This window comes from Coenobita brevimanus, chromosome 79 (assembly GCF_032717465.1).
Source record: "Coenobita brevimanus isolate Jiangsu-jjx chromosome 79, ASM3271746v2, whole genome shotgun sequence".
NCBI lineage: Eukaryota > Metazoa > Arthropoda > Malacostraca > Decapoda > Coenobitidae > Coenobita > Coenobita brevimanus.
The window spans coordinates 22,808,653-22,952,831 of NC_137032.1; positions in this window are offsets into that span (position 1 = coordinate 22,808,653).

Consider the following 144,179-nt stretch of genomic DNA (forward strand, 5'->3'; position numbering starts at 1 on the left):
ATATGCTCCTAGTCTAATTACTGTCCGGTGGTGTTTGTTCCTACGCACTCAGACATCCTAAAACATATTTGCACTTATAACTCTACACTTACGACTAATATCGGCAAGCTTAGAATCCCTATGCAAACTGGGGCAGGTCACATTTTAACACCCAAAGTGGGTGTGAACACTCATGTGGATAATGAGTATTCTCCGGAAATCCTCAGAGAAGCCCACAGCTTGAGATACACCACAAGGTAATTCAGACACAGCCTCGGAATGCCTCTGCGGGGTTCTCGAATGTCCCCCTTAACCTACGGTACATATGTATGTACAGGCTCTGGACATAATGTGACCTGTGGGGCCAACTGGCGAGACATCAGGTCTGCACCCAAATTACCACTGCACTCTTAATTGACTAGAGATGATGGGTATGGATTCAAATGGCACAGGAAGGACACGTCCTGATTGGTGGTATTTTGACAAACATTGAAGGAACGGACAAACCTATCTATTTCCTTTCCCTTTCCTGGCCAGAAAAAGTCAGCAAAGATATGGCCCTGGGTTTTCTTTTTGCCCATGTGACCTCCTGACACTTAACAATGACCCCATTCTAACACTGCTTAGCGATACTTCACTGGAACAACAAACTGCAGTCGAACCTTTCCCTTGGATGTTTGTGCCTCACGGTACAGCCGTCCTTGTTTATGAAGGATCCTGGCTTGACCTCCCCGTGAATACTTAATCACTTTACCCTTCTGCTTCTTCCGCACAGCAGCAAGTGTTGGGTCAGACTATTGTTCCAGGACAACATCTTGACTACAAATCAGATCTTGCGGCGATGCAATTGTCAGCGGGGTGACACAGTTTGGAGCCTTGGCCATGGCTCATGTTACTGTAGCCGAAGTCTAAGTAGTAACATCTACGGTGCAACTATACTTGGCACCTGGTATGTTACCTATAATAAGGTAAAACAAAGGTTCTGGTATGACAACTGCAACCATTGAACCAGTGTAAAAGGGAGATGCTACCTGGATACATACTTCGGGAAACAATCTCACTGATCCATCAGTAAGCTGAGCTTGGATCTGTCTACCTGTATACTCCTTAGGCTGAATTAGACTCCGCCTGACAGAGTAACCTGGGGAACCATTGTCTTTCAGGACCTTTACAGAAACGCCTCCCACAAACCCTGGCTGAACAAGGAAGACACTTTTACCTGTGGGAGGGCCTGTGGAGGAAGTGGCCACCCATTGATACAGCTGCAAAGCGCGCAACTCTGCGAATGTGACGCCCTGAGGACTAGATGTCTGAGGGGTTGTGCTCACCATGTGAGGAATTGGAGCATTGACCACCTGTCTGAGGGGGGCTAGTGAATTGTGGGTAAGTACCTGTACTGGTGGGGACGGCACCGCCATACTGCTGTTTGGGTATTAATGCAGCATTTGCCTCCTGCTTATGAAACACTAAAGCTGATTGTCCTGATTGAGGGTTACTTGGTTTGTCCATGTTCTGCTGCTGCTTGGGATACTGCTGCTGGTTGGGGAACTGCTTGTACAGTCAAGGAAAGTTTAGCATTACCCACCTCTCGAAGCACTGTTGTGAGACCGGTGAATATGATGCGGCAGCCAGACCTCATGTTTCTGGTAACTGTGAGAGTACAGGAAGGGGGGTGGGGGACTGGGGGCAAAAGAGGGTTTGGTGATACGTTGGGAATCACGTGTAAGTCTGCAGTGAAGGACTTGGACGGTGTGTTTGAGTTAATTCAGTAAGGATAGACGACAATATGATGCTAGGATTTTATGAAAAAAAAGTTACATAGATGTCTGTAGAGTCATTATCAGGAATGTTATGGAAGTTTACTGGGTTAGGACAGAGATTTGAATGCTTTCATTCCCTCTCGACTTAACATGAGACGTTTCCCCGGAGATATTCGAAACGATATACTATCTATCTATCTATTGCCAGACGCCTCAATCCCGTTCAGGGTGGCCACAAACAAATCGCCTTCACGTCCCCCTGTCCCCCGCCATTTCACTGCCCTGCTCCCAACTCACACCCCCCTCTCTCATATACCTCTCCACCCCATCCCTCCATCTCAACCTTGGCCTCCCCCTCCCTCTCCCCCCTTCCACCTCACTCACATATACTCTCTTCGTTAGTCTTTCACCCTCAATCCTCTCCACATGGCCAAACCACCTCGGTGTATTCCTCCTAATGCCTCCTGTCACATCCACATCCACACCACAATGCTCCTTTATATCCTCATTTGTCAGCCTGCATCCCCATGTGACTCCACAGGCTCCTCTTAAATAACTCATTTCCACTGCTCTCACTCTTGACTTGTGCCCTTCCAACAACGTCCAAGCTTCACTTCCATACATTAGAGTTGGTATCACAATATTGTCATGAAGTAACTTTTTCACTTCCATGCTGACTTCTCTGTTTCTTATCACTGCTTTCAAGGAACTAGCAAACTTTCTTCCCTGCTGTACCCTTTCAAGCACTTCAACCTCCAGACCTCCATCCTTACTCATCACACTACCCAAGTACTTAAACGTACTCACATTTTCCAATTCCTCACCATCCAACCTCACTCTACATTCACTGATTTCACCTCTCTCAAAGACCATCACTTTACTCTTCCCTACAGTCACATTTAGATTCCGTTTCTTACACACTCTCCCAAACTCATTCACCAAGCCTTGCAGCTCCCCTACGTCTTCACTCAACAACACAGTATCATCTGCAAACAACAGTACAGGGAGATTCCAAACATTACCCTCTCTCACAAGGGCCACTCAAACATGCACTACCCTACCTTGTACCTCTTTTATTACCCCCATCCATGTACAGATTGAAAAACCATGGAGACATGACACATCCCTGTTTCAACCCAACCTTCAAAGAGAAAAAATTCACTCAGTTCACCATCCAAACGCACTGCAGCCTTAGCACCATTATACACACTCTTCACAGCATTCAACAACTTCCCATCTACTCCATATATTCTTAATACTTTCCACAATCCCTGTGTATCCACCCTGTCATATGCTTTCTCCAAATCCATGAAAGCCGCATACAACTTCTTTCCCCTCTCTAGAAACTTTTCCACTAGAGATCTAAGCATGAATATCTGATCTACACAACCTCTTCCCTTCCTAAAGCCTCCATGTTCTTCTCCAACTAATTCCTCTGTTTTTTCCCCCTAACTCTGTCAATAAGTATCCTACCATACACTTTTCCTATTATACTAAGAAGACAAATGCCCCTATGATTACCACACACTTCTTTTTCCCCTTTTCCTTTGTACAAGGGAATAATTATACCTGACTTCTAATCCTCCGGAACTCTACCTTCCTCCCAGGCCAATCTGCACATCTTCCACATCCATTCTACTACTATCTCTCCCCCATGCTTCAACATTTCACCAAACACTCCATCAACTTCTGGGGCTTTCCCCAATTTAACTTTCTTCATTGCTTCCACAACTTCTATCCTACTGATTTCTTCCTGTCTTCTCACCTCCCTCCTTCTCCCAGCCATTCCCCAGCCACTTATACTCGCATCACTTCCATCCTCTATGTTCAACAATTCCTTAAAGTGTTCTCTCCATCTGCTCACTTTTTCTCCCTTCTCCACTAGTAATCTACCATTTTTATCTTTCACTCCCTTGCTAACTTCACTTCCACCCTGTCTTACTGTCTTCACCTCTTTCCAGAACATTTTCTTAGTCCCTCCACTTTGTACTCAAATTCCTTCCAAATTCCTCATCCACTCTCTTCTAACTCTTTCTTACTAATCTTTTTACCTCTCTCTTTCTTTCTACATAAAGCTCTCTCTTCCACCTCTCAACTTCCTCTACGACCCTATTTCTCATCCATTCATTGTATACTTACTTCTTTTGTGCCACAGCCTGTCTCACCTCTTCATTCCACCACACTGTTCCTTGCACCCCCCTCCGTCTTCTCTTCATCCCACACACCACATCACATGCTGCACATATTTCTTCTGTGAATATCCTACACACCTTCCACGTCCCCCATCTGCTCCAATTCATATTTGCCCAATCGTTCCTCCACTTCTCTCTTATATTCTGCCTTTTTCTCATCCTCTTGTAACCTTTCCACTCTCCTTGCAAATACTCCTTCCCGTTCTTTCTTTCTTCTATTACTCCATCTTATTTGTATCTTGATTCTGGTCACCACCAAGTAGTGGTCAGAAAGTTCACTCCCCCAACCTCTATATGCTCTTGCATCCATTACACATCTTCGCATCCTCTCATCCACACACACATAATCAATCTTTGCCTTCCTTTCATTCAGTTCACCACCCACCCTTCTCATCACTCGCCATGTATACCTGTGGATCATTTTGTGCTTGAAGAGGATATTGGCTATCACCAACCCCTTCCCAGCACAAATGTCCTCTAATGCACTGCCATTCTCATCAATCTCAGCAGGCACACCCCACTCACCAACTATTCCATCCATCTTCACATTCCCTACTTTACCATTCATATCACCGATCAAAAACACTCTCTCATTCCTTCCAAACTTTTCCATGCACACTTCCACATTTGTCCAGAACTCTTCTCTCACTTTGCTTGCACGATCTTGCGTTGGCACATACACGCACACAGTCGCCCTCATTTCTATTCCAACTTTCAATCTTACCCACACAATCCTTGACCCAACTGATCCATACTCTCTTATGTTCTTCTTCCATTTTTTACTCACGGCTATACACACTCCTTCTTTTGCCCTCTCATTCTCACCTACTCCTGCATATATACCCCATCCATACTCCCATTCTTTCACACTCCTACCTCTCCATTTAGTTTCAGTTATACCATATATTTATATTTTGTGTTGAAAACAAAGCCACCATATACATATATATATATATATATATATATATATATATATATATATATATATATATATATATAGATAGATAGATAATTCATTTATGTCAACACACACCTATGTCTTGGAGGTTACAAGTCTTGGAACATTTCCTGGTCTACTTCCTCACTCTGGGGATCGAAACTCCTACCTTACGGGCAATCGCTCGTATGGAGTGCCCAGCTTGTAGACCAACTATTTGTCCCCTGAGAGCTAATTGCCGTTGCTGATGATTCATTTTTGGATCACTGCCACCTAGTCATCTGCATCGTTTTTGCACTTTGAGAATACATCGGACACATTATCATTGGCTATTGGTACTGTGACGTGAGCAACTCTCCAAACCCTCTCATCCCCAGCCACCCTCCCTCCCACTCACAGTTACTAGACATGTGGGGTCTGGCTGCTGCTTCGTGGCTATTCATTGACTACCAGTGCTCCAAACAGTGGGTAATGCGGAACTTTTCCTGACTGTACCTCTTCCAATTGGGTTTCTGTGTATTCTGCCCTTGGTCCTTCTTCTGGGGTTTCTTTGGACCGTGGCCATTATTCTGAGAAAGGCCTTGATGGTCTGAGATGGCTTCCCAGACTTGGCAGTATCTTTCCTGTTCCAGGTTTGTCGCTTACGAGTTTGGTACCTGTATGCAGTGAAGAATGCATCAGCCTTTTCCACTATTTGGCCAGCATCCTTTACCTGAAAAATCTTAAGCTAAGCCATAATGTCAGCAGGCCAAGACTTTTCTAGCTGTGTGTGCAGCATAATGTCAGTTATCCCCTCATGCATAAGAGGGGTCTCATCTTTCTCTATCCACTTGTCTAAGTGGGCAGTGCGACGATCGAGAAACTGAACAGCAGTCTCCTTTTCTTGGAAACGTGCCCTCATGAAATGACTCCTGGCGTCATCAACTGTAAGACAATATGCTTTGATGAGTGCAGCCTTCATCATCTCATAGGTGAGATTGTCTTCGCGAATTCTGTGGAGAATATCGAGGTCAGCGCCCTCAAACAAGCTAAGAAACTGGAACCACTTAGGTGCCTCATCCAGCTGGTACAGCTGCATCATGTCCTCAAAGCGAGCTATGAATGGCTTGATTTGCTCACCATCCTTATATGAAGGAAGCATGAGGCACGAGGTTGCCAAAACATGTGCTAGGAGAGCACTTGTGGAGCTCGGGATGGCCGTACCAGATGTGCCCAAAGCCTAGGAGTCTCACTTGAGCTTCAGCACCTCAAGCTCATGCTTCTCAAGTGCCTTGTTCTCGGCATGCTCATATTTCCGCTGTTCTCGCTCGTGTTCACTTTCTGTCTCACATTCCTCGCGCTGAATTTTACGCTCTTCACGGGCATCATTCTCACGTTGCTGTTCATAATTGTACCATGAGAGCACATAGTCTTTAATTTCCTGGAGATTGATAAGCCCTATATTCTTGGCTTCCTGTATATATAAACTGGTTGCCATGATCTAACTGAGACTGAGTGAACTAAAGACCGACGTACTGACTGCTGAAACGTTTCACAGAGAAATGCTAATAATCGAAAGTGACCACTTTTATCTAGTTAAACTAGTAAAGAAAGAAAAAAAATGCAACTGACTGGGAAAACTTTTACCTAAAATTAATAAATCAGAATCAATAACCACCAATACGGCAGTGCCGGCTTATTTCGCCGATTCTCTAAAGACGAGAATTATATAAACTTTCTCAACAGTACACAGCAGAGACTAACCACTCACGAATGCTGTATTGCTAGTACTGCTGGCCCCTGAGAAAGTGTCCCCACCCTTGACGATCATAATTAATAATAATAATAATATTAATAGACAGGTTCTTGCCGGTGCTGACTCGTAGTTGGCACAACTAATTTAAGAATTAATACAAAAAAATTGGCCTAAATACCAGTTGTGATTATTATAGGAAATTTGTGCAAACTGGGAGAAGCAAATTAAGGAAAGCACAATGTGGAGAAATCAAACACGATTCTACATTTACGTTAATTTCAAAGAAAGGAACTGTAAATTTATTAATTACAATAAAAATTATGTTACAAGAATCTCAGTGAATTCAAAATATCAAAGGAAATACACTCACTCACGCACTCAAGAAAATAGCTAATAATCTTAAGCCTAGAAAAACAAAACGAAAATATGGGTCAGTGGAGAAAAATGGAGCTGTATCTACGAAAGACTGGGCATCTGTCTGTTGCTATTCCAGGCACTGCAATTCGCTGCTAATGTCCACTACTGTCAATCACCAACTTGGTGGGGAGATGCGGGAAACGTCAAACTGGAGAATACAGCTGCTACGATGGGGTCCTGGTCTCAGCACTGCGCATGACGACACCTACTCCCGTGGCTGTCCAACACCAACTGACTGATGTAACCAAGTTGGGTACAAGGGCGTGAGAAATGGGCATTTTCATTGGAAGTGGGCGTGGCCTTTTTTCAACGGTCAACAGAGGCAGGGCGAACGATATACACGCAATAAAATCACTCAGCAAAGCACTAATGTCGCGCATAAGAACAGTCACTTTTGAAGCAGTAACGAATGTTCTGAAAAACCATCCCAATCAAAGTACATACAAGGACGGTTAAACTAAGCGATGCACTGTGGGTCTTCCACTAGAGTGCGTGGCTTCCCACCAAAGTACAGTGTCAAGAATTTGTATAAATACACAATCTCGCGAATTCGTGATAGGGATCCAGATTACAAAGAAACTGTGAGAAATTTGTCGGTCAATTTTAAGGAGTTGGTTTGCAACACCAGTCTCAAAGTTCACTTTTTGCATTCACATTTGGAATTTCTCCCTGGAAATCTTGGAGCAGTGACTGAAGAACAGGGCGAAAGATTCCATCAGGATATCAAGGACATAGAAACAAGGTACCAGGGATGTTGGAATGTCGGTATGATGGCGGACTACTGCTATATGATTCATAGGGACACACCAGAAAAAGTGTACAAAAGTCTGGCCACCAAACAAAGTTTTACTGCAAAAAATTTGAGAATTTATAAACTCTAGAAAAGTTATAGGCTATGTGAGTCATGGGATAAATAGTATTGTTTCCTTTATGTATATGTTTAAATAATTACAGTTAATAAAAACGTTCATCTTAGATTGTTTTTGAATCATTTTGTATAGATCAAGTGAGATTTATATTTTGCTATATTATGATTTAATCTCTTATAAATTTTGTAATAACCCTAGAACCGGATTCTGTGGTGTTTTCACGCCTCGGAATATCAAGGTTATGCATGAATCAGCTCGTGTGAGCATCCGTCTAGGTGCAAGCGGGGTTCTGTGGTGGGTATAAATCAGTGTTATTAATGCTTTTAAAGAAATAATCCCTGCTGCACTCCTTGCCTCATTTTTTTTTTGTGGGGGGGGGGGTTCTTGAGAAGCCTTGGGGTTTCACATAGCCAACAATCCGATTTAAGATTAGCTTTTTTCAAATTCAGCTGTGTTTGTTTTGGTCCCAACTAGACTTTTCTAAAAATTGCCAAGTGAGTTTGAAATCATGGTAATGTAAATTCCATAGTGACTGAATACTAACTTAGCAATGTGTGTCATGTGTTTTATAATTACAACTTTTTCTTTTGATTACCAGGTAACTACAGGTAAAAAAACGATATTTCATACCCAGATATGTCTGATAATATATATATATATATATATATATATATATATATATATATATATATATATATATCTATATATATATATGATATAAACACAAAAAGTAACCTATTTAGGCACCAGTTAGTCACCTGTCATCAGTTTTATTTGAATATATGAAATGTCATGAAAAGTAGGGTCTAAAAGTATCTGTCATTTCACTTCTCCGGATCCTTATCTGACTTCAGTTGCTGCCAGGCTCTAATGTATTGATGCCCCATTATCATATCTTGTGTTCCCATCACTGAACCAAATTCTTTGGGTTTCAACTGATCGGTGCATAGTCAAGTGACCTTCATTCTTTTTAGTCAAAGTTTACATACTTTTCTATATAGCAAACAAAATATTGCAAGTTGCAGGTTGATACTTGTCATGTAGGATGGTGAAAGGATGTGCTTTTTTATTTACCATCATTTTTGTTATTTCTGTAACTGTTGTTATTGTCTGTTTCTCCATAGGGTCGAATTCTGTCCGGTATTCCCTTTAAGTTTTTTCTTTTTCTTTTTTTTTTTTTTCTTTTTTTTAGGATGTGATGTGATGGGAACATTCTATATGTATTATTTTATTGTGTTCACAAGTACAATAGAAAATAAATACATAAAATTAAAACAATTTCCATTGGCTAATTATGCAGACCTGTGTTATCTGTTTAACTCAGAGAAGACCGTTGGTCTCAGTATTGAGCAGATGCACCTAATATCAGTAACAGCCTGGGTCACCCCAGAGAACTGTGACAGGTGTTCATGATACACTTTTGAGCTGTGTTTCAGTTCGATAGAGTAGGTTATATTCTCACACCTCATCAAGAAGACCCATCATTTTAGTAAAGAGAAATTTTAGATTTTTATACTGATACCATGTACTTTAACTTTATGCCTGTATCATGTCCATGCAGTAGTGTGTTTTTGTAATACTGTATATGTCGAAAACTTCTGTCCTTATTACCATCATAATCCATCTCTCAGAAGAGATATAGTTCGTTCCTGTGTGTGTGTGTGTGTGTGTGTGTGTGTGTTCTTACCTTATCTAATTCTTACCTAATTGTATCTTTACAGCAGTGGTTCTTAACCTTTTTTGAGTCACGGACCCCTTCGAGAACCTGGTGAAAGCTATGAACCCCTTCCCTACAAAAATGCAGGTAAGCACATAAACACAGCAGTTTGCTTGCAATGAATATATTTTATGAAAACTACCTCACGCAGTGTATGACATACACAAAGTATAAAACAGTCTTTACAAAGAATTATGTTTCTCATTCTTTTTCATGCAAAAACCTACTGGCCAATCTAACTTGTGCAAATTAAACAAAACAAAACTTTAATTCTGCTCAAAGGTTCATTTCAACGAGAGGGCTGTTCTTGTTTGACCTGAATAAGATGAAATTGTGGAGTGGTCTTTGACAAGGAAACACGCATGTCATCGCTGACATCCAGTTGATTTCGCCTTTTTGTTTTGATAGAAACAAGCGCTGAAAACCCTGACTCACAAAGGCATGTAGATGACGGAATCAGAGCACCCATAGCTCTCTGTGCCAGATGAGGGTAGGCTTGTGTCAACGAACACCATAATTCTTCAAGACTTCAATTTATTTTTTATTTTTTTAAGCTAATGATGCCAAATGGCATCACGCAATATCGCTAAATTGTTCTAAATTTTTCTGATCTTCACGGACCCCCTGAAGTCCATGGACCCCAGGTTAAGAACCCTTGCTTTACAGCAATAAGTCAAGCTCGTACTGTCCCGTGTCAATAACCATTTTTATCGTACATATCCTTGAATTTTTTAATTGTTTTGGCACACACTATTTCATTCGGAAGTGCATTCCACTGATCAATTGCCCTACTTGGGAAACTAAATTTTCTTACGTCTTTATCTCCTCTCTTTTTATACAGTTTTTTGCAGTGTCCTCTTGCTGATCCATCCCCATAGGTTATGTAATCATTTATGTCTACTTTCTCCTTCCCTGATATGCATTTGTATAGCGTAATCATGTCTCCTATTTTCCTTCTCTCCTGTAGTGTAGGTAGATTCAGTTTTTCTAGTCTTTCTTCGTAGCTTAGATACCATTAGCTTGATACACATCTTGTAGTGGCCCTTTGAACTTTTTCAATCTTATCTATGTGTTTTTTGAGGCGAGGACTCCAGACTACTGACGCATACTCAAGGGTTGGTCTGATGAATGATGTTATTATCTTTCTTGGCATGTCTTCATGTATGTATGTGAATGCTATTCTCATATTTGCAAGTAGTGTATTCATGTTCTGTACCTTCTCACTGATGTGGTCAGCCGGAGATAGTCTGTTATTGATAAGCACACCTAGGTCCTTCTCCTTTTCTAATCTGTGTAGGGTTTTGCTTCCTAACTTATAATCCCAATTAGGTCTTTTTCCACTTTTACCAAACTTGATTACATGACACTTGTCCATATTGAATTCCATTTGCCATGTATTGCTCCATTCATAAAGTTTATTTAGTTCTTCTTGCAGCTCTTTACATGAGTCTGTGTTAGTAATTCTTCTTTGTATTTTTCCATCATCAGCAAACATTTTTAGATACTTTTCATTTAAAATGTTACTGTCTGTATCATTTATATACACTAAAAACATAATTGATGCCAGCACTGAGCCCGTGGAACTCCACTAGTCACTTCTCTCCATGATGAGTAATTTCCCCTTAGTACTGTTCTCATTTCCCTTTTTTAAAGAAAATCTTGCATCCAACAATACAGTTTGCCCTTGATTCCTCCTTGATGGTACAGTTTCCATAAAAGTCTTTGGTGCGGTACTCTGTCAAATCAATCAATCAATCAATCATTTCCTGTGGCACCCTCGGGGATGCATAGGGCCTTGATGAACTCACACCACCACATCCTATCTTGTGCTAACTCCTCAAGATCTCCCCAACACTCATCTCCAGCTTCCCGTCTGATTGTCCTCACCCACGTCTCTTTTGGCCTTCCTCTACCTCTCCTACCAAGTGCCACCCACCCTGGTGTACCTCGTACTATTCCCTGTCTCCTATACACATGTCCTAGCCACTTCCATCGTGAGAATCTAACATATTCATCGATCGGCTGCACTCCAGTTATTTCTCTAATTCTACTATTTGGTATCCTTTCCCACCACTTAACTCCTAATATTCTTCTAAGTGCTTTATTTTCAAACTCCAAGAATTTATTTTCCATAGTCACTGTGCTGTACCAAGACTCGTGTCCATAAATTAAGATACTCCTAACCATTACCTTATAAAGTTTGATTTTTGTATGCACAGAGAAATTGTTATTATTCCAAATATTTTTAAGCATTCCCATTGCCTGATTAGCCTTCTTTAACCTTTCCTCGAATTCAAAGTTCAAAGAACCATCCTTGGCTAAATAAGTACCTAAATATTTAAACCTATCAACTTGCTTTACAACCATACCTCCAATTACACATTCCTGCGCATTTTCCATATTCATATTGATTATTTCAGTTTTTCCACAATTAATAACCAAATCCACCTTGCGACCTTCACTCACCAAACAGTCCAACACTCTCTGCATCTCTTCTGGCCCATCACAAATCAAAACTATATCATCTGCATAATCTAAATCCAAAAGTTTCCTGTTCTCTCCCCAAAGTATACATGCACCGGTTTCTGTTCCAACGCGTTTCATAATGTAATCAATGACCAATATAAATAGTAAAGGCGATAGAACACCACCTTGAATTACTCCGGACTTGACTTCAAACGAATCACTTAGACAACCATCAACCATCACTTTACAAAATGTGTCCTCATGCATGTTCATAATGACCCTCACAAACTCCTCTGGTATTCCATAATGTCTCATAATCTTCCCCATAGTCTCTCTCGAAACACTATCAAAAGCCTTTTCAAAATCAACAAAACAAAGACTTAACGGTACTCTCATTTCATTAACTTGCTGCATCAAATGCATAACTATAAAGATCTGATCATTGCAACCACGTCCCCTTCTAAAACCAGCCTGTTCATCCCTCAGAATACCCTCAACCACCGGCTCCAACCTATTTAACAACACTCTACTGAAAACTTTCAAAGCTATCGGTGACAAAGAGATTCCCCTCCAATTACCACATTCACTCAGGTCTCCCTTCTTCGGAACTTTAACAATTACACCATTCTTCCAAACTGACGGTAGTAACCCCGTCACCCATATCTTATTGAATAGCTTGGTCAAGATCATTATTAATCTATCCCCCTCCACTTTAAACATTTCCGGAAATAAACCATCCTCCTCTGGTGCCTTATTATTCTTTAACTGTTTTACTGCTTTCTCCACTTCTGCAAGCCTCAACTCTCCTGTTTCTATATTTAAATCTTCCTGAGCAGACGGTATATCCTCTTCTGGTGGTATTGGTCTATTAAGAACTGTCTCAAAATGCTCTTTCCATCTGTTTTTAATATCTCCATCTTTGGTCAATAAATTTCCTTCCTGTCTCTAACTGGTATTTCCTTGCGTTTACCTGCATTACCACTCAGTTCTCTAATCGATTCATATGCTATTCTTTGACTCTGTCCATCATTTTTGTTTATTAAGATTTCAGTCTCTGCAACCTTTTCATCCACAAATGCTATCTGTCAAATGCTATCTTGAAATCTAAATAAATACTGTCCACCCATCCTTCTCTGTTCTGTAATGTTTCTGTTACTCTGTCATAGTAGCTCAACAAATTGGTTACACATGATTTTCCCTTTCTGAAACCAAACTGTCTTTCTGTTATCATATTGTGTTCTAGATGATTTACCTAAACTTTTCTTATCTGCTTTTCTAATACTCTGCTTACAACACTGGTTAGTGATAATGGTCGGTAGCTGAGTGGATTTTGTCTATTCCCTTTCTTGAATAAGGGAACAATGTTTGCCTTCTTCCAAATATCAGGTAGTTTACCTTGTCCCAAGGATTCCTTGAAAATTAAAAATAAAGGTATACTTAACTCCTTTGCAGATTCATGTAGCACCCAACATGAAATTTCATCAGGACCATTTGCTTTTCCTTTGTCTAATTTACTTAGCTCCTCCTGTATTTCTTTTTCTGATATTTGTATATCTGGTAGTATATGTGGGCATGCATGTTCTGTATAATCCCTCTAAGAATTATTTTCTTCTGTAAAAACTGCTTGGAAATTCTTATTTAGTGCTTCACAAAAATCCTTCTCTTGTGTGTAGGTGATCCCCTCATCTGTAATTGATTGTGTTTTATCGTTTACTTTGGTTTTGCTTCGGCTGTAGTTGTAAAATAGCTTCGGTTGATCACTACTTTTATTTACAATGTCCTCCTCAAACTCTTTTGGGGCTTCTCTCCTTATTCTTGTATAATCGTTTTTTGCCTGTTTATAGTTGTTATATGCCCTTTCACTCTTGTGTCTTCTGTATCTGTTCCACAACAAATCCCTTTTTCCTTTTGATTTTTTTACATTCTGTATTAAACCATTTCTTTACTTTCTTTTCTGCTTCTTTGTGCTGTGGGCTGTACTTCTGGACTCCTATTTCATACAGTTCACAGAATTTTCTATATATAACATTTAAATCTTGTCCTCTAAGCTCTTTTTCCCAATCTTTTTCTATGAAGTATTTGTTTAGGTCATGATAGTTGCCCTTTTTGTAGTTGAGTCTCTTGTTGTGGCTGAGTCTCTTTTTGTAACTTTCATTACTATTAACTATGTCATATGAAATCCTGTGTGTGTGTGTGTGTGTGTGTGTGTGTGTGTGTGTGTGTGTGTGTGTTGGGAGACAATATTGACTGAAAATACAAATAAATAACCACACCATATCTTTTGCAGCAAGAATTCAGTGTTTACCCGTGACTATAACTCAAGGGCATCATGAACAAGAACATCGTTTAGGTGATTATTTGTCAACACAGTTTTTCTAGCGTGACTGTTTGCAACAGATTATAAGTAATTTGGGGGTGCTGAATCCGAATTTGGTATCAGTTTTTGTCTATCACATCAGGTTTTTGAGATATGGTATGCCGTACGTTTGTTGAAAACTCGCAATTTTGTGCTAAATTTGAAAGAACTGGCAGAGTTAAATGATTCAAAATGCTGGAAATATGATATTCAAACAACAGTGCTCAAATGTGGATGGAATGGTATCTAAATTACTAGAGATGAATGATTATGTCAGAGAAAATGAACCACATATAATATGCCTAACTGAAACAAAATTAACACCAAGGATATCCGATGACATACTAAACTTGGAGGAATACAATATATGGAGAAGAGACAGAAACTTAAAAAAAGGAGGAGGAATAATAATATTAACTAAGAAAAATCTAAAAGCCAATAAAATAAAACTAGATATACCATCACAAGTAGAACTGATTGCAGTAGAGATAAACATATCTGAAGGGAAAGTAATTGTAGCCAATTTGTACATGCCACCCAGATCAAACACATGGGAATGAAACGAATATGAGGACCTGGCAGAGAGTACAATTCAGAGTTTAAGATCAGTACTACATAAAATGGAAGAGAAATCGGAAAGAATTATACTAACTAGAGATTTTAATACAAATATAAATTGGAATAATCTAGATATAAATAGCCAAGAAAGCTGTTGGGACCAAAAGCTCCTGGATCTCGTGCAAGAGTTTTTCCTAACGCAACATGTAAGGGAAACCACCAGAAAAAGAGGACTCGATGTACCTTCAATGCTAGATCTAATATTTACTAGGCAAGAAAATGATATTGACAGTTTAATATATCACCCTCCACTCGGCAGAAGCGATCATGCAGTACTAAATTACAACTTCAGGATAGCATATGACATAGTTAACAGCAATGAAAGTTACAAAAAGAGCCTAAACTATAAAAAGGGAAATTATCAAGACCTAAAGAAGTATTTCTTAGAAGTTGATTGGGAAAATGAGCTTAGAGGACAAGATTTACATGCTGTATATAAAAAATTCTGTTAATTTTATGAAATATGAGTCCAGACATACATCCCACAGCACAAAGAAGCAGATAAGAAAATACAGAAATGGTTCAATACAGAATGTAAAAAATCAAAAGAAAGAAGAGATTTGTCGTGGAATAGATACAGAAGACACAATAGTGAAAGGGCATATAATAATTACAAACAGGCAAGAAACGATTATACAAGAATAAGGAGGGAAGCCCAAAAACAGTTTCAGGAGGATATAATAAATAAAAGTAGTGATCAACCAAAGCTATTTTACAGCTACATCAGAAGCAAAACCAAAGTAAAAGATATAATACAATCCATTACGGACAAGGGAATCACCTATACACAAGAGAAAGAGATTTGTGAAGCGGTAAATAAGAATTTTCAATTAGTTTTTACAGAAGAAAAAAATTTTGAGAGGGACTATGTGGAACATGCATGTCCACACATACTACCAGATATACAAATAGCAGAAAAAGTAATACAGGAGGAGTTAAGTAAATTAGACAGAGGAAAAGCAAGTGGTCCTGATGAAATTTCATGTTGGGTACTACGAGAATGTGCAAAGGAGTTAAGGAAACCATTTTTTTTAATTTTCAAGAAATCCTTGAGTCAAAGTAAACTACCTGATATTTGGAAGAAATCAAATATTGTCCCCTTATTCAAAAAAGGGAATATACAAAATCCACTTAACTACTGACCAGTATCACTGACCAGTGTTGTAAGCAAGGTATTAGAAAAGCTTATAAGAAAAGCTTGGGTAAATCATCTAGAAGAACACAGTATGATAACAGAAAGACAGTTTGGTTTCAGGAAAGGAAAATCATGTGTTACTAATCTGTTGAGCTACTATGACAGAGTAACAGACACAATACAGGAAAGAGAAGGATGAATGGACAGTATCTATTTTGATTTCAAGAAAACACTTGACACAGTACGACACCAAAGACTTTTATGGAAACTGTACCATCAAGGAGGAAATCGAGGCAAACTGATTTGTTGGATGCAAGATTTTCTCATAAAAAGAGAAATGAGAACAGAACTAAGGGGAAACTACTCATCATGGAAAGAAGTGATTAGTGGAGTACCACAGGGTTCAGTGCTGGCACCAATAATGTTTTTAGTGTATATAAATGATACAAACAGTAACACTGGAAATGAAAGCTATCTGAATATGTTTGCAGATGATGCAAAAATACAAAGGAGAATTACTAACACAGACTCTTGTAAAGAGCTACAAGAAGAATTAAATAAACTTCATGAATGGAGTAATTCATGGCAAATGGAATTCAATGTGGACAAGTGTCATGTAATCAAGTTTGGTAAAAGTGGAAAAAGACCTGATTGGGATTATACGTTAGGAAATAAAACCCTACACACATCAGAAAGAGAGAAGGACCTAGATGTGATTATCAATAACAGACTATATCAGGCTGACCACATCAGCGAGAAGGTACGGAACATGTATACACTGCTTGCAACTATGAGAATAGCATTCACATACATAAATGAAGACATGCTAAGAAGGATAATAACATCATTCATTAGACCAACCCTGGAGTACGCATCAGTAGTCTGGAGTCCTCATCTAAAAAAACACCTAGACAAGATTGAAAAAGTTCAAACGGCTGCTACAAGATGGATACCAAGCTTAAGGGACCTAAGCTATGAAGAAAGACTAAAAAACTGAATCCACCAACACTACAGGAGAGAAGGAAAAGAGGTGACATGATAATGCTATATAAATGCACATCAGGGAAGGAGAAAATAGACATAAATGATTACTTAACATATAGGGGAAGCATCAGCAAGAGGACACTGCAAAAAACTACATAAGAAGAGAGGTGATAAAGACGTAAGGAAATTCAGTTTCCCAAACTGAGCAATGGAATGCAGTACCGAATGATATAGTGTGTGGCAAAACAATTCACAAATTTAAGGATATGTACGATAAATATGGTTTAAGACACGGGACACTTCGAGCCTGACTCATTCCTGTAAAGATACAATTAGGTAAGAACAATTAGGTAAGAACACACACACACACACACACACACACACACACACACACACACACATACAAATGCGGCGAACAAAACGTACCGTCCATGCTCGCATCGAGTGCGTGGGTGAACAAATACTCTTCCGTACAGAAAACATCGTTTTTAAGATCAGCTAATATAATCTAGCAAAACCTGGGGAGAGAGAAACGAAATTTAATGATCGAAGAAGAATCACCTAAACTAAAGAGAAGGGAGAATATTGGGAAGAAGTGCGAAACGAAAAAAACAATGGTATATTTAACAGCGGTAAAATCTTGGTAGAAATAAAAGCAAATTAGGAAGAGGAATGAAGTGAAGTGATTTTCTTCGAAAGATAAGGAAAATGGGTAAGAGAGGAGGTACAACAAAAACGAAATGGCGGATGAGATGGAGAAAAATAGCAGGGTTAACGATGATAACTCAACATAAATTCTTAAGAAGTGATGCCAGCACAACAACCTCGCAAGTCAGCAGTATTTTATTGCTGTTAAATATTGAATCGGTAATGATATCAAGCGTCTAGAAACAATTAAAGTCTAAGGTAATGGCGCAAATGGAATGAAGCTTGTTATCTGTCAGTACTAATTATTTGTAAAATGTGTGCCATAATGAGTTCCAGTGATCCTCCATCACTATCTGTGTTGCCCCATGAGGAGAGTAGGAGCCCGGGACAAGGAAAGTTGGCCTGACATTTAAGATGAGGGTAACCAGCCTCGCTCATCCCTGAAAGGCATTACATGAGCAATAAATCCCAACCCAACCGCCCCTTGAATGTGAATCTGCACAGGCTCTGTCCTTCTGGAGCGTCTTAATTGCTCACTAAACCAACAGGCACCATAGTTTGGTTATATGGTTACCACCCACCATAATAAATGGTTCCATGGTGTACAGGAAACCTTTGGATTGCCACGCATTGTAGTCACCCGTAGACAGAAAGAAGAGGAAAGAATGAAGGAAAGAAAGATAGAAGCAGAAAGCAGGATAGAAGGAAGGAACAGACGAAAGGGTAGACACCCGAGAGCAGCATTACATCGAGTGAGTGGATGGTGAGCGCCCCCACCTACCACCAAAGAGTTCCAATCTTGATTTGTATAGTAAATATCTATCTCCAATCAGTTTCGAGCTATAGCCCTTGAATATCAGTGACTTTGAGTTTAACCTTTCATGGTCGTTCGGGGTCAAAGGTTTTGGTGCCAAATGAAAGCCCATGTGGAAGTTCCTGTATGTTGATAATAGTAAATATCTCTATTTTCAACCGGTTTCAAGTTATAGCCCTCTGGGAATCCGTGACCTTGATTTTGACCTTTCAGCGTCACTCTTTTACCTCCTAACTTTAATCACTTCCTTTCAGGACAAGTGCCGACATATCCTGAAAGTTTCATGTAATTTCATTCAGCTGTTTTTTCGTACTGTTGCCAACAAACACGCAAACAAACAAACTCGACGAAAAACAATACCTCCCCGGACTCCGTCCCAGGCGAGGTAATGATTTTACAGGACATGATAAAGAAAACAATTATGCAATCCTTTGTCACCCTGGTCCTCTTATTCTTTTTCTCTATTATACATTCTTCTCTTCCAACCTACGTATCCATGCAGTTCCTATCCCCATATCTCTTCATCTTTCCTTTGGCCAATATCCTCCTCCTCATATCTTTCGAGAACAACCTGGTTATTAAAGTTGACTTTATTAAAGTACAGCGCAAATTTTAATAAAAATTAACTACACACATTCCCGCCTGTACTCTCCGGGCAGGCACAAACACACACACACACACACACACACACACACACACACACACACACACACACACACACACACACACATATGGTCAATCGTATGTGCTAGGATTAAAAATTGATATAATGGTAAAACTATACTAATTTACAGTACTTCTATTCAACATGCTGTAATGCGGGAAGCAAATTACCAATACTGAGGGGAAATATCAGCCTGGGGAAGAGAGGTGCATGTGGAACCACTTGGGAGCGCTAATGGTCAAGACGTTAGAGAAGTAGCCTGCTCTTTCAAAGGATGCAAGTTCGAGCCAAAGCTACGGCAGCGAGTGGTGTGATGATTTGAAATTTGTTACAAGAACCTTTGCTCATCTTTTGCAATATCCATAGATACGTCAAGAGAATATCTCTACTAAAATCATCGCACCATATATTAATGAGTCAGCCCTACCATGTATTCAAAATAAGCTGTGGGCAATAGCTCCGAACTGTGACATACTATGAAGAAGTGTGGCTTGCGTACTGGGATGACTGTTGGTCTCCAGAGAACAGACAATCAAGTCTTTGCTCAAAATCGGGTAAAAAATAAGTAAATGAAGCAGACAAAGGAAAGAGGAAGAAAAAAGAGGAACGATAACACGGACAAAGCGTTTGGGGCTTTATCTAGGTTTTGCATTTCATGGTCAATGGCCAGAGGAGCAGGACCCCCCCCCCACACACACAGGCACACATTAGACATTAGTTACTTCTGACACATGTTGTGAAATATGGCATCAGAGTTTTCTCATTTTATGTTTAACACCTACAGCCTGGAGACGTCCTCCTTAATCTGAATAATTTGCCTTACTATAGCTACCATACAACAGAAACAATATATAAAGGAATTAACAAAATAGGCAAAAAGAGCAACAAAAACAATCATAATGTGAATATAATGAATTTTAAAATGGTGTAAAATAGTAAGCAGAAAAATCCGGAACTGAAATGCAGTTGATATTGTGTCTAAGCAACAAACCAACAATCAGATACAAATTAGATGAAGAAAACAGACAGCAGGAGAAAGGAAACGAATTTAAAACAAACAAAGGTTAGAAACTTGCAAAATCTCTCCTTTAAAAAATGGAAAAGAAATAAAAGTCCAACCGTCAACCGTCAAACTGAAAGTCAATTCGTTTCGAGATGCCTGGCCACACTGTATTAGAAAGATTGGAGGTTGAAAGCAGGGATAATAAATGAAGAATGTTTATCCAGATTTTACCAGTTGCGCACATGTGACTCTTTTACTGTATCAGAGTGCAGTGTAGCCAGTTAGGAGTTATCTATTGGCCTAACATTAGAGAAGTATACAAGCAGGGAGTACAGACATATAAGTTCACATGGTACGTACCAGAGAGGAAGAGTAATTAGAGAGTGGTAAAATTTCACAGCAGAGTGAAACTTATGGTAGTCAGTAAAAGAAAAGTAAATGAGACAAGCAACCCAGGTTAAACATCCCGTCCCCCTTACGATGCCGAACTGTTATCTTTCTCATTCCCCCCCCCCCCTTTTTTTGCTCCTAGCATGCGATTCCATTCAGGTTAGCAGTGAAGCGGTAAATGAAAGCTATATCTAATTTCATCAAATCGAAAAGTACCTCACAAGCTTAGAAGAATTTACAGTAACATGAACGAAATGACGAATACATCACAGCAATGGAGATGAAAGGTATGCGTGTTTAGTAACCCACGGTACCACCCACCTGAACATAACCCCTCTTCACACAAACTTTATACACGTCTATCTCTGGGCATCGAATTGTTAATCGGTTCCTTAAGGTCTAGCAGATATTCTACGTGCAGCTCACCTTCATACCCACTTTCCGTAGTGAATATTATGCTAGGGCTTTCTTGCTGAAGACTGGTATAGGCCATTAGAAGAGAGTTTATGTGTCATTTTAGTGGGTGGCGTGGAAGATTACTAATTTCGAGTTAAACAAAATGTCGTCAAACAATTTTCTACATCAGTCTGACATCGCATTTGCATACTTTTTGGCACAACGAACTTTCGTAAACACTCGACCACAACATACAGATATAAGCAAACAAAACCTTAGACAGAGTCAGGCTATTATTCATGTCTGGGGAGAGTGTGGAGTAAGTTCAGCACATCCTCTTGAAAAACTTATTTTGTCCGAGGCGTAAATGGATCTCTTCATCAAAAAGTACGAAATTAAGTGCTTCAGTTCCATAACGCATTTCCCTCGCTTATTTTTGCTGTCTTCTGCTAATCTATTCAGCTCAGCAGAGTCTTTTTGCACAGGAGACACCAGGCAGAAATACTCAACCCCTTCAGTGTAAGAAACCTTTCTTAGGTTGACTGAAAACCTATAATAACAAAAATAAAGTGGAAATATGAAATTGGACTGAAGGGTTAAAAGAGCTGTCAAGAGTACTTAGAGATGATGAAGGATATAGTTACGTTGTTAACGTCAAGAGAAGGAAAGCAACTCTGTGTGTGTGTGTGTGTGTGTGTGTGTGTGTGTGTGTGTGTGTGTGTGTGTGTAAAGTATCAAGTCATCGTGCAGAACAGGGTTGGGTGGGCGGACTGATTGTTTAGGTTAGAAGGGTGGGTGGGAAAGCTGTGTGGATGGGTTATAGAGTGCGTGAGCAGGATGGATGAATGGAAAGCTGGCAGTATGGGTGGGGTAAGTTTGGAGTGGGTGACTGGTGATCAGGATTGGGTATTTTGGTTGGTGGATGGATGAATTGGTGAGTGGGGAGAACGGGTGGTTGGAGTGGGTTGGGCGGGTGGATGATCAGGGTTGTTAGGCAGGAAGGGTGGGTGCGTGGAGTCGGTTGGTGGCTTGGTGAGACAAGATGAGTTTACGTGCCTGGAAGGTTTGTGTGGGAGGGTGGGAAAAATAGAAGGGTATGCTGGGTAATCAGGGGGGGATGGCGGGCAGGGAGGGTTGCTGGAGTAAACAGGGTCCGTGGTCTGGATGAAATGGATGGGGTGCGTGGAGTGGCTTGTCGGGTGGGTGAGTGGTTGGGATACATGGGGTGCTGTGTGCAGTTGGATATGTTAGAAATGTGTTCGATGTTTAATTCCAGCCATCTTTTCCCTGTGCCAGTTTGTCATATCAGCAGTCATCCCACTGAACTCATTTCTTGATGTCACCACCTAATAATGGAATGTGTTTTATCGTAGTATTACAGGACAGAATTTGTCATTAACTCACAAAATAACTACCAATTCCATGTGTGATTGATACACCAACCCTATTTTGCTTCACAAACCTGTTCAATCCGGCATACATCCTCAACTGATATATCTTGTTTTCTACTCCTGCACCATGAATACCCCCGTCACCTTACCTTCCAACCAACTCTCTTAACTCCTCATACCCATATGTGACATACTGGCTCAGAAGAACCAGATAAGATGACAAAGGACACAGAGATGAAAAATTGTCTAAAGTGCGCATGTATGTGACGTTGCGTTTATTTTGGCTGATCTTATTTACGTAACAAACCTGATATTCTTTTCTTCCTTATCTTTCAATGTATTTCTGTATTATATAAATCACAGCATTTCATGGACATATATTAACATTCAAATCATAGTGTATTCAATACTGTGATGGACAGTTTAAATTTGTGCAAAAAGCAAGACTGGTGAATATGATTTCTAACATTATGAAGCACTGATATGGTCTACAAAAAAACTTTTTTTTTTTTCTGGCATGGACTTGGATAATGGATTTTGACTAATTTTGGGGTGCTGAATCCGATAATGAGCTCAGATTTGCTCTATCACATCTAGTTTTCATGCTACGGGTATGCAATATTTTTTTCAATGAACCTATTTAGGTCCTTAGGTGTTGCACTTTGGGAGAGCAAACTTGGTTTATTTGCCTAAACCTAAGCCTAATTTTGCCTTTACATATTTACGTCCATTCTATACTCTTTGTTTATGTGTCTTTAAGTAAATGAAGCAAAGGAAAGAGGAAGAAAAAAGAAGAACGATAACACAGACAAAGCGTTTGGGGCTTTATCTAGGTTTTGCATTTCATGGTCAATGGCCAGAGGAGCAGGACCCCCCCCCCCCACACACACACAGGCACCCATTAGACATTAGTTACTTCTGACACATGTTGTGAAATATGGCATCAGAGTTTTCTCATTTTATATTTAACACCTACAGTACAGCCTGGAGGCGTCCTGCTTAAGCTGAATAATTTGCCTTACTATTGCTACCATACAAGAGAAAAAATATATAAAGGAATAAACAAAATTAGCAAAAAGAGCAACAAAAACAATGATAATGTGAATATAATAAATTTTAAAATGGTGTAAAATAGTAAGCAGAAAAATCCGGACCTGAAATGCAGTTGATATTGTGTCTAAGCAACAAACCAACAATCAGATACAAATTAGATGAAGAAAACAGACAGCAGGAGAAAGGAAACGAATTTAAAACAAACAAAGGTTAGAAACTTGCAAAATCTCTCCTTTAAAAAATGGAAAAGAAATAAAAGTCCAACCGTCAACCGTCAAACTGAAAGTCAGTTCGTTTCGAGATGCCTGGCCACACTGTATTAGAAAGACTGGAGGTTGAAAGCAGGGATAATAAATGAAGAATGTTTATCCAGAGTTTACTAGTTGCGCACATGTGACTCTTTTACTGTATCAGAGTGCAGTGTAACCAGTTAGGAGTTATCTATTGGCCTAACATTAGAGAAGTATACAAGCAGGGAGTACAGACATATAAGTTCACATGGTACGTACCAGAGAGGAAGAGTAATTAGAGAGTGGTAAAATTTCAAAGCAAAGTGAGTGAAACTTATGGTAGTCAGTAAAAGAAAAGTAAATGAGACAAGCAACCCAAGTTAAACATCCCATCCCCCTTATGATACCGAACTGTTATCTTTCTCATCCCCCCCCCTTTTTATTTATTTATTTTTTTGCTCCTACCATGCGATTCCATTCAGATTAGCAGTGAAGCGGTAAATGAAAGCCTTATCTAATTTCATCAAATTGAAAAGTACCTCACAAGCTTAGAAGAATTTACAGTAACATGAACGAAAAGACGAATATATCACAGCAATGGAGATTAAAGGTATGCGTGTCCAGTAACCCACGGTACCACCCACCCGAACATTACCCCTCTTCACACAAACTTTATACACGTCTGTCTCTGGGCATCGAATTGTTAATCGGTTCCTTAAGGTCTAGCAGATATTCTACGTGTAGCTCACCTTCATACCCACTTTCCGTAGTGAATATTATGCTAGGGCTTTCTTGCTGAAGACTGGTGTAATCGTATAGGCCATTAGAGGAGAGTTTATGTGTCATTTTAGTGGGTGGCGTGGAAGATTACTAATTTCGAGTTAAACAAAATGTCGTCAAACAATTTTCTACATCAGTCTGAGATCGCAATTGCATACTTTTTGGCACAACGAACTTTCGTAAACACTCGACCACAACCTTGAGATATAAGCAAACAAAACCTATGAGAGAGTCAGGCTATTATTCATGTCTGGGGAGAGTGTTTAGTAAGTTCAGCACATCCTCTTGAAAAACTTATTTTGTCCGAGGCGTAAATGGATCTCTCCATCAAAAAGTACGAAATTAAGTGCTTCAGTTCCATAACGCATTTCCCCCGCTTATTTTTGCTGTCTTCTGATAATCTATTCAGCTCAGTAGAGTCTTTTTGCACAGGAGACACCAGGCAGAAATACTCAACCCCTTCAGTGTAAGAAACCTTTCTTAGGTTGACTGAAAACCTATAATAACAAGAATAAAGTGGAAATATGAAATTGGACTGAAGGGTTAAAAGATCTGTCAAGAGTACTTAGAGATGATGAAGGATATAGTTACGTTGTTAACGTCAAGAGAAGGAAAGCAACTCTGTGTGTGTGTGTGTGTGTGTGTGTGTGTGTGTAAAGCATCAAGTCATCGTGCAGAACAGGGTTGGGTGGACGGACTGATTGTATAGGTTAGAAGGGTGGGTGGGAAAGCTGTGTGGATGGGTTATGGAGTGCGTGAGCAGGATGGATGAATGGAAAGCTGGCAGTATGGGTGGGGTAAGTTTGGAGTGGGTGACTGGTGATCAGGATTGGGTATTTTGGTTGGTGGATGGATGAATTGGTGAGTGGGCAGAACGGGTGGTTGGAGTGGGTTGGGTGGGTGGATGATGAGGGTTCTTAGACAGGAAGGGTGGGTGCGTGGAGACGGTTGGTGGCTTGGTGAGAGAAGATGAGTTTACGTGCCTGGAAGGTTTGTGTGGGAGGGTGGGAAAAATAGAAGGGTATGCTGGGTAATCAGGGGGGGATGGCTAGGGAGGCTGGGCAGGGAGGGTTGCTGGAGTAAACAGGGTCCGTGGTCTGGATAAAATGGATGGGGTGCGTGGAGTGGCTTGTCGGGTGCTTGAGTGGTTGGGATACATGGGGTGCTGTGTGCGGTTGGATATGTTAGAAATGTGTTCGATGTTTAATTCCAGCCATCTTTTCCCTGTGCCAGTTTTTCATATCAGCAGTTATCCCACTGAACTCATTCCTTGATGTCACCACCTAATAATGGAATGTGTTTTATCGTAGTATTACATGACAGAATTTATCATTAACTCACAAAATAACTACCAATTCCATGTATGATTGATACACCAACCCTATTTTGCTTCACAAACCTGTTCAATCCGGCATACATCCTCAACTGGTATATCTTGTTTTCTACTCCTGCACCATGAATACCCCCGTCACCTTACCTTCCAACCAACTCTCTTAACTCCTCATGCCCATATGTGACATACTGGCTCAGAAGAACCAAATAAGATGACAAAGGACAGAGAGATGAAAAATTGTCTAAAGTGCGCATGTATGTGACGTTGCGTTTATTTTGGCTGATCTTATTTACGTAACAAACCTGATATTCTTTTCTTCCTTATCTTTCAATGTACTTCTGTATTATATAAATCACAGCATTTCATGGACATATATTAAAATTCAAATCATAGTGTATTCAATACTGTGATGGACAGTTTAAATTTGTGCGAAAAGAAAGACTAGTGAATATGATTTCTAACATTAGGAAGCACTGATATGGTCTACAAAAAAAACTTTTTTTTTTTTTCTGCTATGGACTTTGGTAATGGATTTTGACTAATTTTGGAGTGCTGAATCCGAAAATGAGCTCAGATTTGCTTTATCACATCTAGTTTTCATGCTACGGGTATGCAATATTTTTTTCAATGAACATATTTAGGTCCTTAGGTGTTGCACTTTGGGAGAGCAAACTTGGTTTATTTGCCTTAACCTAAGTCTAATTTTGCCTTTACATATTTACGTCCATTCCATACTCTTTGCTTATGTGTCTTTAAGTAAATGAAGACAACAAAGGAAAGAGGAAGAAAAAAGAAGAACGATAACATGGAGAAAGCGTTTGGGGCTTTATCTAGGTTTTGCATTTCATGGTCAATGGCCAGAGGAGCAGGACCCCCCCCCCTACACACACACACAGGCACACATTAGACATTAGTTACTTCTGACACATGTTGTGAAATATGGCATCAGAGTTTTCTCATTTTATATTTAACACCTACAGCCTGGAGACGTCCTGCTTAAGCTGAATAATTTGCCTTACTATAGCTACCATACAACAGAAACAATATATAAAGGAATTAACAAAATAGGCAAAAAGAGCAACAAAAACAATGATAATGTGAATATAATAAATTTTAAAATGGTGTAAAATAGTAAGCAGAAAAATCCGGAACTGAAATGCAGTTGATATTGTGTCTAAGCAACAAACCAACAATCAGATACAAATTAGATGAAGAAAACAGACAGCAGGAGAAAGGAAACGAATTTAAAACAAACCAAGGTTAGAAACTTGCAAAATCTCTCCTTTAAAAAATGGAAAAGAAATAAAAGTCCAACCGTCAACCGTCAAACTGAAAGTCAGTTCGTTTCGAGATGCCTGGCCACACTGTATTAGAAAGACTGGAGGTTGAAAGCAGGGATAATAAATGAAGAATGTTTATCCAGAGTTTACCAGTTGCGCACATGTGACTCTTTTACTGTATCAGAGTGCAGTGTAGCCAGTTAGGAGTTATCTATTGGCCTAACATTAGAGAAGTATACAAGCAGGGAGTACAGACATATAAGTTCACATGGTACGTACCAGAGAGGAAGAGTAATTAGAGAGTGGTAAAATTTCACAGCAAAGTGAGTGAAACTTATGGTGGTCAGTAAAACAAAAGTAAATGAGACAAAAAACCCAGGTTAAACATCCCATCCCCCTTACGATGCCGAACTGTTATCTTTCTCATCCCCCCCCCCTTTTTATTTATTTATTTTTTTGCTCCTACCGTGCGAATCCATTCAGGTTAGCAGTGAAGCGGTAAATGAAAGCAATATCTAATTTCATCAAATCAAAAAGTACCTCACAAGCTTAGAAGAATTTACAGTAACATGAACGAAATGACGAATACATCACAGCAATGGAGATTAAAGGTATGCGTGTTTAGTAACCCACTGTACCACCCACCCGAACATTACCCCTCTTCACACAAACTTTATACACATCTATCTCTGGGCATCGAATTGTTAATCGGTTCCTTAAGGTCTAGCAGATATTCTACATGCAACTCACCTTCATACCCACTTTCCGTAGTGAATATTATGCTAGGGCTTTCTTGCTGAAGACTGGTGTAATCGTATAGGCCATTAGAAGAGAGTTTATGTGTTATTTTAGTGGGTGGCGTGGATGATTACTAATTTCGAGTTAATCAAAATGTCGTCAAACAATTTTCTACATCAGTCTGAGATCGCAATTGCATACTTTTTGGCACAACGAACTTTCGTTAACACTCGACCACAACCTGGAGATATAAGCAAACAAAACCTTAGACAGAGTCAGGCTATTATTCATGTCTGGGGAGAGTGTGGAGTAAGTTCAGCACATCCTCTTGAAAAACTTATTTTGTCCGAGGCGTAAATGGATCTCTTCATCAAAAAGTACGAAATTAAGTGCTTCAGTTCCATAACGCATTTCCCCCGCTTATTTCTGCTGTCTTCTGATAATCTATTCAGCTCAGTAGAGTCTTTTTGCACAGGAGACACCAGGCAGAAATACTCAACCCCTTCAGTGTAAGAAACCTATCTTAGGTTGACTGAATACCTATAATAACAAAAATAAAGTGGAAATATGAAATTGGACTGAAGGGTTAAAAGAGCTGTCAAGAGTACTTAGAGATGATGAAGGATATAGTTACGTTGTTAACGTCAAGAGAAGGAAAGCAACTCTGTGTGTGTGTGTGTGTGTAAAGCATCAAGTCATCGTGCAGAACAGGGTTGGGTGGGAGGACTGATTGTATAGGTTAGAAGGGTGGGTGGGAAAACTGTGTGGATGGGTTATGGAGTGCGTGAGCTGGATGGATGAATGGAAAGCTGGCAGTATGGGTGGGGTAAGTTTGGAGTGGGTGACTGGTGATCAGGATTGGGTATTTTGGTTGGTGGATGGATGAATTGGTGAGTGGGCAGAACGGGTGGTTGGAGTGGGTTGGGCGGGTGGATGATGAGGGTTCTTAGACAGGAAGGGTGGGTGCGAGGAGTCGGTTGGTGGCTTGGTGAGACAAGATGAGTTTACGTGCCTGGAAGGTTTGTGTGGGAGGGTGGGAAAAATAGAAGGGTATGCTGGGTAATCAGGGATGGCTAGGGAGGCTGGGCAGGGAGGGTTGCTGGAGTAAACAGGGTCCGTGGTCTGGATAAAATGGATGGGGTGCGTGGAGTGGCTTGTCGGGTGCTTGAGTGGTTGGGATACATGGGGTGCTGTGTGCGGTTGGATATGTTAGAAATGTGTTCGATGTTTAATTCCAGCCATCTTTTCCCTGTGCCAGTTTGTCATATCAGCAGTCATCCCACTGAACTCATTCCTTGATGTCACCACCTAATAATGGAATGTGTTTTATCGTAGTATTACATGACAGAATTTATCATTAACTCACAAAATAACTACCAATTCCATGTATGATTGATACACCAACCCTATTTTGCTTCACAAACCTGTTCAATCCGCCATACATCCTCAACGGGTATATCTTGTTTTCTACTCCTGCACCATGAATACCCCCGTCACCTTACCTTCCAACCAACTCTCTTAACTCCTCATGCCCATATGTGACATACTGGCTCAGAAGAACCAAATAAGATGACAAAGGACAGAGAGATGAAAAATTGTCTAAAGTGCGCATGTATGTGACGTTGCGTTTATTTTGGCTGATCTTATTTACGTAACAAACCTGATATTCTTTTCTTCCTTATCTTTCAATGTACTTCTGTATTATATAAATCACAGCATTTCATGGACATATATTAAAATTCAAATCATAGTGTATTCAATACTGTGATGGACAGTTTAAATTTGTGCGAAAAGAAAGACTAGTGAATATGATTTCTAACATTAGGAAGCACTGATATGGTCTACAAAAAAAACTTTTTTTTTTTTTCTGCTATGGACTTTGGTAATGGATTTTGACTAATTTTGGAGTGCTGAATCCGAAAATGAGCTCAGATTTGCTTTATCACATCTAGTTTTCATGCTACGGGTATGCAATATTTTTTTCAATGAACATATTTAGGTCCTTAGGTGTTGCACTTTGGGAGAGCAAACTTGGTTTATTTGCCTTAACCTAAGTCTAATTTTGCCTTTACATATTTACGTCCATTCCATACTCTTTGTTTATGTGTCTTTAAGTAAATGAAGACAACAAAGGAAAGAGGAAGAAAAAAGAAGAACGATAACACGGAGAAAGCGTTTGGGGCTTTATCTAGGTTTTGCATTTCATGGTCAATGGCCAGAGGAGCAGGACCCCCCCCACACACACACACAGGCACACATTAGACATTAGTTACTTCTGACACATGTTGTGAAATATGGCATCAGAGTTTTCTCATTTTATATTTAACACCTACAGCCTGGAGACGTCCTGCTTAAGCTGAATAATTTGCCTTACTATAGCTACCATACAACAGAAACAATATATAAAGGAATTAACAAAATAGGCAAAAAGAGCAACAAAAACAATGATAATGTGAATATAATAAATTTTAAAATGGTGTAAAATAGTAAGCAGAAAAATCCGGACCTGAAATGCGGTTGATATTGTGTCTAAGCAACAAACCAACAATCAGATACAAATTAGATGAAGAAAACAGACAGCAGGAGAAAGGAAACGAATTTAAAACAAACAAAGGTTAGAAACTTGCAAAATCTCTCCTTTAAAAAATGGAAAAGAAATAAAAGTCCAACCGTCAACCGTCAAACTGAAAGTCAGTTCGTTTCGAGATGCCTGGCCACACTGTATTAGAAAGACTGGAGGTTGAAAGCAGGGATAATAAATGAAGAATGTTTATCCAGAGTTTACCAGTTGCGCACATGTGACTCTTTTACTGTATCAGAGTGCAGTGTAGCCAGTTAGGAGTTATCTATTGGCCTAACATTAGAGAAGTATACAAGCAGGGAGTACAGACATATAAGTTCACATGGTATGTACCAGAGAGGAAGAGTAATTAGAGAGTGGTAATATTTCACAGCAAAGTGAGTGAAACTTATGGTAGTCAGTAAAAGAAAAGTAAATGAGACAAAAAACCCAGGTTAAACATCCCATCCCCCTTACGATGCCGAACTGTTATCTTTCTCATCCCCCCCCCTTTTTATTTATTTATTTTTTTGCTCCTACCATGCGATTCCATTCAGGTTAGCAGTGAAGCGGTAAATGAAAGCTGTATCTAATTTCATCAAATCAAAAAGTACCTCACAAGCTTAGAAGAATTTACAGTAACATGAACGAAATGACGAATACATCACAGCAATGGAGATGAAAGGTATGCGTGTTTAGTAACCCACGGTACCACCCACCCGAACATTACCCCTCTTCACACAAACTTTATACACATCTATCTCTGGGCATCGAATTGTTAATCGGTTCCTTAAGGTCTAGCAGATATTCTACATGCAACTCACCTTCATACCCACTTTCTGTAGTGAATATTATGCTAGAGCTTCCTTGCTGAAGACTGGTGTAATCGTATAGGCCATTAGAAGAGAGTTTATGTGTCATTTTAGTGGGTGGCGTGGAAGATTACTAATTTCGAGTTAATCAAAATGTCGTCAAACAATTTTCTACATCAGTCTGAGATCGCAATTGCATACTTTTTGGCACAACGAACTTTCGTAAACACTCGACCACAACCTGGAGATATAAGCAAACAAAACCTTAGACAGAGTCAGGCTATTATTCATGTCTGGGAAGAGTGTGGAGTAAGTTCAGCACATCCTCTTGAAAAACTTATTTTGTCCGAGGCGTAAATGGATCTCTCCATCAAAAAGTACGAAATTTAGTGCTTCAGTTCCATAACGCATTTCCCCCGCTTATTTTTGCTGTCTTCTGATAATCTATTCAGCTCAGTAGAGTCTTTTTGCACAGGAGACACCAGGCAGAAATACTCAACCTCTTCAGTGTAAGAAACCTTTCTTAGGTTGACTGAAAACCTATAATAACAAAAATAAAGTGGAAATATGAAATTGGACTGAAGGGTTAAAAGATCTGTCAAGAGTACTTAGAGATGATGAAGGATATAGTTACGTTGTTAACGTCAAGAGAAGGAAAGCAACTCTGTGTGTGTGTGTGTGTGTGTGTGTGTGTGTGTGTGTGTAAAGCATCAAGTCATCGTGCAGAACAGGGTTGGGTGGGCGGACTGATTGTATAGGTTAGAAGGGTGGGTGGGAAAGCTGTGTGGATGGGTTATGGAGTGCGTGAACAGGATGGATGAATGGAAAACTGGCAGTATGGGTGGGGTAAGTTTGGAGTGGGTGACTGGTGATCAGGATTGGGTATTTTGGTTGGTGGATGGATGAATTGGTGAGTGGGCAGAACGGGTGGTTGGAGTGGGTTGGGCGGGTGGATGATGAGGGTTCTTAGACAGGAAGGGTGGGTGCGTGGAGTCGGTTGGTGGCTTGGTGAGACAAGATGAGTTTATATGCCTGGAAGGTTTGTGTGGGCGGGTGGGAAAAATAGAAGGGTATGCTGGGTAATCAGGGGGGGATGGCTAGGGAGGCTGGGCAGGGAGGGTTGCTGGAGTAAACAGGGTCTGTGGTCTGGATGAAATGGATGGGGTGCGTGGAGTGGCTTGTCGGGTGGGTGAGTGGTTGGGATACATGGGGTGCTGTGTGCGGTTGGATATGTTAGAAATGTGTTCGATGTTTAATTCCAGCCATCTTTTCCCTGTGCCAGTTTGTCATATCAGCAGTCATCCCACTGAACTCATTCCTTGATGTCACCACCTAATAATAGAATGTGTTTTATCGTAGTATTACATGACAGAATTTATCATTAACTCACAAAATAACTACCAATTCCATGTGTGATTGATACACCAACCCTATTTTGCTTCAAAAACCTGTTCAATCCGGCATACATCCTCAACTGATATATCTTGTTTTCTACTCCTACACCATGAATACCCCTGTCACCTTACCTTCCAACCAACTCTCTTAACTCCTCATGCCCATATGTGACATACTGGCTCAGAAGAACCAAATAAGATGACAAAGGACACAGAGATGAAAAATTGTCTAAAGTGCGCATGTATGTGACGTTGCGTTTATTTTGGCTGAGCTTATTTACGTAAAAAACCTGATATTCTTTTCTTCCTTATCTTTCAATGTATTTCTGTATTATATAAATCACAGCATTTCATGGACATATATTAACATTCAAATCATAGTGTATTCAATACTGTGATGGATAGTTTAAACTTGTGCGAAAAGCAAGACTGGTGAATATGATTTCTAACATTAGGAAGCACTGATATGGCCTACAAAAAAACTTTTTTTTTCTGGCATGGACTTTGGTAATGGATTTTGACTAATTTTGGGGTGCTGAATTCGAAAGTGAGCTCAGATTTGCTCTATCACATTAGCTTTCATGCTACGGGTATGCAATATTTTTTTCAATGAACCTATTTAGGTCCTTAGGTGTTGCACTTTGGGAGACCAAACTTGGTTTATTTGCCTAAACCTAAGCCTAATTTTGCCTTTACATATTTACGTCCATTCTATACTCTTTGTTTATGTGTCTTTAAGTAAATGAAGCAGACAAAGGAAAGAGGAAGAAAAAAGAAGAACGATAACACGGACAAAGCGTTTGGGGCTTTATCTAGGTTTTGCATTTCATGGTCAATGGCCAGAGGAGCAGGACCCCCCCCCCACACACACACAGGCACCCATTAGACATTAGTTACTTCTGACACATGTTGTGAAATATGGCATTAGAGTTTTCTCATTTTATATTTAACACCTACAGCCTGGAGGCGTCCTGCTTAAGCTGAATAATTTGCCTTACTATAGCTACCATACAACAGAAAAAATATATAAAGGAATAAACAAAATTAGCAAAAAGAGCAACAAAAACAATGATAATGTGAATATAATAAATTTTAAAATGGTGTAAAATAGTAAGCAGAAAAATCCGGACCTGAAATGCGGTTGATATTGTGTCTAAGCAACAAACCAACAATCAGATACAAATTAGATGAAGAAAACAGACAGCAGGAGAAAGGAAACGAATTTAAAACAAACAAAGGTTAGAAACTTGCAAAATCTCTCCTTTAAAAAATGGAAAAGAAATAAAAGTCCAACCGTCAACCGTCAAACTGAAAGTCAGTTAGTTTCGAGATGCCTGGCCACACTGTATTAGAAAGACTGGAGGTTGAAAGCAGGAATAATAAAGGAAGAATGTTTATCCAGAGTTTACCAGTTGCGCACATGTGACTCTTTTACTGTATCAGAGTGCAGTGTAACCAGTTAGGAGTTATCTATTGGCCTAACATTAGAGAAGTATACAAGCAGGGAGTACAGACATATAAGTTCACATGGTACGTACCAGAGAGGAAGAGTAATTAGAGAGTGGTAAAATTTCACAGCAAAGAGAGTGAAACTTATGGTAGTCAGTAAAAGAAAAGTAAATGAGACAAGCAACCCAGGTTAAACATCCCATCCCCCTTACGATGCCGAACTGTTATCTTTCTCATCCCCCCCCTTTTTATTTATTTATTTTTTTGCTCCTACCATGCGATTCCATTCAGGTTAGCAGTGAAGCGGTAAATGAAAGCTATATCTAATTTCATCAAATCGAAAAGTACGTCACAAGCTTAGAAGAATTTACAGTAACATGAACGAAATGACGAATACATCACAGCAATGGAGATTAAAGGTATGCGTGTCTAGTAACCCATGGTACCACCCACCCGAACATTACCCCTCTTCACACAAACTTTATACACGTCTGTCTCTGGGCATCGAATTGTTAATCGGTTCCTTAAGGTCTAGCAGATATTCTACGTGCAGCTCACCTTCATACCCACTTTCCGTAGTGAATATTATGCTAGGGCTTTCTTGCTGAAGACTGGTGTAATCGTATAGGCCATTAGAAGAGAGTTTATGTGTCATTTTAGTGGGTGGCGTGGAAGATTACTAACTTCGATTTAAACAAAATTTCGTCAAACAATTTTCTACATCAGTCTGAGATCGCAATTGCATACTTTTTTGCACAACGAACTTTCGTAAACACTCGACCACAACCTGCAGATATAAGCAAACAAAACCTTAGACAGAGTCAGGCTATTATTCATGTCTGGGGAGAGTGTGGAGTAAGTTCAGCACATCCTCTTGAAAAACTTATTATGTCCGAGGCGTAAATGGATCTCTCCATCAAAAAGTACGAAATTAAGTGCTTCAGTTCCATAACGTATTTCCCCCGCTTATTTTTGCTGTCTTCTGATAATCTATTCAGCTCAGTAGAGTCTTTTTGCACAGGAGACACCAGGCAGAAATACTCAACCCCTTCAGTATAAGAAACCTTTCTTAGGTTGACTGAAAACCGATAATAACAAAAATAAAGTGGAAATATGAAATTGGACTGAAGGGTTAAAAGAGCTGTCAAGAGTACTTAGAGATGATGAAGGATATAGTTACGTTGTTAACGTCAAGAGAAGGAAAGCAACTCTCTCCCTCTGTGTGTGTGTGTGTGTTTGTGTGTGTGTGTGTGTGTGTGTGTAAACCATCAAGTCATCGTGCAGAACAGGGTTGGGTGGGCAGACTGATTGTATGGGTTAGAAGGGTGGGTGGGAAAGCTGTGTGGATGGGTTATAGAGTGCGTGAGCAGGATGGATGAATGGAAAGCTGGCAGTATGGGTGGGGTAAGTTTGGAGTGGGTGACTGGTGATCAGGATTGGGTATTTTGGTTGGTGGATGGATGAATAGGTGAGTGGGCAGAACGGGTGGTTGGAGTGGGTTGGGCGGGTGGATGATGAGGGTTGTTAGGCAGGAAGGGTGGGTGCGTGGAGTCGGTTGGTGGCTTGGTGAGAGAAGATGAGTTTATGTGCCTGTGAATCGTTCAGCAAATTTCTTATTTGACGGCCATCAAATAGTCCAGCTTTTTTCTTCTCTTCACTTAGCGCAGTTAAAGCTAAACATATATAGTTGAAACAGTTCCTGGAGTGATCAAGAGCCTTAACAATCTGTTTCATTATGCCAAGCTTGATATGAAGTGGTGGCAGAATGATATTATCCGGATTAACCAATGGCTGATTAATGTTCTTATTTCCAGGTGTCAATCTCTCTCTTAATGACCACTCATCCTTAACCCAATGCTCTTCCTTTGCTCTACTGTCCCAGTAGCAGAGATACTGTAGCACGGGTATTTCATGCAGCCACTTTGTTGCCCTAAAAGTAAGTTCACCATTTTTAAATCAACACACATAAACCGTACAAGATCGTTGTATTTCAACTTTTCCAGAACAGCTTTTATGTTGGCATATTCCTCTTTAAGGGTCACTGAGTGCCCTATAGGAATCAATCCGAAAGTGTTACCATTGTGAAGCAAGACACATTTTAGGTTTCTTTTTGAACTGTCGATGAAGTCTCCATTCATCGGATACAAGTCCTTCAACATCGTTGCAATAAACAAGTTTGTCATCTGAAGTGAAGTACTTCCGCAGCTTCTCTTCCTGTTATGATAAAATAAGATGCTAGTGCCATGATGAAGATTTTTTTCGTTTAGCCTAGAAGCCAACAACTCGAAAGATTGTTTTGGCAAACCCAAGTCTCGCATTAAATCATTCAACTCAAAATGATTGAACAATGAATGTTGGCCTAACGAAGTTTCTGATGGATGAAAATCCACATCGATTTGTTCATCTCCACCTGAGGAAAGATGCGAGGATGATACTGAAGTTCCATCATCAATATCTGGGAGGTCAGTAAATATAGGTACTGGTATGTCATCACAATGAGGGATGGGCCTTAAAGCTGATTCAAGATTGGGATATTTCAAATACTGTTTGTTTATCCTGTTGAATCTTTTGACGTTAACAAGACAGAAATAGCAATCATCGGTATGGTTTTTGGCTCCCTCCAAATCATGGGAATGCCAAATTTGAGCTTAACATTCTTGCCTTGAGACAAAGATCTCAAAGTCTCCACACAAGTTTTGCAAACTTTATGAGGAGCCCAGCTTTTCTCCTGGTCTCCCAATGGTACCTTAAAATAAGCAAGGTACACATGTTTTACAAAAGTAGTGATGTAGCACCATTGAGAGGCTACAGTAAAACAGCCACAGATGTAGCAAAAAATATCTGGATCATTGCAGCATTTTCTCCGCTTTGAAAATGAAGGAGTAGACATGATCTGATCAATAAATTGCAGTCCATCCACAAATTAATCTGTAAAGAAAAAACAGTAAGATTAAACACTAGAGTTTACAATTTAAAATTACATAAGATCTTTATGTACTAGCATATATATGCCCTAACCAAGCAATATACTTTGAGAGAACTGAAGCTCGGTAAAAGAAGTCAGCTTTTTACTAAAAAATTTCAAGGGCAACTTCACGGCCATAAATGCATAAATAAACTTTTTATGTTGTTGACATTTGCTTATTCATATTTTTTTGGAGCCATAACATGCCACTTGAGGCTGCTATCGATCAAAGAAAAAGTTCTTATCAACCCTAGCGAGAGGCCACTTGCGAGGCTCCTTTGCCCTCCCCTCCTCCTTTATCCAGCCCTTAAAGACACATAAACAAAGAGTATGGAATGGACGTAAATATGTAAAGGCAAAATTAGGCTTAGGTTTAGGCAAATAAACCAAGTTTGCTCTCCCAAAGTGCAACACCTAAGAACCTAAATAGGTTCATTGAAAAAATATTGCATACCCGTAGCATGAAAACTAGATGTGATAGAGCAAATCTGAGCTCATTTTCGGATTCAGCACCACAAAATTAGTCAAAATCCATTATCAAAGTCCATGCCAGAAAAAAAAAAAAAAGTTTTTTGTAGACCATATCAGTGCTTCCTAATGTTAGAAATCATATTCACCAGTCTTGCTTTTCGCACAAATTTAAACTGTCCATCACAGTATTGAATACACTATGATTTGAATTTTAATATATGTCCATGAAATGCTGTGATTTATATAATACAGAAATACATTGAAAGATAAGGAAGAAAAGAATATCAGGTTTGTTACGTAAATAAGCTCAGCCAAAATAAACGCAACGTCACATACATGCGCACTTTAGACAATTTTTCATCTCTCTGTCCTTTGTCATCTTATCTGGTTCTTCTGAGCCAGTATGTCACATATGGGTATGAGGAGTTAAGAGAGTTGGTTGGAAGGTAAGGTGACAAGGGTATTCATGGTGCAGGAGTAGAAAACAAGATATATCAGTTGAGGATGTATGCCGGATTGAACAGGTTTGTGAAGCAAAATAGGGTTGGTGTATCAATCACACATGGAATTGATAGTTATTTTGTGAGTTAATGACAAATTCTGTCATGTAATACTACGATAAAACACATTCCATTATTAGGTGGTGACATCAAGGAATGAGTTCAGTGGGATGACTGCTGATATGACAAACTGGCACAGGGAAAAGATGGCTGGAATTAAACATCGAACACATTTCTAACATATCCAACTGCACACAGCACCCCATGTATCCCAACCACTCACCCACCCGACAAGCCACTCCACGCACCCCATCCATTTCATCCAGACCACGGACCCTGTTTACTCCAGCAACCCTCCCTGCCCAGCCTCCCTAGCCATTCCCCCCTGATTACCCAGCATACCCTTCTATTTTTCCCACCCACCCACACAAACCTTCCAGGCACATAAACTCATCTTGTCTCACCAAGCCACCAACCGACTCCACGCACCCACCCTTCCTGCCTAACAATCCTCATCATCCATCCGCCCAACCCACTCCAACCACCCGTTCTGCCCACTCACCAATTCATCCATCCACCAACCAAAATACCCAATCCTGATCACCAGTCACCCACTCCAAACTTACCCCACCCATACTGCCATGCTTTCCATTCATCCATCCTGCTCACGCACTCTATAACCGATCCACACAGCATTCCCACCCACCATTCTAACCCATACAATCAGTCCGCCCACTCAACCCTGTTCTGCACGATGACTTGATGGTTTACACACACACACACACACACACACACACACACACACACACACACACACACACACACAGTTGCTTTCCTTCTCTTGACGTTAACAACGTAACTATATCCTTCATCATCTCTAAGTACTCTTGACAGCTCTTTTAACCCCTCAGTCCAATTTTATATTTCCACTTTATTTTTGCTATTATAGGTTTTCAGTCAACCTAAGAAAGGCTTCTTATACTGAAGGGGTTGAGTATTTCTGCCTGGTGTCTCCTGTGCAAACAGACTCTACTGAGCTGAATAGATTATCAGAAGACAGTAAAAATAAGCGGGGGAAATGCGTTATGGAACTGAAGCACTTAATTTCGTACTTTTCAATGGAGAGATCCATTTACGCCTCGGACAAAGGAAGTTTTTCAAGAGGATGTGCTGAACTTACTCCACAGTCTCCCCAGACATGAATCATAGCCTGACTCTGTCTAAGGTTTTGTTTGCTTATATCTGTATGTTGTGGTCGAGTGTTTACGAAAGTTCGTTGTGCCAAAAAATATGCAATTGTGATCTCAGACTGATGTAGAAAATTGTTTGACGAAATTTTGTTTAAATCGAAGTTAGTAATCTTCCACGCCACCCACTAAAATGACATATAAACTCTCTTCTAATGGCCTATACGATTACACCAGTCTTCAGCAAGAAAGGCCTAATATAATATTCACTACGGACAGTGGGTATGAAGGTGAGTTGCATGTAGAATATCTGCTAGACCTTAAGGAACCGATTAACAATTCGATGCCCAGAGACAGACGTGTATAAAGTTTGTGTGAAGAGGGGTAATGTTCGGGTGGGTGGTACCGTGGGTTACTAAACACGCATACCTTTAATCTCCATTGCTGTGATGTATTCGTCATTTCGTTCATGTTACTGTAAATTCTTCTAAGCTTGTGAGGTACTTTTCGATTTGATGAAATTAGATATAGCTTTCATTTACCGCTTCACTGCTAACCTGAATGGAATCGCATGGTAGGAGCAAAAAAAATAAATAAGTAAATAAAAGGGGGGGGTGATGAGAAAGATAACAGTTCGGCATCGTAAGGGGGATGGGATGTTTAACCTGGGTTGCTTGTCTCATTTACTTTTCTTTTACTGACTACCATAAGTTTCACTCACTTTGCTGTGAAATTTTACCGCTCTCTAATTACTCTTCCTCTCTGGTACGTACCATGTGAACTTATATGTCTGTACTCCCTACTTGTATACTTCTCTAATGTTAGGCCAATAGATAACTCCTAACTGGTTACACTACACTCTGATACAGTAAAAGAGTCACATGTGCGCAACTGGTAAACTCTGGATAAACATTCTTCATTTATTATCCCTGCTTTCAACCTCCAGTTTTTCTAATACAGTGTGGCCAGGCATCTCGAAACGAATTGACTTTCAGTTTGACGGTTGACGGTTGGACTTTTATTTCTTTTCCATTTTTTAAAGGAGAGATTTTGCAAGTTTCTAACCTTTGTTTGTTTTAAATTCGTTTCCTTTCTCCTGCTGTCTGTTTTCTTCATCTAATTTGTATCTGATTGTTGGTTTGTTGCTTAGACACAATATCAACCGCATTTCAGGTCCGGATTTTTCTGCTTACTATTTTACACCATTTTAAAATTTATTATATTCACATTATGATTGTTTTTGTCGCTCTTTTTGCCTATTTTGTTTATTGCTTTATATATTGTTTCTGTTGTATGGTAGCTATAGTAAGGCAAATTATTCAGCTTAAGCAGGACGCCTTCAGGCTGTAGGTGTTAAACATAAAATGAGAAAACTCTGATGCCATATTTCACAACATGTGTCAGAAGTAACTAATGTCTAATGTGTGCCTGTGTGTGTGGGGGGGGGGTCCTGCTCCTCTGGCCATTGACCATGAAATGCAAAACCTAGATAAAGCCCCAAACGCTTTGTCCGTGTTATCGTTCCTCTTTTTTCTTCCTCTTTCCTTTGCTTCATTTACTTATTTTTTACCCGATTTTGAGCAAAGACTTCATTGTCTGTTCTCTGGAGACCAACAGTCATCCCAGTACGCAAGCCACACTTCTTCATATTATGTCACAGTTCGGAGCTATTGCCCACAGCTTATTTTGAATACATGGTAGGGCTGACTCATTAATATATGGTGCGATGATTTTAGTAGAGATATTCTTTTGACGTGTCTATGGATATTGCAAAAGATGAGCAAAGGTTCTTGTAACAAATTTCAAATCATCACACCACTCGCTGCCGTAGCTTTGGCTCGAACTTGCATCCTTTGAAAGAGCAGGCTACTTCTCTAACGTCTTGACCATTAGCGCTCCCAAGCGCTTCCACATGCACCTCTCTTCCCCAGGCTGATATTTCCCTTCAGTATTGGTAATTTGCTTCCTGCATTACAGCATGTTGAATAGAAGTACTGTAAATTAGTATAGTTTTACCATTATATCAATTTTTAATCCTAGCACATACGATAGACCATATGTGTGTGTGTGTGTGTGTGTGTGTGTGTGTGTGTGTGTGTGTGTGTGTGTGTGCCTGCCCGGAGAGTACAGGCGGGAATGTGTGTAGTTAATTTTTATTAAAATTTGCGCTGTACTTTAATAAAGTCAACTTTAATAACCAGGTTGTTTTCGAAAGATATGAGGAGGAGGATATTGGCCAAATGAAGGATGAAGAGATATGGGGATAGGAACAGCATGGATACGTAGGTTGGAAGAGAAGAATGTATAATAGAGAAAAAGAATAAGAGGACCAGGGTGACAAAGGATTGCATAATTGTTTTCTTTATCATGTCCTGTAAAATCATTACCTTGCCTGGGACGGAGTCCGGGGAGGTATTGTTTTTCGTCGAGTTTGTTTGTGTGGGTGTTGGCAACAGTACGAAAAAACAGCTGAATGAAATTACATGAAACTTTCAGGATATGTCGGCACTGGTCCTGAAAGGAAGTGATTAAAGTTAGGAGGTAAAAGAGTGATGCTGAAAGGTCAAAATCAAGGTCACGGATTCCCAGAGGGCTATAACTTGAAACCGGCTGAAAATAGAGATATTTACTATTATCAACGTACAGGAGCTCCCACATGGGCTTTCATTTGGCACCAAGACCTTTGACCCCGAACAACCATGAAAGGTTAAACTCAAAGTCAATGATATTCAAGAGCTATAGCTCGAAACTGATTGCAGATAGATATTTACTATACAAATCAAGATTGGAACTCTTTGGTGGTAGGTGGGGGCGCTCACCATCCACTCACTCGATGTAGTGCTGCTCTCAGATGTCTACCCTTTCGTCTGTTCCTTCCTTCTATCCTGCTTTCTGCTTCTATCTTTCCTTCATTCTTTCCTCTTCTTTCTGTCTACGGGTGACTACAGTGTGTGGCAAGCCAAAGTTTTCCTGTACACCATGAAACCATTTATTATGGTGGGTGGTAACCATATAACCAAACTATGTTGCCTGTTTGTTTAGTGAGCAATTAAGACACTCAAGAAGGACAGAGCCTGTGCAGATTCACATTCAAGGGGTGGTTGGGTTGGGATTTATTGCTCATGTAATGCCTTTCAGGGATGAGCGAGGCTGGTTACCCTCATCTTAAATGTCAGGCCAACTTTCCTTGTCCCGGGCTCCTACTCTCCTCATGGGGCAACACAGATAGTGATGGAGGATCACTGGAACTCATTATGGCACATTCTACAAATAATTAGTACTGACAGATAACAAGCTTCGTTCCATTTGCGCCATTACCTTAGACTCTAATTGTTTCTAGACGCTTGATATCATTACCGATTCAATATTTAACAGCAATAAAATACTGCTGACTTGCGAGGTTTGTTGTCCTGGCATCACTTCTTAAGAATTTATGTTGAGTTATCATCGTTAACCCTCCTATTTTTCTCCATCTCATCTGCCATTTCGTTATTGTTGTACCTCCTCTCTTACCCATTTTCCTTATCTTTCGAAGAAAATCACTTCACTTCATTCCTCTTCCTAATTTGCTTTTATGTCTACCAAGATTTTACCGCTGTTAAATATACCATTGTTTTTTTCGTTTCGCACTTCTTCCATATATTTTCCCTTCTCTTTAGTTTAGGTGATTCTTCTTCGATCATTAAATTTCGTTTCTCTCACCCCAGGTTTTGCTAGATTATATTAGCTGATCTTAAGAACGATGTTTTCTGTACGGAAGAGTATTTGTTCACCCGTGCACTCGAAGCGAGCATGGACGGTACGTTTTGTTCGACGCATTTGTGTGTGTGTGTGAAGAAAATGTCAATCAGTTTTATCTGAGTTAATCAAACTTCAAGGAAGGGTCTGAGAGTTTAGTAAGGCACTGATCTATTGTTTTTGAGATTGATAAACCAAAGGGCTACGTCAAAGTTTGACCTAGCAAGTTAACATGAAAAGCTTTTATCCGATTTAGACCTAAATTGGTTGAAAAGTTGAGGGAAAATGGAAGGAATTTAGTCTTGAGGAAAATCAAAGGTCAGAATTAGGTCAAGGCCAACATTCGACCCGTGTGTCTGTGTGTGACAAAATAACTAAAACAACTGTGACCTGATATGGAGCCCCTCAGGGCTGCTTCATCATTTATTCATTCACAGTTTCACTCCATTTATTTCTGCCACGCACAGCCACTCTTCCTTGCTCAACAGACATCCCTCTCGCATCCAGCGCTCTCTTCACACTGTCCATCCATCCTGTTTGTGGTCTCCCTCTCAGCCTTACACCTCTCACATCAGATCTAGTTATCTTTTTCATCAATCGGTCATTATCCATTCTCTCCATATGCCCAAACCATCGCAACACCCTCTTCTCAACTTTACCAGCCATTTCCCGAACAACTCCAGTTCTCCTTCGCACTTCATCATTTCACACTCGATCCATACGCGTCACTCCACACATACTCCTCAGACACCTCATCTCCATTACATTCAAACTTTTCCTCTCTGCTACACCCATATTCCATGTTTCAGCCCCATATAACGCAGTCGGTACCACAACACCCTCATACAGCCTTCTCTTTACATCCATTCTAAGCGAACAACATCTAAACACTTTTTTCATTCCTCCCAGCATCTTACCTTACTTCATTCATTCTAAACTTCACTTCTGCATCTATTCTTCCATCCACAGCAACATGTGACCCTAAATACTTAAAACACTCTACCTCCTCAAGCAACTCACCATTCAGAACTATATTCATCCTCCTACCATCTACCAACCTCATATACTTCATCACTTTACTCTTATTCTCATTTATTTTCAATTTCCTTCTATCACACACCCTTCCAAACTCCTCTACCAACTGTCTCAATCTCTTTTCTGAATCAGCCACCAGTGTAGTATCATCTGCAAACAGCAGCTGTTTCAGATTCCACTCTCCACCATCAACATTCACCAGACTCAGACCTCCACCTAAAACTCTTGCATTCGCCTCCCTTACAACACCATATTTATAAATATTAAACAACCATGGCAACATCACACATCCCTGTCGCAGCCCCACTCTCACGGGAAACCAATCACTCACAGCATTTCCCACTCTTACACATGCTCTACTATTTACATAAAAATTTTTCGCTCCTTTTTAATAACCTGCCATCAAGTCCATACAATCTTAAAACAGTTCACAAAGCCTCCCTATCAATTCTATCATATGCTTTCTCTAAATCCATGAATGCCCAAAACGCATCCTTGTCTTTCACTAAATACTTTTCACACACTTGTCTCGCAGCGAACACCTGATCCACGCATCCCCTCCCTCTCCCAATGCCACGCTGCTCATTACCAATCACTCCCTCTGTACCCTCTCTAACTCTCATAATTAACACTCTACCATACACCTTACCTACAATACTCAACAGACTTATACCCCTAAAGCTGGAACATTCATACTTATCACCCTTGCCTTTATACAACGGGACCACACAAACACTTGCCCAGTCAATTGGCACCATACCTTTCACAAAGCACACATTCAACAATCTTACTAACCAGTCAACAATAGTCACTCCACCACCCTTCAGGCATTCCACAGCACACCCATCCATACCTGCAGCTTTCCCTGTTTTCATCTCCTTTACTGCCTTTTCCATTTCCTCCTTCGTGATCAAAGAATCATTCAACTCTCCCAACACATTATTTCCTTGCACCCTTCCGTCCGCCACAATCTCAGCCACCTTTCCTCCTCAACATTTAACAATCTTTCAAAATACTCTGCCCATCTCTTCCTTACTGCATCCATCTCAGTTAACATCCTTCCATCCTCTGCTTTACTCACTCTTCCTTCCCAGACTCTCCCTTTCACACCCTTTTAACCTCCTTCCAGAATATTTTCTTATTCTGTTGAAAATTCTCAGTCAGCCGCCTACCCCACTTCTTATTTTAGCATCACGCACAGCCCTTCTCACCCAATTCCTCTTTTCCTTATACCTCTCATACAACACCTCATCCTTCCTCTGTAGCCACACTTCATATGCACGTTTCTTCTCAGCCACAGCCATACTTACTTCCTCGCACCACCATTCACTTCCATTTCTTACACCACCACCCACACGTCTCACACCACACACCTCTTCTGCATGCCCCACCACAGAACTGTTAAACAACTGCCATTCCTCCTCCGCACTGCTATTTTCCTGATCTTTCACTGCGTTCCACTCATCTTTCAATTTCTCCTGATACTCTATTATTTTCTCTCATTTATCCCACTCACTTTCAAAACCTCCCTGCCACACCTAACCCTCCTAGCTCTTACCCATCTCTTACCTACTCTTAACTTTCCCTCCACCAGGTAGTGGTCAGACATACCTCCACCCTCCCCTCTCAGAACTCTCACATCCAACAATCTTCCTATTACATTTCTAGACACAACCACATAGTCCAACAATGCTTTATCCACAACCATTCCACCCTCCTGTCTCACCCATGTTTACCTATAAATATTTTTCTTCTCCAACAGCGTATTTCCAGTCACCATCTCTCGCTCAACACACATCCCTATCATTCGTTCCCCATTTTCATTTCTTCAAGGCACACCATTCATACCAACTACACCTTGAACTGCTACATTTCCGACTCTAACATTTAGAGCTCCCATCATTACCACATTCACATTCGCTCCAAAACTCTGCAGACATCAACATCATTCCAAAAAGACTCCCTCTCTTCTTCATCCCTTTCACTACCAGGCCCATATGCACTCACAAACACTCAAAACTCATGTTCAAACTTCGCTTTCACCCACATCAGTCTCGATGACACCTCCTTCCATTCAATCACACATTGCTGTACTTCCGGACTCACTAACAAGGCCACACCTTCTCTTGTCCTTCCTCTGTCAACACCTGACAATCTTCCATTCACACTTCCAAACATAGACTCACCCTTCCCTTTCATCTTCGTTTCACTCAAAGCTAACACATCCAACTTTCTTCTCACAAACATTCTCTCAATCTCCTCCCTTTTAGCCTCAATCGTACTACATCCACGCACATTCATAGACCCAATCTTCAGGGTACGGGGATAACTCCATCCCCCATCCCTTTCTCTGGCCTGTCTCCTTTTAGGAACTAAAAAACAGAGGAGGGGGTCCCTAGTCCCCTCACCCCGCCCCTTGTAGTCGCCTTTTACGACACGCAGGGAATACGGTGGCAGTATTCTTCTTAACACAACCTGGCCGCAGAGTAGTAGTACCACCCCACAGTGCAGCCAGATTGTGTCTCCCCCGCCACAGGGGGGAAAAACTGCTCTCAGTAGTCAAAAATATGAAAATATTTATAAATTGCTGTAGGTAAGAAACATAATGAAGTTGCTGCAGTAGTGATAAAACTAGATGATAATAAGCTCTCACAAATTATAGCTACATTAATCAGTTCAAGCAAAGCATGTCACGGTACCGACGCTTGCAAAGATAGAGTACGATATTAAGTTACTTGGGGCGAACGCGTGCGTGTGTGTGTGTGTGTGTGTGTGTGTGTGTGTGTGTGTGTGTGTGTGTGTGTGTGTGTGTGTGTGTGTGTGTGTACAAAACGACCCAAACAGTTTATATCCGATTTTAACGGCAACTTGTCGTATAAAGTTATGGGTTGCCTTAGGGGTTGCCTCATTATTTTTTAGAACGATAGGTCTAAGGTCAAGGTCATTGGACAACGTAAAAATCTTGCCTCGCAAATTCACTTACAAACTATTTAATCCAGAAATGACTAACCTTGATGTAAAGGTTGGGGGAAATGTAAGAAAAACAGTATTATGTTTAGAAAACAATAAAAGGAAAAGGTCACAGGACAAGGTCAAAATCTGGCCAGCGTGTCTGTGCATAAACAAAAAAACTAGGGCAAAAAAGTTATTATCTGCTTTGAACCAAACCTTTTGGAGAGGTTGAAAACAAGCCAAGTTGATGACCTACTGTTTTGGGGAAGAATAGGTCAAATGTTAGTATCATTGGGCAAAGTCAACATTTTTTTTTTTTTAATCAGACATTTGTTTTCGACTTAGATCAATGTTCGTGAAACAATTCAGAGTAAGACAAGGATAAAGGGCTTCAGTTTTGAGGATAATCAGCAAAGATTAAGATCATAGGGAAAGGTCCATTGTCAGGGTCACAGGACTGATTCATTTCAAACAGTTCTGATCTGAGGCGGACTAATGATTGTTTATGGGTAAAAAAATCAGGCAAAAATGAAGTGATTCGATTCTGAGAGCATCCGTTTATGATTAATGTTTATAGTGCAAAGTCAAATGTGTGGCTTTTATACAAAGTAGTGAGAGCGGGAGCTGCACTAGGGTTATAACTTTTTTACAGCCTTATGTTCCTGTACCTCAGGTCGATGAATGTTTACTTAAAAACAAAGAAAAAAGTCCTCATTCCTCACAGTTTTAAAAAAAGGTCACCCCGAAATTTAAAAAAAAAAAAAAAAAAAAATTGTAAGACAGGCCAGAGAAAGGGATGGGGGATGGAGTTATCCCCGTACCCTGAAGATTGGGTCTATGAATGTGCGTGGATGTAGTACGATTGAGGCTAAAAGGGAAGAGACTGGGAAAATGTTTGTGAGAAGAAAGTTGGATGTGTTAGCTTTGAGTGAAACGAAGATGAAAGGGAAGGGTGAGTCTATGTTTGGAAGTGTGAATGGAAGATTGTCAGGTGTTGATAGAGGAAGGGCAAGAGAAGGTGTGGCCTCGTTAGTGAGTCCGGAAGTACAGCAGTGTGTGACTGAATGGAAGGAGGTGTCATCGAGACTGATGTGGATGAAAGCGAAATTTGAACGTGAGTTGTGGGTGTTTGTGAGTGCATATGGGCCTGGTAGTGAAAGGGATCAAGAAGAGAGGGAGTCTTTCTGGAATGATGTTGATGAGTGTCTGCAGAGTTTTCGATCGAATGTGAATGTGGTAATGATGGGAGATCTGAATGCTGGAGTGGGAAATGTAGCAGTTGAAGGTGTAGTTAGTATGCATGGTGTGCCTTGAAGAAATGAAAATGGGGAGCGAATGATAGGGATGTGTGTTGAGCGAGAGATGGTGATTGGAAATACGCTGTTCGAGAAGAAAGATTTTTATAAGTATACATGGGTGAGACGGGAGGGTGGAAGGGTTGTTGATAGAGCTTTGATGGACTATGTGGTTGTGTCTAGGAATGTAATACGAAGATTGTTGGATGTGAGAGTTCTGAGAGGGGAGGGTGGAGGTATGTCTGACCACTACCTGATGGAGGGAAAGTTAAGAGTAGGTAAGAGATGGGTGAGAGCTAGGAGGGTTAGGTGTGGCAGGGAGGTTTTGAAAGTGAGTGAGTTGGATAAAAGAGAGAAAAAGACAGAGTATCAGGAGAAATTGAAAGATGAGTGGAACGCAGTGAAAGATCGGGAAAATGTGGAGGAGGAATGGCAGTTATTTAAGAGTGCTGTGGTGGGGCATGCAGAAGAGGTGTGTGGTGTGAGACGTGTGGGTGGTGGTGTAAGAAATGGAAGTGAATGGTGGTGCGAGGAAGTAAGTATGGCTGTGGCTGAGAAGAGACGTGCATATGAAGTGTGGCTGCAGAGGAAGGATGAGGTGTCGTATGAGAGGTATAAGGAAAAGAGGAATAGGGTGAGAAGGGCTGTGCGTGATGCTAAAGTGGCAGCAGATGAGAGGTGGGGTAGGCGGCTGACAGAGAATTTTCAACAGAATAAGAAAATGTTTTGGAAGGAGGTGAAATGGGTGCGAAAGGGAGAGTCTGGGAAGGAAGAACGAGTAAAAGCAGAGGATGGAAGGATGTTAATTGAGATGGATGCAGTAAGGAAGAGATGGGCAGAGTGTTTTGAAAGATTGTTAAATGTAGAGGAGGAAAGGTGGCTGAGATTGTGGCGGATGGAAGGGTGCAGGGAATAAATGTGTTGGGAGAGTTGAATGATTCTTTGATCACGAAGGAGGAAGTGGAGTAGGCAGTAAAGGAGATGAAAACAGGGAAAGCTGCAGGTATGGATGGGTGTGCTGTGGAATGCCTGAAGGGTGGTGGAGTGACTATTGTTGACTGGTTAGTAAGATTGTTGAATGTGTGCTTTGTGAAAGGTATGGTGCCAGTTGACTGGGCAAGTGTTTGTGTGGTCCCGTTGTATAAAGTCAAGGGTGATAAGTATGAATGTACTAGATTTAGGGGTATAAGTCTGTTGAGTGTTGTATGTAAGGTGTATGGTAGAGTGTTAATTATGAGAGTTAGAAAGGGTACAGAGGGAGTGATTGGTGATGAGCAGTGTGGCTTTAGGAGAGGGAGGGGATGCGTGGATCAGGTGTTTGCGGTGAGACAAGTGTGTGAAAAGTATTTAGCAAAAGGCAAGGATGTGTTTTGGGCATTTATGGATTTAGAGAAAGCGTATGATAGCATTGATAGGGAGGCTTTGTGGACTGTTTTAAGATTGTATGGAATTGATGGTAGGTTACTAATATGGGTGAAAAGTTTTTATGTAAATAGTAGAGCGTGTGTAAGAGTGGGAAATGCTGTGAGTGATTGGTTTCCTGTGAGAGTGGGGCTGCGACAGGGATGTGTGATGTTGCCTTGGTTGTTTAATATTTACATGGATGGTGTTGTAAGGGAGGTGAATGCAAGAGTTTTAGGTGGAGGTCTGAGTCTGGTGAATGTTGATGGTGGAGAGTGGAATCTGAAGCAGCTGCGTTTGCAGATGATACTGCACTGGAGGCTGATTCAGAGGAGAGATTGAGACAGTTGGTAGAGGAGTTTGGAAGGGAGTGTGAAAGGAGGAAATTGAAAGAAAATGAGAATAAGAGTAAAGTGATGAAATGTACGAGGTTGGTAGATGGTAGGGGGATGAATATAGTTTTGAATGGCGAGTTGCTTGAGGAGGTAGAGTGTTTTAAATATCTAGGGTCACATGTTGCTGTGGCTTGGAAGAATAGATGCAGAAGTGAAGTTTAGAATAAATGAAGTAGGAAAGGTGCTGGGAGGAATGAAAAAAGTGTTTAGGTGTCGTTCGCTTAGAATGGATATAAAGAGAATGCTGTATGAGGGTGTTGTGGTACCGACTGCATTATATAGGGCTGAAACATGGATAATGGGTGTAGCAGAGAGGAAAAGTTTGAATGTAATGGAGATGAGGTGTCTGAGGAGTATGTGTGGAGTGATGCGTATGGATCGAGTGCGGAATGATGAAGTACGAAGGAGAACTGGAGTTGTTCGGGAGATGGCTGGTAGAGTTGAGCAGAGGGTGTTGCAATGGTTTGGGCATATGGAGAGAATGGATAATGAGTGATTGGTGAAAAAGATAACTAGATCTCATATGAGAGGTGTAAGGCTGAGAGGAAGACCACGAATAGGATGGATGGACAGTATGAAGAGAGCGTTGGATGCGAGAGGGATGTCTGTTGAGCAAGGAAGAGTGGCTGTGCGTGACAGAAATAAATGGAGAGAAATTGTGAATGAATAAGTGATGACGCAGCCCTGAGGGGATATTCTCCTGCATTTGGTCTGAACAGCTATTTCAGGTCAGGTGCAGGTAAGGGGATGAGTCTGTTATGATGTGGCAGGGGTAAACCAGCTCTACTGTTGGGCCCTGCTGCGGATGTCACTGATTGCATTGCGCAGTTGACCCTTGTGCGGTGTGGTGCGGTGATGATCTGTCCGTTCTTCCCTTTGGGGCTAAGATGTGAATGAATGTGTTTGAATGGATGAGTAAATGGGGAGTGTGTCGTCCTGTCTCGGCTACCTCTATTTCCTTGGGGGAAGCAGCCTAGGTATATAGATAGATATTTACATGTATGATAATAAAAAAAAAAGCTAATACGAATGCATTAATACTTAAAATCAGTGTTCATTACCTAGAATAAATCTACGTTGCAGTTTGGCTTTGTTTCTGCAGGCAGCATAAAGTTCCTGCATCACATTGATTGCACATTCAGCGCACTGATTACTTCTTGGTATCTTGAATGAGGATGGCTCCTGCTTCCAGTGATTCTGCAGTGAGTTTAGTGTTTTTTTTTTTTTTTTCCTAGGATTCAATATTTCTGACAAGTTCTTGAAGTCATTTTCATTGCACAGTCTCCAGCAAAAATCGAGCAACCGGCTTGATAAGCAGGTTGGTATATGTGGCACCGCTGCACCCCCAGTTTCAACTCCCTCCCCTCCCCCCCTCCCTCGTTCCCATTCATTAGTCTACCCTTCACCCTCCCCTTCCCCACATTCAAGGGCAAGAGAGTAAAGCCTACTCGCATTGTCTCAGTCACTCTTCCATCATCCATTTGGCATTGGGAAATAATGGTTTTGTTATGATAATGAATAAAAATACATTAGACGAATAAAAACACACCTAATTATTTTATTAGAATAAAAACACATTTTACTCCATAGTATAGTTATTTATACACAACGATCTGAACGCAGGGTGATATAGTAATATATTCGTATGAGAGTGAGGTCTGTAATCATAAATTTTATCAATTTGATGGTTGTATCCAGTCAGTGTATAACATTAAACAGTCGGAAGCTATAAACAGATGTTTGTTGTGATCGGTGGTGTGCTCCTTCCCCTACTCGACATAGTCACTGTTACTTTACAAACTTTGTTATAGATCATTGCCATTAGTTACTATTAATACCCCATGTGTGATAATAGCAAAGTGTTGCTGATAAGTAAAACACATGATTTGTATTATCTTGGTTATTGATGTCTTAATACATGATATCGGATAAAAGTTGGGCAACAGGGACTGGATGACAGCTTTTCTTGTGGATAAACCGCCTAAGATGGTCAAGCCGAGGCCATGACGTGGTTGCTGGTATTACCAAAGGTCAGTCAATATTTAGATGCCATTCATTGCTGCAGACAGTATTTTAAGTATCAAGGTCAATTTCATACACAGGACAGCCAACAGTAGAGTGAGCCGCATGGTGTGCTGACCCCTCACACCATACAACCAGGGCCGGATTGCCACGTATAGGCATAATGGGCAACTGCCTACCAGGCCACGGCCTGTCACAGGCCATCCAGACTTCCAGAGCGGAACAAATGAACGCTTTGGGCATCCAAATAAGTGCCATCACCCAACAGGCCATCAATAAAGGCCATTGTAGGTCATGCCAATATTTCACTGGAAATAACGGAAAAGAGAGATGTATATGTTGGAGGCCAACAGTCTGCATTGCCAACCAAGCCACAGCATGGTTAATCCGGCGCTGCATACAACCAACCCCCTCCACCCCTTGCCTCAGCCAGCAAGAGACCCGCCACCACCTGATAACAATATCAGGAATATCTATCTATCTATCTATTGCCAGACGCCTCAATCCCGTTTGGGGTGGCCACAAACAAATCGCCTCCAAGTCGCCCTGTCCCCCGCCATTTCACTCCCCTGCTCCCAACTCACACCCCCCTCTCTCATATACCTCTCCACCCCATCTCTCCATCTCATCCTCGGCCTCCCCCTCCCTCTTTCCCCCTCCACCTCACTCACATACACTCTCTTCGTCAGTCTTTCACCCTCCATCCTCTCCACATGGCCAAACCACCTCAGTGTGTTCCTGATAACGCTTCCTATCACATCCACATCAACACCACAACGCTCCTTTATATCCTCATTCGTCAGCCTGTCTCTCCATGTGACTCCACAGGCTCCTCTTAAATAACTCATTTCCACGGCTCTCACTCTTGACTTGTGTCCTTCCAACAACGTCCAAGCTTCACTTCCGCAAGTTAGAGTTGGTATCACAATACTATCATGTAGTAACTTTTTCACTTCCATGCTCACTTCCCTGTTTCTTATCACTGCTTTCAAAGATATATATCAGGAATATACCCTTGTTTTATACAGTAATAACTGCAATAGAGTGTAATTTGCGATTCACACGTTTATAACATGGCGTATTTTGAAAAAGGTAACCAAAAACTAAATTGGTCGAATGGATGATCAACATAGTAACCAAACAAACTTGTCTCGATTGCAGCTTATGCTGATCAACATTATCGTGCCATATAACAGATAATTCAGTTTATTCGTTTTCAGTAAGAACGTTTTCAACAAAGGTTTGACGAGTTATAGTTTACACTGGTCAGTGTTACTTATTGCAACGGAATTGACGTAGCGGTCAGGTTAACCTTATGATTATTTATTCTTCAACTTGTCCTATGTCTGTTCCTACTTTCCTCTATCTCTGTGTGGCCATGGTTTTTCCCATTAATTATCGTCAACCGAAACGTCAATTGCCTCAGAGAGGGAAGGATGTTAAAATGAACAAACGGTTTTTATTATGCAAATATTTAATATGGAAGACGAACTGACAACCGGTATATTTAAGAACACATTTTAAAATGATATGAAACAATGGGGTCAGACACTGGATTTATATGATAATGGAAGGTTGTGGGTAATTTGGGGAGTGATAAGGTAACCCTGTCAACACCGAGTAGGACCACCCACCACCACCTTTGTTATCGCCCTGTTCCAGTTGCCCTACAATAACATGTGGTATAGTGACAACAGTGAATGTTTTACTAGAGATCTGGTGTTTTAGCCTGACTTACCCTGCAGAGTTAAAGGTTATGTTCAAACTAATGTATTATAATCCGCTATTGCATTGCATATCTGACTGAATAACATTTAGAAAATAAGGTCTTACTGTGTACTGATCATTAAATGCTTATTTACAATATCGTTACACTATAAATAGCACTGTTATATGGCGCAGTGGACAGTATTGTAATGCACACCTCATGGTAATAATAAAGATGTGTTTATGAGTCTTGGTGGAAAACACACACACACACACACACACGCACACACACACACTATCCACCCCGGGCGGAGGGGAGCCGTTGACCCTGGGCCCACCTCCCTCCCCATGCCTCCACCACAACTTGTGACGGCCAGCTCCTCCCCTAAACACCACCGACCACTGCAAACATCTACTTATAGCTTCCGACTGTTTAATGTTACACACTGGATACAACCGTCAAAATGATAAATTGTATGATTACAGACCTCACTAGCATACGAATATGTTACTATATTGCCCTGCGTCCAGACTGTGGTGTATAAATAACTATACTGTGGAGTACAACTCTGTCTAATGTGTTTTTATTCGTTATCATAACAAAACCATTATTTCCCAAGACAAATGGATGTTGGAAGAATGGTTTAGACAATGCGAGTAGGCCTTACTCTCTTGTGCTTGGATGTGGGGAGGGTGAAGGGTAGACGAATGAATGGGAATGAGGGAGGGGGTGAAACTGGGGATGCGGCGGTGCCACATATACCAACCTGCTCGGCGAGCCGGCCGCTCAAGTACAAAACGCAGTGCTTCCTACTGGCACATGAACATCTTAGGATCATTTGAGGTCGCTGAAAACACACACCCTCTTCTTCCGAGTCAGGCACAACACGTCTTATAGCAACAACTAATTATTAAAAAAAATGCAGAAATGTCGTGTCACAAAACTATATGACACTAAAAATGTTACTGATTTATTTTTCAAAAATTTTCACTGCCGCAGTTCTTTCCTAAGGTAAATGAAATCGTCTGACAGCAGCAAGAATGAAATAGATATGAGGCAATCTGAGTGAAGAAGTGGAGTAGTGAACAGAAAGGGGACATTTTTTTTCTTCGGTGTCAGATATCCATGCTTAGTAAAGATTCAGTTCTCTTCTTTCATCATAATAGTATACCTTCTACTTTATTAGAATTCCATAAACTGAACATCCTTTTACTGAAAGAGGCCAAGGTAAATGGTAGAATTAAAAATCAGTATGAAGAAAAAAAAAAAATCAGCGTGCCGAGATTCTTGTCCAGGTAAATTCGGAGAAACTTAAATTTCTTCCAGGAATCATATCCGTAACTCTCGTGGCGCCAGACAACCACCAACCATGAAGCCAAGAAATCTTTACTGACTCAGTCATACCTGCCTTCAGCCTCAGGTTTCCTTTTAGAAAAGGTTATATCTCCAACATGAAATATAATATACTGTAGTTAGCACAATATTTTCCATCTACAGTGTGGATAGGTCAGTCAGGAACAATTAGGCATGACTGGAATACCTCCGATACAATGACTTTTTTAATAATGTATTCCTACTGCCACCAGAAGATTTATTCAGCTTAGTGTGGACTCCTTTTACGAAAGGGATATAGTTCATTCATAACCATTCCGACCCCTCTGTCTAAAGTATCTTCTAGGGTACGTTAGAATTATTTCGAGATGGTAAGAATTCTTAAAATCTATCTATTCTGTCTATCTATTGCCAGACGCAATAATCCCGTAAGAGGTGGCCATAAACAAATCGCCTCCATGTCGCCCTGTCCCCCGCCATTTCATTGCCCTGCCCCCAACTCATACGCCCCTCTCTCATATACCTCTCCACTCCATCCCTCTATCTCATCCTTGGCCTCCGCCTCCCTCTCCCCCTTCCACCTCACTCACATACATTCTCCTCGTCAGTCCCTCACTCCCCATCCTCTCCATATGGCCAAACGACATCAGTGTGTTTCTTCTAACGCTTCCTATCATATCCACATCTACACCACAACGCTCCTTCACTTCCTCACATGTCAGTCTGTCTCTCCATGTGACTCCACATGCTCCTCTCAAATAACTCATTTCCACTGCTCTCACTCTTGACTTGTGTCCCTCCAACAAGGTCCAAGTTTCACTTCCATACGTTAGAGTTGGTATCACAGTACTGCCATTAGCAGCTTTTTCACTTTCATGCTCACTTCCCTGTTTCTTATCACTGCTTTCAAGCAATCAGGAACCTTTCTTCCCTGTTGCACCCTTTCAAGCACTTCACCCTCTAAAATTCCATCCTTACTCATCACACTACCCAAGTACGTAAACGTACTCACATTTTCCATTTCCTCCTCATCCAACATCACTGTACATTCACTGGCTTCACTTCTCACGAAGACCGTATCTTTACTGTTCCCTACATTCACCTTTAGATTCCATTTCTGACACACTCTCCCACACTCATTCACCAAGCCTTACAGCTCCCCTTTGTATTCACCTAACAACACACTATCATCTGCAAACAACAGTACAGGGAGTTTCCAAACACTGCTCTCTCTCATTAGGGTCGCCCCAACATCCACTGCCCTACCTTGTATATCTTCTATAACCCCATCCATATACAGATTGAACAACCATGAAGACATGACACATCCTTGTTTCAGTCCAACCTTCAACTAAAAAAATTCACATAGTTCACTATCCACAAGCATTGCAACCTTAGCACCCTCATACATACTCTTCATAGCCTTCAACAACTTCCCATCTACTCCATATACTCTGTACTTTCCACAGTCCTTGTCTATCCACCCTGTTATAAGCTTTCTCCAAATCCATGAAGTCCGCATTCAACTTCTTTCCCTTCTCTAGAAACCTTTCCACTAAAGATCTAAGAATGAATATATGATCCACACAACCTTCCCTTCCCAAAACCTCCCTGTTCTTCTCCAACTAATTCCCCTGTTATTTCCCTAACTCTGTCAATAAGTATCCTACCATATACTTTTCCTGTAACACTAAGAAGACAAATGTCCCTATGGTTACCACACACTTCTTTTTCCCCCTTTCCTTTGTACAGGGGAATAATTATACCTGCCATCCAATCCTCCGAGACTCTACCTTCCTCCCAGGCCAACCTGCACATCTTCCAGATCCATTCTACTACTATCTCTCCCCTGTGCTTCAGGATTTCAATACAGACTCGATCAGTTCCTGGGGCTTTCCCCATTTTAACTTTCCTCCTTGCTTCCACAACTTCCATCCTACTGATTTCTTCCTCTCTTCTCACATCCCTCCTTCTCCCAAACATTCCCCAGCCACTTATACTTGCATTACTTCCATTCCCTATGTTCAACAATTCCTTAAAGTGTTCTCTCCAGCTGCTCACTTTTTCTCCTTTCACCATTTTTATCTTTCATGCCCGAACTAACTTCTTTGGCACCCTGTCCAACTCTCTTTATCTCTTTCCAAAACATTTTCTTACATTCCATCCACTTTACAATCAAGTTCCTTCCAAATTCCTCATTCACTGTCTTCTTACTTTCTCTTACTAATCTTTTCACCTCTCTCTTCCTCTCTACATATAACTCTCTCTTCCGTCTCTCAACGTCTTCCACACCCCTGTTTCTCATCCACTCAATATATGTTTTCTTCTTTTGTGTGACAGCCTGTCTCACCTCTTCATTACACCATGCTGTTCCCTGCACCCCCTTTCGTCTTCTCTTCACCCCATACGCCACTTCACATGGAGCACATATTTCTGTGAATATCTTGCACACACCTTCCAAATCCCCCATCGGCTCCAGTCCATATTTACCCAATCGCTTCTCTACTTCCCTCTTATATTCTGCCTTTCTCCCATCGTCTTGTAACTTTTTCACCCTCCTTGTATGAACTACTTCCTTCCGTCCTTCCCTTCTTCTGTTTCTCCATTTCATTTGGACTCTGATTCTGACCACCACATCCCAACCTCTATATACTCATGCATCCATTACACACTTTATCCTTTCATCCACACACACACATAATCAGTCATTGCTTTCCGTTCATGCAGTTCACCACCCACCATTCTCATCACCCACCACGAATACCTATGGATCATTTTGTGCCTGAAGAGGGTATCAGCTATCACCAACCCCCTCCCGGCACAAATGTCCATACAGTACTGCCATTCTCATCCATCTCTGCAAGCACACCCCACTCACCAACTACTCCATCTACCTTCACATTCCCTATTTTTCCATTCATATCTCCAGTCAAAAACACTCTCTCATTCCTTTCAAACTTTTTCATCCATGCTTCCACATTTGTCCAGAACTCTTCTCTCACTGTGCTTGCACAACCTTCCGTTGGCGCATACACGCACGCGTTGGCCCACATTTGTAGTCCAACTTTCATTCTTATCCACACTGTCCTTGAGCGAACTGATCCATACTCCCTTATATTCTCTTTTCGTCTTTTACTCACAACAATACGCACTCCTTCTTATGCTCTCTCAATCTTACCTACTCCCGCACATATACCCCATCCATTCTCTCACACTCCCACACTCTCTTAAAAACAAAACACTCTCTTACAAACACACACTCTCTTAAAAACAAAACACTCTCCTACAAACACACACATTCTTAAAAACAAATCAATAAAAAGTTGTCTCGCTAAAGGAGTACATAAATTTATTTGATAATAGGTACATTTGTACTATTATATATATATATATATATATATATATATATATATATATATATATATATATATAATATATATATATATATATATATATATATATATAATAGTATATTTAGGCAGATTGTTTTCTTTTATACAAAAATCATTAAAGACCAAGGCGTAGCCATTGTTCACTATTTTTCTGTTGATCTTTTCGAGTTTTCTTACACATTGTTTTACACTATGATTCAGGTTGTAGATAATATGTCCAAGATCCATGTCGTAACTATATTTTATTAATTATTTATTTTCATTTTTCGTAGGACGTTTCGTGTATCCTTACACATCATCAGCGACTGTAATATAGATACAATACACTATAAAACATGACATATACAACATAAACCTATACAATATATACTGAAATGTACAACAACGACTAATAAAAGTGTAGAGTTACAAGAGTATGGATAAAAGAGACAAACCCTTTAGGTGAAGTCAAGTATGAGCTACAGTTAAAAGTGTATGGATAAAAGAGACAAACCTTATAGGTGTAGTCAGCATGAGCTACGTGGTTGACTGCGAAGGTTGTATGGGTGAGTGGGTGTTTGTGGCTGTGTAGTGTTGCCAGTTGTGTTATTGTGTGTGTAATGTTCATTTGTAATTGTCGCTGCTTGTGGTCGGGCCTTTGTGTATTTAAACAGTTTGAGGGTACGATCTAGTCCGGTAGTTTGGTTGTTTATGGCCGGCGTGTTTTCACTTATGAGAAGTGCTTCTGCCAGTTGTAGTCTAATGTGGTCATGACATTTTTTTTATTATATTAGTATTTTCTATTAGAACTTGTCTGTTTATTGATGTGTGATGTTGAGTCATATGATCTTTTATAGAACCGGATTGTAGGTGCATGGTTAAACGTCTGCTTAGTGTGGTTGTGGTCATACCAATATATTTCATGTGACGAAGTTTACAACCTTCGTGTGGGCAAGTGAATTCATAAACTACATTGGTATGTTGAAGTTTGTTGGTTTGTTGAGCTATGTTGTTTTTCATAATCATGTTGCTAACTTTCCTGTGCAAACAACAAAATCCCTTTTCTTGATGTATTAATAGAAGAGGAGAATGGTAACTATAAAACCTCCGTATATCGTAAAGCTACGGACTTGGGTAGATGCCTTAATGCTGTGAGTGAGTGTCCGCAGCGGTACCAATTGTCAGTTATCAGGTCATACTTACGTCGTGCTCATAGGAACTGCTCATCGTGGGAACTCTTCCACTCAGAAGTAACTAAATTAAAGCAGATCTTAATTAACAATGGTTATTCCAATCAAATAGTTGACAGAGAAATATGTCAATTTATTTCAAAACAAGTCTCAACCACAAATGTCCAACCGCTTCCCCATACTGTTACCCACAATGTGTATTATGGTAATCAGATGTCCCCTGCTTATAAAACGGATGAACGTGTACTTAGAGAGATTGTAACACGTAACACATCATGCGTTATCCACTCAGACAAGCTCAGTTTAATTATTTACTATAAAAACAGGAAAGTTAGCGACATGATTATGAAAAACAACACAGCTCAACAAACCAACAAACTTCAACATACCAATGTAGTTTATGAATTCACTTGCCTACACGAAGGTTGTAAACTTCGTCACATGAAATATATTGGTATGACCACAACCACACTAAGCAGACGTTTAACCATGCACCTACAATCCGGCTCTATAAAAGATCATATGACTCAACATCACACATCAATAAACAGACAAGTTCTAATAGAAAATACTAATATAATAAAAAAAATGTCATGACCACATTAGACTACAACTGGCAGAAGCACTTCTCATACGTGAAAACACGCCGGCCATAAACAACCAAACTACCGGACTAGATCGTACCCTCAAACTGTTTAAATACACAAAGGCCCGACCACAAGCAGCGACAATTACAAATGAACATTACACACACAATAACACAACTGGCAACACTACACAGCCACAAACACCCACTCACCCATACAACCTTCGCAGTCAACCACGTAGCTCATGCTGACTACACCTATAAGGTTTGTCTCTTTTATCCATACACTTTTAACTGTAGCTCATACTTGACTTCACCTAAAGGGTTTGTCTCTTTTATCCATACTCTTGTAACTCTACACTTTTATTAGTCGTTGTTGTACATTTCAGTATATATTGTATAGGTTTATGTTGTATATGTCATGTTTTATAGTGTATTGTATCTATATTACAGTCGCTGATGATGTGTAAGGATACACGAAACGTCCTACGAAAAATGAAAATAAATAATTAATAAAATATAGTTACGACATGGATCTTGGACATATTATCTACAACCTGAATCATAGTGTAAAACAATGTGTAAGAAAACTCGAAAAGATCAACAGAAAAATAGTGAACAATGGCTACGCCTTGGTCTTTAATGATTTTTGTGTATATATATATATATATATATATATATATATATATATATATATATATATATATATATATATATATAAACCTGAGGTTACCCTTAATGACCTCCTCCCAGGTCTTTTTCTACTTGCCACAATCCTACCCCCAACATTAACACTTCTCACTTTCTGCTTCCCCCCATCCTCTCCTCATGTCCAAACCATTTCAATCTACCTGTCCTCATCACAACACTAATACACTCTAGTCCCATCCTATCTCTCAACTCTTCCATCGTAAACCTAGTCCCCCCTCCAGGCCTTGCACGCATGGATGCACTGCACATGAAGTTAATCACTACAACTTCTGTACATTTGAGCATGCGAGTATCCTCTTCCTTTCCTGTCCAGGTCTCACTACCATACAACATTATACTCCTAGCACATGCCACATAGAAAGATCTCTTTGCACGGAGGGAGAGCCCTCTCAATATCTGGAGAGGCAACAGCTCCCCGAACGTCTTCTGACCACTCCTAACTCTAGCCACACGTGTCCCACATCCAGCACATAACATGTCTCCAAATAACAAAACTCTTCCACACACTTAGGAGACTCACCAGCAATTTCAATCTTTTCACGCCTGGCAATGTCCACATGCTTTCCCCGTCACACTGCACACATGAAATCAGCATTATGTCGTAGTCTACCTTTACTACCACTACATCTCTTATACACCCACTTATCACAAACACTGCACGAGTTGGAATTATTTCCGACGCCCTTGTGACAAATCGCACATGGCTACTCTTCATTGACAGTACCTCCCCCAGCCCTAGATACCATCACTCTTGTTTTATCTGCATTTACTCTTAAGCCCTTGTGCCCAATACCGTCTCTCCTCTTCCTAAATCTTTCCTCCGCCTCCCTTTCATTCTCTGCAACAGACACCCAAATCATCAGCATACAACATCTACCATGGGAGCCCGTTTCTGAAGTTACTTGAGAGGGTTTCAAGTACCATGATAAACAACAAGGGCTCAAGACTGACTCCTGATGCACACCAAACATTCACGGAAAACCCATCACTCAAATCTTCATTCACTTTTACCTGGGTGTGAGCACCCACATACATGGCCATAACCATCCTAACCAGCCATTCCTCGATCCCAAGCTTTCTTGCCCACTTCACCACCTCTGTAAAGACTCTATCAAAGGCCTTCCCCAAATCAACAAAAACAAAGTACAGTTCTCTTTTCTTTCCTATGTATTTTTACTGAAGCTGTCGAACAATGAGGTACATAGGGGATGCGCATACTCTATGGTACGAGGATATGCGGAATGGAATAGAATACTGGAGATAGGGAAGGCAATCAACATAATTTTGTGCAACACACATTTTAGGAAAAACGAGAGGAGGCTGACTGTACATGAGTCTGGGGATAATAGTAGCCAGACTGAATGGTCAGGAAGCTAACAGGAGTTTGATGAATGATGTTAAAGTTATAGGGAACGAAAAGTGTATGTAGCAACAAAAATTACTGATATGTGAATTGGTGCTTCAGGAGAGGGTGCTGACGAAGAGAACATATGCACTCTGAAGGAACATATGAAAGTTAAAAATCAGTCAGTGAGGGATGCATTCTATAGCAAGATGAGAAGAATGGTGGCTCGACAGAGAACTGATGACCGAATTGTTAATGAACAGTACAGAGTTATCAAGAACAATGACTTGAGAGTTACTGATTCAGTGTGTGGATGGACAAGGGGCCATCCAAGACATGTGGTAACATGGTGGTGGAATGCAAGTGTAAAAGTCACAGTTAAGGAGAAAGGAAATCTTTTTTGAAAAGGGAAAAGGGATGGAACATAAGAGGACTACTTCACTACCAAGCAAAGGGCTAGGAATGAGGTATACAGGGCAAAACCTGGGTCTCAGAGAATCTTACTGGATGACCTAAATACTACTGAAGAGAAGAATTTGGTACTGAAGGTGGAAAAGCAGATGAAGCAGTGCATGAAGAATGATTTTCTTAATGCCAGGAAGAAGGTTCCAAAGACCAGGAGCCCGAAAACCGTTCCTTCCAAAACAAAAACAAAAACAATGCAAGAGAAAACCAATTTCAAGATCCGTTTATTTTGAGATGCCTGGGCACACTGCGTTTGAATGACTGGAGACCAGAGGAAGTGGGAAATACAGACCCAGGGAGACAGTTCCAGAAGAGACCTATTGCATAAATGAAGGATCAGGAGTAACTGTTAACGCTTGCATTAGAAAGTTGGACAGAAAAGGGATGAGAGTTTGTTGCTAGGCGGGGGCAATGCACCCGTCATAGGGGTGAAGGGATGCAAGCAGACCGTTCAGAGGAGTAGTGACCATTCAAGCAGCGATAGAAAAGAGATAAAGATGCAACAGTGCGGCAAAAAGAGAGACGTTGAAGGAGCCAGTTAGAGGAGAAGGGTTAATGAGACAAAAAGCCTTTGACTCCACCCTCCTGAGAAGAGCTGTATGTGGCGAGCCTCCCCACACATGAGAGCTGTACTGTACACCGGGACGATTACAGTAAAACCAGTGTACAAAGTCAACAACCGTGGCGGGGATGAAGGAAAGGTAGTGGTGAACAGTGAGGATATTAAAGACTCTGGGCGAGAGCATTATAACTGGTTGCAAAAGGAGGAGTTTGACTTGAACAGTGAAGATTTGGAGTCAGTGGATCCAGTGTTTGGACCTTGGCATTTTCATTGATGTTATTACTGTGAGGTGGACAGCATGCAGGATGCAGTTCGGAAAGACAGAAGGTGTGTCTGTATTGACTGCAGAAGCGTTGAAGGCCTCAGGAGATATAGGAGTTGGTTTAGTTACTGATTTGATACATTTCATTATAATGAGTGTGCTATTGCAGATGAATGACTAATGAGTGTGATTGTTAATGTATAAGGGAAAGAGTGTTGCTCTGGAAAGAGGAATTTGTAGAGGCCAAAAACTTTTGGACCAGGTAATAAAGATAATGGGGAGAGGCCTAGAAAGTATGACAAGGGAGAGAGTGAATTATCATGAGATACAGTGAGGATTAATGCCAGGCAAAGAAACCCATGATGCCATAATCACTGTCTGACAGTTTCAAGAAAAATAGATAGGAAAGATAAGGGAGCTATACTTTGTTTTTGTTGGTATGGAGGCCTTTCACAGAGTCCCTAGGGACGTGATGATTTAGGCAATGAGATCGAGGAGTGGCTTGTCAGAGTGGTAATAGCTTTGTATGTGGGTGCTCGCACCCAGGTGATAGTGATTGGAGTGATGAATTTTCCGCTAATGTTGGCGTGCACTTGAGCTCCTTGTTGTTTGTCACGTTGCTTGAAGTTCTCTCGCGTGACTTCAAGAAATGAACTCTGTTGTGAGATGTCATATGTTGTTAGCTTGCTGTTGACTGCAGAAAATGAAAGGGAAGCAGAAGACAAATGTTAGAAAGGAGAGACAGAATGGGGCACAAGGGCTTCAGAGTAAACGAGGATAAAAACAAAAGTGATGATATTGGGCTGGCGGTACTGTCAAAGCAAAGGGAATGTAGCCATGTGCAGTTGGCCACAAGGTTGTGGGAAGTAACTCCATCTTGTTCAGTGCTTTTTATAAGTGGCTCCATACGAGTTGTAGTTGTATTAAGGGCTGACTGCAAAATAATGCTGATTTCGTGTGTGCAGTTGTCAGGGAGAGCGTGCTGAGATTGTAAGATGTGAAAGGACTGACCTTGCTGAAAAGTTTCTTGAGGGTGTGGAGGAGTTTTGTTATTTAAGGGATATGTCACATAGTGAAGGTGGGGCTGGAGGTAGCTCTGTGGCTAGGGTAAGGAATGGGTGGAGGAAGTTCTGGGAGCTGTTGCCTCTGTTAACACTGAGAGAGCTCTCCTCGTTCCGTCCTAAGGGATCTTTGTATGCGACATAAGTTTAAAGTGTAATGCTGTATGGTAGTGAGGTCTGTGCAGTAAAGAAAGGGGCTATTTGTAGGCTCAAACATACAGAAATGACATTGATTAAATGGATGTGTAATGCGTCCTTGAATTCGAGGTCTGGCGGGGCTGATTGCGATTCAAAAATTGAGAGGAAGGATGGGACCGGAATGTTTCAGTGCTGAGATGAGGAGGGGTAGACTGAGATCATTTGAGCCTACTGAGAGGATGGAATGTGACAGTTGGATGCAGAAGGTGAGAAGTGTGAACGTCGGGGTAGGGACGCAAGAGACAGACCGAAAAAGACCTGAGACGTGGTCATACAGTGTGACCTTATGGGTAAGGGACTGAATAGGGAGGCCACAAGAAATTGAATAGCGTGGAGAGCCGCTTATTAGGTGACCAAGACCGACGCATTCATATTTAGATGTGTGTGTGTGTGTGTGTGTGTGTGTGTGTGTGTGTGTGTGTGTGTGTGTGTGTGTGTGTGTGTGTGTGTGTGGATAGCGTGGTCGTAGATACTTGTAGGGAGATAGGGAGGTCGATAGCAGATCGTCGAGGCACTGCGAGAATCAAGTCGTGAGATGTAGTATGGCTCAAGCTTGTTGCTGCTTATTAAATGGTGGGTCGTCGGCTAGAGTGAATAGGTAGGTCTCTCTCTCTCTCTCTCTCTCTCTCTCTCTCTCTCTTTTACACCTTATCTCTTTGTGTATCAGTGAGGTGAATTTCAGCACTCTTGGGTTACGGAGTTTATTGAACAGTTATATCGAACAGTGATTTACAGCGTAATGTAGCGTGATGGCAAAGCCTCCTAGCTGACCCTCGTGTTATCGGGCCTTCTCTCCAACCCCTTCTGACATGAAGGGAATCTCTTCGACATTATATGCAGCTTGGACAGGATGTGTGGGTGTGATGTATGTGTCTGGTAGATTTCCATTCACGTGGACTGACCGACTAGAGCTGATTACCCCATGCGTTTGAATACGTCATGAAATTCTTGGTCGTCTGGACTACAAAGAGGTTGTTTGAGATGCATCATATGATAAGCATTCTTGATGGTCTAGGACAACAAGATTGTGGATATACATTATGTTGATTGACATTCCCAGTGAGCATATCTCCAGCAGACTACATCCTGCACATTGTGTTATGGGATATATACTAGTGCCTATATAATGCCTACATATTGCTCTGTCACGCAGAGCATACACGTAGCCACTGGGGGGACAAAACTGCCCCCCCCCCCCCGGGAAAATTTGAGGGAAATGCTGAAAGAAATTTTTGGCATAGTTCTTGTATGGCAATACAGTTTTCCTAATTTTACCTCTAGTATATTAAACAACATTATCTATTTCCGAAAATATTTATGTGGGAACAATAATTTCCTTTGAAACTGAAAACTAGACTAAATATTACAAACCCTTGAGAAAAATGAACAGTGTTACATAGCCTATGATTTCATCATCCTTTGTGTAATTTTAACGCACAGTACAGTATGCTGCATGTTTGATCACGAGCGTGTTCTGCCTCAGTTCCCCCCTTCTACCGTTATAGTAGAGTAAGTCGTCATTTCTGGAGTTCAGAGCAGGATTGTCAACTCTTTGTCCCCATGGCTTCATTTGCGCGTCCTTCTTACAAGTTGTATCAAGCTCTGCCGGCCCCTATATAATGAGCTGAGTCTCTGCATCATTGCCACTTAGATCTGCTCCTCATTTTGTTCACATATCTGTCCTCCCCTGTACAGATATTATTACTGTGAGTGCTCAAGAAATCTCCAAACATCTAGCAGCTGTGTTTAATTTGAGTATAAGTGTTATTGCATTTTTTCTTGTACTGTGTAGCATAAGGTTAATTCTTAGGCCTAGTGAGGTTTTTGATTAATGTTGGGTTTTATGTCAGTCATTTTTGATAATAGTTTGTATCTGTAATAATTTATCTGGCATTCACTGAGTATTATCTGGTATCTCATTTTATCAGGGCTGACTTAGATAAATTTACTCTTGCTAATTTCGTGTTAATAGAGGCTATTGCAGTTAACCATATATTTAACCTGTTTATTTGCCATTACATTATCCTTATGAGTCCTGAATGTTTTGTTGTTAGTTTGAGCATTAAACTTTAACTTGTAATTTTACCTAACTCTTTTGTTTTGAACCTGGAACTTTACGGGACAGTAGTGACTCTTCATATTCTCACTTAAAGTGTACATTATCTTTCTCTGTTCCGTAACATAAATTTGGCGACCTCATATCAGGATATTCAGGATATTATCATAAGAATATTGCTTGATATTTTGTGACTGTTACTTATTAATTATGTCTACTATTACTACACTTGATGAAGCCAAAGATTTTTTGTCAAATGTGCAAACAGTGTGTGATGTAGAAAACAGAACAAAGAATGAACTTAAGCTTGTTGCTCAACAATTGGGAATTGCTGTTCGCTCTCATCATTCTAAAGATCAAATTGTTGACATGATTAATGAAAGCTTGTTTAATGTAACTCCTCCAAATGAGGAAACGCAGATTGAATTAGCTAAGTTACAGCTAGCCCTGCAGGAGGCTAAGGCTAAGGAGGCGGAGGCTCGTGTTAATGAGGCAAATGCTCGTATTCAAGAGGCACAGGTACAGGCTCAGGCACAAATTGAACTTGCCAGGATTCAGGCAGACCATGAGTATCGCATGAAACAAGGTGGAACTGGATCATCTAGCTCTGATGATTTTGATGTGGCTAAAAATGTTAAACTTGTCCCTCCTTTTAATGAATCTGATTTAACAAAGTATTTTCAGTTGTTTGAGAGGGTAGCTACAGGTTTTAGTTGGCCCAAGGAGTATTGGCCAGTACTCCTTCAAACTGTTCTCACCGGTAAAGCTCAAGTAACTTATGCATCTTTGCCTCAGGATCAATCTGATAATTATGATGTAGTTAAGAGCTTGATTCTTAAGGCCTATGAGCTTGTTCCTGAAGCTTATAGAGTAAAATTTAGGACAACTTACAAGCAAGATAAGCAATCCCATGTTGAGTATGCAATAATCAAAGAAGATCTGTTAGAGCAGTGGTTAAATTCTAAGAATGTGGATTCTGATTTTGACAAATTTAAGCAGATGATTTTGGTGGAGGACTTCAAAAGGTGTATTAGTAAAGATGTAAGCCTATATCTTGATGAGTAAAGAATAGATAATTTGTCTGATGCTGCAGTTTTAGCTGATGAATATGTTCTCACTCACAAGAGATATTCTAAAGAAAAAGGGAAAGCTGAGAGTAAGTACGTTGCTTCTACTCAGAGTACAGGTAACAGCAAAGAGAATAAAGATGATGTTTCTCAGGAAGTAAATACCAGCTTCACCTCTAGATTTCAGAAAAGTAAATGTACTTATTGTAGTAAGCTTGGTCATACTACGGAGAAATGTTTCAGGAGACAGCGTGATGTGAACAAAAAGGAGTCTTTAAATATTCAGTCAATTGGTCTAGTGTCCACCCTTGAGAGTTCCCAGAATTCTTTAACTGAGTTAACTGAACCTGCTTTGAGGGGTAACTTAAATTCTCATGATGGAGCTCCTCTTTTGAGCAGTAACGTGGGTGACACTCTCAAGAGTTCATGTGCTAATTTCCTGTCTGATGGTTTTGTCAGTCCTCTGGACAGTAATGACAGGAAATCAGTTCAAATATATCGTGATACAGGTGCTTGCCAATCCCTTCTGACATGAAGGGAATCTCTTCGACATTATATGCAGCTTGGACAGGATGTGTGGGTGTGATGTATGTGTCTGGTAGATTTCCATTCACGTGGACTGACTAGGCTCTAATGTTAATTCCTCTGATGAAACTGTAATCTTACAAGGTGTAGGGAATAATTACTTCTCTGTCCCTCTGTGCAGAGTGAATTTAGAGTCTGGTTTTGTTAATGGTTCCGTTATGGTTGGGTTGGTTGAGACACTCCCAATGTCAGGTGTAACTTTCTTACTTGGAAATGATATTGGTGGAAGTCAAGTGTGTCCAGCTCCTCAGTTGTCTAGTGAGCCAGTGGCTGCGACCCAGGATTGTGATGTCCCTGATGTGTTCCCTGCATGTGCTGTCACTAGGGCTAAGTCTAAATTTACTGGTGATTTAGATGATAATGATGATGATGATGTTATCCTAGCTGACACTTTTCTTGCTAATTTGGACCACTCACCAGATGAGGCAGTACCCCGTAGTGTTGATAATTTGTCTCGTCAAGAGTTGGTTGAGTTGCAGGTTGCTGACCCTGAGTTGAAAGGTCTAGCTAACTCTGCTTACAGTGAAGAAGAGTCAGCCGGTGCTTCTACTTGTTATTATGTAAAGTCAGGAGTACTTATGAGGAAGTGGAGACCCCCAACAGTATCAGCCGACTGTGAATGGGAGGTTGTACATCAAGTTGTCATCCCTCGTGTTTGTAGGCAGGATATCATTAGAGTGGCTCATGATTCCAGTTTGGCAGGACACCTTGGAGTGAGGAAGACTGTGACACGCATTTTGAAACACTTCTACTGGCCAGGTATCTTCAGGGATGTTTCCTGGTATTGTAAGTCTTGTCACACCTGTCAAGTTGTGGGGAAGTGTAATCAGACCGAAAAGGTTGCACCTCTAGTTCCCATTCCTCCTTTTGAGGCGCCTTTCACCCGTGTGTTGGTGGATATTGTGGGCCCTCTTCCTAAGACTTCTTCAGGATTTTCTTATGTGTTGACCATGATTGATATGGCTACTCGTTATCCTGAAGCCATTCCACTTAGAAACATCTCAGCAAAGAACGTGGTTAAGGAAATGCTAGGGTTCTTCACAAAGTTTGGTCTGCCCAAGGAGGTACAGTCAGACCGGAAGTAATTTCATGTCAAACGTTTTCAAGCAGTCTCTGAAAGAGTTGGGCATCACCCAGATCACGTCTTCAGCTTACCATCCCCAGACCCAAGGAGCGTTGGAGAGATATCATCAAACACTCAAATCGATGCTCAAGAAATACTGTTTGGAACATCAGAAAGACTGGGATAAAGGTCTTCCATTCGTTGTGTTTGCTGCAAGAGAATCTCCAAATGAATCACTGGGCTTCTCACCTTTTGAACTACTGTTTGGCCATGAAGTAAGAGGACCCCTTAAGTTACTCAAGGAATGCTGGCTGTCGGAGGAAGATGACGTCAACCTGCTGGAGTATGTGATGAAGTTCAAAGAACGGCTGTCCACTGCTTTACAGCTGGCGAGAGAGAATTTAGGAGCTGCTCAGGAGAAGATGAAGACTTGGTATGATAAGAAGTCCAGGTTACGCCACTTTCAGCCAGGAGATCAGGTTTTGATTCTGCTACCAGTTCATGGGCAACCTCTTCAAGCCAAGTTTAGTGGCCCTTATTTCGTGGAGAAAAAACTCAGTGATGTCAACTATGTCATCGCCACGCCAGATCGTAGAAAGAGCAAGCAACTATGTCACATCGACATGCTAAAGTTATATCACAGGCGGGACGAAAATAATCCAGTCTGCACTGTAGCTGTTCCACCCGAGTCTGCAAGTGAAGCTCTCCCATGCAGTATGAGCCTGAGTGATAGTTTGGGGAAGAATCCTGATATCAGGAATGATCTCCAGACTAAGCTTTCTCATCTACCTCCCAAGGAAAGGCAGGAGTTTTCGGCATTACTGCAGGAGTACCCGCAAGTGTTCCGTGTCACTCCAGGAAGAACTACTCAACTATTGAGAAAGAGCTTTTGGCCTTGATTTTGGGTTTACAACATTTTTCATTTTATTTGTGTTCTGGTTTTGACCCCATAGTCATTTATACCGATCATAACCCACTGAAATTCCTTAGTAAGTTTAAAGATAAAAATCAGAGATTGACAAGATGGAGTCTACTTCTTCAGGAGTATTCATTAGACATACAACATGTCAAGGGGAAAGAAAATGTTATTGCAGATTGCTTATCTAGACTTTAGACAGATTGTTTTAGAGTAATAAGAAATTTCCTTTGTAAATTTCTTTTTCTTTGTGGGGAGGTGTTACATAGCCTATGATTTCATCATCCTTTGTGTAATTTTAATGCACAGTATGCTGCATGTTTGATCACGAGCGTGTTCTGCCTCAGTTCCCCCCTTCTACCGTTATAGTAGAGTAAGTCGTCATTTCTGGAGTTCAGAGCAGGATTGTCAACTCTTTGTCCCCATGGCTTCATTTGCGCGTCCTTCTTACAAGTTGTATCAAGCTCTGCCGGCCCCTATATAATGAGCTCAGTCTCTGCATCATTGCCACTTAGATCTGCTCCTCATTTTGTTCACATATCTGTCCTCCCCTGAACAGATATTATTATTGTGAGTGCTCAAGAAATCTCCAAACATCTAGCAGCTGTGTTTAATCTGAGTATAAGTGTTATTGCATTTTTTCTTGTACTGTGTAGCATAAGGTTAATTCTTAGGCCTAGTGAGGTTTTTGATTAATGTTGGGTTTTATGTCAATCATTTTTGATAATAGTTTGTATCTGTAATAATTTATCTGGCATTCACTGAGTATTATCTGGTATCTCATTTTATCAGGGCTGACTTAGATAAATTTACTCTTGCTAATTTCGTGTTAATAGAGGCTATTGCAGTTAACCATATATTTAACCTGTTTATTTGCCATTACATTATCCTTATGAGTCCTGAATGTTTTGTTGTTAGTTTGAGCATTAAACTTTAACTTGTAATTTTACCTAACTCTTTTGTTTTGAACCTGGAACTTTACGGGACAGTAGTGACTCTTCGTATTCTCACTTAAAGTGTACATTATCTTTCTCTGTTCCGTAACAACAGTTATAACTTAACAATTTCCCCTATCACCTTAGATAATGTGGTTAATATCATAGCCCTAATGATGTTTTGCACTTGAATCCGGATGAGGTGTAAAAATGGCCTTGCTGTCCCCTCAGCCACATCCTCTCACCCTGCAGCCATATCCTCTCACCCTGTAGCTAGTTCCAAACAAACACTGCACAATTATTCTTACAAACAGCTGAATCAAACAGAATTTTTGAAGACTGCATGAAGCCATTTTGATCACCTCAGACAACATTTTAGAAGGTAAGCAGATATAAATATGTGTGCCAGGGGCCTCGTTTGAGTGGGGGACAGGGGGACGTGTCCCCCCCACTTTTTGGAGCTTGGGGGACAGAGCATCTTTTCTTCCCCCCCCCCCACTTTTCTGGGTGAGAATTTTCAGGATGAATAGCTTTACTCCGTTTTTTTCTTTTTTTCCTTAATGGAAAAATCCTTACTATACAGTACAGTACGGGCGATGTGAAAATCATTCCCTGCTGAGCGGAGAAGGTCAAGTGGTCACTGAGTCAAGGATTAAGAGAAGTTAATCCCACCAGATGTATTTACCTAAGTCAGTCTTGACGTATGCACCACCCCTGATGCTTGAGCCAATGAGAATCAAACTAAAAGAATAAGTAGTGGAAAACAGAATTTCTGTTGGCTACCACCACAGCAGTAGTACAAAACAGAATACCGGACTTGGGGTGGGTGCGGCAGCGAATTTTAATTTACACATATGTGCTAAGGGAAGAGAGAGAGAGAGAGAGAGAGAGAGAAGGGGGAATGAGCTAGACCTCATCAGATCATCATCAGATCTTATAGCCCAGCTAGGGTCACAGGAGAGCACTACCTCTCCCAGCACAGCAGCCACCGGGCGCGGCGCGAACTCGCAACGTCACGATTACGAGCCCAATACCCCTACCATTGAGCTACCGCGCTCCCACAGAGAGAGAGAGAGAGAGAGAGAGAGAGAGAGAGAGAGAGAGCGAACCGCAAAGGAAAACAGAAAAATAGCGATATTATCACGAATGTGGGAAAGTGTGTGTACGTTACACTCACGCCAGATCTCGAGTTTTCATTGGCCTATCCAATCCGCCATTTTTCTTCCAGCAGCTAATCAAGATACATGGTTTAATTCCTAATTTAAACAGATAGTATGGACGCCATTGCCTCTCGTATGGTAGGTGCTATGCCGATGTGTGGTATATTTCATCATAATTTCGCAGGTTATTACGCAAAATAGCTGTACTTCGTTATATATACAGAGAGATAAAGACAGCGAGTAAATGATGTGCTAAGAGTATAGTGTGACGTGACAGTGCTTTTTTCAGTACTAAAAGTGCACAAGAAATATGTGGTACTGAGAAAAAAATAATTTTGAGGTAGAATGAATGGAAGTTAGCATGCACACAGGGTGTTCAGTCAATATGTAGCAAAAATCAGATGGTGTATTCCGGAGACGATACTGAATGCAAATTACTAAATGAGAATATTGCGAAATCTCAGTAGTTTGGGAGTTACAGCATTTCACAGATCTGTTATGGATGTGTTGGAGGCAGGGGATTGTAAATGAGACGTACATCACTTACACTGTGATTTATTAACAATATTGTACAATATGCAAGACACAGGTATGTCATTCATATTTACTAATATGAATAACTCCAGCCTCCTTGCTAAATGCATGCTGCAGCGTATTGCATTAGTGACTATCGCACACATTCCAAAGCCCTGGGACTGTTAATGATTCGTGCCACAGTGTCCTGCACATGACGCCACAATTCCTCACGGTTTGGAACCTCTGTAGCATACACCTCGCTTTTATTGTGCCCCTACAGGTAGAAGTCAAGGGGGGGTGATGTCAGGTGACCGAGGTGGCCACGGCATTAGACCAACCTTGCCCAATCCATTGTCCATGAAACACAGCATTTATGTAAGCCCTTGTTTGGCTATTCTAGCATAATGGAATAGGGCACCTATGGAGACACATTAAAAGCGAAGTGTGTACCACAGAGGTTCCAAACCGTGAGGAATTATGGTGTCGTGCACAGGACAGAGTGGCACGTATCAGCAAGCCCGGGGCTTTGGAACGTGTGCTACAGCCACTTTTGCGACGGACTGCAGCATGCATTGAGCAGGGAGTCCTGAGTTGTGAATGTTTGCTGTAAAGCATGTTGTATAATACTGTTAATAAATTTCGCTGTAAGTGAGGAACGTCTCATTTACAATCCCCTGACTCCAACACATCCATGGCAGATTTGTGAAGTACTGTAACTCCCAACTTACTGAGATTTTGCAATATGCTCATTTAGTAATTTGCATTCAGTATCGTCTCCGGAATACACCCCCTGATTTTTGCTACATACTTACTGAACACCCTGTATATCGATAATAATAACATTTACAGACTGACCATGATGACCAATGATACTAGTGACAAGATGTCTTTGCTGTGGAAACTCCAGTGCTTTCTAAAGTATTGCTGGTGTTTCCCTTTGCTCTCTAATGAAAGAGGAGACCTCTGGTAACAATATGTACTGAGTGTTTTTACATAATCTCCTCTGAAACGATTATTAGCTATTTACTTAAAGTTACTCCAAGACAGCTGTGATTATGTGGGGAAAAGATAGTTTTTCTTTAAGACATTGCAACAAATGCGACAGTAATGATGTAAATTGATTTTTGTTGATATAAAACATCAAATCTTGGAAAATTTGGGGTGACAGGTATTTGGGGGAAATACTCCAAGTGTTTGCTTCCTCCCCCTTGCAAAAATCCTGGATACGCCACTGATGCAGAGTTGTCGTAAATGTTGTCATAACATATTAATGCATACTATATACACACTACAGTCAACTTGCAAGCTAATTAAGTGAAATACATAATACTGTAAAACTAACATAACTGTGATAATACAATGATTATAATTGTAATCATTGTAGTAATATAATTGTAATATAATAAAATTGTATATGTGTAACAGATATGTAAATATAATAGCCATATTAAAAGAGGTATCTAGCGGCAGAGAGACGTATGCGCCAAAATGGCCGATGGTGAGTTATTCCCGCCAATATGTAGGTGGAGCCTTCTAGATCCTCCCTGTATAAAGCTACATACAAACAGAAGCCTTATGGCTGGCTGGCACATGGGCAAGCGTCACGTGTTTTATGCCTTGAAAACCCATAGAGAAAGTCTGCTCCCACATGGCAGAAGGACGTACAGGCCACGAGCGGCTAGCCATTGGGAGGCTGCATCTCAGTACTAGCCCCCAGCCTCAGCCAGTCCCCCACCAATGTCCCCCTAAACCTCGCACGTCATAGCAATAGTGCGGAATTGGGCAAGCGTTACCTGCATGCCGTAGTCGGGAAGGAATTATTAGGGGTGTTTAGGGATGGCTATTGTGATTGTGATACTGTATATGCATATGAATTTGTATGAAATATAAGGCCGACATGCTGCAAGTGTTTGTGAAAGAGTGTGGTGTGGGCCAACATAACAGTGCATCGTAAATCTCGAGGCGAAAGTGCTGCGTCACAGTCATGTTGTACCGTAGTAAGGAACGTAAATAATTGTGGAGGTAGAGGTGAAATCATTGTGGTAGTCATGTATTTGCTTATGATTTAGTGGAAAGTGCACACGAATTGAGCCGCGAGTGTTCGTGAAGGGATAATTGGAAGGGTGCATAGCGTAAGCTAGCGATGCCTTAGCACCAGGTGTGTGGGGACGTAAGGACGCCGGGCAATGACGGACGTCATTGAGCAGGTACTGTAACTTGCTAAGATATCTAGTGAGAAGTTATACTTTATGTACCAATGAACGTGAAATGTGCAGCGAGTGTCCATGAAGGAATTCTGTAGGTGCTCAGCGTAGGTTAGCGATACCTCAGCAGCAGGTGTGTGGGGATGTCACGACGCCAGGCAACCATGTGTGTCATTGAACAGGTACTGTTCACGTACAATGAACGTGAAATGTGCAGCGAGTGTTCGTTGTGGGATATTGTGGATGTGTAGCATAGGTTAGCGATACCTTAGCGGCAGGTGTGCAGGTGATGTAAGGAAGCTGGGCAATGATGGACGTCAGTGGACAGGTACTGTACCTTGCTAAGACATTTGTTGATTATGTATGATTTATATACTGTAAAGTGTTTATGATACGTGTCACGAGTGGTCATTGTGGGATGAAGGTGCATAGCGCATGTCAGCGATACCTTAGCGGTAGGTATGAAGGTGATTTAAGGATGCCGGGCAACGACAGACGTCAGTGGAGAGGTACCGTACCTTGCTAAGACAATTGTTGATTATTTATGATTTATAATAAAATTTTTTGATATGTGTCATGAGTGCTAGTTGAAATATATTTTCATGTGTTGGGGGAACCTTGGGGAGAAATGGGTGAATTATGTTATGATTGTTATAAGAGTAAGCAATAGGATATTGGTATTGAAAATTCTATTTGGTAGAAAGATAGCTGCAGTTATATCGGCATATGCTCCACAGGCAGGATTGGATGAACAAGAGAAAGATAGATTTTGGGTTGATTTAATACGTGTTGTAGGTGTTATGCAGGATAATGATATAGTGGTTTTGGAAGGGGACTTAAATGGTCATGTAGGTGAATTAGCACATTGTTATGAAGGAGTACATGGGCGATGTGCGTATGGTATAAGGAATGCAGAAGGGGAAAAGATACTCGAGTTTGGGGAGGCAACGGACATGATTGTGTGCAACACATATTTTAGGAAAAGAAAGAGTAGGTTAATTACGTATGAGTCTGGGGGAATAAGCAGTCAGACAGATTATTTTATGGTTAGGAGGGATGATAGGAGGTTAGTGAGGGATGTTAAAGTTACAGGAAGTGAGGAGTGTGTGCAGCAGCACAAACTATTGATTTGTGATATGGTGCATAAAGAACGAGTGATGAAAAAGAGGACTTATGTACCAAGGAGGAAAATATGGACGTACAGGTAGTAAGGGATGCCTTCTATAGCGAGATGAGGAGAGTGATGGCTGAACAGGGAGCTGTAGACAGAGGCATTAATGAACAGTACAGAGCCCTCAAGAACAATCTCTTGAGAGTTACTGATGTAACATGCGGTTGGACAAGAGGACCACCAAGGCATAAAGTAACTTGGTGGTGGGATGAGGGTGTAGAAGCTGCATTTATGGAGAAAAGAAGGCTTTTCCGGGAATGGGAGAAGGGTGGTTTCAAGGAGGAATACTTGGCTGCCAAGCTAGAGAGAGGTAAACAGGGCGAGGCCTGAGTCACAGAGACTTTTACTTGATAACCTAAATCCTGGGGAAAGGAAAAATATGATATTTAAGGTGGCAAATCAGATGAAGGGGGATAGATCGGGATATTCTAGGTGAGCAGTGTGTGAAGAATGATGAAGGAAGGGTGGTGGTGAACAGTGAGAATATTAAAGATGCGAGGAGAGAGTATTATAGCTGGTTGTTGAATGAGGAGTTTGACTGGGACAGGGAGGGTTTGGAGCCAGCAGATCCAGTGTTTGGCACTTGGCCTTTGATTGATGCTGGTACTGTGAGTGAGGCAATAGGCAGGATGAAGGTGGGGAAGGCAGCAGATGTGTCTGGGTTGACTGCCGAAATGTTGAAGGCCTCAGGAGATATAGGGGTGAGGTTAGTCACTGACCTAATAAATATTATTATTTATGAGTGTGTTGTCCCAGATGATTGGCTGAAGAGTGTAATTGTAAATGTGTATAAAGGGAAGGGTGATGCCCTTGAAAGAGGAAATTATAGAGGTCTAAAGCTTTTAAATCGATATTGAAGGTAATGGAGAGAGTTTTAGAAGGTATGATTAGAGGAGTGAATATTGATGAGATGCAGTTTGGGTTTATGCCGGGTAGGGGGACCACTGATGCCATATTCATTGTTCGACAGTTTCAGGAAAAATATATTGGTAGGAGAAGGGATCTGTCTTTTGTTTTTGTTGATTTGGAAAAGGCCATTGACAGAGTCCCTAGAGAGGTGGTGATGTGGGCAATGAGAAAGCTTGGCTTAGAGGCGTGGCTGGTTAGGGTGGTTATAGCTATGTATGTGGGTGCTTGCACCCAGGTAAGAGTGAATGAAGATTTGAGTGGTGAGTTTTCCGTGAATGTTGGTGTGCATCAGGGGTCAGTTTTGAGTCCCATGTTGTTTATCATGGTACTTGAAGCCCTCTCACGTGACTTTAGAAATGGACTCTCGTGGGATAATGTTGTATGTTGATGATTTGGTGTTGATTGCAGAGAACGAAAGGGAGGGGGAGGAAAGGTTTAGGAAGTGGAGAGATGGTATGGGGCACAAGGGCTTAAGGGTAAATGCAGATAAAACAAAAATGATGATATCTAGAGTTGGTGGCGGTACTGTCAAAGACGAGGGAGAATGGCCATGTGCAGTTTGCCACAAGGGCATGGAAAGTAATTCTATCTTGTGCGGTGTTCGTGACAAATGGGTCCACAAGAGTTGTAGTGGTATCAGAGGTAGACTGCGAGATAATGCTGATTTTATGTGTACGGCGTGTCGGGGAGAGCAGGTGGAGACTGTCAGGCATGAAAGGATTGAACTTGCTGGTGAATCCCTTGAGTGTGTGGAAGAGTTTTGTTATTTGGGAGACATGTTGTGTGCTGGAGGTGGGGCTGGAGCTAGCTCTGTGGCTAGGGTGAGAAGTGATTGGAAGAAGTTCAGGGAGCTTTTCCCTCTTCTGACATTGAGAGGACTCTCCCTACGAGCTAAGGGGTCTTTGTATGCAACATGTGTTAGGAGTGTAATGCTGTACGGTAGTGAGACCTGGGCAGTAAAGGAGGAGGATATTCGCCGGCTCAGACTTACAGAAATGACAATGATTAGGTGGATGTAGTGTGCAAGGTCCGGGGGGGGCTGGGTATACGATGGAAGAGTTGAGAGGTAGGATGGGACTGGAGTGTATGGGTGTTGCGATGAGGAGAGGTAAATTGAGATGGTTTGGACATGTGGAGAGGATGGGGGATGATAATTGGGTGAGGAAGGTGAGAAGTATTAATATTGGGGGTGGGGTTATGAGGGGTAGACCGAGAAAGACATGGGGCGAGGTCATTAAGTGTGAGCTCAGGGTTAAGAGACTGAACAGGGAGGCTGCAATGGATCATGCAGCGTGGAAAGCCGCCATTAGGTGACCAAAGCCGACGCATGCAAGCATGTTGGAGCCTTTAAAACGAATGAAAACGATATATATATATATATATATATATATATATATATATATATATATACAGTAATCCCTCCACTATTTGATGTAACAGAGCCACAGGCATATCCGGAAAGTGGGTCCATCAGGAAAGTGGACCTCCTGAACTGGTACTTATGGACCCTAACCTAGCCTAACTCAGGAAAACACCTACAGAACTCCCTACTGGACATGAAAATCACCTGAAACCCTATTCACACCAATAAGCGACATAAAAGAGTGAAATAAATGCATAGGAACCACAGAATGAGGTTTCAGAGGTAAGTATGGAAAATCCAGTATAATATGAAACATTCTGAGTACTTACAACGAGTCCATGGCAATCTCGATTAATAACCCGCCTCCTCTCAGACTCTGACAGTAAGAATGTGTACCTGAAGCACCTGCAGTAATCAAGTCTTGCACTGAACTTAGTCATTTGCACTCGGAATTCTATTTTCTTAACACTGCACACTCAGTTCTTACTTGCCCTCTATTTTACCTTAGTGAAATCAGTGTTGCACTCTGCACTCAGAACTTTGCACTCAGAATTCTAATTTCTTAACACTCCACACTGTTCTTTTCACTATGCAACACTGTAATTTCCCTTGTGGTCTAGTGGCGAGTTCTTGCTGTTTATTCAGTGTCAGAGTCTGAGAGTAGCTGATGTTGGTGGCCTAGGGGCGCATTGCTGGGACGTGGTGATGGACTACCCACTGCAGACGACTCTGAAGACAGACCCAAACTCACGTCCAGTGGCGACTCCACCGTGCCTGATGTGCTGGGCTATGGCTCAGGGGATGAAGGACTGTCTTGGGGAGGCAGTGGTGAGGAGCCAGGCCTGAGCACAGCAGGAGTCACGGGTGTGAAAAAGTGTCAATCATTGATTGACGCAAGGAACAACGATTTTGGTGATTAATGATGCACCTGAAAGTGTGCACTTCCTCCACAAGTCCCAAGGGCCCCATCTCCCTATCGCAGTCCGGGTGTTCCAGGTAGTCGAGAACGAACTCGACGTGCTCCTGGAGTTCGCTCAGCTTGAGGATGGTTGGAGTAGTGACACACTGAGAGAGTCCACATCATCGTCACTATCCTCATTGGAATCATCAAGTTGGGTATTTGTAACTGCAACTTAAGATGTGATCTCGATATCAGGCATCATCTGATACCCTGGATCACCCTTGTCGTCATCCAACCACTCATGCACTTCCTCCACATCAACATCGTCACCATGCACACGAAAACGTGCATGGAAGTCATCCACGTAAAAACCTGAGAAATCGTACACCACATTGGCTCTGAGAAGCAGATGAGACCAACCATTTTCCAGAGTCTTGGCAGGGACTTCCTTCCATGCACTGGCCCAGTTGTAAATGGCAGACTTGACAAAGCAGCGAAGGTTTTCTAAAGTCCGTTGGCCTTGCATGTCCTGTCCCTCCCTGTGCTTATCCTTATCGTCGAGAACAGTCATCACATCATCTAGGAACTTCTACGGTACAGCCTCTTCATTGCCACGACCACTCCTTGGTCCATTGGTTGGATGAAGTCGCATTAGGTGGCAAAAACATGCACCTAATGTGGCCAGTCTCAGCCACCAAGTCCTTGTCAGACAGATGTGCAGGTGCATTGTCCAAGAGAAGGAGGGCCTTTACCTGGTCGTGCGGGATTCCCAGTTTCTCCATCTGGTAATGGATGAGTTCCTTGACGAAATGGCGGTGGAACCAGTCTTTGAAGATCTTGACTGTGAACCAAGCCTTCACAAAATGGTACCAAATGACAGGAAGGACATCCATCACCCCACGAAGACACCGAGGCCGCTATGCACGGCCAACAATAACGGGCTTGAGCTAGTGCATGCCGTTAACATTGGCACAACACAATGCAGATAACCGCTGCTTGCAGAGCTTGCAGCCAGGTACACGCTTCTCCATCTCCTCAGCTAGAGTGTTCGTTGACAAAGAGTGATAGAATAGACCAGTTTTGTCAGCGTTGTAAACTTGACCAAGAGTGAGGCCCTCCCTGTCAATCAAGCCCTTCATCTTCTGCAGAAACCCCTCTACCCCCTCCTCGTTGGCCTCCAGAGCTTCGCCATTGACCTTACGGTTGGTAAGTCCATGCCGTAACTTGAAAGCGAAGAGCCAACCCTTGGATACTTTGAAGTCTGGGGTGTCGTGTAACCTTGTGAACTTCTCAGCAGCAGCCTACAACTCTGTGCCATGCACCAGCACACCAGCAGCACGCTGTTGATGATGCCAAATCAGCGTGGAGTGGTCGATTTCTGCATACTGGGGAGTAAACGTCATCTTCCTCTCCATATTGCGTTTGTTCTTCGATGAGAAGTCAGTCATGTACTGCATGTAGTTTGTCCCGGGATCTCTTGATATCAAACAATGCAGAGCAGGTCAGGTTGAATTCACGGAGGATGCGTGACATCGACCATCCTGTGTCCACCTTGTCCAATATCTCTATTTTCTTCAGAGTCAGAACCACTCGCTTCCTCTTCTCGGGCGGCAGAGCCATCGTCACACACACGAAGAAGAGGCAGGAAAGGAACAGCAGAGCCTGCAGGAGGTAGGGCACCACCACAAAAGCGTGCACATGGGCGGCCATGGCGACGAGCATGCACTCATGATGAAACATGGGTGGGAAATGGGGAGGATGCAGGGGCGCTCTAGCAGACGTCGGCGGAACTACGCACCAAAACACAGCTGGTCTGTGCCGCGCTCTGAGTTCAAATTAGGGGGGAAGAAAAAATAGTCAGATATTTTTGGAATTTTTTGTGTTTTTCGGGCAATTTTGGGGTTACTAAGTCCCAGGACCAAAATGTCAGGTAAGTGGGGAGTCCGGATAGTACAGAGATTACATATATATATATATATATATATATATATATATATATATATATATATATATATATATATATATACTGTATATATATATATATATATATATATATATATATATATATGTACAGTGTATATATATGTACACTATAGATATATAGATAGATAGATAGATAGATAAAAGAGGCCCCGCGTACAAGAGTATACCCATGCGCCATTTTTTAACCCCTTAAGTCCTAATCGCAACAACTGATGCAATTTGAGTTTTATGCCAAAATGCCTAATTGCGTCAATTGAACGCGGCCTGTAAGAAACTACGGAACGCTTGCTTCACCCTGATTATGACGTACATGGCTTCAGGCCAATGAGAATTCGCCCCTGATGTGGCGTGAGGGGGGATAGGACCAATCTGGTCGGTGGGGGGCACCCCCCTCTCAACCGCCTCCATGCCACCCTCTACTCCACTCCCTCACACCCTCCTTGTCCCCCACCCTTTCACGCAACTGTATCTCTCCTCCCACAACAACCTGCATCCCTTCCCACCCTCTCTTGCCCCCCCTCCCTCCCTGCTAGTCTGGTCCCCTCCTCAAACCCCACCCCATCTCTCCCTCCTTGTCCCTCGCTACCCTTCCAACCCCCAACCGGTCCCCGAATGTCAGGCCTGATGTACAGTAAGCAACAATACTCGAGTAGTGAAATTTGGTGAAAACATAAGCTAACGGGCTAAGCGTCTGGTACATTCCGCCGTCTGTCATACGGACGGTTCATAATGTTTCACGAGTTACATTTAATCTTCGGACAAAACCGCGACACGACTACTGTTGCTCACAGTACGTATCTGTTTCATTTTATTTCTGCTTCTTCCCAAATTTTTACACCTCACTCTGTTCATTTTTCACTTCGTACCTACCAGTTTCTGTACGTACGTAGATGGAGAATGCTGTATGTTGTACTACATACGACGCATCTTATTATTATTTTTATTTTTTTCATATTCCCTACCTGCCCAGATTAGCACCTGTGAATAGTATCCGTCTGTGTTAGTTTTCGAAAGACTATGAGGCCTTGTAGTGCTACTCCCCGCATCTGTTTCATTTCCCCACACATACAAACACACCTGTTTTCATGGCTGGTGTGACAAATTCCAATGAAATGGAGAGTTTCCACAAGAGAATTTGGTTGTTGCCGAAATTGTAATGATAAGTGTAATGAAGTGTAATGATAAAGTGATAATTGTAATGGTGTGATAAATGTGTAACGACAAGATGGGACAGTAAAATGAGAAATCGGAAACAAATAATCGTTTTTTTTTCTTTTCTTATGCATGCATTTATAGCATTATTCAACTTTATATTGATGTCCTTGATGGTTATAAACATTTATATGCGTCTGTGTTAGTTTTGCAATGACTATGAGGCCTTGTAGGGCCTCATAGTCATTGCCTACATACACACCTGTTTTTTGTGGCTGGTGTGACAAATCCCACTGAAATGGAGGGTTTCCACAGGAGAATTTGGTTGTTGCCAATATTTTTCTCCCTAAGTACAACCAAGGCCTTGTAGGCCTACTCCCCACACTAGTTATCTCCCCACACCTATATACACACCTGTTTTCATGGTAGATGTTACAGAAAACACTGAAGCTTTCTTTTCATGCAAAAAGTTGGTTATTTCCAATCCCGTACCTATAGGCCTACACTCCACAGGCTACTTTATCTCCCCACAGTCTAGTAATCTCCCCACACCTACAGTACATACACCTGTTTTCATGGTTGGTGTGACATAACACTTTGAAATGACCTGTTTCCATTAAAAAAAAAAAAAAAAAAGTGGTTACCAAAATTTTCATGTTTTCGATAGTTTTCGAGGGGTAACTATCATAAAATTTTTTTGAACTTTGACGCACGATTGTTGCGGTAACAATTAGGCCTACGGAGATGCGGATTGCGTTGTCAGGTGTGTAAATTCTTCCTCATTAGCTAGAACACAGTCAATTTGCCCTTGGTGAAAGTCGCCAAAACACCCCCGAATTGCGGTTGTGGGAGGTACCCTGTCTGAAACAATTGCGGTCTTCAGGGGTTAAAAGTGGCAGAAATCGCGTTTAAAGTTTTTACAACTTTAAAGAACGATACCATAAAAACTATTATACCTAAGATAATGGCGTTTACATCATCTTAAAGCTGATTGTCTCTACGTTATCCAAAAACTTTTTAGTAAAGGTTTCTATTGGCTTTTCCCGAAAAAAAAAAAAAATCGACATGAAGTTGAATGTCTGTAGAATGGTTGGTTTTGAATATTCCTGGTTATTGTCATAAAAAGTAAGCTTTATTAATTTTTCAAAAAAATTATCAATACACATCATTTTCTTTTTCACCTGGTCCTTGTTGTTCTGTGTTTTTATATGAACAATAGACACTTTACACCTAAAATGCAAAAACAAACAAAATAACACCAATTATACCAGGAATAATGATGTTTTACATAAATAATCTTATTACTGAATACAGTGGCTGCTGCAATAAAAAATACAATGGTTCAATAAAAAAAAAAAAAACCTCACTGAAAGAGTTAATGAACACAGAGCCATGGGAAGTAATGAAAGGCTATTATTTCTTTTTATTGAAAAAAACAAAATCAAAACTCACACTATGTCCTCTGTGGTGTTATAACCACCGAAATTACGTAGGTTATGACACAAACAACAGAGCGTGCACACCACTTGGTCAGCCAGAAAAAGCTTGGGACGAGAGCATTAGTATTACTATTGCACAGCAAAAAGGCCTGGGATGAGACTATCCTCATCACCTTGTTGACTGATAACACTACTACACGCATAAAATGGCGCGCTGAGAAGCAATCCTGCATGAGGATGGCGCATGGGTATACTCTTGCTCCAACATAGTGGCGAAAAGCACTTGATAAAAGTTGGTGATGTAAACCCAATGTTATTTTTATGGGTTTTCGCCCTTATGTCTTGGGTCATACATCACATCCACCAAGTCCACATGAAAGTATATACTCTGAGGGACTGTAGGATAGCATTATCTCAATTTTCGACAAGGTGACGCATGAGTATACTCTTGCATGCAGGGCCTCATATATATATATATATATATATATATATATATATATATATATATATATATATATATATATATATATATATATATATATATATTGTTACGGAACAGGGAAAGATAATGTACACTTTAAGTGAGAATACTAAAAATCACTACTGTCCCACAAAGTTCCAGGTTCAAAACAAAAGAGTTAAGTAAAATTACAAGTTAAAGTTTAATGCTCAAACTAACAACTAAATATTCAGGACTCATAAGGATAATGTAATGGCAAAAAACAGGTTAAATATATGGTTAACTACAATAGCCTCTATTAACACGAAATTAGCAAGTGTAAATTTATCTAAGTCAGCCCTGATAAAATGAGAAAACCGGATAATGCTCAGTGAATGCAAGATATATTATTACAGATACAAAATATTATCAATAATGGCTGACACTTAAAACACATGAATCACAAAAACCTCACTAGGCCTACGAATTAACACCTTATGCTATACAGTACAAGAAAAATGTAATAACACTTATACTCAAATTACACAGCAGCTAGATGGTTGGAGACTTCCTGAGCACTCACAAAAATAACAACTGTACAGGGGAGGACAGAGATGTGAGCAAAATGAGGAGTAGATCTAAGCGGCAATTAATGCAGAGACTGAGCTCATTATATAGGGGCCGGCAGAGCTTGATACAACTTGTAAGAAGGATGCGCAAATGAAGCCATAGGGGACAAAGAGTTGACACTCCTGCTCTGAACAACAGAAAGAACGACTTACTCTACTATAAGGGGGAGAAGGGGGGAGTGAGGCAAAACACGCTAGCCTGGTCACTATGGAAGCCACTAGGCAAATCGTGATCAAACATGCAGCATACTGTACGTTAGAATTATACAAAGGATGATGAAATTATAGGCTATGTAACAATATATATATATATATATATATATATATATATATATATATATATATATATATATATATATATATATACAGTATATTTCTGTGTGTGTGTGTATGTGTTTGTCATACACCCATGGACGAAAGTGGACAGATAGTACACTGTGCAAAGACACTGAAAAGTTATCCTTTATGTGAACTGTTCGTAAATGGTGCAGCGATTTGCCGTGCGGAAAGATATAACATCACTTGTGTAGTGCTACTCTCAATGGAAAGTGTTGCGTGACAGTGAATAATATCTCTTGTTTTTCAGCTGAAAAACTAAACAGCTTATACTGGACTTTCTGTGTGTCCATGCTTGCCACAGTGGAGAAGAGGGGTTTTCTTCTGACGAGTGGCAGAAGATTCTCTTTGAGGAGGAGACCGAGAGCGAGGAGGATGAGCAGCTGAGTGATGCTTCAAGTGAGGACTGGGACATTGTCCAATGCTGTTCCCCTCGGGCGGCTTTGTCCCCACCCTTACCACGATGAGAGCAGACACCACCACCACCAGTGTCAGGACCATCAGCCCAGCCATTGTCTTCACTTGAATGACAGGCATCGCCTTTTCTCGGACCTCTCACTCCAGCAGCCATTGCGGTCTCTCCACCTCTAGCCTCCAGTTCCCCCTTGGCCGAGCCCATGTCACCGGTTACAGGGCCTAGTTACATGGCACTGGCAACTGCATGCGGCGCGGTGTCTGCGGCGCAACTGGTACAGGATGCGACTGTGTTGTCGTCCCCTGCCCTGTCGACAAAGGCACTGCCTCTGACAGGATTCATCCCCCCTGATGTTTGGCAGCAGCAGGAGACAGTCTCGTCATCCTCATCACTGGAACCCTCACCACCTCGACTTTGCCGGCGTGGTCCATGGCCCAGTTATGGGGGGTAGCCGAAGGGTGTCCGAGGAGTCTGAAAGGTGTTGGTACACCGTCCCACTGCCACCACTGCGGGAGGTGTTGCAGCAGAGGATCCAGAGTGGAGCAGTGCCCCATTCACAACAGCTAATAGGCCCTTTACAGGATCCCCAGGAATGACGGTGGATCCAGTTCTTCCAGTTGTTTTTCACCAGGGAGTTGTTGATGTATTTCACCCACAAGACCAACAGCTACACATCGTTTCTGGGGACTGTGTTGGACGCATGGTTCATCTGCAGTGAAGAGGAGATGGCCAAGTTCGTGGGGCTATACTTCTTCATGGGGGTGGTGAATATGCCGACCATCAGGCATTACTGGAGGAGACCCCGTCTCCATAACTACTCCCTTCTCCAGCAAGTGATGGGTGGGATGCATTTCAGGGCCACCCTGAAACACTTCCACGCCTTCAACTCACTTGCTATACCCCAGGACAATTGCGACAGGCTCGTCAGGGTTTGTACAATGATGGAGTACCTTGTTCAGCAGTTCCAAGACACCTACTTTCCCGAGGGGCACCTCAGCCTGGACGAGGGATCGCTGGTGTGGAAGGAACACCTCAGCTTCCACATCTACAACCCCATGAAGCCCTCAGAGTATTCCATCAAGTTTTATATCCTGGTTGAGGCTTCCTCGGGGTACATATGGAATGTCGAGGTGTATACAGGCAGAAGAAGGCATGTAGAGCTGCTGAAGGATCAGGGATACAAAGTTTACATGGATAACTATCATAACTCTGTGTCCTCGTGTGAATGCCTCTTCAGTGCAAGAATCTACATGTGTGGGACCCTACGTCTGGCAAGAGGAGCAGCAAAGCAGCTGCAGGACATCGCCAGGACCAAGAACCTGCCAGAGGCGGGCATGGCAGCGATGCATAAGGACAACGTGATGGCGTTGCTGTGGAAGGACAAGCACATTGTCAACATGGTTCCCACCTTCCACAGCACAAGCACCGTCCAGAAGCAGGTTCGAGGGAAGACCAGGGGTCCTGACGGGAGGATAACCATTGTCCAGAAGACCGTAGACAAGCCTGTCGTGGTGGAGTACTATAATCGGCACATGGGTGGGGGTGGACCACTTCGACCAGATGGTCCATTACTACCCGATCCAGCAGTGGACCCTGAAATGAATCAAGAAGATAACCTTATATTTCATCTAGATGGCAATGTTCAACGCGTTCACCCGGTACAAAAAGTGCTCATGCAGGTCAGTCAGTCTACTCAGCTTTGTGGAGGAGGTAGTGGACAAGCTCCTACACTTTGATGAAGCAGAGTGGCCCGCATCAGGGCACATCATCCACCATGCCCCTGACCTTCCAACCCGATGGCCAACAGGATCTCCGGCACTTATGGCACCTGCAGCAGCACCAGCACAGGTGCCATCACCACCGTCTCCTGGGCCAGCACCGTCACTTGGACTAGCACCAGTACAGGTGCCAACACCACCATCTCCAGGAGGAGCACCAGCATAGGAGCCAGCACCACCATCGTCTGCAGGACCAGCACGGGTGCTGAGATGACCATTAGCAGTTCCTGGTCCGACAGGAGAACCTGCTGCCGCTGCCATGCCCAGCCCTGCAGCTGCACCTCCAGAGTGACAGGACCAGGGAAGACCAGGAGGACATCCAACCAAGCGTCGTAGAGTCATCAACGACAGAGTGCAGTTGGGTCACACACTGGGCCATCGACAGGAAAGGATCCCCAACTGGAGGAGGCTCCAGTGCGCCCTGGTGAAGATGAGGAGGGACACAGGTCACATGTGTCCTGTTCGTGATGTGCCACTTCGCATGGGTGATTGCTTCGAATGGTACGATACTGAGCGAAGTATTCCCTAGCAGAGCACACACACACACACACACACACACACACACTACATAACTCCTCATCTTCCTATCCCACAAGGTCCTTCAGGACCCTCAACACCCATGGAGGAAGTGAGTTTTCCGAATTTGGTTGACATATATATTGACCTATTATCAATACCCCTATATTTTTCACACAAATAACCATTTTCTCCTACATATTACACATGTGACAAAAAGTACAATAACGAATAACTAAAAAAAAGTAGTGTTCATGTCTAGTAGGTTATAACACTAAAAAAACAACTCTTGGAGATTTTAAAGTCTGTACATAAAAAGAAATAAAAAAGAAAAAAAGGCTTTGGGAGCAGTCTTCAGGCAAAAGAGGTGGAAGACAGTGTTTTTTTTTTTTTTTCGCTTGCGGTAAAACTAGGAAATGATCAGAAGAGTAATCTAGCTTTGTCGTCCTATTACTCAAAAACTATTGGATGTATCGACTTCCTGTAAGAACCATGATAAAGAGTAGTAAATTCTGAGTATCTTCATTATCAAAATAAAAGCTTTTGGGAGCATGTTTTATAGGAAATGGTGGGGTAACAGAGTGTGTTTTTTTCTCGCTTGCAGTAATAGTCGAAAACGCTCAGCAGAGTAATCTCACTTTGTCGGCCAATTACTCAAAAACTATTGGATGTATTGATTTCCTGTAAGAACCACGATAAAGAGCATTAATTCTACGTATGTTCCTTACCAAAATATAAGCCTTTGGGAGCATATTTTGTAGAAAAAGGCTGGGGAACAGAGTGTGTGTGTGTGTGTGTTTTTCCCTGCATGCAGTAAAAGTCAAAAGTGCTCGGAGTAATCTCACTTTGTCGGCCAATTACCCGAAAACTATTGGACGTATCGCTTTCCTGTAAGAACCATGATAAAGAGCAGTAAATTCTACGTATATACAGAACATAACAATGCAATATCTCTGATAAAAAGTCGTTGTTATGTAGGCGGGAATATAGCATTTGCTGTGCACCTATGACGAAAGTGATGCATGGGTGTGAGTACCCAGTCTTTTTTTGTGATTTACGCGGAAACTATGAGGCGTATCGAAAATCTGTTTGGACCATGAGAAAGCTCCTGAAATTCTACACAATATTATGAAATAAAAACATAAGGTGTGCAAGAAAACCTTTGCAGGAAAGCTCCCTGTACGAAAGTTTTTTTTTTATGGCTTTCAGTTTTTTGCTATTTTCTCGAAAACTACAAATCGTATCACAACTGGATATTTCTCATTAGAAAGCTGATGAAATTCTCTATCAAAACTTCTAATATCATTTTCCTGTATGATGGAAAGCATTCGAATGGTGATGTTGGGAAGTGAAATTGACATTGCAAAATGTCTATTCAGGGCCATCTATCCCAAGGCATCCCATCAACGTATGGAACGTTTCGTCACAGCTAGTCCCATCGACTTACTAGTACGTCACGCAATTGCAAGGTTCATAATTTGCACAATTTTCAAATCTCGCACTTGATTTTGGGTATGTAGGGTCGCGAGACCTTCACCTATCTGCCACCAGGCAGGGACACTTGGCGACCCCACGTGACCCGCGCTCACTGTCGGCTTGGTCACTCACCTGTTAGCAGTGACCCAGGTCACACAAGGCGCAGAGAGGTCTCTCACAGGAGCAAATTCAAGCAGCCCCGGACACCTTCACAGGTGACAGTGATTTGCCCCTCGATGACGAGGTGGCAGACAAGGATTGTGTCCAACCAGAGGAGAAGGAAAGCAGCAGCAGTGATGAGGAGGTCCCATCCCGGAGGAAGTGGTGCTACGTCACATATCATGCCACTAGAGAGGGCCAGCCTGCACCAACACATCGTGCAATAAGCTCTCTGCTGCCCCTACGTGATGTGGAGCCCGAAACCGAGGACAGGGATGGAGCCGTGGGACATGCTGCCACGTGGTACGGCCGCGAGATCATCACACATCGTGGCCCCGAGCGCACAGCACGTCGTTCTATCAGGTATGGGCCTAGTGTTTTATTTGGGGAGGGCAGAAGTGGCGTGGAGGGAGTGGGGAGTGAAATTGAAAGTGAGAGTGGTGAGAGTGAGTCATTGCTCTCCCGTGGTGACGCGAGGCAGCGAAGCATATCACTTGGGGCAGTGAGGGAGCGTGGTGAATCACGTGGTATGGTGATGGAGCGGGGAGGTGAGGAGGAGCCACTCCCCAGCACGTCTTATGCTCCCCAATTTTCCCGGACTTCCTCCACACAGCCCCCTGATGTTCCCCAAGGCCATAAGGGTAAGGGAAAGGGGAATAGTAAAGGCCGAGGGAAGAGGAGTGTGAGTGGGGAAGCCCTCCACACTCCTTCTCCCCAACCTTCCCCACCAACATCGCCTCCCCATCCTGATGAAGGCGACGATGGGGATGATGGGGGCGAGGGTAATGTGAGTTGGAATTGGGAAGATGGCAGTGATTTCTCTCCCATCATTCACCCCTTCACTGAGCAGGGGGCGCTGGCTGCACAGCTCCTGGGTTTCACCTTGGCTCCACCAGGCTGGATTTTTTCCACCTGTTCTTCGGTGAGGGTTTCGTGGAGCAGAATGTGGAACAAACCAACCGTTTTGCTAGCAGCCAGCGTCGTGAGAGTGAACAACTGGGCAGAAGGAGCAAGCATTCGATCATTTATGATTACCCTGTCTCCCTCGCAGAGTTTTTTTTTTTTTGCCCTGGTACTTTTGATGGGTATTTTATGTAAAAACAGATTTCCATCATACTGGACAACGGACACTCTCATGCAGACACCTATATTTGGCAAGATCATGATCCGTAATCGGTTTCAGCAAATTCTAGGCTGGCTCCACTTTTACAATGCTGATGATCCTGTTAATGCAAATGACACTGATAAGATGAGGCAAATTAGGCTGGTTTTTTATTACCTACGGCAAACATTCCATTCCTCATTTTATTCCTATAGAGACCTTGTCATAGACGAGAGTGTCGTGTTGTGGAGAGGCAATATTTCCTTTCGCCAGTATATACACAGCAAAAGGCACCGTTTTGGATTCAAGATCTTTGTTATGTGTGACTATAGGATTGGTTATGTGCAAGACATAGTCTTGTACACCGGTTCACAGACAGACATAATAGAAGATCGGAGTATTGGACTGTCTGGAGCAGTGGTAAAGACAATGATTGAAGAGTACCTTCATTGTGGTCACGTCCTCTACCTGGATAACTGGTACACTAGCCTTGTTATCTACACCTGCATGACACGGGACTCTGTGGTACCGTCATGGTGAACCGGCATCACATGGTCAAGGTGGGGCAGAAACTAGAAAAAAAATGAGGTGGTCTTCTTCCAGGCTAACAACATCCTAGCTACAGTGTGGAACCACAAAAGAGAAGTCTGCCTCTTGTCCACGGTTCACCGCCCATTGATGCACTGTACAGAGTCTGTGGATTACCACAGCAAGAGGAGGCGCCGCATCTGAGTGTGTGCTGGATTATAACATCAACATGCGGCTGGTGGACCAGTCTGACTCCATGATATCCACTGTCGAGTGTGCCAGGACCACGATGAAGTGGTACAAGAAGCTCTTCTTTTACCTGCTCGATATAACTGTCCTCAATTGCCACCACCTGCACGCCATGACAACAGGAGTGCAGGAAACCTTTGAAGAGTTTGTGAGGGAGCTTGGTCGTGAGATTATAACCCAGTATAATGTCGAGAGGACCTAACAACGCACACGCACTGCCCCTACTGCCCAAACTCCCCTGAGAATTTCCACTCGCCATTTTCCCACTCCTATACCTCCCCAGCCAAATAGACCTAGGCCTCAACGCAGGTGTCACGTGTGGGGTAATTCCTGTGTGAGACCCACCACTCAGAGAAAAGACGCCCACTATGAGTGCATTGAGTGTAACGTGGGTCTCTGTATTCACCCTTGTTTCAGTGAATATCACACCTTGAGGCAGTACTAATATGGTGTGAATGCGATATGACGCTCATACTCAGGAGAAAATGCGGCATACAGACGCTTAGTGTAATTATAAGGCCCTTAAATATGTAAATAGTAGTATAAAGTGGAAACGGGAGTAATGTATCTGGAAAATTATTATCTAAGTGCATAAATATATTCCAAGTCGAAACATTCCTAGCGAGTGTGTATATAGATGCGATATTCTGACGGTCAGTGTAATAAAAAAGGCCCGTAAATATGTAAATAGTAGTATAAACTGGAAACTGGTGTAATGTAAGTGGAAAATTATTATCTAAGTGCATAAATATATTATAAGTCGAAACATTCCTAGCGAGTGTATATAGATGCGATATTCTGACGCTCAGTGTAATAAATAAGGCCCGTAATATGTAAATAGTAGTATAAAGTGGAAATGGGTGTAATGTAGGTGGAAAATTATTATGTAAGTCTATCAGTCTATTGCCAGACGCCTCAATCCCGTTCGGGGTGCCCACAAAAAAATCGCCTCCACGTCGCCCTGTCCCTCGCCATTTCACTACCCTGCTCCCAACCCACACCCCTTTCTCTCATATACCTCTCCACCCCATCCCTCCATCTCATCCTCGGCCTCCCCCTCCCTCTTCCCCCCTCCACCTCACGCACATACACTCTCTTCGTCAGTCTTTCACCTTCCATCCTCTCCACATGGCCAAACCACCTCAGTGTGTTCCTCCTAACACTTCCTATCACATCCACATCCACACCACAACGCTCCTTTATATCCTCATTTGTCAGCCTGTCTCCCCATGTGACTCCACAGGCTCCTCTTAAATAACTTATTTCCACTGCTCTAGCTCTTTACTTGTGTCCTTCCAACAAACTCCAAGCTTCACATCCATACAATAGAGTTGGTATCACAATACTGTCATGTAGTAACTTTTTCACTTCCATGCTCACTTCCATGTTTCTTATCACTGCTTTCAAGGAACCAGCAACCTTTCTTCTCTGCTGTACCCTTTCAAGCACTTCACCCTCCAAACCTCCATCCTTACTCATCACACTACCCAAGTACTTAAACATACTCACATTTTCCAATACCTCAACATCCAACCTTGCTGTACATTCACTGACTTCACCTCTCTCAAAGACCATCACTTTACTCTTCCCTAAATTCACCTTTAGATTCCGTTTCTTACACACTCTCCCAAACTCATCCACCAACCCCTGCATCTCCCCTTTGTCGTCACTCAACAACACAGTATCATCTGCAAACAACAGTACAGGGAGTTTCCAAACACTACCCTCTCTCACCAGGGACACTCCAATGTCCACTACCCTACCTTGTACTTCTTTTATTACGCCATCCATTTACAGATTGAATAACCATGGAGACATGACACAACCGTGATTCAACCCAACCTTCAAAGAGAAAAATTCAATCAGTTCACCATCCACACGCACTGCAGCCTTAGCACCATCATATACACTCTTCACAGCATTCAACAACTTCCCATCTACTCCATATATTCTTAATACTTTCCACAATCCTTGTCTATCCACCCTGTCGTATGCTTTAAAGCTGCATACAACTTCTTTCCCTTCTCTAGAAACTTTTCCACAAAAGATCTAGGAATGAATATCTGATCTACACAACCTCTTCCCTTCCTAAAGCCTCCCTGTTCTTCTCCAACTAATTCCTCTGTTCTTTCTCTAACTCCGTCAATAAGTATCCTACCATACACTTTTCCTATTATACTAAGAAGACAAATGCCCCTATGATTACCACACACTTCTTTTTCCCCTTTCCCTTTGTACAAGGGAATAATTATACCTGACTTCCAATCCTACGGGACTCTACCTTCCTCCCAGGCCAATCTGCACATCTTCCACCTCCATTCTACTACTATCTCTCCCCCATGCTTCGGCATTTCACCACACACTCCATCAATTCCTGGGGCTTTCCCCAATTTAACTTTCTTCATTGTTTCCACAACTTCTATCCTACTGATTTCTTCCTGTCTTCTCACTTCCCTCCTTCTCCCAGCCATTCCCCAGCCACTTGTACTCGCGTTACTTCCATCCTCTATGCTCAACAATTCCTTAAAGTGTTCTCTCGATCTGCTCACTTTTTCTGCCTTCTCCACTAGTAATCTACCATTTTTTTCTTTCACTCCCCTGCTAACTTCACTTCCGCCCTGTCTTACTGTCTTCACCTCTTTCCAGAACATTTTCTTACAGTCCCTACACTTTGCACTCAAATTCCTTCCAAATTCCTCATCCACTCTCTTCTTACTCTCTCTTACTAATCTTTTCACCTCTCTCTTTCTTTCTACATATAACTCTCTCTTCCTCCTCTCAACTTCTTCCACTCCCCTATTTCTCATCCATTCATTGTATGCTTTCTTCTTTTGTGCCACAGCTTGTCTCATCTCTTCATTCCACCACGCTGTTCCTTGCACCCCCTTCCGTTTTCTCTTCATCCCACACACCACATCACATGTTGTACATATATCTTCCGTGAATATCCTGCACACACCTTCCACGTCCCCCATTTGCTCCAGTTCATATTTACCCAATCGTTCCTCCACTTCTCTCTTATATTCTGCCTTTTTCTCATCCTCTTGTAACCTTTCCACTCTCCTTGCAAATACTCCCTCTTCCCATCCTTCCCTTCTTCTATTTCTTCATCTTATTTGGATCTTGATTCTGGCCACCACCAAGTAGTGGTCAGAAAGTCCACTTCCCCAACCTCTATAAGCTCTTGCATCCATTACACATCTTCGCATCCTTTCATCCACACACACATAATCAATCATTGCCTTCCTTTCATTCAGTTCACCACCCACTCTTCTCATCACTCACCATGTATACCTGTGGATCATTTTATGCTTGAAGAGGTTATTGGCTATCACAAACCCTCTCCCAGCACAAATGTCCACTATCGCACTGCCATTCTCATCTATCTCACCAGGCACATCCCACTCACCATCTATTCCATCCACCTTCACATGCCCTACTTTACCATTCATATCACCAATCAAAAACACTCTCATTCATTCCAAACTTTTCCATGCACACTTCCACATTTGTCCAGAGCTCTTCTCTCACTCTGCTTGCACAATCTTGAGTTGGTGCATACACGCACACAATCGTATTCTAACTTTCAGTCATACCCACACAATCCTTGTCCCAACTGATGTAAGTGCATAAATATCTAAGTCGAAACATTCCTAGCGAGTGTATATAGACGCGATATTCTGATGCTCAGTGGAAAAATAAGGCCCATAAATAGTAGTATAAAGTGGAAACGGGTGTTTTGTAAGTGGTGAAGTATATTGGAAGTGAAGAAATAAATTATAAGCTGAAACACGATTGGTAGCGAGTGTGCTTGCTACGTGAATATGGCCTAGCATTTTGCTAAATATCCTCATAAGGAATGTAAATAAGTGAAAACATTTACTTATGTTGAAAATTGGTATAATGTCATGTAAACAATAATATGAATGAAAAAAAAAATGTATTTTGCGAGAAGAGTCATAGAGTGTGCTGAGTAGGCAGATATGTGCAATACTTATGCTAATTATCATCGTAATGAATGTAAACAGCTGAAAACATTTATATAAAGTTAAAAATGGTAAAATGTCATTGAATTAGTATTATGCAAGTAGAAAAAATGATATGTTTCCTGAAACAAGAAGCTTAGCATCTAGCGTGTAACCAAAATGACCAAACTCGCTATGGTCGTGCAATGGGACAATGTTTATTTTTCCTGTATATCTCACTGAATTGTTCTTGTGATTGTTTATTAATTACAAATCAATAAATGTAGACGTGTTGTTTGTTGTTTCTCCCAAAATTACCTACCATAGAAAACGTGAGAGCCTGACACGTCAGTGACAGAATAATATACCTGACATGGGGAGGCTCACCTGTTCTGACCACTCATGGACCCCAGTAAGCCCTGGTGATTGGTGATTTTCCTCTGTTTCTCAACAAAAGCGGAGGTTTTAGGCAAAAAAAAAAAAAAATCGAAAATAGCTCGGGACTGGGGGGTATCAGAGGGTGGAAATCAGTTGGGACGTGATGCGCTAATGTAGTTTTATTCGTGTTTTCCTTTTTTTGTGTGTATGTGCTTATGAGCTAGAACAAACATTGATGAACAAGATCATATAGGTTTCATGGCAGTATATTGAGGTTTGAGTGGCGAAAATAAGCCGAGAATATGTGTTTTCAGCAGCGCGTGGGCGGGCTGCCAGTTGAGTAAAATCGTGTGCCAGGAAACTTACTGAAACTTATGCGTGCGCGAGAGGGTTAATACCGCTTCCAGAGTTCTTAATAGTCCTGATATTTTCTGTAACATTGTTGGTAGGTCATCCAGTACATCCAAACTATTTTCAGTACTTATTATGTCCTGTACAATTGCCGTTGAGTCCGTTTGAGCGCTCAGACACCCTTCTCTGATTACATGTTGAGAGTGTATGGGAGGTGATCCTCTTGATATCAACAGGAACATGGTCCATGGGATAATTTGCCTCATCTTTACCTGCTGAATGAACAACTGTATTAGTTATCTAATCCACTGTTGTTGGCAATTTATGCTGAGGGTAATGGTAGTGAATGATGAACACTACAATTATCTCGATCTGCTTAATCTTGTTACCTACTGTATAAAAGGAGACTAAATCGATTCCTAAGTCATGTAAATGCCTTGTTATGGTGAGAGGTATATTGGTTGCACCTATATTTGTCTGTTTGGTATGCAACATCAGTTTATTCCGATATGTGTTAATTGCTTCTTGCCTAGTTTCACCGTGTGTACTGGGCTTTTCGGTCGTGTCCGGTGTTTTATAATTGCAAGCTAAATTTCTTGAGACCTTTTCCATGTGATCGATATGTATTTCTTTTTCTTCGTCACTCGATAGTGACTTAATCACTACCTTATTGGCTTCTTTCTTAATTACTCTGTGTGGGCCTTCAAATTTCGGTGACAGTTTATTGTCTCTAGTGTGACTGATGCCATAGACAATTTCACCTGTGCTGATGTTTGATTCTGCTGCCTTATTATTAAATGATTCTGTCATTTCTTTCCTGGACATCATTAACTGTTTCTTTACCTTTGTGTGCATTTCTTAAAAGTCATGTAAGCAAAGATTAAGATAATCATAATTTATACGGGAATTTGTTCGTCTTCCAATGTCTCGTAAGGGTGACGTTCGTCTGACCCGTAAGTGATGAAATAAGGTGTATCTCCTATAGATTTGTTAATTGCACAATTAATTGATGCTTCAGCTCTAGGGATCCAACCATCCCAGTTTGCATAATTTTCTTTGAGAATGTGCCGTAGTACCTCTAATATTTTTTAATTCAGTCTTTCCACCAATCCAATGGAAACTGGATGGTAGGCTAAGACATTAACCTACTTCATATTGTATTGTTTACATATTTCTTGCAAAATTTCAGAGTTAAATTCATCACCATTGTCACTTACTAGCACCTTTGGTGTGGTGACCCCGCAGATAACACAATCAATGATAACTCACGCGACTGTTTCTGCTGTTTTATCCTTAACTGGAACGATGATCAAATATCGTGAGAAGTGATCTGTGGAAACAAAAAGATATTGATTGTAGTTAAGGGTGACTTAAGTAAATCAACCACGACAATGTCCCATGGTTGGTTAGGTACAGGATATTTCCCTATAGGTGCAGGTGATAACCTGTAACCTTTGTGTCTTGCACATGACTCACATTTTTTTGTCTAAGTGATTATGTACTGTATGTCTTTGCGAAAAGTTGGCCAACAATATGACATCCATGCCTGCCTGACTGTCCACTCCTTGCCAGGATGCCCTGCATGTGGACTATCATGTATTTCCCCTAAAATGTGAGTTATCATTGTACTACGAATAACTAACTCCCTAATATTTTTTCTATGATTTGGTTATCCTGGATTTACCCAATATACGGCACTGTGAATTGTTTATTTCGTATGTGTACCTTGGGCAATGGTACATCATCGCCTGACTCCAGACGAAATACTACCTTAGACCATACTGGGTCCTGTCTGTGTGCCTGTGAGTTTTCTTGATTTGTAGGGATCATTTCACTATTGTTGGAGAGTGATTCATGTGGACTTACTGTAGTGACAATGTCTGACGGATTTTGCAATGAAGCATCTGCTGCCAAATTTACTTTACCTTGTATGTAGTGAATATTTACATTGTAATTCTGGATTTTACATTTCCATTCTGCTCTCCTCCCAGAAAGGAGTTTTCTTGGAACATGCCCAAGAGAGGCTTGTGGTCTGTGTGTAGGTGAATTTTGTATCCATACAAAGGTCACGAAATTGTGCAAATATTAGAGCTAAGGCTTCTAAGTCTGTTGTACAGTCATTTTTCTCTGTTCCTTTTATTTGTCTACTGGCAAAAGCAATGGGTTGGTATTTACCTCGTTTATCCTCATGCATCAGTATAGCACCTAAACCTTTGAGGGAGGCATCTGTGCAAATTATGAATGGTTTTGAGATATTACAGTTGGATAGGCCAGGCAAGGTGCACATGTAAGTTTCTTTTTTAATTCATTAAATGCTATTTTTTTTATTCATCTCTCTCTACTGAAATACTGCTTGTTTTTTTATTAGGTGGAATTCTGGTTCTGCTATGTGAGAGAATTGTTGTATGAACGATTTGTCGCAGCTGGCTAGCCCTAAAAATTGCCTAACTTCACCCACATTTGTGGGTTCAGGGAAATCCCTTATTGCTTGTATTTTGTCCCCAGAGGTGTGGAACCCCTCTGCATCTAGTCTGTGGCCTAAGAATTTTATATCCTTAAAGCAAGATTTGCATTTAGACTGCTTAATTTTAAAACCAGCATTGGCTAACATGTGTAGGAGCTGGTCTACTTTCTGTAGATGTTCATCTATTGTGTGTGTGTGTTGCAATTATGATGTCGTCCAAATATACAAATATACCATCACCTAATATTCCAAATAGTACACTATTCATTTATCAATAGAATGTGCCTGGTACTGTCCTTAGTCCCATCAGCATTCTCTTTCTGTAGAGAAAGCTGTGTATTTGCGGGATTCTTTATGTAGGCCTATCTGATAATAGCCACTTAATAAATCGATTGTAGAAAATATCATATTATCTGGTCCAGTGTTGTGCAGTACATCACTTAACAATGGCATAGGCTAATGGTCGGGAATGGTTTCCTGATTAATCCCCTCGGCATTTTGTTATACTTCAAGCAGTGTATTTGCGGGATTCTTTATCAAAGATTATCTGAGAATAGCTACTTAATACATCGAATGCAGAAAAGACCATATTTTCTGGTCCAGTGTTGTGCAGGACATAACAATGACATGGGAAAACGATCGGGAATTGTTTCCTGATTAAGTTTGCAATAATCCACAACTGCCCACACTTCTCCATTTTAATTGAGTACTAAGAAGAGTGGTGCGTTCCATGGGGACACTGAAGGTTCAGTGATGTCCAAATGTAACATTTCATCCACATACTGCTTTGCTAGTGCACGTTGTGAGTGTGCAACTCTGTAGCCTATGCTGGCATATAGATCGGTCATGCATCTTGTTTTACGGTAACCTGTGGATTGCGCAATTACCCTTATTTATCCCACATCGTCGTGCGCAAAAAAACAAGGAAAAAAGTTATTTTTGTTTTTGTTTATTATAATCTTGAAGATAAACATCCAGGGAATCATCTGGTGAAAATAAAATGATATCTTTCCCTGTCTTTGTGTAGGGTCGTGCGCAAGTTTATGTACGGGAGTAGTGATTTTTTTTTTTAATGAACAAAAAAAAATTTTATTATAAACTTGAAAATAAACATCCAGGGCATCATCTGGTGAAAAGAAAAAAAAATCTCATTCTCTCCATCATTGCGTAACGCCATGCATAAGTTTAGGTAGGGGTCGAGTTGTTTATGGTGATGCACGGCCAGCACAGCCTGAGCTATGGCTCGCAATGTGACGCAACCCAGCCTGAGCTGTGGCTCGCAGTTCACGGGTTTATATGGTGTTGGATTTGATTTGCACACCCTAAGTTTTCACCAGGTCATGCGACAGTCTGTTGATGGGTCTGTAGTAACTCTAATAAACCATTTTCCACACCAGCATCATCTAAGCTAACCAAATGCTCCTTTGTGCATCTCTGTCTGACGAATTTATTCTGCTCAACGCTCCCGCTACTGTCACTTCACGTATAGGAGCTGGGCAAATCTGTAACCTACAAATAAAGGTTCCTTTCTTAACCTTTACATCTCCATTCATGGTGTAGGCTACAATGGCGTTAGTCTCACCCTTGTCATTTACCCAACATAGGGCTCTTTCTATCAAAAGGCCATTATTCTAATAGTCTCTGCTAATATAATAACATTACAATTTCTCAATTTACTCTTAATCGTAACTTGCATGAATGATTTTGGTGGTAAAATTATATCAATTAATGCTTGCTGAGTGAGTGATCGATTCACGATTGGATTGTGGGTGAGTGGGTGAGAGGAGAAGGTTGGCTTGTAACGGCTGGTCTAAGCGCCCATTTTCTTTGAGCGGTTGTATGTCAGACTCTACCTTCTTTGGATTGTGTTGAATAGCTGTTGTGACTCTATAACTGTAGTTTGTAGTATCAGGAGATGAAATTTCCTCAATGCATTCACTGTCGTAATTAATTCCATTGAAGTGGGACATCAATATTATATTTTGTGCCCTCAATGCATTTTGTCCAAGCAGCATATTTCCTTTGACAATTTTTCTACTACTTAAAAGGTGGTAGTGAATGATTTTGTGGTCTCTGTGAATTTCATGTTTAACTCAGTTATACCAATAACTGGTATTTTCTTTACCATCCACTGTGTATAAATTTAAGTCTGAATTTTCCAAAAATGTCAATTTTTTCTTTTATTTCTAAAATTTCTAACTCATCTTGCGATATTAAATTCACTGGTGAGCCTGAATCCAAAAATTATGAAATCTCTTCCTCTTCACATACAGCAGAGACCAAAATGTTTTCATTTCCAAAAATACTTCCTATGTTTACTAAATGTTTATTTGGATGTTTTATGTGTCATCGTCTTTTGTACTGGTACAACCTTCTTCCGACCTATAGATGGATACCAATTTTTTCGTTGTTTTACAGTTTGAGGTACAGCAACCGAAAGATTTATGGTTCCTGCAGTACGGTTCAAACTCTTTTACCTGTCTTCTTTATTCTTAATGTAACACACCTTTTGTGTGCCTAGGATTTGCGCAATAGTAACAGAGCACATTACTTGAGCCCAGCGAAAGAGGTGATCTTCCATTTGTGTGTCTTTGTGCCAACCGATGTCTATGGAACTTCGGCCAGACTCTTGTACCGCCCTGTTACCTGGTGTGCGGGAACGAATCCTTGAGCGAACTTGTCTGTGTGTTTATTTGTGAACTGAACAAGATTATCTCTGATGCTTGCCAGGACTTGACTTATTTATCCCTGCTACAATTTCTGGCACTTTGATCCCTGTCCTCTTGCCTGTGATGTGCCAATCACACCACTTTGCTGCAGTTTAATTCCACCTCATAAATGAAATCAAGTAAACACATCTCTGGATTATATGGGATGGTTTTGGCGATTTTTAAAACCCTGTCATGAAAACTGTATAGGGCTGAGATGTTGCCAATGATGTCAACAACATGCACTTGACACATTACCATCAGCTGTGACCCAATTTGAGTTTTCTAGGCTAGCTAACGAGGTTTTCTTAATAGTGGAATTATCTGCAGTTATTTCCCCTAGATCTGAGCATGAGTATGTTTGCCTTAGCAAGTCTGCAATTTTGTGCATTTCCGGGTTTATATCACCAAGAAAATTCCTGTCTTCAGAAAATTTCCTGAGAAATTCTGTCTGAAATTGTTCAAATGGTGAAGCTCTCACCGGCTTGTCTGGCTAGCAAATTACCAGCTGGTCGTCGTTCTTGGTTTATTCTAGCTGAAGAAACATATTTTTCCTTCCTCATCAGTAATGTGTCTCCTAATGAAATTTTGCTGACACTGTGCAATAAGAGTGTGTATGTCAATTTTGTCTTTATCAGTACCAGAGAATTTTGTGAGATCATTGTCTTCAAGAAAAATATACACTGGAGATGGAGTATTACTGAAATTTTGTGGAGAAGGTACTGCACTGTTGCTTGTTGCATCTAAGTTAGCCATCTCTACAGTGTTTTCCTTGCAGTCGTCATTTACAGGAAATTTATGTGTTTTTCCTAACATTCAAATATACTATAACACTAGCAGCGTGTGTGTGTGTGTGTGTGTGTGTGTGTGTGTGTGTGTGTATTAAGGGCAGCCGAAACTACACATTCAAATCGCACCAGAATTGGCGCAAAAATCGCAAAAAAATCGCTGATGTGAAAAGACTTGGTCCCATCACGATTGGAAAACTTTTACTATATTCAATGAGCGATCAAATTCTAACCAAAAAACGGCGCTACCGGCGCCCGGCATAGGATCTCCGTAGAATTTTTTGCCCATAGCTATAACTAAAGTACATTTTAGCAGCGCGACAGCCCTCAGTAGGAGCAAGTGCGAGGGGCCAAGGGCCCACGAGCACTTGTAATACTCTTAACTCTAAGTCATAGTAAGTTGGAGGTAAATTTTTACAAAGTTCAGTATCTACATCTGAAAATTTTGACCAAGTGTCATCATTATTTACTTCAGACTAAATTGCATCTGTTTGCTGTTCTTTGTGTGTGTTTTGTTTCCTGAGTTTGGTTTTCTGCTTGTTCTTGTGTCTCTGATGGTGTTTCATAATTTATATTTTGTTGATCGTTTTCTGGTTCTTGTGTTATTGTGTTTGGCTCTGCTAATCCTGATTCTTTAGGCACTAATTGAGGCACTTTACTTAGCATAATGGGAATACTCACTAAATCACATTCTACATTTCTCCTGATTGCTAAAACACTTAAAATTACAAAACACATATGTCAGTGTAAATTGTGTAACTGTCTCTCACTGGGTAGTTGGCAATATTTATGTTGATGAATTATCTATCTATCTATCTATCTATCTATCTACTGTATATATATATATAGATAGATAGATAGATAGATAGATAGATAGATATATATAGATATATATATTTTGGTTCGATAAATAATTGTTCGTATATTATGGATAGTTATGTATGTGATGAAGTGTTAACTGTTAACTAATACAACTTAGGTTAGAATAAACCAGCTCACTAGAACAGTAGTGGAGATACAGTCGTGGTGGGATGTGTGGTGAGGGAGGTGTTGATGTTCAAGATTGTTGATCCAGCTCAACACGTCAGCATCGTTTGGTCATTACTGCGGAGTCATGACACTCGCTCTCCTCTTTCGGTGGTGGAGATTTTGGTGGCGGAGAAAAGTGGTGGGGGTCGTGGTGGGATGATGGAGTAGGATTGTGGAGATGGCTGTGCTGTGCTTTACCCAGATGTCACGCACTTCACTCACTTCCTTTGGTTTCTTCTTATTCTTCTTAACTTGTATGTTTGATTTTCTTTACTTGTTGGGATTAACTTGGAGGATTTTAGAGTATTCGATAGACGTAGTTTATCGCTTCTATTGTTTCTCATAAATCGTGGAATTGTGGTGGAGGTGGTTAGGAGCAATTAGGAACAGTCATAGATTATTTTGATTGTAATTTGCTCGTTGATTGTTGATTGAGACGTTAACTGGCGTCTTTTACCGCTGTCACCAATCTCACTGAGCGTAGTTTATCACAGCCGGTTCGTTGTTACCCCTTGCCACTAATCTCAATAGCATGGTCGTAGGTACTTGTAGGGAGATAGGGAGGTCGATTGTAGATCGTCAAAGCTTTGTCAGAATAAAGTCGTTAAACGTAGTATGGCTCGAGCTTTTTGCTGCTTATTAAATGGTGGGTCATCAGCTAGAGTGAAAATAGGTAGGTTTCTCTCTCTCTTTTTCCCCTTTCCCCTTTGTGTATGAGCGAGGTGAATTTGAGCACTCTTGGGTTACGGAATTTATTGTACAGTTATATCAAATAGTGATTTACAGCGTAACGTAGCGTGACGGCAAATCCTCCTAGCTGACCCTCGTGTTATCGGGCCTTCTTTCCAACCCCTTCTGACCTGAAGGGAATCTTTCCGACATTATGCTTGGAGACGATGTGTGTGTGTGTGTGTGTGTGTGTGTGTGTGTGTGTGTGTGTGTGTGTGTGTGTGTGATGAATGTGTCTGGTAGATTTCCATTCACGTGGACTGATTGACTAGAGCTGGTTACCCCACGTGTTTGAATATGCCATGAAATTCTTTGTCGTCTGGACTACAAAGAGATTGTTTGAGATACATCACAGTTAATCCTTCTTGATGGTCTGGGACAACAAGGTTGTGGATGTAGGCTACATTATGTGGCTTGACATTCCTAGTGAAAGGCTGTGTACATCTCCAGCAGACACTACATCCTGCACATTGTGTTATGAGATGTATACTAGTGCCTACATAATGCCTACATGTGTGTGTATGTGTGTGTGTGTGTGTGTGTGTGTGTGTGTGTGTGTGTGTGTGTGTGTGTGTGTGTGTGTGTGTGTGTGTGTGTGTGTGTGTGTGTGTGTGTTCTCACCGTACCTAATTGTTCTTACCCAATTGTATCTTAACAGGAATGATTCAAGCTCATACTGTCCCGTGTATAAAATCACTTTAATCATACATATCCTTAAATTTATGAATTGTTTTGGCACAGACTATTTCATTCGGTAGTGCATTCCACTGATCAATTGCCCTATTAGGGAAACTGAATTTCCTTACGTCTTTATCAACTCTCTTTGTATGCAGTTTTTTGCAGTGTCCTCTTGCTGATGTTTCCACTTAGGTTATATACTCATTATGTCTATTTTCTCTTTCCCTGAGACACATTTATATAGCATAATCATGTCTCCTTTTTTCCTTCTCTGCTGCAGTGTTGGCAGATTCAAATTTTCCAGTGTTTCTTCGTAACTTAGATCCCTTAAGCTTGGTATCCATCTTGTAGCGGTCCTTTGAACTTTTTCAATCTTGTCTATGTGTTTCTTGAGATGAGGATTCCAGACTACTGATGCATACTCCAAGGCTGGTCTGATGAATGATGTTATTATCTTTCTCAGCATGTCTTCATTTATGTATGTGAATGCTATTCTCATATTAGCAAGCAGTGTATACATGTTCTGTACCTTCACACTGATGTGGTCATCCGGGGATAGTCTGTTATTGATAATCACTCCTAGGTCCTTCTCTCTTTCTGATATATGTAGGGTTTTACATCCTAACATATAATCCCAATATGGTCTTTTTCCAGTTTTACTAAACTTAATTACATGACAATTGTCCACACTGAATTCCATTTGCAATGTATTGCTCCATTCATGAAGTATATTTAATTCTTCATGTAGCTCTCTACAAGAGTCTGTGTTAGTAATTCTCTTATGTATTTTTGCATCACAAGCATATATAGATAGCTTTCATTTTCAGTGTTACTATTTATGTTGTTTATATACACTGAAAACATAACTGGTGCCATCACTGAGCCCTGTGGTACTCTACTGGTCACTTCCCTCCATGATGAGTAATTTTCCGTTAGTATTGTTCTCATTTCCTATTTTCTGAGAAAATCTTGCATCCAACAGTACAGGTTTGCCTCGGATTTCTCCTTGATGGTACTGTTTCCATAAAAGTCTGTGATGCGGTACTCTGTCACATGCTTTCTTGAAATCTACATAGATACTATCCGACCATCCTTCTCTTTTCTGTAATGTTTCTGCAACTCTATTATAGTAGCTTAATAAGTTAGTAACACATGATTTTTCCTTTCTGGAACCAAACTGCCTTTCTGTTATCATATTGTGTTCTTCTAGATGGTTTACCCAAACTTTACCTATCAGCTTTTCTAATACCAGTATCTTACAACACTAGTTAGTGATGCTAGTTGGTAGTTGAGTGGATTTTGCCTATTACCTTTCATGAATAGGGGAACAAATGTTTGCTTTCTTCCACATATCAGGTAATTTACCTTGAACCAAGGATTCCTTGAAATTTAAAAATATTGGTCTGATTAATTCTTTTGCACATTCACGTAGCACCCAACATGAGATTTCGTGAGGACCATTTGCTTTTCCTTTGTCTAATTTACCTAACTCCTCCTGTATTTCTTTTTCTGATATTTGTATATCCAGTAATATGTGTGTGGGCATGCTTGTTCCACATCATCTCTCTCAAAATTATTTTCTTCTGTAAAAACTGATTGGAAATTTTTATTTAGTGCTTCACAAATATCTTTCTCTTGAGTGCAGATGATCCCTTCGTCAGTAATGGACTGTATTTTATCTTTAATTTATGTTTTGCTTCGGATGTAGCTGTAAAATAGCTTCGGTTGATCACTACTTTTTTTTTAATGTCTTCTTCAAACTGTCTTAGGGCTTCTGTCATTATCCTTGTATAATAGTTTCATACCTGATTATAGTTATTATATGCGCTCTCACTATTTTGTCTTCCGTATCTATTCCACAAGTCTTTTTTTGTTCTTTTGAGGACGAATATAGTTTTAAATGGTGAGTTGCTTGAGGGGGTAGAGTGTTTTAAGTATTTAGGGTCACATGTTGCTGTGGATGGAAGAAAAGATGCAGAAGTGAAGTTTAGAATGAATGAAGTAGAAAATGTGCTGGGAGGAATGAAAAAAAAAGAAAAAGTGTTTAGATGTTGTTTGCTTAGAATGGATGTAAAGAGAAGGCTGTATGAGGGTACTGTGGTACCGACTGCATTATATGGGGCTGAACATGGAATATTGGTGTAGCAGAGAGGAAAAGTTTGAATGTAATGGAGATAAGGTGTCTGGGGAGTATGTGTGGAGTAACACGTATGGATCGAGTGAGAAATGATGAAGTGCGAAGGAGAACTAGAGTTGTTCGGGAGATGGTTGATCGAGTTGAGCAGAGGGTGTTGCGATGGTTTGGGCATATGGAGAGAATGGATAATGAGCAATTGGTGAAGAAGAAAACTAGATCTGTTATGAGAGGTGTAAGGCTGAGAGGAAGACCACGAAAAGGATGGATGAATAGTGTGAAGAGAGCGCTGGATGCGAGAGGGATGTCTGTTGAGCAAGGAAGAGTGACTGTGCGTGATAGAAATGAATAGAGAGGAATTATGAATAAATAAATGATGAAGCAGCCCTGAGGGGATTTTTTCCCGCATTTGTCTGATCAGCTGATCAGGTCAGGTGCGGGTAAGGGGATGGGTCTGTTAAGATGTGGCAGGGGTAAACCAGCTCTGCTGTTAGGCCCTGTTGCTGATGTCACTGATTGCACAGCGCAGTTGACCCTCGTGCGGTGTGGTGCGGTGAGGATGTCCCTTCCCCCCTTTGGGGCTAAGATGCAAATGAATGTGTTGAATGAGTAAATTGGCAGTGTGTCGTCCTGTCTCGGCTACCTCCCTTTCCTTGGTGGAAACAGCCGAGGTATATAGATAGATAGCTAGATAGTATTAAACGATTTCTTTATATTCTTTTCTGATTCTTTGTGTTGTGGGATGTAATTTTGGACTCCTGTTTCATAAAGTTTGCAGAATTTTCTATGCATAACATATAAATATTGTTCTCTAAGCTCTTTTTCCCAATCTGTTTCTAGGAAGTACTACTTTAGGTCATGATAGTTTCCCTTTTTATACTTTAGACTCTTTTTCTAACTCTCATTACTGTTAACCACGTCTTATGCAGGCCTGAAGTTGCAATTTAATACTGCATGGTCGCTTTTGCTAAATGGTGGGTGGTGGATTATATTGTCAGTATCATTTTCTTGCTTAGTAAATATAAGATTTAGTACTGATGGATCATCAAGTCCTCTTTTTATGGTGTTTTCCTTTACATGTTGTATTAGGAAAAACTCCTGCACAAGGTTCGGGAGATTTTTGTTCCAACAGATTTCATGGCTTCTTACATCTAGAGTATTCCAATTTATATTTGTAGTGAAATCTCCAGTTAATATAATTCTCTCAGAATTCTGTTCCATTCTATGTGGTAATGTTCTTAAACTTTGAATTGTACTCTCTGCCATGTCTTCATATTCGCCTCTTTCCCAAGTGTTTATTCTGGGTGGCATGTATTAATTTGCCACAATTAATTTCCTTTCAGATGTAGTAATCTCTAGTGCAATCATGTCTACTTGTGAGGGTATATCTAGTTCTATTTCCTTGACTTGTTGAGTTTTCTTTGTTAATATTATAATTCCTCCTCCTTCTTTTAAATTCCTATCTCTTTATCTCTTCTCCATATCTTGTATTCCTCTAAGTTTATGGTATCGTTTGATAGCCTTGGGGCTAATTTTGTTTCAGTTTGGCAAATAATATGTGGTTCCTTTTCTTTGGTGTAATCTTTCATCTCTAATAATTAAGATACCATTCCATCTACATTTAAGTACATTAACTTAATCATCTTGTTTACATACTTGCCATAGCTTGAGTCTGTTACCTTCCTTTCTTTTACTCCTTCTGGTTAAGTACCACTTTCTTTCCTGCAATCCAATTACTTTGTAAAAAAAAATTTACTCTTCTCTTCCACTGATCTTTCCTCAATTTTTGTTCTTGCTTCCTCCCTCTTCTCCTTTAGTGTACCCAATTCCTCTTGAGTTAGGCATCTTTTTATCCATGTTTTTTTTTTTTTTTTTTTTCAATTCTCCTTTTACCATGAGTTTGTTGGCATTTTTAAATATTTCCTCTACAGTGTTTGCACTCTGGAATGTTACTTTCAGGGGCCTTGACTTACTTCTCTCATATTTCCCTAGCCTTTTATGTTTTTTCTATATCTTTCTCACAGATATCCTCTGATACTTGCTGCAGTATGTTCATTATATTTTCCATCTCCTTTTTGTCTCATGAGATTCTGCTTTTTATTTCTTCTTCACCTGTGCCACTGGTTACTATGGATTTGTTAATCTCTACAGCTTCCCTGACTAGTTTTGGGTTGTTCTTTATAATTCATTTCACTCCCCTTCTTAAGTTTTTTTTTTCTACCTTTGCATCTAAATCATTCTTCACTTTCACCATTTCAGCATATGTAGTTTGTACCTCATCTTGGTAATTTTTCATCATTTCATTAACCTGTGGTACATTCTCTTCAGTGTTACTACTTTGGTCTATCAAACTGCTTGCCTGCCTGATTTTCTCCGTATCATTTCTGAAATCATCCATTATTCTCTCATGGTGAACAACTGTACATCCCATTTCACTAGCCTTTGTTCTCAGTGAATTTGTCTCAGTTGATAGTTCATCTATTGTTGCAGCTTTTCTGTTTATTTCCTTTATTATTTCCTCATTTTTTTTTTCATTCTGTCTGCGTAGCTCATCAATTTCCGTTTGATAAGATCTTTCTAACCTACTTACTCTCTCAACTAATTTATCGTAAGTTTCCTTTTCAATCAGGTCTGAGTAGAAGCCATCATCCTATGTTTTTCCTTTGTCTCTTTTCCTAACACCTTCTACAACCATCTTTCCAAAATAAACCATCTTAAAGAAAAGATCTCCATTTACAGGTTTTGCATCACTCTGCCGTCTGCTAACTTTGGTGCTTTTTAGCTGACGTAACGAAATTCATCACATTCCTCGACACTGATACAGTTACTTTACACTTCTTTGTTATTTCTTGTTTTACTATGTTGAATCATCACCTAAATTAGCCTGATACGAGCTTGACCCATAAATATATACAATTTAGGTACCCCCAGAGCGCAGCTCAGTGATATGCGTCCAACCCATGTGCTAGCCACTCGTGTGTGTGTGTGTGTGTGTGTGTGTGTGTGTGTGTGTGTGTGTGTGTGTGTGACGAGAGAGGGAGACATGATGGAGGGGGAGTAAGATGGACAAGAGGACGGGAGAGTGGGCCGCCATTGCGTCAGGATAAAAGAGAGAGAGAGAGAGAGAGAGAGAGAGAGAGAGACCTTTTTCAGAGAATGAGAGTGTTGTTTTGTTAGTGCTTCAATGTAACTGACCACAGGCACGATATAGCAAAAGACAGGAAATTGTGAGAAGGGGCTGCATGGGGGATGGGGCAGTGTCAGGGGTGGGGCAGTGAGAGGGGTTGGGTACTGTGTGGGATGGGGCAGTGTCAAGGTAAGGGCAATGTGAGAGGTGTGAGGAAAGGGCATTGTCAGGGGAAGGGCAATGCAAGAGGTGGGGCAGTGCGGGGTAGGGGTAGTATTTGGGGGGGAAATGGTGTGAATGGTGGGGCAGTGTAGGAGAGGGGCAGTGTTTGGGGGAGGGATAGCGCGAGGGGTGGGGCAGTGTGAGGAGTGGGAAAATAGAAAATAATTATAAGGATGTACACTCAAAGTTTACGTAAAGCTATCACAAGAAAACACTATGGTGGCAAACGTAGGAAGAATAACCTTTTTAGGAAGGCAGGGAGATTACGCAGTCTATAGATTCTGTATGGAGAGGAAGTTTTAGGTTCAGAGAGTTGGTTTGGGTTTTGAAGGCTGAAGGTTAGGAAGGTGGTAGGGTTAGGAAGATAGGGCGTATGGAAGGAAAGATAGGCAGATCAGGTTAGTTACAATATGAAAGAAAGGTGAATACTCAGTAAGACAGAAAGGTTATATTAGGAATGTGATAGAGTTAGGATTGGATAGCATGGTTAGTTACGTTCGAAGGTCCACCAAAAATGACATAATCTAAACCTGACAATTGATTTTCTTGAAAAAACAGGCATTAACAGTGGTGCCCTTTAAAGGGTTTATGATGTCGAGATGCAAGTAGTCAATCAAAATAATAACTTGGAATATATGAGTTTGATAATTGATGGCCTGGTTAGCTCCAAAAGATGAAGTTGGTGTGCTTTGTGAATATTGGAATCTCTCTCTCGCTCTCTCTCTCTCTCTCTCTCTCTCTCTCTCTCTCTCTCTCTCTCTCTCTCTCTCTCTCTCTCTCTCTCTCTCTCTCTCCCTCTCTCTCATATTTAGCTAGGCAAATTACTCGAAGATATAACCATACTTAGCCACCATTTCCACACACACACACACACATATATATATATATATATATATATATATATATATATATATATATATATATATAATTCCATTAAACATAAGCATGTCGATTATACCTTTATGTTGACTGATTTATGTAATTAACAAGAAACAACGTATGTAAATATATACCCAATGGAGGGAATTCCACCATAATTGACCTCTTCCCTACAACTAATCCATCTGCTTATGTTGTTAATCTTTTCTCTCCGTTGGGCTCCTCCGATCATAGTCTTATCACCTTAACCTATCTTATCGCTCCAGTGAGGCCCTTGGCCCCTCCCAGGAAGCGGAGGCTGTGGCACTTTGGAGCTGCTGATTAGTAGGACCTCAGGAAGTACTTCTTTGATTTTCCCAGGAATGATTCTTGTTTCTATGGCCGGGAACCATCTGAGTGTGCCTCGCGCATTACGTGGGTTTTCCTCTTGGGCATGGACGCATACATTTTTATTTTATGACTGACGAAAAAAAATAATAATAATTGCGCTTGTTCTACTGCTGTCCACAACTAAGAGAGGAACTACGAAAGGTGCTGGAACATCTCTGTGCTATTCTGGGGGTTGACCTGATGACGTGGACAAAAGGAGTGCTCCCTGAGCGTCCTGACTCCTGCCCTCACTACATCACTTACTGTAGTGTCATGTATGATGATGTCGGGGTCAGAGCACGCTGCTTTCAATGTAAACTATTCCTTCTAATACTGTGTATAATGATTCAAACTTCGTTATTTACTAGCACAAGGGATGCGTAACATATGTGAGGTTCCGAATTGCAAGGGAAATTGCGGATCAGGATCCAAAGTGCACGTGTTTTCCTTCCCCAAGTATAAGGAACTTTCCAGGTTGTAGGTGAGAGCAATTATGAGGGATGGATAAACACCAGGCAAGAATAGCAGGGTGAGTACTATTTAACTTTTTAACCTCCTTTTCGTGCAACAACTTACCTGTTTTTCTGTAGTTATAGATGTATGCATATGTCTTTCTTTCATTTATATATAGAGAGAGATAGATAGATCATGGAAGAATTCTTTCACTTCGACCCTTCTAAATTTACTAGACAGTAACTAAGTATTCCTTTTACTATTCTTCTTCATTATCATAATTATATATATTTTTTTCCTCTCATCATCATCATCCTAATGATTTTCACCAGTTTCATCATCATTTTCGTAATAATTGATGTAAGACCGACCTCCATTCGTCATCTATTTGTAGTGTTTATCATTGTTATCATTTTTATAATCTGTTTTTATTTTTAGTAACCTTTCAGTATTATGATTTTCATTACTACTACGTACCAATAGTTAGTTACAATTATTAGCACAACGTCTACACAGTAGCTAGTGTTAGCCATCACCACTTACAGGTTTGTTAGCTGCATTTTAGGCCCGAGGATTTTAGGCGTGAAACATCATACTGGACTGGAGAAAAAAGTGGGAGGAAAATTGTTGCAGTTTCTTCGCCTCTGTGGTGGTGCAATCCCTTCGCAGTTACCAAACTGCCCTTCTTATTTTTCTGGACCATCACATTTTTGAGAAGCTCCTGATATGAAGACAACTCGACTGGAAGAGTCTGCCATACAAGTTGCGACTAAAAAAAGAACATTGTTGATGGCATATAACGTTGAGAAGTTAATTGTATATAGAAAAGAAAAAACCTTGTTAATATGCATGCATTGTACTTCTCTTTAAACCAGTGACTAGCGAGTGTCTGTTTTTATATATTCATTTATATATTTATTAACACTATAACACAGTAAAACTGGATATGAGGGCATAGCAACTATTATTATCATCTCCACTGAAAGGATACGTTGATATAAGTCCTGAATTAGAAAAGAGTATTGTGAAATTTGAGCGAGAAAGGTGTGCGTACGAGCAGCTAGTGGTCATGGTGGGGGAGAGTCAGGGAGAGGCTCCTCTCTTGTTGACGCCACAGAAGATTCACAAGCCTCGAGCTTACCCACCCCTGAATTTCATCTCATTTATGTTTCTGCCTGGAATCATGCTAAGTCTGTTCTTCTCTCTGCAAAAAAAAATTTCATTCTTACAAAATGTTCTGAACTCTCCAACTCAAATTGTTTCTGCTCCTTCTGACATTTTGTCAGAAACCTTTTAAGAAACTATACTTCATCATCCTTTCCTCCTCTTTTCCACTCTGATGTCTCTTTAGCTGGTTCTTCTGGTGATAAAGCAGAACTCTTCACTCAGACTTTCTCCTCCAATTCACTTTAGATAATTCCTGTGCTGTTCCTCCATCACTTCCACCTTCTGACTTCCTTATGGCTGACATTAAAATTTCACCAATTGATGCATTTTCTGCCATCACTGGCCTCAGTAATAATAAGTCCCAAAGAGACAATAATTCCACTTCGTTACAACCTCCGAACCTATCTGTTAAAGTAAAGGAGATAAAAAGGATTTAATGTTTCTAAAATAGAAAATTGGTCACAATTCGGCATCAACCACGAATAGGTCCTGCGTTCATACGGAATATGAGAAATTCCACCAAATGGTTTCTAAGAAACAGAGCAGAACTGATGCACAGAGTAACGTACGTACGGACATAACGTAATGCAAGATTCCACTTCGTGAGAAACGATGTGGAGTAACAATGTATATGGGGCTCATGGGGTCTGGCCTGTTGTCTTCAAGAACTGTGCTTCTGTGCTTACACCCAGCCTAGGTAAACTCTCTTGCCTTTGCCTATAAACTTGTACCTTTCCTTTTTTCTTGAAATTTGCTCCCATTGAACCTGCCCCAAAGATGGGTGGCTATACCCAGCCCTCTAATTGTCGCCCAAGTGCTTTAATATCAAGTATTTAAAATTTTTAAAAATCTGTTAACAGAAGAATTTTAGAGCACTTTTCCCATCACAACCTTCTTTCTGATCGTCAGTATGGGTTCTGCCATGGATGCCCCACTGCCTATCTTCTCAGCTACCTTTCAGACTACTGGTCAACCTCCTTTCGGAACTTTGGTGAAAGCTATGCCATTTGTCATAACACTTGGCTTCTCAAAGGCTTTCGATCAGTCTGGTATAAATCGTTAATTTCCAAACTACCTTCTTACGGTTCCTGCTATTCTCTCTTTGCCATCATCTCTGGCTTCCTTTCTCGACATTCTAGAGCTGCAGTTGTAGACGGTCACCATTCTTCTCCTAGAGCTATAAACAGTGGTGTTCCTTGGGGCTCTGTCCTTTCAAAAACAGTCTTCTTTCAATTCATCAGTGACCTTCTAAACTGTAGATCTAACCCTATCCACCCATACATGGATGGCTCCACCCTTCACCTCTCCATTCGGTTCCCACAGCGTCTGTCTCAGCAGTTACTTCAACAAACAAGGGATGAGGCTATGACACACCTGATGTCTGACTTGCTTTGTATGTCTAATAGGGGCAAAAGTAATCTTTTTGCTTTTACTGCTTCAAAAATGCAGTTCTTACTTCTTTTAGCCTGTCAGAGTGTTGTACAGGAGCATCCACTAATTTTTAACAATATCAAATTCAATCCTCCATCATCTTTGAACATACTTGGGGTTTCATTCTCTTGGCACTTATCTTGGAAAGATCATATTACCTTGTCAACTGTGCTTCCAAGAGATTAGGTGTGCTAAGTTGACTCTGTGTCTTCTTTTGACTTTATACAAGGATATCATTCGCCTCTGTGTACAGCACAACTCTCATGTGGGCGAAGGCCCCTTACATACTACTCTTTTTAACAAAATGGTGTCAAAGGATTTTCATCTCATTAACTGTCCTCTTCTTACTGGCTCTATTCAACCTCTGTCCCTTGGCTGCACTGTTGGATCTTTATGCCTTTTCTAGCACCGTCTATACAGTACATGTCCCTCTGAACCGTCTACTTGCATCCCTCCACCACTACGTCGGGTGCGTAGCACCCACCTAGCAACACTCTCTCGTCCTTTTTCTTTCCAATTCTCTAACGCAAGCTTTAGTCGTTACTCCCTGTTCTTCACGTATGCAACAGGCGAGCTTTGGAACTGACTTCCCCTGTTTTCATTTCCTGTTGTCTAAGTCCTCCAGTCTTTCAAACACAGTGTGTCTGTGCATCTCGAAATGAACAGCTCTTGAATTTGGCTCTCGTTATCTTGTTTTTGTTTGTTCTTAGGTAAAACATTCTTGGAGCTTTTGGCCTCTGGTTCCTTCTTTCTTGCATAAAAAAATATATGCAAATGAATTCTGCTACATACCTTCCTACATAAGCACATACAAACTCATACGTATATAAATAAGCATAAATATACATAAACAAAATGTACAGTAATATACGCACATTAAAAATACATTCTGTAATACAGAGATACATATGCATAAATACTCGTATAACAAATCTCGTCTTGTACAAATGTGTGATAAATTATGAGGCGGGAAAAAAATAACATATGAGATGAAACAAATTAGTGATCTTAACTGGGCAACATACTTTCTTTGTGGTGGCGTTACCGAACTGTACATCCCACTGCTCATCTTCATATTAACAGACTTTGTGTTCTTGATTACACTGGATTCAATGATGTGCCTGTTAATAGCAGATTTGCAAGACACGTCTGAGAAGGCAAAGGCCAACCAATTCCATGATTCTCGTTTCTCATATGTACAAATAAGGCATTGTATGAATTGTGTCCTAACTTTATACTTATGTTGTTTGGTTCTAACATCAAGTTCTTTTTCTGTCTGGCCTACGTAAAACTTATTGCACTCTTTGCATGGTATTTTGTAGATGCAGCCACTTGAATTATTATTTAAGCTCTTAATCAGCCTCTTCTTCATTGTACATGAATTATTGAATGCCAAATATACATTCCATCTTTTCATCAGATGAGGAACTTTGGAACATTTGTTACTGTATGGTAAGTAAGATCCTGTTTTGGTCGTGATAAGCCAAAGGGATTGTCCTACAAAATATTTCCTTTGCATGGTTACAAGCTGTATCTTTGAAGGCTTTGAAGTACTCTAATTTGGCTGCAATATTATATATATTTTCAATTTCCTCATCCATGCATTCAGGGCTAGAGATACGAGGAACACGTAGAAACATAGATGATAACACTGACAAAATCAATTTATTCTGAGGAGTACAGTAAAAATAAATATATGAACAAACATTAGTGGGCTTTCTGTAGATACTGAACTTAATTTCATTTCTTGCTCTGTCAACAATGCAGTCTAAGAATAGCAATTTACCATCATTTTCATGTTCCACTGTGAACTTTCTGGAGGATGCAAAACTGTTCAGCTGAGGAAGGAAAGTATCCAGCTTATCACTACATGGTCAAAGACATAAATCATATAGATATCTGAACCATACTGCACCATTAGGCAAAATGATACGACGGAATCATTTTTCAAAAAATTCTATATACAGATTATTGTGAACAGATGAGAGAGGGCTGCCTATTGCCATACCAAGTTTCTGACGCTAGTATTCTCCATTAAGTTCAAATTTACAGTCTTGCAAACACTGCTACTCAGCTCAATGAATGTTGTGTCTGAGACAAGCAAAGAAAGGTTATTTGACGAATCTCTAAGATACTCTACCAGATCATCAACAGGAACCTTGGTGAATTATGATATTACATCAAAGCTGACAAGCTTAAAATCGCAATTAAAATTAAGTCAGTTAGATAGGTCAGTTCAGTAGTGGTGGGTGGGGGGGCCCATCATCCAACCATTTAGTGTAGTGGTACTCTGTTTTTAGGGTAGCTTTACACTGAGTGGCAAGCCAAATGATTTCCTGTAAACCAGGAAAGCATTTACAACGCTGGATGGTAACCTTATAACTAACCAACACGCGTTCCCTACGTGACAACTAGTGGGTTAGCGGAGGGTTACTGCCCCTTCCTGGAAAATAAACTAACAAAAAATACGAACAAGAATCCTCGGACCAGGACTGACCTAAAGATGACGACTTAGGACCGAACAAAGGACATGGTACGGATAAGTACATGAAATGTAAGGGGTCCAAATGAAGAGGTGAAAGAGAGAGAGATTGTCCAGGTGCTTGAGGGTGCTAAGAGTGGATATATGTGAATTAAATGAAACTAAATGGTGAGGTGAGAGTGTGAGAGAATGGGAGTATGGATTGGATATATGCACGGGAGTAGATAAGAATGAGAGGGCAAAAGGAGTGTGTATTGTTGTGAGTAACAGATGAAAGGAGAATATAAGAGAGTATGGATCAGTTTGATCAAGGATTGTGTGGGTAAGATTGAATGTCGGACTACAAATATGGGAGATCGTGTGTGTGTATGCGCCAACGCAAAATCATGCAAGCAGAGTGAGAAAGGAGTTCTGGAAAAATGTGGAAGCATGCATGGAAAAGTTTGAAAGGAATGAGAGAGAGTTTTTGATTGGAGATATGAATGAAAAAGTAGGGAATGTGAAGGTCGATGAAGTAGTTGGTGAGTGGGGTGTCCCTGCATAGATGGTTAAGAATGGCAGTGTGTTAGTGGACAGTTGTGCCGGAAGGGGGTTGGTGATAGCTAATACCCTCCTCAAGCACAAAATGATCCATAGGTATACGTGGCGAGAGATGAGAAGGGTGTGTGATGAAATGAATGAACGCAAGGCAATGATTGATAAAGTGTGTGTGTGGATGAAAGGATGAGATGTGTAATGGATGCAAGAGTGTATAGATGTTGGGGAGTGGACTTTCTGACCACCACTTGGTGGTGGTCAGAATCAGAGTCCAAATGAAATGGAGAAATAGAAGAAGGGAAGGACAGGAGGAAGTAGTTCATACAAGGAGGGTGTAAAAAGGCAGAATATAAGAGGGAAGTGGAGGAGTGACTGGGTAAATATGAACTGGAGCAGATGGGGGACGTGGGAGGTGTGTGCAAGATATTCACAGAAGAAATCTGGGCACCTTGTGAGGTGGTGCCTGGGGTTAAGAGAAGACGAAAGAGGGTGCAAGGAACAGCATGGTGGAATGAAGTGGTGAGAGAGGCCTCGGCACAAAAGAAGAATGCATATAGTCAGTGGATGAGAAACAGGGTAGTGGAAGAAGTTGAGAAACGGAAGAGAGAGTTATATATAGAGAGGAACAGAGAGGTGAAAAGATTAGTAAATGAGAGTAAGAAGAGAGTGGATGAGGAATTTGGAAGAAACTTGAGTGTAAAGTGGAGGGAAATATAAGAAAATGTTTTGGAAAGAGGTAAATAGAGTTAGACAGGGTGCCAAAGAAGTTAGTTGGGAAGTGAAAGATAAAAATGGTAGATTACTAGTGAAGGAATGAGAAAAAGTGAGTAGATAGAGATAACACTTTAAGGAATTCCTGAACATAGAGTATGAAATTAATGCAAGTAAAAGTGGCTGGGGGATGGCTGGGAGAAGGAGGAATGTGAGAAGAGAGGAAGAAATCAGTAGGATGGAAGTTATGGAAGCAATGAAGAATGTTAAAATGAAGAAATCCACAGGAATTGATAGAGTGTGTGTGAAATGCTAGAGCATGGGGTAGAGATAGTAGTAGAATGGATGTGGAAGATATGCAGATTGGCATGGGAGGAGGGTAGAGTCCCGGAGGATTGGAAGTTAGATATAATCATTCCCCTGTACAAACAAAAAGGGAAAAAAGAAGTGTGTGGTAATCATAGGGGCATTTGTCTTCTTTGTGTAACATGAAAAGTATATAGTAGGATACTTATTGACAGAGTTAGGAAAATAAAAGAGGAAATAGTTGGAGAAGTACAGGGAGATTATAGTAAGGAAGAGGTGGTGTAGATCAGATATTCATTCTTAGATTTACAGTGGGAAAGTTTTTAAAGAAGGGAAAGAAGTTGTATGCGGATTTCATGGAATTGGAGAAAGCATATGACAGGGTGGATAGACAAGGATTGTGGAAAGTATTAAGAAAATATGGAGTAGATGGGAAGTTGCTGAACGCCGTGAAGAGTATGTATGAGGATGCTAAGGCTGCAGTGCGTGTGGATAGTGAACTGAGTGAATTTTCCTATTTGAAGGTTGGATTGAAACAAAGATGTGTCATGTCTCCATGTTTGTTCAGTCCATATATGGATGGGGTTAAGAGTATAAAAATGATACAAGGTAGGACAGTGGATGTTGAAGCGGCCCTAATGAGAGAGGGCAGTGTTTGGAAACTCCCTATACTGTTGTTTGCAGATGATACTGTGTTGTTAAGTGAAGATGAAGGGAAGATGCAAGGCTTGGTGAATGAGTTTGGGAAAGTGTGTAAGAAACGGAATCTGAAGGTGAATGTAGGGAAGAGTAAAGTTATGTTCTTCGAGAGAAGTGAAGTCAATGAATGTACTGTACAGTGAGGTTGGATGAGGAGGGAATGGAAAATGTGAGTGCGTTTAAGTGCTTGGGTAGTGTGATGAGTAAGAATGGAAGTTTAGAGGGTGAAGTGCTTGAAAGCGTCCAAAAAGGAAGACAGGTTGCTAGTTCCTTGAAAGCAGTGATAAGAAACAGGGAAGTGAGCATGGAAGTGAAAAAGCTACTACATGAAAGTATTGTGATACCAACTCTAACGTATGGAAGTGAAGCTTGGACCTTGTTGGAGGGACAGAAGTCAAGAGTGAGAGCAGTGGAAATGAGTTATTTGAGAGGAGCATGTGGGGTCACATGGAGAGACAGACTGACAAATGAGGAAGTGAAAGAGCGTTGTGGTGTGGATGTGGATGTGAAAGGATGCATTAGGAGAAACACACTGAGGTGGTTTGGCCATGTGGAGAGGATGGAGAGTGAGGGACTGACGAGGGGAGTGTATATCAGTGAGGTAGACGGGGGCAGAGGAAGAGGGAGGCCAAGGATGAAATGGAGAGATGGAGTGGAGAGGTATATGCGACAGGGGTGTGTGAGCTGGGAGCAGGGCAGTGAAATGTCAGGGGACTGGGCAACTTGGAGGCGATTTATTTGTGGCCACCCCTTATGTGATTAAGGCGTCTGGCAATAGATAGATAGGTATGTATTAAAGGTCCGCACTGTTATTTATATTTGAGTCAGAGATGTTTGAATAGGTTATAGGTAGCTGAAACTCCTGAGCTAATTATGGATCTAACAGGATTGCTTAGTTTCTGATTTTTGATGAGGCCATACATGTAAGGAAGGAGAGACAGATGAAAAACAAAAATTATGGATGCCTCATCACCTTTTAATAAAGGTTCAGTTTCTTTTTTAATATTGGATTTACTGATTCAAGCGGGTTTCGTTTGAATTTAGAGTAAGTAGCATCATCATTAAGCGAGTCATTCAGTTTAGATAAATAATCACTTTTGTTCATAATCACTACAGTTTTTGTAATGTGTAATTCATTATCTTCCTTAGGGATTTGATTGCATTCCGAAATCTTTTAGGACAGTTTGAAACTTCAGACATGGACACAGATGTATACACAATACTTTGCAAGTGCTCAGTTCGTCACTAAACAAATCGCCCTTCTTTTCAAGATTGCAGAAATCTCTTGCAATATCGACACTAGTCACTTCCTTGTATGCAAACAGCATACCATATCCAAGAGCACACAGTGTATTTCTCTTATGGGGTATAGCATTTCCCTTCCTCTCAACCTCTTAATCCTACTTAAAATGCTCTTCCCTTAACAATCCCCAGCGTATTTGCTAATTTAGTAAGGTTTTGTACATAACAGAGAGAGAGAGAGAGAGAGAGAGAGTTGACTGGGGTAGGTCAGAAGGCAAATGCCAGATAGTACAGTCGGCCTAAGAAGTGATGGCAGAGTATCCGGAAGTTTTCGGTCAGCGATAATGTGCATAATCTTCCTTAAATCTTTACAATGAGAAACCTATTATGTAAAATTGTTACAGCAGACAAAAAGTAAATGCAAAAGTACCGGTATATTTCAAAATTGTGGGAATCAGTTCGTTAGTTGCGATAATAGGAAATCCTAAACGGAACAAATTGAAATTTCAGAACTATCGATCAGGGACAGTCAAGAATAATTTGCGGAGTTCATATCTAATATGTAAACACACAATAATTTCTCAGTAGCGTAAGACTAAAAAGAAATGCGCTTTAATAATCAATTAAAATCATTCATTATTATTTATAAAACAGTTCCCGTTACAATACTGAGGACTAATTTAAAGTCATTTTTTTCCGTTTTTGTTGTTTTCATGGACGACGACAGAAAGCGGGAATGTGGCGTTAGTAGGCTATTTTAAATGGTTCGGTCAACATGCACGGAAGAAAACACATTTTACTCAAAGACATGCAGTTATTACACTGCATTTGTCCAGTTTTTCATTAAGGAAATTCTCTTGAAGTTTTAATATATGCCAGAGGACTATATCTGTGAATGAAAAATAAGGAAAACCTCGAAAATTTGCCGAGAGTCGGAGCTCCTTGCAGAAAGATTCTTATCATTGCCTAGTATCCTCAGTGTCTAAACAATTGACAAGAGAAATAAAATGCAAATGCTCATAAACAAGCCACTGGGTTCAAAACTTTCAGATCAGCATTTTCAGTTAAGTAGGACACAGAGGTTTACTTTAAAAGAAGTCTACTAGAGACAATCAGACAGTGTAAAAAGTATGTGATTTTGCATTGCTAGAGTATAAGCTCACGCTTTCGTCCTCTTCATTGCCTAGTTTATGAGAAAAGGGTAAAACCTGTCATATCTTCTCACAGCTTAAAATAATTTTGCATCAATTAGGAATAAAGTCACTATAAGCAAGGGGAAGACAAGGAATATAAGGCAGAATGGTCTTGCTACTACTGCAGGTAGGGTATCATTACTAATGTAAACTTCATTGTTTTCGGCATTCTTATTGTTGCTGTATCATCACCACAGCAATTGAAAATAAGGTGGTGTATTGCAGTCACAAGAGTTTTCCTTAACTGGTCTTCGAAACTAGAGCATTCTGTATTTGAAGTCCTGGGAAGCAAATAAATCAGGAAAGGGGGTTACGCTGCGCTCCGTGCGCGGAGTAATACATTAGACATTCGTTCAAATCGGGAGACGTATATCGGAGTGTTAACTTTTAATATATCACTACCTCATGTTATTCATTTTACGTAATTCTTAGCGTGATATAATATATATTTTATTTTATATGACGTAATGGAGGCACAGAAGCTTTACAATTTATTCACCGAGTTTACATTGAACATATATCAGTGTAGGGTGACCGAAGCAATCTGAAACTCTGCCATCACTTCTTGGGGCGACTGTACTCTTTCCACACCTATTAATACTTCTTAAGTACTTAATGCTGCAATATTTCTCAACTGTGTTTACTACACGGTATATAATTTATTGATATCCATGCATTTATATTTAAAGAATTCTGTTTGATGCATGTAATATTATTATTACCGTACCATCTATTTCATTCATTCATTGCCAGACGCCATGTATCCCAGACAGGGTGGCCAAGGGCTTAGAGTTAATTGTTTTACAGGGAGGGGCACTATTCCTCCACCAACCCCACTTGACGTAGGGATGCCAACAGCATCTGGTGTTCCCAGGCGGTCACCCATCCAAGTACTAACCAGACCCAACGTTACCATCTATTTACCTAGAAATAAGGATGTACAGTCGCCCCAAGAAGTGATGGCAGAATTTCAGATTGCTTCGGTCACTCTGCACTGCCGTACGTTCAATGAAAACAGTGAATATAAGGTAAACATTCAATGCCTTCATCAGATCATATAAAATAAATTATATATTATATTGCGCTAAGAATGATGTAAAATGAATAACTGGAAGCAGTGATATTAGAAGTTAACACTTAGTTTCCTTCCCCGATTTGAATAAATGTGAAATGTATTACTCCGCGCGCGATGCACAGTAGGCCTATAACTCCGTGTTCCTGATTTAAATGTTTCCCAGGATTTCAAACACAGATGCTCTAGTTTTGAAGACCAGTTAAGGAAAATTATAGTGACAGCAATACACTGCCCTATTTTCAAATGCTATGGTGATGATCCAGCAACAATAAGGATGCCATAACAATTAAATTATTCTTCGTAATGATGCCCTACCTGCGGTAGCAGCAAGACCATACTGCCGTTTATTCCGTCTTCCTCTCTCCAATAATAATTATAACTAGCAACTTTATTCCCAATTGATGCAAAATTATTATTAGCTGTAAGAAGGTAAGACAGATTCTGCCTTTTTCTCTTACACTAAACAATACACAGGACCAAAACATGAGTTCATAAACTCTTGCAGTGCAAAACCACGCACTCTTTACTCCATCATTTAATTTTAATATCTGTCTTTTTAAATAAACTGTAATGTCCTGCTGAACAGAAAATGCTGATTTGGAAGTTTTGAACTCAATTATTTGTTTATGAACCTCTGCATTTTACTACTCTTGCTAATCGATTATGCACTGAGGATATCAGACTATGACAAGTTAGCATTCTGCAAGGAGCTCCGACTCCAGGCAAACATCGAGGTCCTTTTTTTATACTTCTTTCACCGACAGTCCTCTGGCTTATATTAAATAATCCAGGGATTTTTCTTAATGGAAAACTGGCCAAAGGCAGTGTAATAACTGCATGTCTTTGAGTAACTGTTATCTCCTCGTGCGTGTTGATCGAAACATTTAAAATAGCTTACTGGCTTACGCCGTCTTCCCGCTTTCTGTCGTCGTCCATGAAGACATTGGAAACGGAAATAAACGACTATAAATTATTCCCTGGTATTGTAACGGAAATTATTTTATAAGTAATAATTACTAAGTTTTATTGTTTATTGAAGCTCCCTTTTGTTCAGTCTTACGCTACTAAAAAAATATTGCGTGTTACCATACTAGACTTGAACTCCACAAATTATTCCTGACTGTCCCTGAGCGATAGTTGTGAAATTTCAATTAGTTCCGTTTAGGATCTCCTATTATCGTAACTAAGGAACTGCTTCCTACACATTTGAAATATACAGGTACTTTGGCATTGATTTATTGGTTTTTGTAACAGTTTTACGTATTAGGTTTCACCTCGTAGAGATATAAGGAAGAGTATGTGCACTGTCGCTGACCGAAAATTTCTGGATACTCCGCCGTCAGTTCTTGGGCCGACTGTACGTTTAGAACATTGGTTGTTTTCAGAGACTTAGCTCTCATGGGACTTTCCCGTCTCTCTTTCTGTCTAAAAATGACAGGTGTTCTCCACTTCCTTTACTTTGCTCACCCTGGAAAATGTTAATACATGAAAGAGCTCAGGATACTTTGTGTTTACCTTTTCCTTATGGATATCAGAATAAATATGAACAACTAGAAATTCACCATGTTTACAATATTAACCTTACTTTACTTTCTTTTCATTAGGCACCATTTGGTAGCTTCGAGGCTATTTCTCCTGGCGCGTCAGTGTCTCTCCCACGCTGTCCCTCCTACACAGACACTGCCTTGTCCACAGCTTTCCTCTTATACTATTCTTCCTACATAATTCCTTCCACACTTTTCCCAACACTGTCCCTGGCACGCTCTCTCATACTGGCTCTTACCCACTCTGTCACTGTACTTCCCACACTACCATTATCTCACACTGTTCCTCCTACACTTCCCCTTTTACACCATTCCTCCCTCACACTCCCATCCTTTTCTGTCCCTTCCTCGCAGTGCCACTGTCACACTGTTACTGTATTTGTATCACTGTCACACCGTCTCTTTCACAAAGTCCCTCTCACCTTTCCAGTCCCACCCTATCTATTTCACACTGACCATGCCAAGCTGTTCTTCCTAGACTGTGCTTTTCAAACTGACCCCAACAATTTCACCGTATCTCTCAAAATGCCAATGTACGTTCCACACTGTCTCACCCACACAGTCAGCGTCCCTCAGGTAGTCAATGTCATTCCTAAACTGACAATGTTCCTCCCACGCTAACACTGTTTCTCCTAACACCGGAACTGTCTCTTCCACAGTCACTGGCACTCCCACACTGTCACAGGTACTCTCACACTGGCATTGTGCCCCCATTGTGGCACTCTCACACTGGCAATATTCTTCACACACTGGTTTTGTCCCTCATGCACTGTCATTGTCCCTCCCACACTGGCACTAGCATTAACATACTAGCACTACTCTTCCTTGCATGGTACTGTCCTTCCCACGCTAGCACTGTTACACCTACGTTGGCATCCCCACGCTGGCACTCCCACATTTTTTATGGTACTCCAGTACTAGTGTTGTTCCCCCGACGCTTGCGCTGTTCCTTCACATTGGCATTGTCTCTCCCACACTGACACTGCTCCTACCACACTGGCAGTTTCCTTCCCAAACTGGCACTCTTCCTCACACACTGACATTGTTTCTTCCTCACTGGAGCTGTTCCTTCCACACTGACAATGTTCCTCCCACATTGGCATTCTTCCTCACACACTGATATTGTTTCTTCCTCTGGCACTGCTCCTTCCACACTGGCACTGTTCCTTCCACACTGGCACTCTTCCTCCCACGCTGGTGCTGGCACTCCCTCACTGGCAATGTTCCTCCCACATTGGCACTGTTCCTCTCACACTGGCACTGTTCCTCCCATACCGACACTGTCCCTCTCTTATTGACAGTGTCTCCTCAACACTGCCCCCAGTCGTTCCAGCAGGAAGTGTTGGCAGTACACACACATCTGTCACCTGTAATAACACCTCCACTACGATATAGACCCAGCCTGTGTGTGTGTGTGTGTGTGTGTGTGTGTGTGTGTGTGTGTGTGTGTGATAATTATTCACAGGTTTACATTTATTTCCCTTCAAGCGTGCCAGCGAAGCAAGTACCGGTAAGTCAAAGTTCCTTGCCTCATACCAGCAGATGGGTGCAGCTGTAAATTGTGGCAGTCTGTAGTCATACGATTTAGTGGAAATATTCAGCTGACATAAAGGTATGAATTATGCCTTTCTGAAATCCTCTTGAATGATTAATACGACCATTTGAAATATATTTTCCTACCTTTCACTAAAACATTTAATATAATATCCAAAAGTGTTCGTAAAATTGTTAAAGCATTCAAATTACTAGAGTTAATACATGTTTTATATTTGTAGTTCACTTCATTTACCACCCATAAAAGACTAAATTTTGATTTCCCACTTAAATACTAAAAACTTGTTCAGAATATATTTTGTGAGAGGCTGATTTGTTTGATGATGTCTATTACCACTTTCGACATCTGCAAGGCACATATATATTAGAGATTAGGCACGGGGCACAAGGACCGAGTTGTTTATTTCATTTTTGTGGAATGCAAATAGCACAACGGAAATCCGTTCAACCGAAGCAAAGGGTGAAAGTACGTACGTGGTGAATGTGAATATATATATTTTTTTTATGAAGTTCATTAAAGTGGTAGGTGGTGGCGACCATCATCCACTCACTTGATGTAGTGCTGCCTACTTCTTCCTTAGCCTTTATCATTCTTTTTCTGTGCCTGCCCTCCTCTCTTCCTATTTCTCACCATCATCCACTCACTTGATGTAGTGCTGCCTACTTCTTCCTTAGCCTTTTTCATTCTTTTTCTGTGTCTGTCCTCCTCTCTTCCTATTTCTTCCATCATTCCTGTCACTTCTTATTGCTTTTGTTTCCTTTACAGGTGGCTTTACACTGAGTGACAAGCCAAATGGTTTCCTGTAAGCCAAGAAACCATTTACAACCCTGCGTGGTAACCATATAACCAACCCATACGTGATCCCTACGTGTCAACAAGTGGGTTGGTGGAGGGTTAGTGCTCCTCCCCGTAAAACAAATAACTCCATGTCAAATGGCCACCCCTCAAGGGATTATGGCGTCTGGCAATAGATAGATAGATACGGTAGATAGCTAGAATAAAGCTACTTGACTCAAACCCATCCTGCTCGATCAAACAAGTTCCACTCATTACTGTATTTATTATAATGTATTTATGTCTTTTTTCAATGCTAAGCCTTACCTATCCTCATTCTCTTTTTGAATGTACAAACAAAGATTGCTCCTCTGGCCAGCAAATGGGAGAGGAGATAAATTGGGGCAGCCTCTACTCGTATAATTTTGTTGAGATATTGAACTTAGTGATTTGAATCATATATTTTTAAAAACCTCATGGAAAATTAAGTATATGGTAAAAAACATTATCTAAAAAATAACTTTTTAAAAAATGCCAGAAATATTCTAAAAATTAATATAGTGTTAATTTTATTGAAGCTCTGATTTTTTTTTTTTTTTTTTAGCAATTCCTGTGGTTTAACATCCGTAAAAGATAGTACTCACCATTTCTGTGCTGAATAATGGTTGCAATGACGATTTTATGGGGATTAAGTGTGATCATTTTTTTTTTTTTTTAACGATAGCTGGTATCGATGTCGCCATATGCAAAGAGCTCGAAATAAACTTTGACAGATCTCACCAATCATGACGTTCTTATGTGATTTCTTCAAAAAGCAAACAGTACACCGAAACTCTCTTCATTCAAAGCAATAAGTAAAGCAAAAGTGGAAATATGAATTTAAACATATCTGAAATGAACGTCATTTTCATCAACTACAGCTACAGGCCCCTCAAAAGGGGAATCACACGAGTTGCGAGCAAATACATGTCTAGCTCTGCTCGGAATATAACCTCGACCAACATTCAACTTTGGACCTGTAGGAAGTTTTCATCCCAACTACACACCTGTAATATTTAGTGATGATATCTCAAGCGCCTGAGAAGTTATTGTTGTAACAGACACACAGAACTTGACCTACTTTCACCAATTTCATACTCTCAGATTTTCATCCCGAATACACACCTGTAAATTAATGTGATGATATCTTGAGCGATTGCGAAGTTATACGGACACACAGACAGACAGACAAACTGAAAACAATTCCCATTGGAGATTTTCATCCCTACTATACACCTGTAAAACTTTGTAATGATATCTTGAGCGGTTGCTAAGTTATCGTGATAACAGCCACACACACACACACACACACACACACACACACACACACACACACACACACAACTTGAAAACAATACCAGCTTCTCTGGCAGAGACTATTCAAGTCGAACAAGTTCTGCTCGGTTGAGCGCTTTCCACAACCTATAATTCATGCATATCAAAATGTTCCATCCTCTCTCTCTTTCTCTCTCTCTCTCTCTCTCTCTCTCTCTCTCTCTCTCTCTCTTAATTTAACTGGCAAATTCCTCTTTTCATCTCACCTCACCTTCACATTAATTTAGCAATGTATCATACTCCCTTCGTTAATCCGTACACGAAAGCGCGAGTGCATTATGTTTTGATCTAGTTTGCTTGTCTGTGTATCTGTTTGTTAGCCAGATTATGAACAAAAAAATATCGCATGAAATTGCACCGAATCTGATATAACTGGTGAGGATCATCAGAGGAACAGGTGATTAATATTAGGCCAAACAAGTCATAGGTTAAGGGCAAGGTCAACTCATTTGACCAAAGTTAATTAATGGGCTGAGAGACAGGAAACAGTGATGTGATTCAAATCTGAGAATAACAGGTCAAAAATAAAGGTCACAAAGGTCAAGGGTTCCGCCCTTTAACTCAAATAGGTTTGATTCGACTTATGTCGAACATGATAGAATAGCTTAAGGTTAGCAAAGGAGGAAATGGTTCCGTTATCAAAACAAGGTTAAATGTAAAGGTCCAATCTGAACTAAAATCGATCGATGAGTTGACGGTCAAGTAATGGTGACAATTTAAATCTTAGAACAATCAGTAATCATTACATTCACTTCAGCATTTTTTTTTTTTTTAATAATAGAACGGGGGAAGGAAAAACAAATGAATAAAAAACAAAAAACAATCCATACACCAGATTACTGGCGTCCTCCGTTCATAAAATATCTGTAACAGTTGAACTTGAAGAGCTGTAGGTTGAAATTTGGAGGGAAACAACTCTGGGGATGCGAATTCCAGAGAGATGCAGTTCGGGGAATGAAAGAATTTTGTTAGGCAGAAGTTCTGCAATATGGCTGAGTGACATTCCAGTCATGAGCACTACCAGATGCCCGTGTAGCACGAGGGAAGGCATGGAGAGGTGGCACCATGGACGCAACCTCGTCTGAGCATTTGCCAGAAAAATATCTGTAAAATAATGCAAGGGAGGCAACATTCCTTCTTACATGCAGGGGAGGTAGTTTATATGTAATGGCAGGGTTGTTAATGATTCTAACAGCTATGACTTATAAATTATAGCTAACTGCTCATCAGTGAAGAAGTTACGGACTCTGTACAACAATCCAAGTTTCTTTGAGAAGGTTTTAGCAAGTGATCTGGCATGAGAGGTCCAGCTGTGGGCACTGTTAAGTGTGACGCCAAGAATTTTAATACTTTTGGAAATGGGAATATTAGTAGCACTGAAGGTAACGTACGAATCTGGCAATATCTGTCTATTAGTAAACTGTATATATTTAGTTTGACTAGCATTAAAAGAGACAAGGTTGTTTTGTCCCCATTCACTGATCGTAGATAGATCTTGATTCATGGAGATGGCTGTACTGAGTTGAGAGGAATTGATATTAGACTTTGTAAATCGGTTTCTGAGTGTGAATGAACTATGTAGTGTTGAGTCATCTGCATATGAGTGAATGGGATTGTGGGTGACAGATAAGAGATTATTAATATGAACCAGAAATAGGGTTGGCGCCAGAACTGATCCCTGCGGCACGCCGATGTTAGTTGAGTGGAAATTGGAATATATATCATCTACTTTTACTCTTATTTTCCTGTCACTAAGATATGAAGAAATCAACCAACCTCCATTACATCTGTGTTCATGGTATTTATCTTCATCCCATTCTACATCATTACATAATTCGAACTTTCTATCAAAACCTCTAAGTTCCTTTCAGAGGAGAACAAGTAAAGCAGTTAAACACGTTTCAGAACCTGGTGGTGATGTTCGACAGAGAAAACAAACAAGAACACGAAATAAGTAGCAGAATAACGAACTATAATTATGACATAAAAATATTGTACTCCATAGTAAAAGATGACGATGTACCTAGGACCTGTAAGTTTATAATTATTTTTACACTATTCTCCATCACATATTACTATATGGCTCAGAGGCTTGGTCATTGACACGAAATACCAATTCTAGAATAATAACAGCTGAACTAAGAGTATTACAGCAGATCGGTTAAGAAATGTGGACATAAGAAGAGAACTAGGAGTAATCATTAATATGGATGTGGTTTAAAGAAATAGACTGAGATAGTATTGACACGTGCAGCGAACAGATGACGAATGGTTACCAAAGTAAGCACTGATGTGAATACCGCATGGAAGAAGACCAGTAGGAAGACCAAGGAAAATATGGATGGAGGGAGTGGAAGAAGCTGCTAAGAGAATAGGAGAGCGACTGGAGAACGTGGTACGATGGGAGATGTGTATGGACAGCGGTCGTTAAAAGACTGCGGTCACAGCCTCAGTGACTGACAGGCTTTGACCTAACAGCCGCTGGGTGAGAAAAATGAGAGGATTCAGTAAAAGGTCAGATACATAGAACAGAGAAAAAGGTTTAGCCTTGAAACATTTCCAAGCGATCAGTGAACTGTTGTCATGTTGGAGTCCTAAGCTCAATACTTTTGAAGCATAGTAACGATTCACGCCAAAATCTTTTTCTCGAAAACTAGGCTATGCATACTGTTGAGTGAAACTTGTAGACCAAGACAAATCACGGGCTCTCCATAAAGCCTGTTCTATCTGTGCTGAAGAACAAAAACTATGGATATAGGAACATGAAAATGTTTTCACTTTGGCTCTGTTATGTACGGAAAAATGAGGGGTTTTATATATATTTATATATATATATATATATATATATATATATATATATATATATATATATATATATATATATATATATTGATAATATTCCTTGAGGTGCACTGAATGACCTACAAGAACAGAAGCATACGTGTTACCTTTCTGTAAGAGAACTGCCTATAGACTTCTTTTCGAAGAATCAATGAACAGCCTCCTCTTATTTTCAGTGTAAATGAGACGAAACTTTTTTTTTTTTAATTAAACCAGCTGCATCTGTGCAATAAATCAATTTTTTTTTTTCTTTTTTTTAAATATGAGAGAAAACCTTTCTCTTGACTGCAGTGGTAAGAGAATGATGTCCCAGTTTCTGATTTTTAAAGTCTGGAACCTAAGATCTCAGGATATTCCTTGGCAGAGCCTAGGTCTCTCACCAGATCATTTACTTCATGTTGACAAAATAAAACTGAGGTTCTGTTTTATCGCTATCACTCTGTTAGTCAACATCATCGCTGTTACCACTGTGTTTATTATCAGAGCTACAATATCTGTTTTCGAGGTTCTTAGGTGGTACTGGGATGGGTATATCTGGCCCATGAGCAATAGGTTGCAAGGCAGAAAGGAGATTTGGGCAAAGAGTTTCTTGTCTATTCTTGGTGTTGCATCTCTTAACATTGCATTTTGCAAAAGTAGGAGGCACCACCGTGATTCTTAGGCTCCCTCCAGATCACTGGAGGAACAAAGTGTAAACATTTTCTTGTTCCTTTTGTCCATAGTTTGTATTCTTCAACACAAATTGAGCAGGCTTTATGGAGAGCCCGTGATTTGTCTTGGTCTACAAGTTTCACTAGTATGCATAGCCCAGTTTTCGAGAAAGTTTATGGCGTGAATCATTATTATGCTTCAAAAGTATTGAGCTATTAGGGCTCCAACATGACAACTGTTCACTGATCACTTGGAAATGTTACAAGGCTAAACCTTTTCCTCTGTTCTGTGTATTTGAGAATTTTATTGATTCCTCTCACTTTTCTCACCCGGCGGCTGTTAAGTCAAAGTCTGTTAGTCTCCGAGGCTCTGACCATGAAGTCTTTCCAAAGATCCCTGTCCATACACATCTCCCATCGTACCACGTTCTCCAGTTGCTCTTCTCTTCTCTTAGCAGGTTCTTCCACTCCCTCCATCCATATTTTCCTTGGTCTTCCTACTGGTCTTCTTCCATGCGGTATTCACATCAGTGCTTACTTTGGTAACCATTCGTCATCTGTTCGCTGCACCTGTCAATACTATCTCAGTCTATTTCTTTAAACCACATCCATATTAATGATTACTCCTAGTTCTCTTCTTATGTCCATATTTCTTAACTGATTTCTTCTGGTAAACTCTTTTAATCAGCTGTAATACTCTCAGTTCAGCTAAATTTATTCTAGACTTCGTCTTGCGTGTCAATGACAAAGCCTTTGAGCCATATAGTATTATTTGACGGAGAATAGTGATACAAATAATTCTAACCTTACAGCTCCTAGGTACATCATTATCTTTTACTATTGAGTACAATGTTTTTCATAATTTTATCATATTTCGTTATTCTGCTATTCATTTCGTCTTCTAGTTTGTTTTCTCTATTGAACTTCACCCCCAGGTACTGTAAACTGTTTACCTGTTTTATTTGTTCTCCTCTGAAAGGAACTTACAGGTATTGGCAGAAAGTTCGAGTTATGTAATGATGGAGAATGGGATGAAGAAAAAAAACATGAAAACAGACGTAATGGAGATTGGTCGAGGTAATGCTGGTATGAATGTAACGATTACTGAATGTTCTAAGATTAAAATTGTCATCCTTACTAGACCGTCAACTCATCGGTCGATTCTACTTCAGATTGGACCAAAAATATTTAAGCATGCTTTGTCCTGTGACCTTTACATTTAACCTTGTTTTGAAAATAGAACCATATCCTCTTTTACTAACCTTAACCCATCCCGTCCGGCAAATTTTCCAACGAACCCTTCCCACAGCTGGACATTCCCTAGAGAAATTGTGAAAAAAATATATTTTTAAACCTTCATATCTTACTAAATACTTAACCAAATATTAAAAAAAAACAAAAAAAACAAGGTGTCATAATACTCACCAATCCTTCGACATCAAGCTGATTGCATCAGATGGTCCGTGAAGTGCGTGTAGGGGGAGTGAATGAGTGGGGAATGGGGGACGTTTCGTTTTTTTTTTTTTTTTTGGCCAGTGTCCTTATGCTTGGCAGGGGTTAAGTGGCACAACTAAGGCTTAGACTAGTGCTCCACAATAATAGCACTTCAAGAACACTTCCAGAAAACCAAAATCCACCACAAACACTATTTACGTGAACATTTTTCTATAATCAGTCGTACATGGTGCTGGGAGGCCGGTAACCATAGTAACGACCTTGAGACAGTATATATATATATATATATATATATATATATATATATATATATATATATATATATATATATATATATATATATAATGCCGGATGCACGCGAACATGTTCAAGACAATGATGTGTGTTACATTCAATTGTTTAAGACTCGAAATTTCGGCCAAGTCATCTCTTGGCCCCAGGTACCTACGGAAGCATGATCGCTCTCCATGGGTTAAGTTGGGTCATAATCCAAAGATATGTGAGCTGGCCTTGCCCTTGACCTATGACCTGTTCTTCTGATGATCCTCATCAGTTTAATCAGATTTGATTTTTTTTTTTTTTTCATAATCTTGCTAACAACAGATACACAGACAAGGAAACTAGACCAAAACATAATGCACTCGCGGTTTCATGCATGGATGTAATGGAGGGAGTATGATACATTGTTAAATTAATGTGAAGGTGAGCTGAGATGAAAAGAGGACTTTGTCGATCAAATTAAGAGAGAGAGAGAGAGAGAGAGAGAGAGAGAGAGAGAGAGAGAGAGAGGATGGAACATTTTGATATGCATGAGAAACTAGGTTGTGGAACATGCTCAAGCAAGCAGAACTTTCTCCACTTGAATAACCTCTGCCAGTGATGCTGGTATTGTTTTCAATTTGTCTCTGTGTGTGTCTGTGTGGCTGTCATCATGATAACTTAAGATCCGCTCAAGATATCATTACAAAATTTCACAGGTGTGTTATAGGGATGAAAATCTCCTACTAGAAGTGTTTTCAGTTTGTCTGTCTGTCTGTGTGTCTGTTCGCACGATTACTTCGCAACCGATCACGATGTCATCACAAAATGTTACAGGTGTGTAATAGGGATGAAAATTTTGAGTTCGAAATTGGTGAAAGTAGGTCAAGCTCTGTGGTTCTGTTACAACGATAACTTAGCAGCTGCTTGAGATATCATCAGTAATTATTACAGGTGTGTAGGAGGGATGAAAATCTCCTATGGGTCCAAAGTTGATGAAAGTTGGTCAAGGTCATATTCTGAGCCGCACTAAATATGTAATTGCTAGCAGCTGGTGTGATTTCCCTCTTGGCGGCCTCTAGTTAATGAAAATGACATTCTCAGATATGTTTCAATTCATGTTTCCACTTTTGCTTTACTTATTGCTTTGGTTGAAAAGACTTTCATTGTACTGTTTCCATTTTGAAGAAAGCAAATAAAAACGTCGCTATTGGTGACATCTGCCAGAGTTTATTTTGAGCTCTTTGCATATGGCGACAGCGATACCAGCTATTGTCAAATAAAATAGATCACACATAATCCCCCGTAAAATCATCACTGCAACCATTATTCAGCACAGATGTGGTGAGTCCTGTCTTTTAAGGATGTTCAACATGAAATACTCTAAAAATCAGAACTTCAATAAAATTAGCACTATAATAATTTTTAGAATATTTCTGGCATTTTTTGAAAAAGTGTTTTTTTTTTTTTTTTTTTTTTTAGACAATATATGTTTTTCATCATATTAATGTTTAATTAGTTTTCAAAAAGATATAATTCAAATCTGTAAGTTCAATATCTCAACAAAATTATACGAGTAGAGGCTGCCCCAGTTTATCCTCCCTCCCATTCGCCGGCCAGAGGAGCAATCTTTGTGTGTACATTCAAAAAGAGAATGAGGATAGGTAAAGCGTAGCACTGAAAAAGGACATAAATACATTATATTAAATACAATAATGTGTGGAACTTGTTTGTTCCAGCAGGATGGGGTTGAGTCAACTTGCTTTCATGAACTTCATGTAAAGAAATTTTTATTCACATTCAGTACTTTCCAACCTAGTTTCATCCTTTACTTGGCCTGAGAGGAGTTCCATTTTGCTGTTTGTTTTCCACAAAAATGAAATGAACAAGTCGGTCCTTGTGATCCGTGCTTGATCTCTAATATATATGTGCTTTGCAGATGTTGATAGCGGTAGTAAACATTACCAAACAAAAACAGTCTCTCTCAAAATATATTCTGAACCAATTTTCAGTATTTAACCCTCAATGGCCGCCGGCATTGAATGACACTTAGCCGATAAATAGCCACGGGTGTCATTTGAGTGCAGCCCATTAAAAACTGAAAGAAATTTTTGGAAGTGAACGAACGTTCTGAACATCTTCAGACTGACCTACACTAAACTCCCATACACCTTATCAAGTAGTTCAGAGCCTGCTGCTGTGATGAGTGGATTTTCGAATTTTTTGCTCCTGTTCATTCTTAAACAAGCACAACTACACCCATTATCTCGACCGAGGCAGAAAATATCATCTTTGTCCTCTCTCGCAAAACACACACAGCCACATGTTTACGATTATGAATTAATACAGTCAAAAACAAAAAAAGACACGACAATAAGTGAAAAATACATTTTTGTCTTGGTATCATTACCTATTTGCCCAGGTTTGTCGTACTGGTTTGGATCATTCGATGCAGTGCGACTTGTAGAAAACTGTGAAAACTTTCAGGAAGTGAACGAATATCTGGGGCATGAGACTGACATTCACGCTCTCACACCTAATCTGTCACTGTCATTTCACCACCTACTGCTGTAACGAGTGGATGTACGACTTTTTCGCTCTTGGTCATGCCTAAACACACATACACCCATTGTCTCAACCCAGACAGAAAATATCTTCTCCCCCCTTGCAAAACACACACAACCACCCTGTTTCTGATTATAAATAAACACAGGCATAAACAAAAATGACATGAAAATAAAAGAAAAATTCTTTTTTGCTTCGTATCTTTACCTATTTGCTCAGGTTTGTTGCACTGTTTTGAATCATTTTACATATTCTTTGCCTTTTACAAGCATATCAGGATAGTTTTCTGTATTCACGTGATGCTTTCGTGGGTGAAAAGAACTTCCCTTCCTACTAATCAGCTTGTGCGAGGTGCGAATGGCAGGTTGTCTCGCAATTCTGACGGTGAAAAGTGTTGGGAAACATCCAGCTGTACCCTTTTTCCATACCCAGGCAGAAAATATCATACTTTCCCACACTCACGACAGACAGGCAGCAAAATATATTGCGAAAATAACAAGGTAAAATGATAGAGAAAGGTTAACATGTTTCTCACTAATTCGCGCGAGCGTATTTATTTAATTTCGTGACGTACTCTGATGAGAAAACCACGAACTCTAGTGGAATTCCCACTGGGCATCACTCAGTTCAACCGTCCTCGTACTCACTTTGATCGGGATGGTTTTCAGAACATTTGTCATTGTTTCACAAGTGATCATTCTTATCCACGATATTAGTGCTTTCACTGAGTGATTTATTGTGAGCCTATATCGTTCACCTTCTTTCTGTTGACCGTTGAAGTTAGGCCACGCCCTACTTCCGGCGAACACGGCCATCTCTCGCCCCTTTTCATAGTTTGAAGTCAGTCAACTTTGAGTCGCCTCGAGGATAGGACCGCTTGTACCCAGCATTGAGCAGCGCCTCTGTTGTACAGTGAGTTCCTGAATCTCCACCTAGACGGTGAATTGGCGAAGCGGGCTTACAGCGAATAGCAGCGTTTTGATGTTCATCACAGTGCCCAGACTTTCATTTCGGTTCCCCTTCACTGACCAGTATTTCTGTTCGTTTTTCTAGGCTTAAGTTTAATTAGCTTTTGAATGAGCGAGTGACTGTATTCTCCTTGTTATTTTGAATTCATTTTTGAGATTCATATAATGTAGTTTTATTTTATTGTAATCAATAAATTTACAGTTCATTTCTTTGAGCTAAATGTAATTAGATCCGTGTTTTATTTCTCCACATTAAGCTTATTTTAGTTGCTGCTCCTAGTTTGCACAAACTCTTTACAATATTCATAACTAGTACTTAGGCCAGTTCTTTTGTATCAAATTTAAATCCGTTGTGCCAGCCAGGAGTTAAGCACTGGCAAGAACCTGTTCATTATGATTAGTAGTAGTTATTGATTGTCAGGGGTGGAGTCACTTTCTCGAGAGGCTAACAATACTACAAACAGCACTCGTGAGTAATTAGTCTCTGCTGTGTGCTGTTGAGAAAGTTTATAAATTCTTGTCTTTAGCGAATCGGCGAAGCCGGCATGAAGTAAAACTTACTGCTAGATTTTCACAAGTTAATCCCTTGTCTCTATTTTCAAATAACATCCAGCATTATTAATTCATAATTTCACATCCCCCCGTGACATCTGGCGATCTCATTCCAGGATATTAACTCCTAGCTCTAAAGTTATTAACGAGATAATACTCACTCACTCACACCTAGGTATTTATCATTAAAGTCTATAGGCACTATCTTACTGGTGGTTATTGATTCATTTCTATTAATTTTACTTAATAGTTATCCCAGCCAGTTGCGTTTTTATTAATTTTCTTTCTTTACCAGTTTAACTAGATAAAACTGGTCACCACCAACCTGTGCCTATATTCTTTAATTTTGATTATTGGCATTTCTCTGCAAAATAGCAGTCATTACTCAGTCTTTAGTCTACTCAGCCTTAGTTGAGTTAGCATTATGGCTACTAATATATATGTACAGGAAGCCAAAGATATGGGACTTACTGACCCCCAACAAATAAAAGAATATGTGCTCTCTAAGTTTAGTTACGAGCAGCAACGTGAGAGTGATGCTCGTGAAGAGCATCGAATTCAGCGTGAGGAACGCAATAGAGAACGTGAACACGACCGAGAACAACGCGAACACAAGCGAGAACAACGCGAAAGAGAACGTGAATACGAACGAGAACAATGAGAGAGAGAACTAGAACACGAACGTGCCGAGCGCGAGGCACGTGAGAAACATGACCTTGAGATGTTGAAGCTCAAGCGAGACTCCTTTGCTTCAGACACATGTGGTGCAGCTAACCCAAGTGAGCGCTCTCCCTGCACATATTCTGGTGATCCCACACATCAAGCTTCCTCCATACAAGGAAGGCAAGTGAATCGAGCCATTCATAGCTCGTTTCGAAGACATGGCTCAGCTGTACCAGCTGGATGAGGCAGCTAAGCGGCTCCAGTTTCTTAGCTTGTTTGATTCCCTGCCCTCGATATTCTCCACAGAATTCGTGGAGACAATCTCACGTATGAGACGATGAAGGCTGAACTCATCAAAGTGTATGGTCTCACAGTTGATGATGCCAGGAGTCAGTTTATGAGGGCGCATCTAAAAGAAAAGGAGACTGCTGTTCAGTTTCTTGATCAGCTTACTGCTTACTTAGACGAGTGGATGGAGAAAGATGAAACTCCTCCCACGCGAGAGGGGATAATTGACCTTATGCTGCACATGCACCTAGAAAAGTCGTGGCCTGCTGAGCTTGTGGCTCAGCTTAAGATCTGCCAGGTAAGAGATGCCAGCCAAATGGTGGAGAAGGCTGATGCATTCTTTATTGCATACGGGTACCAAGCTCATAAGCAACACACCTGGAACAGGAAAGCTGACAAATCTGGGAAACCATCTCAGACTGAACCCTAGCATCAAGGCCGTTCTCAGAATTATGGCCAAGGTCCAAACAAACCGCAGAAGAAGGACCAGGGGCAAAACACCCAGAAATCTGAGTGGAAGTGGTATGACAAGCAGAACCCTAACCAGCAGCAGTATCAGCCACGCAATCGACCGGAGGGACTATCCTTTTCAGCACCAGCCCCAGTGTATTGGAGGCAGGAGGCAAACACAGCCTTCATTCCTCAACAGCAGCACGGTGGTGTCGTCCCTAGCAGTACGGGTACTTCCCCACAGTTCACTAGTCCCCCAGCGACAGTGAACCCTCCGCCACAGGTGGTCAACGCTCCATCTCCCCAGAAGGTGAGTACGACCCCTCAGCTATCATATTCTCAGGGCACCATGTTTGCCGCATCATTTATTCAGCAGCCTCATCAGTGGCTGGCTGCTTTCTCCACCGGCCCTCCCACAGGAAACAGTGCCTTCCTTGTTCAGCCAGGGTTTGTGGGAGGCGTTCCCGTAAAGGTCCTGAAAGACAGTGGTTCCTCAGGTTGCTCTGTCAGGCAGTCTAGTTCGGCCTGAGGAATACACAGGTCGACAGATCCAAGCTCAGTTTATTGATGGATCAGTGAAATTTTTCCCTGAGGCACATATCCAGGTGGGATCTCCATTTTACACTGGTACGACACTCGCAGTTGTCATGCCAGAACCTTTATTTGACCATATTATAGGCAACATAGCAGGTGCCAAGTATAGTTGCACCATAGATGACGCTACTCAGACTTCGGCTGCAGAAACACGAGCCACGGCCGAGGCTCCAAACTGTGTCACCCTGGTGGCCATTACATTGCCACAAGATATGATTTGTAGCCAAGGTGTTGTCCAAGAACAACATTCTGACCCAACACTTGCTGCCATGCAGAAGAAGCAAAAGGGTATAATGATTAAGTATTCACAGGGAGGTCAAGCCAAGTTCCTTCGTAAACAAGGATGGCTCTACCTTGAGTCACAAACACCCCAGGGCGAGGTTCAACTGCAGTTTGTTGTTCCCTCTAAGTATTGCCAAGCAGTGTTAGAATGGGGTCATTGTTCAGCATCAGGAGTCACATGGGAAAAAAGAAAACCCAGGGCCGTATCTGTGCTGACTTTTTCTGTCCCATAGCTTTGTGTGTTCCTGCAATGTGTGTCAACGTACCGCAAATCAGGGACATGTCCTTCCTGTGCTGTTTGAATCCACGCCCATAATCTCTGAGTCAGTTGAATGAGAGGGCAGTGGTGATTGTGGGTGCAGACCTGATGTCTCGCCCGTTGGCCCCACAGGACACTTTATGTCCAGGGCCTCTACACACATATGTACCGTAGGTTAAGGAGGAAGTTCGAGACCCCCGTAAGGACAATCCGAGGCTGTGTTTGAATTACCTTGTGGTGTCTCGAGCTGTGGGCCTCTCTGAGGATTCCCAGAGAATGCACATTATCAACATGAGTGTTCACACCCACGTTGGGTGTTAAAATGTGACCTGCCCGAGATTGCGTAGGGATTCTCAGCTTGCCAATATTAATCGTAATTGTAGAGTTAGGTTTAACCAGTAAACTATAAGGGTCCTTTGAGATTCTGTGCTGGGACCATGTTTCCTGGTTAATAATAATGTAGGTTTAACCAGTAAACTATAAGGGTCCTTCGAGATTCTGTCTTGGGACGACGTTTCCTGGTTAATAATAATGTAGGTTTAACCAGTAAACTATAAGGGTCCTGTGAGATTCTGTCCTGGGACTACGTTTCCTGGTTCAAGATAATAGTGTAGTTTTTGTAACATAAGGACTGACTGCTAGGCAGAGAGAGAAACTGCAATTTAATAAAAACTGTTTGTCGCACTGACACTTTTGATGCTCCACCTTGATTGCTTTTGCAGGTGCAGCTGGCGGGTGTAGCAATTTTGTCGTGCAGATCAGCTAATCATCTCTGCCGCATGCAGCTGCTTCTTCTCTTCTGCCTCGTCGTCTCTGTTTACTATTGATATGTATTATATAATTTTACACATAGGCACAGTTACACCACAACTGTCACACCTACACCGTGTTTGACATACATCACGCTACATAACAATTAGTTGTTAATGTGAATGTTGCGAACTTTTCACTCAGTTTGACCTGAGTACAGGATTATTCACCGTCGTCATGGAGTTTTTTCCTCAAACTTGCTTCTATTAACATAAATACGAGGTTTTTACGCTCATGGGCAACTGTGATTTTCTCCTGTAGCAGGACACTACACACACCACAGTGTGAATCTTGAGTGACTGAGTTAGGATTTATATGTATGTATATCGAAAATTTTTCTGAAGAAACATTTGATATTGATGGGGCGTAATGTCACGAATTCGCGCAAGCGTATTTATATAATTTCGTGACATGTACTCTGATGAGAAAACCACGAACTCTAGTGGAATTCCCACTGGGCATCACTCAGTTCAACCATCCTCATATTCACTTCGATCGGGATGGTTTTCAGAACATTTGTCAGTTTCACAAGTGACCATTCTTATCCATGACATTAGTGCTGTGGGAAATATTTTCCCCCAGAGCAGTTGCGCTCCCTACTGTTATCATAATTGACCTTGGTTAAAAGCAGAGGAAAACTAGACCATTGTTAATAGTTCAAGCGGTTTTATAACCCAGAAAGTACGTTCTCTTTAATAATTCTTGTTATTGATAAATTAAATGCTACTGCGTTTAACCCTCGTGGACAACTATATATTGTAAATACATGTAATTATATGGAATTTTCCACTGACCTAAACTGCGTCTCCACGTTAGATGACGTGGCAAGGATGGAAAGATTTTCGTGTAAAAGCAGATGTGGAATTAAGATATTTACACAGTTATAGGGAATATTCGGTTTAACTTTAGTTTAATTAAAACTAAGATTAATTTGTTAGACTCGCCCTGTACATATCATGATGTAATCTAACTGTATAGTACTGTAATTAATTAATAGTTGGCAACCCACAATTCTATGAGGAGCTGGGGCCTGCCGCGTTGACACACTCTGTTCCTAGTCATAGACAAGCTAGCACGGTTGTACATAAGCACCTAAAGGACACTTGATGGCTCAAGCAACTTCAGCTAAGCAGCCCCATCGTCATCGGTTATCGAGCACTCCCTCTTCACTAGCTAAGTAACTTTTACGAATTGGCCAATTCAAGGGGGGATTAGCTAAGAAATAGAAGAGAAATAATTGCTGTAGGTGAGTTAAGGTAGTTACGATTCACCTAACCCTATAGACTTGTTTGAATTAATTAAGGACAACTATAGGGACGAGTAACGACCTACGAGTTGTTTTTTTAGGAAATACCAGAATTATTTCACACCTTGGTGCCCAGAGAGAGGGGCCCCGATTTGTTACCAGAACCAATAAATATTTTTCATATTTTTGGTGCCGTGACCGAGTGAGGAGAGCCGATGTGTGCAGAGGCGCTGAATGTGTTTAAAGTTGCTTTTGTTGGGCACAGGTTACTACCACGTTCGGTTGAAGTGGAGGACGTGGACATACGTGTCTATCGAGCTCCAGGAGGAAAGGCACGCTCTTTCTCTGAAGATGAAAGGCTGAATGCTGTACTAGATTGGGAGCATGACCGGACTGTCCTATTCCTGGGAGGAAATGATATCCATGAGGACGTGGAGGTCAATGAAGTAGTGGAGAATATTTTAGCAGCGGTAGGAGCCATAGAGGGCTCTTATTAATCCTCAGTAGCCATAACACTTCTCGAGCCAAGGAACCTGCCATATGGCTCTCCAGTTTGTTATGGAACATGTAAATTAATTAGCAGAGCTGTGAACAGGAAGTTGCAATGGATCAGGAAGGGGAAAGATTTCATACATTTTAACGCCAAACCCTTCCAAGCAGTGTTGAAAGCTGATGGTAAACATTGGAACCGTCATGGTTGGGAAGCGGTTCTGCAGAAATTTATAAATTATATAGAACATCAGAAAGGAGAGTTCTGTACTGTACAAGTTATGGGTGGGCCTATGGAGTATTGAGGCAATTAATTCTGAGCTCGGGGAATATGGGTGTTTTGGCAATTGAGTGTTGGGATGAAATAGAACCCTAGAGGTTTATTAACCCTGGGGAATAGGTTAAAATTATAGACCTAATCCCTACACTCCTTAAAATTAAATGAATAATTAGCTGAGCTGTAATGAATATTTCGAAATTGAGAGGGGGGGTAAATGCAACCTTAGAGTTTTAATATCCCAGGGGGATAGTTTGCACAAAGAGGACCTAATCCCTACCCTCTTCAAAATCTAAAATAATCAGATCATTACTAAATTGGGGTAAATTTGTGGTTGGAATTCATAATTAAACAATTAAACTAGAAATCAGTCAACATGTCTGTTTCTTTATTGCAAAAATCTTCTAGTAGTAAGGCAGGATGGGTAACTAGAGCCTTTAATGATTGTAACCAGTCGTTGGACGAAATACCTCTGTCAAAGGAGAAAATAAATAGTATCCTAAATATCCTGAAAGATCGATGGAATAAGTATGAAGAGAGTTACGTAACTTTAGAAGCGGCTATAGTAAAGGCTGAGGATAAGGAACTCTTAGAGTCAGAAACTACGAAGTTTGAAAGCAAATTAGAAGAATACTTAACTGTAGTAGACACTAGAGTCAAAATTAGCTGAGACTGCCGCGGAAACACAAGTTGTGGCACAGGGGAGAAGGGCTGTGTTACCACAAATAACGCTTCGGGAGTTTGATGGGGAGCAGAACGGAAATCCTTCTGGGACCAGTTCAAATATTTGGTACACGATAGAACAGATATCCCTAAAGTCAGCAAACTTACGTATCTGTTAGGACAGGTCAAAGGAACAGCATATCAACTGATAAAAGAATTACCAGTAGAAGAAAATAATTATGAGGTGGCCTTGACCATCCTTTGACAAAACTACGAAGACAGGGAGCAAGTTATTACTCAATTGCTGAAGGCTCTGATAGAATTACCCACGCCTAGACACGATTTTGATTCCGTGCAAAATTTTAGAATTGCAATAAGTTGTAATTTAAAGGCCTTAGGTACGTACGAAGATATTAAGACATCAGATTGGGTGCTTTCTAGAATTGTGTCCTTAAAGCTACCACCGAAAACCAAGGATGCTTTGTATGGTAGGTACCAAAAGGATCATTTCTCCTGCGAAGAGATTGAGGAAGGCTTGATGCAACTCTTTAAACATTTGCAAGGAACAGTAAAAACTACTGAGGTCAAACAGAAGACTGAAATAAA